The sequence below is a fragment of the Aquarana catesbeiana genome, linkage group LG10, assembly GCF_042186555.1.
Source record: "Aquarana catesbeiana isolate 2022-GZ linkage group LG10, ASM4218655v1, whole genome shotgun sequence".
Lineage (NCBI taxonomy): Eukaryota > Metazoa > Chordata > Amphibia > Anura > Ranidae > Aquarana > Aquarana catesbeiana.
Window position 1 is genome coordinate 27,758,020 of NC_133333.1, and position 144,179 is coordinate 27,902,198.

A 144,179-nucleotide genomic window follows, 5' to 3' on the forward strand; every position below is an offset into this window, starting at 1 on the left:
TATCCTCATTCTCCTTCCTTCAAACAAGGTTCTTGCTCCAATTAAAGAGACCCCATGAGGGTGATTTCATTGGTTTCTGGTGGCAGCAGTGGGATATTAGATTGTACATGTTTTGTACAGTTGTTACCTGTATCCAGATTGGAGAACTAGAGCAGGGGTCTCCAAACTTTCCAAACAAAGGGCCAGTTTACTGTTCTACATACTTTAGGGTGCCGGACTGTGGCCATTGGGAGTAGAAAAGATAGTGGCGCCAGTGGGAGTAAACAGTGCCCCATCGTTGGTGTCAGTGGGAGCAATAGTGCCCCATCATTGGTGTCATTGGGCGGAATAGTGTCCCATCATTGGTGTCAGTGGGAGCAATAGTGCCCCATCATTGGTGTCAGTGGGAGGAATAGTGTCCCATTGTCCATGTTAGTGACAAGGACTACGCCCCACTGTTGCTGACAGTGGGGGGAATAATGACACAGGGGCCAGATAAAGGCAAGCAGAGGACCACATCCGGCACCCAGGCTGCAGTTTGGAGACCACTGAACTAGAGGATCCCATGATAATTTGCCAACGTGCTGGTCAGTATCAGAGGACATGCAACAGACAACGTTATTCCGCGTATTGATCATTCCTTTACCCTTGGTACCCCTGTCTATGACAGCAACATTTTTTGTACAATTTTAAAGATTCTGATTCACCTATAGTTAATAGAATATTGCATACATTGGTTGAACTAGATGCACTTGTGCCTTTTTTCAACCTGAATAACTATGTAACTATGTAATATACAAGAGAATATATACAACCAATTTTTAGCAGCCAATAAGAATCCAAAATCAAAATGAAAAGCCTACATTTTGCTTGGAAGACCTTCCTAAAGCAGACCTGTCCTCAAATATTAGCATAAACCTATAATAAAGCGATACCAAAGTACCGTATAGACTCGAGTATAAGACAAGTTTTTCAGCACATTTTTTGTTCTAAAAATGCCCCCCTCGGCTTATACTCGAGTCTGTGTCCATCTGCAGCCTCATGCGCCTGATCTCCCGGCGCTGTGACATGCAAGTCAGTCTAGTCGGCGGCCAGTGTAACAAAGCCCCGCCTCCGCCTCCTCCAGTAGCTGCTGCATTTTTCACCCTCGGCTTATACTCGAGTCAATACGTTTTCCCAGTTTTTTGTGGTAAAAGTAGGCCCTTGCCTTATATTCGGATCGACTTATACTCGAGTATATACGGTATTTGTAAACCCAAAATCTCATATAAGCTTTAAGTTTTTATAGTAATTCAAAAAGCCCTTTTCAGTATTTTTAATTCTGCAGCTTCAAATAAATAATACCTGGTGTCTCTGTCATTATAGTCCTTCAAGTATAACTAAAGACAAAACTTTTTCTTTAGCTTTGGATAGAGTGGAGAGGGATTAGAACCCCTGACCGTTTTTTATTGCTGTCTGTGTCCCCAATAGGGAGATTCACCCTCTCTTTGTAGGCAGGATCTACAGTGTTGTACTGTATGTTTTAATTCTTGGTTTCTGTGGGGTTACTTGAGGATATCCATGTGTCAGCCTGAAGTTGAGCCACTTCCCATTGCAAGATATATAGGAGAGGAAGTTGTTCCCTGAGGTTCTTTCCATGGGAGGCGGAAGGAAGCAATACATGTTATGATGTAGTCGCTGCTGAGTGAGGTGTAATCACCCGAACTTATGGGACCCGAGTATGAGAAAAGGAGTGACTACTATCATTCAAGTAAGAGACTACTATCATTGAGGAAGTGTCCGAGCTACAGGTATGTGCACCACTGCTACCACTGTTTTATTCATATGAGTTTGACCACTAAGAAAGATGCTTTGCTAACAGTCATTGAATATGTCTCAAATGCTGAACTGTATGGAACCTGACACCAGGGGGCATACATACAGGGGTCACAGGGGTCATCATTGCGACCCAGCCCATGAGGCCCTTGCACTCCCTGTACAACTGGATAGGAGGGCAGTGGGAGGCTGGGAGCATGTAGAGCAGGGTTTCTCAACTAGGGTTCCATGGAACCCTTGGGTTCCTCCAGAGGTTTCTAGGGGTTCCTTGAGCAATGAGCGATTTCTGACACTCAGATAAGTTCCCTTTGACACCATTGATCTTTTTAGCTATCTGTAAGGTGCTAATTCATCCCTATGTCCACAAGTGTAAGGAGCATTCTTCCGACTGACCATCACACTAGTGTATAATGAATTTTAGATATAGTATTTTTTAGCAGAGGTTCCCAAAGATCAGAAAGTTATTTCAAGGGTTCCTCTGTCTTCAAAAGGTTAAGAAAGGCAGATGTAGAGGAACCGATCCCTTCATGTAGCCGCTTAATGCCAGCTTCTTCCCCCTCCCTTCCGCAGACATTCAGAAGCCACAGAAGGGAAATGGAGGGCAATGGGCATTGGTTCCTCTACATGCAGCTCCCGCTGCCTCCTTTTCCCTATCCTGCCCCCCCTCCTCCTCGCCCCTCCGCAGCACTGCTGGGTTTCCCCCTCCCACCTCCCGGTGGATGCTGCAGGGGATCTGTCAGATTTAAGAGTGGAGAAGGGGCCGGTAAATGTGTCATAAAATAAATGTGTCAAAATAAAGTAAAATGGTAAAAAGGTGATAAAACAACAAGAAAAAGAAAAAACTACTGACACCAGTGGTGGACTTGCAACTGGTCTCTGGCGTTCTGCCACCTTGAGGGGACCCTAAGACGGCAGAAAGTTGGTCTGCTGCAGGACCATAATAAAGGGTCCCACAGTGGGGGTAAAGGGCCCTGAGATCAGTAAGAAGGGCCCTGGTCAGGGGCCGGGGGGGGGGGGCCTTTATTGATTTCTTGCACTGGGGCCCTGAAGGTTCTAGTTATGCCTCTGCCTGACTCCTACATGTCAATAACTAATTTCAGTAAACAAGTTCCAGTCTGGTCACTATATGGAGGAATCAGATGTGTGCTTTACAGTGAATGCTAATGGGGAATGGAGTGTAAAGCCGCGGTGAAAATGAAGTAAGCAAAAGAGAGTAACATCAAAATAGCAGCCAATTTGGTAGAGGGAGCGATGGTGGTCAGTGACAGAAGCTCTTGTTGAAGGAGTGGATTAATGACTGTTTGATCTGCCCTTCCTAACAGTTGGGACCCTATCTTAGGACTCTCTGTAGAACGGAGCTTTCCATAGATTGGGCCTGGACCACAAATGTGCTAGGTCTTGCATATTGTATTGGGGCTTCCCTCCATGCCCTTGAGGGCAGCCCCCGTTATACTTACCTAAACCCAATCTCGATCCAGCGCTGAGCACAGGAGCAGCCGCTCTCTCCCTCTTCACTGGCCATGGAGGCAGCAGTGGGAGCCATTGGATCCCGCTGCTGTCAATCACAGTACAGGGGGCAGGGCTGAGCCATGATCTGTGTGTCTCTGCTATGGGGACACTCAGCAGGGGGAAGGAGCTAGAAGCCCTGGCAGGGAACATGAGAAGAGGAGGATCAAGGCCATTGCACAGAGCAGGTAAGTATGACATATTTGTTATTCCCTTTACAATCACTTTCAGTAAGCAAACATAACAGGTTTGCTGGATTGCATGCAATTCCCCCATGCCGCCAACATATTTGTCCTGTTGATCATTATCACTAAAAGTGAAAAAAAATCCCACATTTTTGGTTGTCCTCAGAACAGTAACAGAGGGGAAATCATTCAGTGGGGGCAATACATTCACACTCTTTATTTTTCCTGTTTACCGTTATCATCGAACGTGAAAGTAAAAGAAAATCCTGAATTTTGGGTTGACATCAGAACAGTAATAGAAGGAAAATCATCCAGTAGGGACACTAGTTCTGGTGACAACCAGGGATTCCCTCACTTTGTAGAGGCTTCCTCTCACTTCCTATGGAACAGGAAGTGAAGGAAAAGCTCCCAAATTGGACACAGATGACAAAAACAAGCCAGACATGGGTTATAACCCTCCTTTACCCTATCCAAATGTTTTTTTTTTTTTTGCCTTTACTTTTACTTTCAGGCATTCCTGTTATGGGGTGACACCTGTCTACCAATGGTGCCTCCTTGTTGTCACCCTGACACATGACCTTTCTATGGAGGTGGCTATTTTAACTCACATTGCACAGGCATGATCAATACAGCCATCATGTAATTCATTTAGGGTTTACATCTACTTTAAAAGTTTTGCTGATTGAATAAATGGATGTGAATAAATAATTGGAGCTAATGCTGCTCCAGTGTCTGTCCAGTACTAATCACATAACCAAAAGACCATTGGCCAGGCCAATAGACCTTTTTCTCCAGGGAAGGAACATGCTACAAATCTTTTATTTCCTTTATTTATCTAAAAAAAAGATTGTTAACCCCTGCCTGTCAAACCCAGGAGACCCTTTAACAAGGTCTTTACACCCAGGGGAGGGGAAGAACTGGACAGTCACTATACCACTGTGATTGGCTGCCACAGAGGTCACATGAACGGAAGCTGGTCCCACCAGCTCCCAATTGTTATTAGAGACTGAGAGCTGTCTTTGACACCTCGGTGAGCGCGCTCTCAGCACAGAAAGCTCCACCGCCTATTGACGCATATGGCGTGTTGGCTTTAACGCTCACACTCTTTGCCAACGCACATATGTGTTATGTGAACGTCAAGAGGTTTTCATAGCTTTATGGTAACATTTGAGTATTGGTCCACTTCAACAACGTAACGTCAAGATTTAGAAGTCCAACTTTTCCACTTCCGGTTCCTCTTTCTACATCCAGTGGAGTCCATGATTGGCGAGCCATAACCTCAATCTTTGTGCGTTCACATTAATCCTACAGATGAAATCTCTTCCATCAACGCGGCTTAATAATGGCATACTCCGTCTCAGGCTCCGTCACCTCCATACTGGGCTTAGTTTTCATCGCTGCAAAATTGATGCTGGCATACTGCACCTCCTCGCAGTTCATGTATACTGTCCTATCATCTTGTGTCGAGTTTTTATTTGGGATCTCCTGAGATATTTCACCATTCTGTTTCAGAAGCAAAAAAAAGTTGATAAGCTTTTTATTTGGTTATTCTACTAAAGGAAGCAAATAGCGAGGTTCCAATAGCGAGGTTCAAGGAGGAAGGTAAGTCTTTGGGATGGGTTGCACCTAGGGAGTGTATGGTGGGAAGTGACTAAAGATAATTTTTTCAAAAGTACAGTTGTCCTTCATCACCTACCCGTCACTAATATATAAATATGTGTTCATGGAATTATATAGACATAGACATGCTGTAAGGGACTATTGTGGGATTTTTTATTAATATATATATATATATATATATATATATATATATATATATATATATATATATACACATACACTCACCAGCCACTTTATTAGGTACACCTGTTCAATTGCTTGGTACAGCAAATTGCTAATTAGCCAATCACATGGCAGCAACTCCATGCATTTAGGCATCTAGACATCTAGACATAGTGAAGACGACTTGCTGAAGTTCAAACTGAGCATCAGAATGGGGAAGAAAGGGGATTTAAGTGACTTTGAATGTGGCATGGTTGTTGGTGCCAGACGGGCTGGTCTGAATATTTCAAAAACTGCTGATAGATAAATTCTCCCACCTGAGCTGTGGATCTCTGCAGCTCCTCCAGAGTTACCATGGACCTCTTGGCTGCTTCTCTGATGAATGCTCTCCTTGCCCGGCCTGTCAGTTTAGGTAGACGGCCATGTTTCCATTTTCAGATGATGGATTGAACAGTGCTCCGTGAGATGTTCAAAGCTTGGGATATTTTTTTATATCCTAACCCTGCTTTAAACGTCTCCACAACTTTACCCCTGACCTGTCTGGTGTGTTCCTTGGCCTTCATGATGCTGTTTGTTCACTAAGGTTCTCTAAGAAATCTCTAAGGGCTTCACAAAACAGCTGTATTTATACTGAGATTAAATTACACACAGGTGGACTCTATCTATTTGACAATTAACTGGTAAGTATGGGGTTGCACTTTGGCCCCTTCTACAATTGCCTTGACATTCACCACTGTGATACATATTTATCTATTTTTTTTTTTTGTCTATTTTAGATCCATACTATCCGCATCGACCCCTGAAGAGCGTGCAATTGGTCTTGCGAAACGCGTCGGATCCCTTTGATGCTTGTATATGCATATATACTACACTGTATGACATATGTGCCATTGTATCATGTACAATTTATTGGCTGAGTTAACACTCTTATGATCCATGTATGTAAATTAATTCGTTTTTTTATAAAATATTTTTACTGTATCTACTTTTGTTACTCAGTGGCTAACTGTGCTCACTTCCTATAAAGTCCCAGGGCGATTCTTTTTGTATATCTATTTACTATTTAGGTGACTTCTGAAGGCAATTGGTTCCACTAGATTTTAGTTAGGGGTATCAGAGTAAAGGGGGCTGGATACAAATGCACGTCACACTTTTCACATATTTATTTGTAAAAAAAAAATTGAAAACTATTTATCATTTTCCTTCCACTTCACAATTATGTGCCACTTTGTGTTGGTCTGTCACATAAAATCCCAATAAAATATATTTACTTTTATGGTTGTACCATGACAAAATGTGGAAAATGTCAAGGCACTGTACAATGATAGGTCACGTACTATCGACTCTACTTACATTACAGAATACACTGGCGTTGCTGTATATGGCGTCCTGGCTGTTAGAAGTCAGCTCCTTCTCGTCTTTACCTTCTTGTTTTAACTTCCTCCTACGAACACAAAGACGCTGATCTTATTACTTTCCAGGAACTGAAATGTTACTACGGCGGTTTATAATAACCACGTGTTTGTTATATATGAATAGTGCTAATTGAAGGATACGGTGACAGTCCACTTACCTCCTGAAGTACTGTAATATGATAAACGCAATTCCCAACATCACTGAAACAGCGAGAACAACAGACACGGCCGCTATCATCCCCAATGAGGACTTTTCTGGCAAAGCTAAAAAAAAAAAAAAAATATATGTTTATTGCTTAAGACTTTTTCTGAAGATTTTTTTTCTACTGCCCCAACCCCCATTCAGAATTCTCAGGGCTCATTCACACCAGATGCATTGGATTCTGCTTGAGATGGTATAGGGGCAGGGATCCCAGCTGGAGGATTTTCCCTCACTTCTTGCTCTAATGGCATTTAAAAAAAAACTTTAGATTTTCCATCATTTTCTGTTTCATTGGCAATGGTCACCAGGACAAATAGAGGGGTGGACCTCCCTATTGGAGATACAGACAGCAATAAAAACTTACTTGACAGGGTGTCAAACCCTTCACCAATTCACACAAAACAAATCAAAAGAGCCTTTACATACACTTAAACTGCAGTAGGAAAAAATTCAGATCTCTTGCCCTGCCACACAAGGTTGTACTGTGGCAGAGCTGTGTAAATTCAAGGACTGGATGGAAAAAAATACAAAAGCTCACACACACACACATATATATATAAATATATATATGCTGTATGTGTGTATTCAGCCTTAAAGAGACCCTGTCACCAGGCCATTCATTTCATTAGAAGTCTTCCTATAAGCTTATATGTGAATATATTCAATGCATATTATTTACCATCCCTTCTGTAGATATTCAAAACTATTCCTCCCACTGACACCAATGATGGGGCACTATTTCTTCCAGTGACACCAATGATTGAGCACTATTCCCCAGTGATGGGGCACTATTCTTCCCAAAGACACCAATGATGGGGCACTATTCCTCCCACTGACACCAACAAGTGACACTGTGGCAAACTGCCCAGGGGCCAGATGTGGCCCTTTGCTTGCCTTTATACGGCCTTTGGCGTACTATTACTCCCCCTGACACAAATGAAGGGGCACTGCTCCTTCCACTTGCACCAATGATGGGGCTCCATTCTTCCCAATGATGCCAATAATGAGGCACTATTCCTCCCACTGACACCAACCATGGGGCACTATTCCTTCCAGTGACACCAATGATTGAGCACTATTCCTTAGTGATGGGGCACTATTCTTCCCAAAGACACCAACAATATGACACTATTCCTCCCACTAACACCAATCATGGGGTGCCATTCCTCCCCCTGACATCAACAATAGGGCACCATTCCTCCTAATGACACCAATGATGGGGCATTATTCCACAGTGATGAGGCACTTATCTTCCCAAATACACCAATGATGGGACAATATTCCTCCCACTGACACCAACAATAGGACACTATTCCTCCCACTGACACCAACAATAGGACACTATTCCTCCCACTGACACCAACAATAGGACACTATTCCTCCCACTGACACCAACAATAGGACACTATTTAACTTTTATTAAAAAGAATCAAGCAACCAATTTTATACAAAAGTAAAAACAAAACCATAGTACAAAACTTCAACAGAAATCCAAGGAATACACATCCATGTTCAGAATATATACAATATATACATAATCCACTACCAAAATTATTTACATAAAGCAGCAGAGAGGGCCTAAGAGGCACAACCCATCACCTATGTACGCAGCCATTTATCAAAAATTAATCCCAAAAAAAAATAATAATCTAGGGTGATAAGAGACAGACAGCCACACCCGGGAAAGAGACTCCTGGCAGTCAGGGAGGCTTGAAACCCCTCCACGCCTTCAACCAAGCCCCCTGACTCCGCTTGTCTCTCTCAAGTACCCGAATCTTCTCCACCTCATGCAGAATGTCATACACCACCACCTGAACAGGAAGGATTTTATGCCGAATGCTGACCTGACACCGTGCGTTCCAAGTGAAATAACGGACTACTAGGCTAACTAGAAAAAGTGTATCTAAACAAAAACCACCACCAGTATTGAATGCTCCGTACACCCACTCAGCATAACCCAGCCTGGAGAGGAAAGGGACACCGAGGGCCCGCCCCACCTGTTTGTACACCTCTATGTTAAAGGGGCAATAAAGCAGAAAATGGTCCATAGTCTCCTCCTCACCTGCACACTCCTCCCGAGGACAGCTACGATCCACCCCACTGCGGAATTTCAAATTGCCCCTAACATAGAGCCTCCCATGGAAGCACAACCAGGCCAGATCCCTGAATTTAGGGGGTACTCTGTCCAAATTAATAAGTCTTAACCCTGCCCTCAAAACTGGGCCTGGGCAATCCCTTAAGGCCAATGGGTCATGAAAGACTTGGCTCAAGACTTGGCTCATAAGGACTTTCCTCGGAACCGATCTAAGATCTTCAGCCGACAATCGCCACTGCCGTAGTAACTTCAGGCACGGAGCGACATAAGCTGGTAGCTGACCACGATGACCCCTGAGATTCTTCACTTGGCCACCTTCTTCCCAAAGTCGTAGAAAAGGCCTAAACCAAGATCTAAATATGCCTGCCCATCCAGGAGGTTCCACTGCAAGCATATTACCAATATTAAACTTGAGAAAAAGCAGTGAAAAGAAAAGAACTGGGTTGACCATACCTAAGCCACCCTCCCTCCTGGATAGATAGGTGACATTCCTCTTGATGGGGTTCAGTCTGTTCCCCCACAACATCTGGAAGAACACACTACTGACCCTAGCATAGAGAGACACTGGCAAGATGCAGACAAAGCTGACATACAAGAAGATCGGAATCAGGTAAGTCTTAATCAGATCAACCCTTTCCCTCATAGATAACTTCCATCTCTTCCAGCTGACCACCTTAGTATTGGCAATTTCCAGTCTGCCTTCCCAGTTTTTGAGGCCATAATCGCCAGGTCCAAATTCAATGCCTAGAATCTTAATTCTTTCCTGGGGCACTGGAAAGGTGTCCGGGAGATCAAAACCCTCACCTTCCTTTCCCATCCAGAAAACTTCAGTCTTTTCCTGATTGATCTTGGAGCCTGATGCTTCAGAATACCGTGATGTCAGAGAGACCACCTCCTCTGCTTCATCCGCCCCAGTGACAATCACGGACACATCGTCCGCATAGGCAACAACCCTCAAAGGCAGCTCACCTGGGAGCCCCACTGGCACCCCACACAACATGCCGCTCTCTAGCCTCCTGATGAAGGGGTCGATTGCAAACACATAGAGCAGGGGACTCAGGGGACAACCCTGGCGCACCCCGGAGCCAACCTCAAAGGACCGCCCAACCCAACCATTAACAAGAGGAAAGCTTTCTGCCCCCTTATACAAGACTTTTAACCAATTGACAAAACCACCCGGCAGACCGTACTTACTAAGGAGCAACCACAGGTACTCATGGTTAACACGATCAAAAGCTTTTGCCTGATCCAATGTCAGCAAATACTTTCCCCAGCCTGCAGCCCTGCATCGCTCCAAGGCCTCCCGGACAGCTAAAACTGCTGTGAAGGTGCACCTACCCTGGACCGAACAGTGCTGATGGCGAGAAAGCAAAGACTCTGCTACTGACGATAGGCGCCAGAAAATGATCTTTGCCAGTATCTTTCTATCGACATTAAGAAGGCTGATGGGGCGCCAATTCTCAATCATCGAAGGATCTTTACCCTTTGAAAGAAGAATCACAGCTGAGTGCCTCATGGAAGGGGGAAGTACCCCCTCTGCAAGGCAACTGTTAAAAACCTCTACCAAATGTGGGGCCAGAATAGGCTTAAAAGCTTTGTAAAACTCAGCCGTCAAGCCATCCGGTCCAGGTGACTTTTTGATGGCAAGCTGTTCAATTGCCCTCATCACCTCTTCAACTGTGATCTCCTCTGTCAAATTCATCAATGGGACATCTTCATCATTTAGACCTGGAGTAGAGTCCAAAAAGCTTTCCATCTTGTCACGGTCAAGCTCTTTCCTCCCAAGAAGGTCAGCATAAAAGGACCTCACGACCTCCAGAATCCCTGACCTGGACTTTGTCAAGGAACCTGTACTGTCCTTAAGGCCAACGACCGTTTTAACAGCTACACCTTGTTTGCAGTTCTGGTAAGGGTCAGGCGAGTGGTACTTCCCATAGTCCCTCTCCAGAACCAAAGAGGCATGCCGATCATATTGACACTTCCTGAGAAGGAGTTTCACTTCAGAGATTGCCCCAGGATCTCCTCCTCTCGAGACAAGAATATCCAGCTTCCTCCGTAAACGTTGGTAGGTCATGTATTTATTAAACTGCTTTCTATTGGCTAGGCCCCTGAAGAATCCAGCAATCCTCTTTTTGGTCAGCTCCCACCACTCAGCCTTGCTGCTACAAAAGTCCAGGATGGTCACCTGTGCCTGAAAGAATTCCTCAAAGGATTGTCTAACATGTTCTTCCTTGAGTAGAGTCGAATTCAATCTCCAGATGCCCTTACCCCTCTGAGGGGCGTCTGAAGCATTCAGGACCACAGATAGCATACAGTGATCAGAGAACTCTACTGCCTGCACCACTGGGGGTGAGAAAGCAGAGTTCTCCTTCAAAAAAAACCTATCTATTCTACTCTGACTATTACCTCGATGAAAGGTGAACCCAGTGTCATCCGGGAGGTGCTTAATGTGCACATCCACAAGACCAGCATCCCTAACCATACTATTTAAAAAAAATGCTATCATATCCCAGCCTGTCCTTGAAGTCCTTCCTGTCCTTGGGCCTAGTTACTGTATTAAAGTCACCTCCAAAGACCACTTGCCGGGATGTAAAAAGAAATGGCTTGATCCTTGTAAAAAGGCATTTCCTGTCCCACTTTGTGTGCGGCCCATAAACATTAATTAGGCGCAGGTCCTGCCCTCCCACAAGGACGTCTAAGACCATACATCTCCCAATCTCCACCTCAATAACCCGCCGGACAGTTACCATGCCGGTTTTAAACAACACCGCCACACCGCTGTAAGGCTCGGCCGCAAGAGACCAGTAAGATGGACCATACCTCCACTCTCTCTTGGCCATATGAATATCTGCCAAGGAGGTGAGCCTAGTCTCTTGCAAAAATAAAATTTCAGCATCTAATTGGCTGAACAAAAAGAAGGCCATAGAACGAGCTCTTACTGACTTAATGCTGGCGACATTTATTGTCACCACTTTTAACGGAGGGGGAACCGCCATTTGGGTTATTGGGTGGATTGCTTCTTAGCTCCCCTCTGCTGCTCATCACCAGATGCCTCTCTCTTTCTTGAGGCCGCCTCAAACTCCATTTCGGAATCAGAACTTCGCTCCGAAGAAGCTCCAGATGAAGAGATATCCCAATTAGAGGACCTATAACGGTTGGAGACAGGCACTGGAGCCTGTTCCACCACCTGCTTCTTCCGCTTCCCAACCTTCCTTCTCTCCTCCAGGTACTGCAGGTCAGCTTCAGAGATGCCCTCATCTGTTACTTTTTTCTGTGAAGTCTTTCCACAAGACTTCTTTACAGAGGAAGAAGCAACCTTTTTAGTACATGTTACCACTCCTGGTGGGGGGGGGTGCTCCCTTTGAGTCAGACTTAGGAGGGGTAGACTCCTGGGGGGGAACTGACTCGGGGGGCACAGACTTGGAAGGTTCTGACACATGAGGAGAGGGTACAGTAGGCTGGGGGGAGACAGATACAGATACAGAAGGAATACTTACAGATACAGGAGGGGTGGCCACAGGAACTGGAGAGGGATCCTGAGCAGGACCAGGGGAGTCAGTCACCGCAGAGGAGGATGGTACACCAGGGGCCTCACCCTCCATCCTGTCCAGCCTTGACATGTCATCAATTACCTCCTTCTCCATATTGTGCCAGGCTTCAGGACATCTGCTGTAGGGGTGGCCAAGGCGCAGGCACAGGTTGCACCTGATCATCTCGGTGCAGTCCTTGGCCATATGACCCTGACCCCGACACACTGAACATATCAAGGCTGAACAGGAGGAACTCAAATGCCCCTTTTCTCCACAGCGGTGACACAGCTTCGGCTGACCAGGGTAGAAAATAGTCATCTATCCCTCCCTATAAAAGCTGAGGAGGGCAGGTGACGGACAACATTCCCATCCCTGGCCAACCTGACTGTAACCGACCAACCCCCAGTCCAGATGTTACGCTCATCAAGGATTTTGCTGGGCTTAGTCAATACCTCACCATAATTCTTTAACCAGACCTCTAAATCTCGAGCAGGAACACTCTCATTAGTGAGAATAATTGTGATTTTTTTCACTGTAGACCTTTGTGAAACCGCCACTGGGGCCAGACCTTCCCATTCGGGTCTTGACCTGCACCGAGCCTCATATCTCTCCCAGAACAGGTCAAGACCCTCTGGCCTGGTGAAACTAATAGTATATTCCCGGCTCCCAGCAACATGTATTAGGGCATACAGATCGTTTGCCCCAAAACCCATCTCCAAAATCATGTCCACCACCACACGCCATGCTGGAGGGATTGCACCACCTTCCCATTTAAGAATCACTACATTTCGTCTCGGACCCCCAGCAGAAACCAGAGACCCAAGACCAGATCCTGGGGTGCTCAAGGTGGTAGGTCGCAGGGGGAAAACCCTCTTGGGGGCGGAGCTACCAGGAGCAGAGCGTACCACCTGGGCAAATGTAGGCTTATCAGGGCCAAGGCCCCACACTGATGTAACATTAGTCTGTACATTACAATTATTATTATTATTATCTGCTGGAATGGAGTTGGTAGGACTGTCCATCATACTTGTGCTGGGAAAATTCTTATCAGTCACACAAACATTCACATTCCCATCAGGAATAGTCACAGTTTCTGATGTAATACCAGCTGTCTCCTGAAGCTGTGCTGTAGAGTCCTCAGCAGCTGTGGGGCAAACAACTTTAGACTCAGCTAAAGGGGGGTTAATTGGCTCTGCTGAATCTTGTAGTTCCTCTGCAGGAATGTCATTTTTTAAATGCATTTTTTGCTGCACTGCAGCATCAACAGGCACAGCATTGCCACACATAGGACTATCAGCCTGATTGTCACTGGGCACATTGTCAGTATCAGTCACAGTGTTCACAAAAACAGTTTTATGCACCACATGAGGCTTGACAGGCTTTACCTTGTCAGGCACATTATCTGTAATGTCCTCCTCATGAAATACCAACTGATCACCCCGCATAGGAGACTCCATTGCTTGGATTACCCTGAGCATGCCTCCTGAGTCCTGGGAAGGCATGGGGCTGCTTACCTCTCCCTGAGGGGGCAGGGGGTCTGAACTGGGGGTCTCCTCCTCCACCTCCATTTTTGTCATCCTGGCAAACCTTCGGTCATTGCAGAATTTTTCCTTAAAGGGCCCATCTCTGCCTTCCATCATGGCCACAATGGTCTCCTGGTGTTCAACCCGGACCTTGGCCAGTTGGATCTCCGGATCCATGGACCCACGTCTCTGGCTATGCAAGCCCTCACGCTGTCTTCTCAAGCGCTTCACCTCCGCTCTCAGTTTATAGAGCTTGTCTCTCTCCCTATTCAGGACCTTAATCCCGGCCACCACTCGCTCCTGAATTGCCTCTGAGCCTTCATGCTCACCAGGGGCAGAGAGATCACAAGCCATGGTTTGCACAGGGGCAGGCATGTCACCTGATGGCCCAGGAGATGGCTGGGAGCCTCCAGCAGGAGAGGCCCTGCTGGCCTCCATGGCTTCCCCAGAAAGGAGCCAGGAGAGCTGGGAGAGATTTCCTCACCACTCCCCTCTCACACGGATCACCTGCAGCAGCTCCAGACAGCTTCCTCCTGACATACCTGTGCTCCAATGATGGGTGGGGCACTATTCCTCCCACTAACACCAATGATGGAGCACTATTCCTCAGTGATGGGGCACTATTCTTCCCACTGACACCAATGATGGGGTGCCATTCCTCCCCCTGACATCAACAATAGGGCACCATTCCTCCTAATGACACCAATGATGGGGCACTATTCCTCCCACTGACACAAACAATAGGGCATTATTCTTCCCAATGACATCAATGATGGGATACCATTCCTCCCCCTGACATCAACAATAGGGCACCATTCCTCCTAATGACACCAATGATGGGGCACTATTCCTCACTGACACAAACAATAGGGCATTATTCTTCCCAATGACACCAATGATGGAGCACTATTTCTCCCACTGACATCAATAATGGAACACTATTCCTCTCACAGACAACAATGATGGGGCATTGTTTACTCCACTGATGCCGGGATTATTTCTACTCCAACTAGCCACAGTCTGACCCACATAAAGCCTTAAGGACAGCAAACTGTCCCTTTGTTTAAAAAGTCTGGAGACCCTGTTCTATTGTATTCTGCTTTGCTCCTCCGCCATGGTTATATAGGGATGTGAGGGTGGAGGAGCTGGGCCAGCACAGAGAGTAATTAGACTCTCCCAGAAGAGGAGGGGGCTATCACCTGCAAGGAGGGAATGGGCTGTGCTAGGGACTCAATACTTCCTGGAGTTGTCACATTTCCTAGCAAGTTCAAAAGAAACATTGCCAGTAAATATATTTTAAAAATTATAGAAATGGAAAACAATGCAATTAGGCATTCAGAATACTTAATTTTCTATGCTTTTAACTGCAATTTTATATGTTACTGAAAGAGTCTATTTAAAGCTCATCTCCAGGCAAAACCTAATAGAGTATAGACGGGGGAGGGAGTTGGGCGGTCTGGAGAGCTGCTTTAGGAAGAAGTCACCATGATAAGAGATAAAAACAAATCAAACTGAACACAAGGACCCTACAAATGATGCCCAAAGAAAAAAAAAAGAAAATCAAGAATAAAAAAAAGTCTGAATTATGCTAGTTTCATCATATATTAATTTATACATCTATGAAGTTCCTCATTTGTCCAGGCCATGGTTAGGGATGAGTTTAGATCCACCTGAGCAAGTCCACCAAGAATTTGTCACCTGCACTGCGCCAATAATCTGCAGCCAGGGCATTCTCCATCCTGCAGTCACACCTATTATATTCAGCTACAGGTCGGGGAATGCCCTGGCTGCAGATGACTAGACTAGGAGAGATGATGGCTTCCTGGTATGATGGCTGAGGTAGGTTCAGACTAGGATTCCAACATGCCTGAACTCATCAGTAGTAATGGTATAGCTCCCTGGTGTCAAACCTGTGGCTCTTTGGCACTTTTTGTGCAGCCCCCTGAGCCCCTACAAGCATTAATCTGTGTTTCCCTATTGCCCTGTTATGGTAGCGATTTCTAGCAGACTCATGCCTCCAGTCTATGACTGTCTCTGGAAACATGTCTCCAACAACTCCTATAGCATGTTCACAGTCTCTGACCATCTCTTGTATTATGTCCACAATCTCTAACCATCTCATGTATCATGTCCACAGTCTTTGACCATCTTTTTTATCATGTCTATAGTCCAGTGGCAGCTGGTGCTGTATAATTTGGGGGGACGGCAAACAAGAATATTAATTTGTTATTGTCACACAACTGGGTGGGCTCAGGGCACAGTACTCCGCGCCCAAAGCCCACCCTTTAAGCCAATTAGAGCCTCAGGCTCTAATCATGTGCTTAAAAAAAAAAACATTGGAATCCATGTGTCCGATGCCCTGCATGTAGATTAGGGGCCGGACACATGGATTAGGGGAGGCCGCCCTTGCGTCCCTAATGGAGGAGCCGCCACTGCTACAGTCTCTGACCATCTCCTGTCTACAGTTTCTGACCATCTCCTGTATTACGTCCACAATCTCTGACCATCACCTGTATCATGTCCACAATCTGACCATCTACTGTCTGCAGTCTCATACCATCTCTAGTATCATGTCCACAGTCTCTGACCATCTCTTGTATCATGTTCACAAGCTCTGACCATCTCCTGTATCATGTCCACAATCTCTGACCATCTACTGTCTATAGTCTCTGACCATCTTCTGTATCGTGTCCGCAACCTCTGACCATCTCCTGTATCATGTCCGTGACCTCTGACCATCTCCTGTATCATGTCCACAATCTCTGACCATCTACTGTCTATAGTCTCTGACCATCTTCTGTATCGTGTCCGCAACCTCTGACCATCTCCTGTATCATGTCCGTGACCTCTGACCATCTCCTGTATCATGTCCACAATCTCTGGCCATCTCCTGTATCATGTCCACAATCTTTGCCCATCTACTGTCTACAGTATCTCACCATCTCTAATATCATGTCCACAATCTCTGACCATCTACTGTCTACAGTCTCTGACTATCTCCTGCATCGTCTCCGCAACCTCTGACCATCTCCTGTATTATGTCCACAATCTCTGACCATCTGCTGTCTACAGTCTCCCACCATATCTAGTATCATGTCCACAATCTCTGACCATCTCCTGTATTATTTCCACAATCTCTGACCATCTACTGTCTACAGTCTCTGACTATCTCCTGCATCGTCTCCGCAACCTCTGACCAATTCCTGTATCATGTTCGCAACCTCTGACCATTTCCTCTATCATGTTCGCAACCTCTGACCATCTCCTGTATCATGTCCGCAACCTCTGACCATCTCCTGTATCATGTCCGCAACCTCTGACCATCTCCTGTATCATGTCCACAACCTCTGACCATCTCCCGTATCATGTCCACAGTCTCTAGTTATCTTTTGGATGATATCCACAATCTCTGACCATCTCCTGTATCATGTCCATAGTCTCTTACCATCCCCTGTTGTGTGTCTGCTGTGACCGTTGGCCCCCATATCAAGAAAGTTGACCACTACTGGAATAGCTAGTAGTAGTCACACTTTTAATGAACTTGTTCCTTAATATTTAAGAGATTATGATGAGCTTTTCCAAACTGCTTCCCATCCATCAGAGTCGTTTTATTTGTGATTTCACTTTTGTTTAAATGTTTTTTCCAAATGGCCTCACCTTCATTAGGTTGATCTGCCCATACATTTTTCAACATTATCCAAATAAAGTTTAAAAGAAAAAGAATGGAGGCGTGTACTTACACTTCTTACTTAGCAAAGGTAGCACAAATTTTTCATACTGATTGGAACTTATACATTCTATAGACGGGACATCCTTTTGGTTAAAAGGAAGGCTCAGCGTGCTATTGGTCTCTGCTTTTATTCTACAAGTGGTGATTTGGATGTCTTTATCAGAGGTGTTGTAGGATTTCTCATCAATCTTCCACTGGATGTTGGCCACTGGAAATGATTCAATGATACAAGAACATTCTATATGATGTTCTGCTTCCTTGCAAGTGGAATTTTTTCCAGAAACAGACCTGGGTCCAACTGGCCAAACAAAAACGTGGGAAAAAAGATTATGAGTAAAAAAGTTGAAAATTTATTTTAGAAGATTATGATTTTAGGCCAAAATATACAGTATATGTATGATTATAGAGTGGTATAGTTTCCCTTAAATCAGTAGGATAAATGACAGTAACAACATATAATAACAATATCTTTTTTTTTCTTACGTACAGGTCACCTTGATGGTAACAGAGGCAGATGAATTCCCACGTTCGTTTTTGGCCTGGCAAGTATATGACCCATCATCACTGAGCAGTATTTTGGAAAAGCTGATTTCCCCATTTTGGTTTGTGTTGAAATTTTGTTGATTTTTGTTAGTTGTTGACCAGTTCAATGCCGCTGGTGGGAAACTTTCTGCAGCACATCGTAGAGAGAGAGAAGATTCTTCTTTGATATAAATTGTTTTATTCCCATCAATGGGGCAGTCTGGATGGTGAAAGAAATAAGAAATTATATTTTTTAGACTTAGCAACTGTTGAGTTAATTTCATTAAACAGTCAGGGATAGTCATTATCCACATTATCAGTTACATCCTTCTGGAAGAACATGTGGCCAGTGGCAATGCTCAGATGGGCCAAATGTATTTGTCTGCTCTGATACAAGTCAATGTGAATATAAAAAAACCTCAAACAACTCCTTAATCAATGCAAAGGCAAACGGTAAATCATGCTGAAGATGATCCACTTCCCGGTCTAATGTCCATATACATCAGGGGCGGACTGGGCCAGAGGGCAGTTGCCCCCCCCCCCCCCCGGGCCCCACTGATGCCCCATAACCACTTGACCTCCGGAAGATTTTCCCCGCTTCCTGACCTAACCAGGCCATTTTTTGCAATACGGCACTGCGTTAATTTAACTGACAATTGCGCGGTTGTGCGACGCTGTACCCAAATAAAATCGATGTCCTTTTTTTCCCACAAATAGAGCTTTCTTTTGGTGGTATTTGAACACCTCTGCTGTTTTTATTTTTTTGCGCTATAAACAAAAAAAAAAATCGTTAATTTTGAAAAAAAAAAACTATATTTTTCTACTTTCTGCTATAAAACAAATCCAATGAAAAAATGAAAAAAAAAAAAAATTTCTTCATCAATTTAGGCCAATATGTATTCTGCTACATATTTTTGGTAAAAATAAAAATTCCAATAAGCATTTATTGATTGGTTTTTGCAAAAGTTATAGCGTCTACAAACTATGGGATAGATGTATTTATTTTACTAGTAATAGTGGTGATCAGTGACAGGACTGCAATATTGTAGCGGACAAATTGGACACTAACTGACGCTTTTTACCCTTTTTGGGGACCAGTGACACTAAAGCCCTGTACACATGGGCAGAATGTCAAGTACATTATGTCGGCTGATATTTGGCCCATGTGTATGTTGGACTGTCTGGCTGTTCAGCCGGCTTCTGTTGGACGCGCATGCTGGAAAACTAGCAGCCGAACTACCCCCGATCAGCGCTCTTAGACAACGGCAGAGAGGGCTGATCGGAGTGTTCTGGTGGGGGGGGGGGGCTGTCAGCTCCCCCCCCCACCAGAGACAAGATTTGGAGTGAACAGCACAGGGGTGCTAAAGAGGCCCATCATTTTTACCCCGCCTCCTTGTCTTCTAGGCAGGGGCGGACTGACAACTCATGGGGCTCCCGGGCAATAGGAGATTATGGGGCCCCCCAGGCAATCAGAGATTATGGGGCCACACAGTATACACACACACAGTATACAATCACACAGTATACACAGACATGTTTCTATTGGCTGAGAAGGTACTGGAGAGGTGGGGCAGCTATAATCTCGGGATTTCTAGACCAAAAGGATGTCGGTAAGGGACATTTCAGAGACAGATGTAAAAAAAACACATTTTTTTACATACTGTCCCTGGTTTTACTGAGGCTGGCAACCCTGATGGGGCCCCCTAGTGGCCCAGGGCCCTCGAGCAGTGCCTGAGTGGCTCAATGGTCAGTCCACCCCTGCTTCTAGCCAATCCCTGCTGTGTCTGCGCCAGAAGCCCCACCAATACTCCACCCCTGATGTGGACAAAGGCGACAAATTGGTGGACACACACACACCAGATCCTGCAAAACACCCCCCCCCCAACCTTGATTATGTCCTTCCCTTCCCTCTGCTGCTCTGAGTCTCTGATTGCAAAAGACTGCCATTCCCGTGAAAAGCAATCCCCACATAGATTTCTTTTCAGAGGCATTTTACAGGTGGTGACTCTGACCACCTGTTTTAACCCCTTAAATGCGGCATCACCCCCACCACAATCATGGGCATTATAATAAATAAATATTAGTACCTGTTGGTGTGGAACAATGGATCTGAGGATTCCGAGGTGCATCTAAAATGAAACAGAACACAGTTGTAAAATCTGCTTTTCAAAATATCTTGTGATTTACACACCACTGTCAGGCACTATAGCCAGGAAGGTGACACCTCAAGTCATCATTGCAGCTTTTTAAGGTCCTGTGTCACTTACATGCTCAATGGACTATGGAGGAGAATCGTGACATTGTCCCTCGTGCTCGTGTAATCCTGTTAGCTCCCTATGCAGCTCTCAGTGTATGAGAACATGTTCTGGGTAATTTAATGTAGGCTTACTTGGCCTCACAGTGCTTTCCCTTCCTCTATCAGTCACATCTGCTGTATGTAGTAATAGTACAAAGCTGGAATTCATCATTTTCTGTTGCAATATTTAATATATACAGTGCCTTGAAAAAGTATTCATACCCCTTGAAATTTTCCACATTTTGTCACGTTACAATCTAAGGACTGGCAAACTTCAATATGTGACATTTTTGTTCTTGTATTTAGGTTGCGTTCTACCCTATTTTGCAACCACAGTCGCATTTGTTGCTGATCCCTGCGCCATTATTTTTGGATATTGTAATTTTTTTTTCTTACTTTAGTTTTAGTATCTTTAGATGTAAGAAATCACTGTACTTCCATTCCACCTTGCGATGGCGAGTTACTTCATTTCCTTTCTCCCATTGGCTCCTTGAAAACCACAGGGTTCCTTCCGGGTTGCATAATTGATTGACAGGTTGCCATAACAATTGGGTGGGAAATTTCTCCTGCGCCGCCATTGCTATGGCAACCTGCAATACACATAGTGCACATGCGCGAGATCGGGAGGTGCATGCTGGGTAGCCAGCTGCACCTAATCCCAGAAGAACCTCCTAGCGGGCTTCAGATGCCCACACTACGAATGGCCGCTTACATGATCCATTGGGTGCTGTAAGTAAATGCTGGATTTCATAAAAATTAAAAAATTTACAAATATACAGTATGCCGATTTAGAGTGTAGTTGCAGTGACAATCGCGGGGGGTGATTTTAAAAAAAAAATTTACAAGACGACTGGAGCTCCACTTTAAAGCAGTATTAAACCCAAAACCAAAAATGTAATATACTGCAGCTTACCAATCATCATTAGATGTGGTGGCTGCATTTGTTTTCTTTTTTTTTTTTTTTTGTTTTATCATTAAATAATTTTTATTGAAATTTCCATACAAATAACAGAAAAATTAAAGGCAGCTGGTTTTGGTATATAACAATCAGGTATAGCAGTGAAACATTTACATACTAATCTCATTGTTTTCTTTTTTTAGTCTTTTGCCCTCTGTTTTCACCTGATAATCTGGCCAGTAACACACCTTCTGTATGAGAGCGCCCCCCCCCACTCTGGATGATGGAGCACAGGGGGCACCAGGGGGCACAGCAGCATTGTCAGTCTGGGGGGGGGGGTATAAGGTGTACTCAGAGATTTAGATGCACTAACAAATTGAAGCTGCAGTTACACAAGCAGATTTCTTTTTCCTTTTTAGGATAAAGATTTTACACGAATAAGTAAAAGCCGATCATTGTAAGCACCCCTGTCAGTGTTAAACGGTTTGTCTCATCCCTGCGACTGATACATTTGCAAGAGAGCTTGTTCTTTCAAAAAAAACAACATGCTTACTGGCTGGATCACCAGATAAAACTAGAAGAAAGAAAGACTAAAACCGAAAACAAATGCAGCCATCACATCTAAGAATTGGTAAGCTGCAATATAAAAATTGTTTGCTTTTGGGTTTAAAGGCCAGTTCACACCATGCCGCATGATTCGCAGTCACACATGCGTCACACATGCAGTTGTGAATTCAGCCCATTTATTGTGAATGGGCTAAAATCGCACCGCACGGCACCAAAACTACTTTTTAAAATGCACTGTAACTGGATTGCATGGTACCCGCGTGGGCAGGTGCACTGCGTTTGCGACCTGCGTTTGTGGTGTCGTTAACTTTCTATTGACACCCGCTTCAGAGCGCAAATGGAGTGCGTTTTGCATGCGGTCTGAATCGCGTGTTCTTGATTTAAATATGCAAGCTTAAAACAATTGTTGAAAAAAAGAAGTGCATTCTGTTTGACATAAGAATTGTGATATACTTACAATGTACAGTGATGTTAATACTCCTGGTAATGGATGAATGTCTGTTATTTGCTGAACATCGATATATCCCGGTGTCATTCGGATTAGCATTCTTCACACTGTAAATCAATGTCTGCCCAATCAATGTTCCAGATAATATAATGTCTTCTTTAGTCCAGATAATAGTAGAATTGGGGTTACTGTCCACTGTACACTTAATAGTCTCCGAATCCCCTTCATTCACAATAATGGGTGTGTTCTCATTCTGGATGTTGTCTACCAAAACATGACAAGTTATGGGCTTATTAATCATTTGAAGGTTGTGTGCTCACAATCTAACATATTTTATAGCATGGTAAACCTATACAAGGCAGAGCCCAGTACACCCATTTTATTTTTTTCATTTAGTTTCACCACTTGCCAACCGGGCACTTTCACCCACTTCCTGCCCAGACCAATTGTGCGGTCATGCAGCACTGTACCCATATGAAATTTTTATCATTTTTTTTTCACACAAATGGAGCTTTCTTTAGGTGGTATTTCATCACCACTGGATTTTTAATTTTTTGCTAAACAAACGAAAGAAGACCAAAAATTTGGGGGAAAAAAGAAAAACATATTTCATAGTTGGTTATAAAATTTTGCAGGTCATTTTTCTCCTTTGCTGAAGAGCACTGATAAGGCGGGACTGATGGGCACTGATAGGTGGCACTGATGGGCACCATTGATGGGCACTGATAGGCGGCACTGATGGGCACTGTAAGGTGGCACTGATGGGCGGCACTGATGGGCACTGATAGGCGGCACTGATGGGCACTGATAGGTGACACTGATGGGCACCATTGATGGACACTGATAGGCAGCACTGATGGGCACTGATAGGTGGCACTGATGGGCGACACTGATGGGCACTGATAGGCAGTACTGAGAGGTGACACTAATGAGGAGGCACCAATGAACACTGATAGGCAGCACTGGTGGGCACCAAAAGGCAGCACTGGTGGGCACTGATAGGCAGCACTGGTGGGCACTGATAGGTGGCACTGATAGGCTGCACTGATGAGCACTGATAAGCAGCACTGAGAGATGACCCTAATGAGGAGGCACTGATGGGCACTGATTGGCAGCACTGATGGGCACTGATAGGATGCACTGGTGGGCACTGATAAGAAGCACTGGTGGGCACTTTTGGAACTGCATTGATAATCAGGACACTGATAATCAGTGCCCTGATTATCAGTGTAGATGTCCCTTTAACAAAGCCGGTTATCAGCTCTCCTTTGCTCACGCTGAAAGCGCAAGGAAAGGAATGCTAATAACCATCTTCTATTTACATCATGATCAGCAGTCATTGGGTTTCAGCTGAATTGACATTGTCTGTAAAGAGATCAGGGTGCGGCCTGGCCATCTCATGCCCAAGTGCGATGAGGCCCAAGGAGTAGTTTCCCTATGCTTTCCATGGCTGTTTAACAGTCTTGGGTGCAAGTTCAATCCATCAGTGTTTTTTACCTACCAGACTACCCACAGGTATACATTTGTACTCTTACGTCTAGGTCTCTCACCTTCCGGACCCCAGCATACACATAGGTGCTGCACTTGGGTCCAGGGTGCGACATTTTTCAATGCTATTTGGGTCATCTTCTCCCTGGCATATCTTCTATATAGCCTAGGGCAGTGATGGCGAACTTTGGCACCCCAGACGTTTTGGAACTACATTTCCCATGGTGCTCAACTACACTGCAGAGTGCATGAGCATTATGGGAAATGTAGTTCCAAAACATCTGGGGTGCCAAGGGTCGCCATCACTGGCCTAGGGGGTTCTCATTAGGTCCCTGAGTGGATGCTTGTGGGAAGCCAGTCGTGAAGCTGTTTTTAACCATATGGATACTTACATATTGTCAATGCATTATAAATGTAATTTTCTCTGTATGAACCCTGATGAAGGAAAGAATTTTTGAAAGGCGTCGGTTCAGTGAGATCTACTTACCTTCATTGACGGTCTTTTTATTGTATCCATATTTATGTTTAACTTGCTATATGGTATTGTTGTCTTTTGATTTGTTATAATATTTTTGTAATAAAATATATATTTTTTTCATATTGTATTATCTTGTGTTAGTGCCTTCAAAATCCCACCTTAGGAGAACTCCTTTTTTCTTTTCAGGAACCTTTCCCTTACCGCTAGTACTGTTCCTAACAGGCGGGGTACCTGTTCGAACTCTATCAACTCGCAAATGTACGCTTAACCTGTTAGCCATGGCCTGAAAGCGGAGTTCCACCCAAAAGAAGAAGTTCTGCTTGTTTTCACCCTCCCCCACTCCTTTGCCACATTTGGCACTTTTTGGGGGGGAGGCGGGAGCAGGCAGGGCCGGCCCTACCATGGGTTCCAGTGGGTCCATTGGACCCAGGCAGCACTTTGAGAGGGGCAGAAAATTGAACCACTTCCGCCTCTCTTTCTCTTCTATTTACCCAGCAAATTGATGACCAAGATTTTTTTACAACAGTTTTATGTGAGTGAGAGAGAGAGCTGTGCATGATGTCATAAGCCTGGGCTTTTTTTCCCAGACAAGAAACAGGAAGTGGGCTGTATAAGGGATTTACTGGCAGAAAAAAATGTTTTACTATCCAAAGTTAAAACAACAACAAGGGCAGAAGATTTAATAGATGGATATTTTTAAAAATAACTCAAGTTCCACTTTAAAGTGGAACAACAAAAATGAAAACTAATGAATAATGAAAAAAAAACAAACGAAAAAAATAGTGCCTGTGGGTCCCCTTAGTCTGCCTGTAAAGTAGCACATCTGTACCATGTCAAGGAACCTGCTGCAGCAAAACGGACATTTCTAAAGCAAAAAAAATGACATTTAAATTGCCAACAAAAAAAAGGCATTGGGCCCCCTCAAAATCCATACCAAACACTTATCTAAACATGCAGCTTGGCAGCCCCCAGATCCTGGTCCCCTCCTATGTGAATGAGTACGGGGTACATTGTACCCATACCCATTTACCAAAAAAAAAGTGTCAAAAATGAATAAAGACAAGAGGCAGTTTTTGACAATTCCTTAACCGGTTCCCGACCGGCTCCTGTAGATATACGTCGGCAGAATGGCAAGGCTGCGCAAAGTAACGTACCCGTACGTTACTTTGAATTTGCCACCGTGTGCGCACGCGCCTGCCGCGATCTCCATGAGTCGGGTCACGGGTCCCACGGACTAGATCGCCGCGGGGATCTCTGCTCCCTGTCATCGGATCTCTGCTCCCTGTCATCGGAGCAGAGATCAGTGACGTCACACACCAGCCCATCCCCCCTACAGTTAGAATCACTCCCCTAGGACATACTTAACCCCGCCCCCTAGTGGTTAACCTCTTCACTGCCAGTGTCATTTATACAGGAATCCGTGCATTTTTATAGCACTGATTGCTGTATAAATGACAATAATCCCAAAATGTGTCAAAAATGTCCAATGTGTCCGCCGTAATGTCGCAGTCACTAGTAAGAAAAAAATTATTAATAAAAATGCCATAAAACTATCCCCTATTTTGTAAACGCTATAACTTTTGCGCAAACCAATCAATAAATGCTTATTGCGATTTTTTTTTTACCAAAAATATGTAGAAGAATACATATCAGCCTAAACTGAGGGAAAAAAATGTTTTTTAATATATTTTTTGGGGATATTTATTATAGCAAAAAGTACAAAATAATGCGTTTTTTTTCAAAAGCCAGAGCCACGTTGCACGACTGCGCAATTGTCAGTTAAAGCGATGCAGTGCTGAATCGCAAAAAGTGCTCTGGTCAGGAAGGGGGTAAATCCTTCCGGGGCTGAAGTGGTTAATAAAAAATAAATAAATAAAAAAAACAATCTTGTCTGATAAAGATCCATCGTCAATAAAGATGCCCGCCACACCTCCAGACCTGGAAAAAAAGAAAACACTCTGCCCACGATGAAGGCTAACCGCCGAATGCCTGCTCCGCCATTTGACGGTTCCTAAACAGGTAAGGCTTCTCTTTAACAACCAGCTATTCACTGTGCCCTGATTGGGCAAAGTTTTGTCCTATCAGGGCTTAGAATGCACTGTGCAGTGGGGTGCTTGGCGGGTGAGCATCCCACGAAGCACCCCGCAAATTCAGGTGTTCGTCAAATGGGCGAACATGCATTTTTCGGGCCAAACATTTGCTCGGCTCGAACTGTTTTTAAGGTTTGAATGCTATTCCATCTAAAACCAAAATAAAAATTAGCCAAAAAATAGTAGACAAGACAATAGTAGAAAACAAGAGAGAAAAATAGCTATAGAGAAGCAAAAAGATATAACATAAGAAGAGGATGAAAGAAGTAGAGATAGAGAATGAGGGAGATAAAAAAATAAGATATACAGGAAGATATAAAGCAGAGTAAGCTGGCCATAGATGGTTCGGCCCATGTATGGGCAGGCTGAATGTAGACAAGTTGATCGATCGATCAACGTGTGTACAACCAGCCTGTTGGATGTTGTATTTGATTATTGCTAGCGGCTCCACCGAATGGAATCCCCCATCAACAGTGAATGTGTTGATGGGGGAAATCAAGCAATTTTCTTTTCCTGCAACCAAGAAAATCTCTCTGTCTATGGCCGGCCTTAGAAATAGAGAAAAAAGAATAAAAAGATTGAGGAAGAGAACAGAGGGGCAGAGAAAGGGAGAGAGAAATGCAAAGTCCTTGATAGAGGAGCATAAGATATAAAAAATGTAAATCAAAAAAGATGAGAGATCTAATGGAAGAGGAAGTGGAAATAGAAAAGAGGAAGTGAAAACAAACGACCACATATCACGAAAGAGGAAGAGAACATTGATACAGAGAAAGAGAGAGATAAGAAAGGAAGAAATAAGGAAAAATAAGATAAGAGACACTAGTGTTATAGAGAAAGACAGAAAGAAGCAGAGAGATAGAGAAATAAGTTTTGAAAGATATATCTATTTATAAATAGTGTGCAATCTAAGTGTCACATGATCTGTCATTACATATACACACCTTTTTGAAAGGCCCCAGAGGCTGCAACACCTAAGCAAGAGGCACCACTAACCAAACACTGCCATGAAGACCAAGGAACTCTCCAAACAAGTAAGGGACAATGTTGTTGAGAAGTACAAGTCAGGGTTAGATTATAAAAAAATATCCAAATCTTTGATGACCCCTAGGAGCACCATCAAATCTATCATAACCAAATGGAAAGAACATGGCACAACAGCAAACCTGCCAAGAGACGGCCGCACACCAGAACTCACGGACCGGGCAAGGAGGGTATTAATCAGAGAGGCACCACAGAGACCTAAGGTAACCCTGGAGGAGCTGCAGAGTTCCACAGCAGAGACTGGAGTATCTGTACATAGGATGACAATAAGCCTTACGCTCCATAGAGTTGGGCTTTATGGCAGAGTGGCCAGAAGAAAGCCATTACTTTCAGCAAAAAACAAAATGGCACGTTTTCATTTTGAGTTTGCGAAAAGGCATGTGGGAGTCTCCCAAAATGTATGGAGGAAGGTGCTCTTGTCTGATGAGACTAAAATTTTACTTTTTGGCCATCAAAGAAAACGCTATGTCTGGCGCAAACCCAACACATCACATCACCCAAAGAACACCATCCCCACTGTGAAACATGGTGGTGGCAGCATCATGCTGTGGGGATGTTTTTCAGCAGTCGGGACAGTCAGAGTTGAGGGAAAGATGGATGGTGCTAAATACAGGGATATTCTTGAGCAAAACCTGTACCACTCTGTGTGTGATTTGATGCTAGGACGGAGGTTCACCTTCCAGCAGGACAATGACCCCAAACACACTGCTAAAGCAACTTTTGAGTGGTTTAAGGGGAAACCTGTAAATGTGTTGGCATGGCCTAGTCAAAGCCCAGACCTCAATCCAATAGAAAATCTGTGGTCAGACTAATGCCACGCACACACGGACTTTTCGACCTGACTGGTCTGACGGACGCCGACGGACCAAATCCGGCTGACAATCTGATCGTGTGTGGGCTTCACCGGACCTTCAGCTGACTTTTCCAGTCGCAAATCTGACGGACTTTAGAATTGGAACATGCTTCAAATCTTTACGTCGTAACTCCGCCGGACCCAGAAATCTGCTCGTCTGTATGCTAGACTGATGGACAAAAACCCATGCTAGGTCGGCTATTGGCTACTGGCTATCAACTTCCTTATTTTAGTCCGGTCGTACGTCATCACATACCAATCAGTCTGACTTTGGTGTGATCGTATGTAGGCAAGTCCGTTCGTTAGAAAGTCCGCCACAAGTCTGCCAAAAGTCCGTCGAAAGTCTGTCGGAGTTTTGTAGCCGAAAAGTCCGACCGTGTGTAATAAGAATTAAAAAAAATATTTTAAAAAATGAAAAAAAAAAAATTTTTTTTTGTTTGTTTGTTTTTAAAAAATGAAAAAAAAAAAATTTTTTTTTGTTTGTTTGTTTTTTTTTTTTTTTTCATACTATTACCAGTCAATGTTCCCGGTTCACCGCCACACCAGTTATACGATGACATTGTGCTGCACTGGTGACAGTATGTAAAAATATTTTTTTAAAAATTAAAAAACTTGGATTACTACTATCTACCTACTTTCCAAAAGGGGTCATTTGGGGGGTATTTTTACTGTCCTGGCATTTTCGGGCCTCAAGAAATGAGATCAGCCGTCAGTACATTAGGATTTCAATTTCAGAAATATAACAGAATACATTTTGGCCTACATTTATGAAGAAAAATTATTTATTTGCAACATGTTATAACAGTTTTTTCTTTACTTAGCAAAACAATAAAAAAAGCCCAGTGATGATTAAATACCACCTAAAAAAAGCTCTATTTGTGCTAAAAAATTATAAAAATGGGCACTTATAGCACTGGCGACACTGGGCACTGATAAGCTGCACTGATGGGCACTGATAGGTGGCACTGATGGGCACTAATAGGCTGCACTGATGGGCACCGATAGGTGGCACTGATGGTCACTAATAGGTGGCACTGATGGGCACAGGTAAGATGCACTAATGGACATTGACAGGCGACATTGATGGGCTCTGATAGGTGGCACTGATGGGCACTGATAGGTGGCACTGATGGGCACAGATAAGCTGCACAGATGGGCACTGATAGTTGACACTGATGAGCACTGATAGGTGGTACTAATGGCCACTGATAGGCTGCACTGCTGGGCACAGATAAGATGCACTGATGAACACTGATAGGCGGCACTGATGAGCACTGATAGGCAACACTGATGGGCACTGATAGGCGACACTGATGGGCACTAATAGGCTGCACTGGTGAGCACTGATAGGTGGCACTGATGGGCATGGATAAGCTGCACTGATTGGCGCTGATAGGTAACACTGAGGGGCACTGATGGGCATGGATAAGCTACACTTATGGGCACTGATAAGCTGCACTGATGGGCACTGATAGGCAGCACTAATGGGCACTGATAGGTGGTGCTGATGGGCATGGATAAGCTGCACTTATTGGCACTGATAAGCAGCACTGAGGGCCACTGATAGGTGGCACTGATGGGCATGGATAAGCTGCACTGATTGGCACTGATAGGCAGCACTGAGGGGCAATGATAGGTGGCACTGATGGGCACTAATTGGCACAGATAAGCTGCACTGATGGGCACTGATAAGCTGCACTGATGGGCACTGATAGGCGGCACTGGTGGACACTGATAGGTGGCAATGATGGGCACTGAAAATCTGCACTGATGGGCACAGATAAGCTGCACTTATGGGCACTGATGGGGCTGCACTGATAATCAGTGCCCTGATTATTAGTCTATACTGTGTGCTGACAGCTTTCCCGATTAACGGCTCTCCTTTCCTCACACAGCACATGAGGAAGTGACTGCCTATAATCGGAAAGTCTGTTTATATGTGACCAATCAAACACAGCTGATCACATGGTAAAGGGCTGCTTTGATTGGCCCTTTAACGCAATCTGTGTTCAGCTGTGTCCAAAGGGCACAGCAGTCACAGAGAGCCCTGAATGTACGGCCCAGAGGGGGTGTGCGGGGGGAAGAACGTCCATGGATGTCCTCCCAGAACTGGAAACTTTAGCTGTCTTTTGGCTATAGTGTGAGCAGGGGTGCTGGTCCGGTCTTGTGCTGGAAGGATCTGAGGAGTTCGGAAAGTAAATCTCCTTTCTCCTCTCCCCTAAACAAAAACGAGCAGCTGACCCGTGCAGGGCGGGCACATTCCATGGGAAAATGTTTTCTTGCCCGGAGATGGGCTTCCCAGTAGATCCACCGGTGCCAATTTTCACTTCTATCACTCCAGCTCAAGTATAAAGCGTCAGAGTAACAGAGAGGAAAAGAAGAGAATGTTGTAGAGAAAAAAAATCAACAAAGTAACAAAGAAAAAAAGACGTAGAGAAAAAGGAAAATACTGAGATATTAAAAAAAAAAAAAAAGATGCAGAGAGAAGAAAAGAGGTAAACAGAAAAAAAAGGGACATGGCAGAAACCGACTGCGGATTGTACTTGGTATCCTACATAACTTACCTTTAACTATGATGCTCACAATTGGAGGATCTGAAAAAGATAAAAATAGGTTATGCATAAAATTTCAATAGAGAAACTAGGATAGGAGAATGTGGTATATAATAGTGTACCCATAACAATTGTGAATAATAGTCAACAGCCTTTAACCACTTTAGGACCAGGCGTTTTTCTAACACTTGGTGTTTACAAAGTAAAAATCTGTATTTTTTGCTAGAAAATAACTTAGAACCCCCAAACATTAGATCTATATATATTTTAGAGACCCTAGAGAATAAAATGGCAGTTGCTGCAACTTTTTATTTCACACGGTTTGTGCGCAGCAGTTTTTCAAACGCAATTTTTTGGGAAAAAATAAACTTTAATGAATAGAAAAACATAATATATAACCCAATTTTTTTTGTATGATATGAAAGACTATGTTACTCTGAGTAAATAACATGTTACGCTTCAAAATTGCACGCACTCACAGAATGGCGCAAAACTATGGTGCTTAAAAATCTCCATAGACAACACACAAAAAATCTACGGGTCTAGTGCTGGAATTATTGCTCTCGCTCAGACATTTGCGGCGTTACCTCACATGTGTGGTGCAAACATCGTTTAAATATGTGGGTGTGACCTACGTATGAATTCACTACTGACGGGGGTGCTTTTATTTTTTATTTTTTTAATTATTATTTATTTCATTCAATTTTTTTACATTTTTACACTGTCCCTGTCCCAGGCAGCAGGGGGAATCTGTGCCACATTGTGTGTTTAGGGTGTGCCCAGGCACCTCCGGCACGCCCTGTTTACGCCTACGAATAAGACGTCTGACCAGGGGCGGACTGACCATTCGGGCTCTCGGGTACTGCCCGAGGGCCCCAAGCCCTAAGGGGCCCCATCAGGGTTGCCAGCCTCAAAAAATCCCAAGATTATAGCTGCCCCGCCTCTCCAGTACCTTTTCAGTGTGTGTGTGTGTGTGTATTCTGTGTGTGTATACTGTATGTGTATATTGTGTGTCTGTGTGTATACTCTATGTGTGTGTGTATACTGTGTGTCCCCAAAATCTATTGCCTGGGGGCCCCATAATCTCCTATTGCCCGGGGGCCCCATGAGTTGTCAGTCCGCCCCTGCGTCTGACTTTCCTGATCTGCAGTGCTGATGCCAGAGATGACCAAAACTGCCAGTTAGGACTTTCAGTTTCCGCAATGGCAGTTCACCTTAGGCTAGCACACATAGAGCCTTACAGCTCATGCGCAGGGCTGTATCTGGCTGTATAGTGTAATGTTCTTCACCAGGGACCCCACAGGTACAGCATACAGCTGCCTATAGGAGTCATTGGCTGTATGCTGTATGCACTGATGGGCACTGATAGGAGGCATTGATGGACACTGATAAGGGGCATTGATGGGCACTGATAGGAGGCACTAATGGGCACAGATAGGCCGCACTGATGACCACTGATAGGCAGCACTGATAGGAGGCTGCACTGATAGGTGGGATTGATGGGCACTGATAGGTGGCACTGATGGGCACTAAGGAACACTGATAGGCAGAAATCAGGCAGTATTGATGGGCACTGATGGGCAGCATTGAAGAGTACTGATAAGTGACACTGATGGACGCTGTTAGGCGGCATTAATGAGCATTGATGGGGGTGCTGATAGGCAGAATTGATGGGCACCAGTAGGCGGCGTTAATGAGCACCGATAGGTAACACTTGTAGGCAGAATTGATGGGCACTGGTAGACAGAATTTATGGGCACTGATAGGCAGCATTGATGGGCACTAATAGGTGGCATTGATGGGCACTGATAATTGGCACTGATGATTGGGGCACTGATTATCATTGTAAACAATTTACTTACAATCTTGACAGTTAACGGCAGTCCTTTCCTAACACAGACACAGCGTGGGAGGAAAGGGCTGCAGATAACCGGCAAGTCTGTTTACATGTGATTAGCTGATCACATGGTAAAGGGCCGCTGTGATTGCACTGGATGCACGTCCCAGGGGGCATGCGGGAAGCACTGTTTTGGGAGGATGTCCATGGACACCCTCCCAAAATTGGAAGCCCGGGGCTCGGATGGAAGGGGGGCAGGGGGCCCATCATGGTTTCTTGCACCGGGGCCCTGAAGGTTCTAGTTACGCCTCTGGTTGGCAACATTGTTCCGGAGAGAGGAGGGACTCCTATATGTGGAGTGCATCGAACTGTGCTAAATTTAAAATAGGGACTTAGCCTGTAAAGGGCTATTGCTACTAAATTCTACAGCATTCTGTGCTAAATTCCCAAGAAGGATCTGCTGAGTAGTGGATCTAGGACCAGATCATACTACTTTCCAAAAGGGTCTTTAGTCTGTAATGGACTCTTGCTATTTAATCTACCCAGGACTGTGAGTTTGTACAGAAGGAAGCAGTTCAGGAAGGCTGTCCACAAGTTTTGCTGTTTTCATCTTCTGTTGGGCATCCCATAAATCATTTCACCTTATCCAAGTTGTTATCCTATAATAAAAATACCAAAAACAAGTTACGGGACAGAATTCTTGTGTCTGGCTGCAAGTGGAAAAAATGCACGTTGCCTGGCTGTGCAGGGCTAGGAGAGTCGATTACCAGCGGCCCCTACAGTGCTACACTAGAAATCTCCATCTCCTCCTTTTTTATTGCTGTCTGTGTCCCTGTTAGGGAGATTCATCCTCTCTATTTGTCCTGTTTATAATTTGTCCATGTTTATGAATGAGAGTAAAAAAATCCCAAATGTTGGGTCGTCACTAGAACAGAAATGGAGACAAAATCTTCCAATCGGGATACTAGTTCTGGTGACAACCAGGGATTCCTCACTTTGGAGGGATTTCCTCCCACTTCCTGTTTTGGCTATGAGACAGGAAGTGAAGGGAAATGTCCCCAATGGGGCACAGATGTCAGAAACAAAACTGACATTACGCTATCTGAAATGAAAAAAATAAAATAAAATCGTTTTGCATTTAGTTCTACTTTAAGAAATGTGATTAGGCAGTCCATTGCCCTCTGCTAGAACACTAAAGGCTAAGGGATAGATTTACTAAAGACTGTGCACTTTGCAATGTAGTTGCTCCAGAGATTAGTAAATGAAGTAAAAGCTTTACTTTCCAAAGAATATCCAATCACATGCAATACAAATAAAATGTAAAAAACATAATTTTTGCTTGCTCCGGATTGAATGATGAAGTCCAACAGAGCTCCCCCTTATGGAGGAACTTGCAAAGTGCACAGTCTATTTATCTTTAGTAAATCAATCCCTATATTCACTAAGAGGCTCCGCTCTCCATTATGATCCAATGGGCTATGCACATCGCAGCCCAACTCATTCATAAAATTGGGCTGCAGCGTATAGCTGGCAGTGGGGTTGATTTACTATAACTGGAGAGTGCAAAATCTGGTGCAGCTGTGCATGGAAGCCAATCAGCTTCTAACTTCAGCTTGTTCAATTTAGCTTTGACAATAAAACCTGAAAGCTGATTGGTTCCTATGCACAGCTGCACCAGACGTCGCTCTCTTCAGTTTCAGTAAATCAACCCCAGTGTCCCTGACCAGCGGGTTCCTGTCCCTGACCGAGCCACTTTGCAAATGTGCGCCAATGGACGGGAGACAGTGCTAGTTATTAGCAATGCCCACACTAAACTTGGCAACTGAGGTCATCCAGGGCAGCAGTGTCCAATCAAACAGCTGCTCTCCTGATGACACCTTGAGTTCCCCCCAGAGCTGCACCAGATTTTGTACCCTCCAGTTGTAGAAAAATCAACCCCAAAGTCCCATGGAGTTCTCACAACGGGGCAGTGCAGCCATACTATTGCTTTTTAAAGTAGTACAGTGGAACCTTGGATTAGGAGGATAATCCGTTCCAGGAGAATGCTTGTAATCCAAAACACTCGCATATCAAAGCCAGTTTCCCCACAGAAGTTAATGGAAACAAAGATAATTTGTTCCGCATTGACTTCTATTGCATGCAATACTGCATGTGGCCAGAGCTGGGGGGAGGGCGCCGGAGAGCCTCGGAAATAATCGGGGACAGCTCGGCTGAACTCGGAAAGGCTCGGAAACATTTGGGAACTAAGTATTTCCGAGTGTTTCTGAGTATTTCAGAGTGGTTCCGCGTATTTCTGAACGGTTTCCGAGTGTCCCCGGCGCCCCCGCACCTCTGGCCAAATGTGGTACTGCACACCACATTAGCTTGAAATCTGCTTGTTTTGCGAAACAACACTCGCAAACCGAGTCAGAATTTTTTTTTCGTCTTTCAAAACACTCGTTAACCGCGTTACTCGTAAACCAAGGTTCCACTGTACTTGTATTTTAAAGCAAAGGTAGGTATCCTTATTTTAGCCATGTGATTATCATTTTTCATTTTAACCGAACACAGCTGTAAAATAAAAAAAAATAAAAAACGGAATTTTTTGAAAATGACCTTCATGGATTGAGCCTGATCATGTATTAGATGTAAAGACTTACATGTACATTGGACTTACATTCAACATTTAAAATGATCTGGTTTTGGGTTGATGCAGAACTTGCTCGGATGCTCACATTACAAGTTAAGGATGACAGGTGGTCTTGCTTGGATGGAGTGAATGTGATATTGGAGTAGTATGTCTTGTTGCCATCTGGATGGATGGTGGTATGGGTGACACCTGTCCTCTGTACTCCTCGTCTATTCCAGGTTATCAGAGGAGCAGAGCCATTACATCTTCCAGGACTTTCACAGGTCAATGTCACCTCCTTATCAGCCAATAACGGCGTCACCGGGGTGATAATCACTGGTTTATCCATCAGTTCTATAAAAAGAGGAAGTGATTGGTTAAAAAGAAAGCTTATCCAAATTCCCATAATCAATATCTTATAGACTTAATTTTTTTTTTTAGGTTTCTCTCATTTGGAAATAATCTTGTCTATGTGTACACGTGATGCAGCCTTACACCTTCAGGTTTTCTACAGTGGGCTTCACTAGATTCCCGGCACATGGGACGCATTCCTTAGGTCTCATAGATGGAGCTCAATACCTGAGAAGACCGCTGATGAAGCAAGAATTTCTGGTTGTCAGAGTGGTTTGTCCTTTTGTAGGCCAACAGAACTGGGTGAAGTGATCTTCCTCCCGGTGCTGCCTGCGTAGTGCCAACATGATTATCACTCAGCGCCAGCGGTGAGGGACCTAGACAGCTTCTCTCAAAGCTTTTATTGACCACTCTTATGCCCCGTACACACAGTCGGACATTGATCGGACATTCCAACAACAAAATCCTAGGATTTTTTCCGATGGATGTTGGCTCAAACTTGTCTTGCATACACATGGTCACACAAAGTTATCAGAAAATCCAATCGTTCTGAACGCGGTGACGTAAAACAAGACGTCGGGACTATAAACGGGGCAGTGGCCAATAGCTTTCGTCTCTTAATTTATTCTGAGCATGCGTGGCACTTTGTGCGTCGGATTTGTTTACACACGATCGGAATTTCCGACAACGGATTTTGTTGTCAGAAAATTTTATAGCCTGCTCTCAAACTGTGTGTCGGAAATTCCGATGGAAAACATACGGTCAGAATTTCCGTCAACAAGGTCCTATCACACATTTTCCGTCTGAAAATCTGACCGTGTGTACGGGGCATTACATGGGAGACAATAGCAAATGAACATCAATTTATGGGGTGCATGCACCAACTAAAGAATATGTTACCCCAACATTTCATTATCCTGATATGTACCTGCTGTACCACGTAATTCAAAACAGGGGTTTGGTCGGCTGATTATCTGCAGATTGTGCCACATCCTAGATTTAAGAATTTAAACAGAGATAATTCCCCTAGTGGACTTTAAAGGCACATATAAAAGAATATGTAGGAGAGTATATTATGTAAACAACAATTTATTAATTACAAAAAATTCTCATAAAGACATCAAACAAATGACATAGATAAAACAGAAAACAGAATACAGAAATTTCTGTTTAAAGCTTACAACCACCCCTGAAGAAGGAGGCCAAAATAACTCCGAAACGCGTTGGGTGCAAGCGTATTGGTATTAATAGCTATAAAAATATGTGTAACCGCATTCCTTTTTTATCTATGTCATTTGTTTGATGTCTTTATGAGAATTTTTTGTAATTAATAAATTGTTGTTTACATAATATACTCTCCTACATATTCTTTTATATGTGCCTTTAAAGTCCACTAGGGGAATTATCTCTGTTTAAATACCACGTAATTCAATGAAGTTTCCTGTTCTCCTTGTATTGCTTCCTTTGTGTGAAATCCCTGGTGATCCTGCCAGTTCTACTCTCCTATTAAAAACTGACCACACTAAGCAGGAGAGCACAGCATGGTCAGTTCCCTAGGAAATCAGGGGGAGATTTATTAAAACTGGAGCACTCAGAATCTGGTGCAGCTGTGCATGGTAGCCAATCAGCTTCTAACTTCAGCTTGTTTAATTAAGCTTTGGCAATAAAACCTGTAGGCTGATTGGTTCCTATGCAGAGTTGCACCAGATTTTGCACACTTCAGCTTTAGTAAATAAACCCCTGTGATCAGACTTGTCCTGGCACCCCCCCCCTTGCACATCCATTCACTGGAAATATCAGTGTGCTGCTGTTTCTCCTTCCCTAGCTCTTACACAGCAGAGAACGGAGGGAATGTGATCACTTATAAGAAAAAGGGAAACAAAGGAGCTTCTAGTCCTCTGCTGCTGGTCACATGTTCAAAATAAATGAACAGCCTTTGGAATACAGTGTAAAAATAAATCATTAACATCAACTGTTTTAAATTATCATACAAATTTATATTTGAAATCAAATCTTTATTATTTTCTGGCAGTAACATTGTGTGGGTGGATTTTTGCCAGTCACAGGCTGTGTCACGCCCCTCCAGCCTGTGTCTTAAATTAAGAGGGAGGTGAAACCTCCATCAATCAAGATGCAATATCCCATCCCCCATTGTGTTTAGCTGGTTAGTGGGCATGGAGGAGGAGGGAGGGAGTGGACTGTCATTTACTACTGTGTATACGCCCACATGTGTGACTCTATGGTCACATGGGCTGCTCAGATGTGATAGGGCGGACATGCTCAGCATAGAAACTCACTGAAAACTGACCATGTGCAGAGTTGCAAACACTGCTCTGCAAAATCCCTAGCTGAGTTGGGGACATGGACAGGAGGGGGAGACAGAGAGCAGCAGGATCAACCAGGTTTTTTGTAGAATACAGAAAATGAATCTCAGTGACTGAGTGGGTATGAACAGCATGCAATACACCATTTATTGATAGTTTTTTATGATGTGGGTTTAGTGACACCTTAACCACTTCAGCCCTGGAAGGATTTGCCCCGTAATGACCAGGCCATTTATTGCGATACCGCACTGCGACGCTTTAACTGACAATTGCGCGATCGTGCGACTCTCTACCCAAACAAAATTGACGTCCTTTTTTACCCAAAAATAGAGCTTTCTTTTTGTGATATTTGATCACCTTTGCGGTTTTTATTATTTGCGCTATAAACAAAAAAAGGCCGACAATTTTGAAAAAAAAAAATTTTTTTTTTTACTTTCTGCTATAATACATAAGCAAAAAAATATTTAAAAAAAATAATTTATTCATCAGTTTAGGCCGATATATATTCTTCTACATATTTTTGGTTAAAAAAAAATCGCAATAGGCGTCTATTGATTGGTTTGTGCAAAAATTATCTACAATTTTCTACAAACTTCGGGATAGATTCAGGGACTTTTGTTTATTTTTTTATTGTTTTTACTAGTAATGGCGGCGATCTGGCATTTTTCGCAGGACTGCGACATTGCGGCGGATCCCAATTGACACTTTTTGGGGACCAGTGACATTATTACATTGATCAGCGCTATAAAAATGCCCTGCTCAATGTAAAAATGTCACTGGCATGGAAGGGGTTAACACTAGGGGGCAATCAAGGGGTCACCTGTGTTCCCTCAGCGTGTTCTAAGTGTAGGGGGGATTTTCTTACTGGGACATGACAGAGATCGCTGTTCCCGATCACTGGGAGCAGTAGATCCCTGTCATGTCATTAGGCAGAACGGGCAGAGGTGGCTCTCTAATTAGACGAAATAGGCGGTGGCCTCAGGCCTCCCAGTCATAGGGGCCTCGCACAGCTGGCTAGTTTACCTAATTAGAGAGCCGCCCCTTCCAGCAGCAGAGATCTCCTCCATCACACAGTCCTGTATCCCCTCACTTTGCTACAGAGAGAGATACGGGCTGCGAGTGAGACGTGTGATCGGAGCTCCGGATCACAGACAGGGAGAGCCGCTCAGTGTAGAGCTCTGACAGATCTCCCCCCTCCCCCTTCTGCCCGCACAGCCAAACAGAAGAGGAGAGAGAGCTTCTGCTCCTCCTCCTCCCGCCCTCTCCTCCTGTGTCTGCCCCGCCCACTCTCCTCGGCAGTGTTCTCTGCTCTGCCTCACAGAAGGGGATGTGTGGGCGGGAAGATTCAAGCTGAAGACCAGCAAAGAGAAAAGGACAAGGGGAGTCTGATCCATCAATCCATCCATCCCTCCTGCCTCCCAGTGAGTACACTGATGTAGGGGATGCTCTTCCTTCCCTTCCGTCTCCACCCCCTTCTCTTTCTTTCTTTCTTTCCTTCTATCTTTCCTTCTTTCTATCTATCTATCTTTCTATCTATCTATCTATCTATCTATCTATCTATCTATCTATCTATCTATCTATCTATCTATCTATCTATCTATCTTTCTATCTATCTATCTTTCTATCTATCTATCTATCTATCTATCTATCTATCTATCTATCTATCTATCTATCTATCTATCTATCTATCCTTCCATCTTTCTTTCTTTCTTTCTTTCTTTCTTTCGTTCCTTCCATTTTTTTTTCTCTTTCTCTTTCTTTCTCTTTTTTTTCTCCTTCCTTCCTTCCTTCCTTCCTTCCTTCCTTCCTTCCTTCCTTCCTTCCTTCCTTCCTTCCTTCCTTCCTTCCTTCCTTCCTTCCTTCCTTCCTTCCTTCCTTCCTTCCTTCCTTCCTTCCTTCTTTCCATCCTTCCTTCCCCACCCATCCCCCTTTTATTTCTCTCTTTGTGACAGCCTACCAGAATAGGTAGGATCTGTGAGAGCAGCTTCCCTGTGCAGCTCTGCTTGAGGAAAATATATCTTTATTATGCCCACTTACCTACCCCCTGTACTGTCCACTCCCCTATACTGTACACTCCTAATACAGTTCATTTTCATCCCTTGAATTTTTTTTTCCCATTATGGGAGTGAGTGGGGCCTCATGTCTAAGTTTTGCCTAAGGCCTCACAAAGTCTAGAGCCGCCTCTGAGAACGGGGAATGGCCTTGTTTACACTGGCAGTTCCTCGTCTGTACGCAGCGATCACAGTAGGTCCGCGGAGTGATTCTAACTGTAGGGGGAGGGGACTCACAAAGGGAGGAGACCGATCGGTGTTCCTCTGTACTGTGAAGACACAATTGGTCTCCTCTCACCTGACAGGACTTGAATCAGTGTGTTTACACACACAGATCCACGGTTCTGCTCTGTTAACGGGCAATCGCGGGTGCCCGGCGGACATCACGGCCGCCGGGCACGAGCATCGGCTCCCGAGTGACGCGGCGGGGGCGTGCGCGTGCCCCCCCCAGACGGCCGGGAAGCCCAGGACGTCATATGACGCCCACCCAGGATGGTAGATCCCTCCTGCGGACCAGTGTTAATTTTAGTCTTAGGACCAGTGTTGCCAACCGCCCGTTAATTTACAGGCAGCCCGTAAAAAGCACCCCATTTTCGGGGCGCCCGTGAATGCCCGTTACGGGCAGCCGGTGCCCGTAAAAAATATGGCTGCGGGCCGGCCATGCAACTGCGCATGCGCCGTTCCGAAGCCTGCAGGACTCGGGAGAGATCGTACGAGCTCGGCAGGCCGGCGCATGCGCAGTAATGTAATGACGCCGCCTGGCGCCATTTTTAAACAGAAGCTGCCGGCCGCCGCTCGTTCTTCAGTTCTCGGCGGTTCAGCGGGGGGAGCAGGAGGAGCCATGTCACCGGGTCCGGCCACGGCAGGACGTCAGTGAGGGACAGAAGTGACAGCCTCTGACCATCTCCTGTGCCCGCAGCCTCTGCTCTGACCATCTCCTGTGCCCACAGCACAGCCTCTGCTCTGACCATCTCCTGTGCCCACAGCACAGCCTCTGCTCTGACCATCTCCTGTGCCCCACACAGCCTCTGCTCTGACCATCTCCTGTGCCCACACAGCCTCTGCTCTGACCATCTCCTGTGCCCACACAGCCTCTGCTCTGACCATCTCCTGTGCCCACACAGCCTCTGCTCTGACCATCTCCTGTGCCCACAGCACAGCCTCTGCTCTGACCATCTCCTGTGCCCCACACAGCCTCTGCTCTGACCATCTCCCGTGCCCACACAGCCTCTGCTCTGACCATCTCCTGTGCCCACACAGCCTCTGCTCTGACCATCTCCTGTGCCCACACAGCCTCTGACCATCTCCTGTGCCCACACAGCCTCTGACCATCTCCTGTGCCCACACAGCCTCTGACCATCTCCTGTGCCCACAGCCTCTGACCATCTCCTGTGCCCGCAGCCTCTGACCATCTCCTGCCCAGTGCCCGCAGCCTCTGACCATCCCCTGCCCGCAGCCTCTGACCATCCCCTGCCCGCAGCCTCTGACCATCTCCTGCCCAGTGCCCACAGCCTCTGACCATCTCCTGCCCGCAGCCTCTGACCATCTCCTGCCCGCAGCCTCTGACCATCTCCTGCCCGCAGCCTCTGACCATCTCCTGCCCGCAGCCTCTGACCATCTCCTGCCCGCAGCCTCTGACCATCTCCTGCCCGCAGCCTCTGACCTATTCCTACATCATGTCTGCAGTCTCTGAGGGGGAGTCGGGAAAGGAGTCAAGAGTGGGAGCGCCGCCGGGATCATGGGGTCACGGGAGAAGTCAGTTGGAGAGGAGACCATAGGAAAACCAGAACCACCAAGCTGGAGCCATCTGACTGAGCCCTGCACGATGCACCTGAGAGGTCAGTGACAGCACCGACAAGTCAGTCTAGGGGGGTTGCTGATATAAGGGGGAGTGAATACAATAATGTAAGGGGCACTGATAAAAAGGTTTCCCCCTAAATTAGTAACTCCCCTTACCTTAGTGTATTCACTCTGCGGAAGGTGGCCTCTGGTCACCAGAGTGCCCACCACATCAGAGTTCCTGGCATTCCCCTTTAAATCAAAGTCTGCAGGATTGCCCCTTACAGTGCAAAGGGGAACTCAATCTGCGGACCCTGATGTAATTGGGAACTCTGATGTAAAGGGAACACAGTGGACTCTGATATAAGGTGGTCTTTGGTCACCAGAGCCTCCCCTTACATCAGAGTTCCCCCTTAGACCATGATCTGCAGCGTTCCCCTTTACATAAGAGTTCCCCTTCACTGTAAGGGGGATCCCTGCAGACTCTGATGTAAGGAGGGAACCTAGTGCTAGCTGGGTTATAGTAACCTAACCTTCATGTCAATGGAGAAATATGTTTTTTAACTTTTGTTTAGCTTAAACACATTGCTAATAGCACTAGCTATATGTTTATAGTTCAAATATGTATCCTTGCACTGTTTAGCACTGAAAATAGTAACTTTAGGTACTTTTTTGCAGCGCCAGTAAAAAATGTGGATCTGTCAGTAATTTTCATGATTTTTGCCAGTAAAAAAAGTGGTGCCGTTTGTAAATTTTGTCATCCTGCCAGTAAATTTCACTTCAGTGGGTTGGCAACACTGCTTAGGACTAAAATGGCATTTTAGTTTTAGTCCCATTTTAGTCTTCTGCAATTGTTTTAGTTTTAGTCGTATTTAGTCAACTAAATCTCCAGTACATTTTAGTAATTGCAATTAAGTTTTAGTCATAGTCTTTTGACTAAAATGGCATTTTAGTTTTAGTCTCATTTTAATCTTAGGAATAAAATGGCTTTTAGTTTTAGTCGTATTTTAGTCATCTCATTTGTTTTTGTTTTAGTCGTATTTTAGTCGACTAAAATGTTTTAGTCATTTTAGACAACTAAATTAACACTGCTGTGGACGTCATATGATAATGGGCGGGATGGGAAGCGGTTAAAGCGGTATTAAAACCCAAAACCAAAAATTTTATATATTGCAGCATAATAATCACTAGATGTGGTGGCTGCATTAGTTTTCTTTATTTTAGGCTTTTTTTCCCCCTCTGTTTTCAGCTGGTGATCTGGCCAGTAACACACCTCCTGTATTAGAGTGCCTCCATTCTGGAGGAATGAGTACAGGGGGCACAGCACCATTGTCAGCCTGCGGGTGAGAGGAGTGTAATGGGCCGTACACACGACGATCGTGTGTATGTTCCATCGAACATTTGTTGTCGGACAATTACGTTCGTAAATGTTGGCCAACATTTGTTTGGCCGTGTGTATGCAAGACAAGTTGGAGCCAAGTCCTTAGGACAAAATTCCACAGTTTTGTTGTCGGAAAGTCCGATCGTGTGTACGGGCATTAGACGTACTAGCAGATTTAGATATACTAACAAACTGAATCCAAACTCCAGCTCACACTTTATAATTAAATTAAAATACAACATAGAATAAAAAAACACAGATTAAAAGACTGCCCATACAAGAGCTTTGTCATTGACTAAAGTAATAACCCCTGTCAGGTTTTTTTTTTTTTTCTTTTGCTATTTGTGTCCCAGTGGGGAGATTCCCCTTCAGTTCCTGTCCCATGGACAAAACAGGAAGTTGGAGGAAATCCCTCCAAAGTGAGGTTGTCAGCAGAAGATTTCCCCTTTATTCCTGTCGTGGTGACAACATAAAATTTGGGATTTTATTTCACTTTCAATAAACACCTCCCAACATTTTGAGATGGGAATGAGGGACACCTACTAACAAATGTATGTAGGCATAGGACACGCCCCCTGCCACACCCCTTAAAGGAGAATCAACCACAAAAAAAAGGTTAATTAAATCCACAAGGACTTTTTTTTACCACTACAGTTCCTTTATATTGGCTTTTAAAATGTACAAATGCAGCAATTTAGAAATGGGATGAAAGGTTTAGCGCTGGGAAACACTTTTTGAAAGATAAAAGGTGCATTTTATATACAACTATATAGATCAGAGCAAAATGAGGGACAAATGAGGAGGAATGAGGGACAGAGGGACATTGCTCCAAATCAGGGACAGTCCCCCGAAATCAGGGACAGTTGGAATCTATAACAATGGTTTATTTATTTATTTCAGGTACTTATACAGCGTTGTCAATTTACGCAGCGCTTTACATATACATTGTCCATTCACATCAGTCCCTGCCCTCCCCACTCTATCCAAAACAAAAAAAAAAGCTTTGCCTTTAGTTATACTTTAAGGCACGGATCAGGCAAATCTAAATGGAAAATCAAAAATATGGGAACGTGGGTTTATTGTCCTAATGGGTGAAATAATAGAACTCACCGGTAACAGTTAATTGGATCATGTGATTTACATAGTTGTACTTTTCTCCTCCATCATCTTGAAGTCTAAATAAATAAGGTTTATCACCATCACTAAACTGAACATCATTTATAGACATAGAGCAGTCCAACTTTGTCGCGTCTCCTGTAAAGAAGATCCGTCCCGGATTTTGTGGAGGATTCTTAGAAGGGTTTTGAGAAGAGACAACTTCTCCTTTTGAATCGCCCTTGTACCAGATTCCATAGGCCTGCGCTGATGTAGATCCAGACTCCAGAGTAAATCTGCATGGAATGTACACACATAGTCCTCTCTGCACACTGATATCACGTTGTACAATTACTGTGTATTTGGAATGATCAGCTCCAAAGGTAGTATCTGAAGAAAGAAAAATATATATGTTATTCCTTTATGGATAAACTGTAATGTTATGGAGTCAGTTTAAATTGTTTTAGATCTTTTTCCTTTACTCTGGACTCCCTCAAATCGGCTGCACCCTCCCCCACCACAAAGATGTCGGACCCTCCAGCAAGCCAACTGCAATGCAAGTCAGCTTCACTTAAAGTGATACTAAACTCACATCAGTAAAATCAGTCTGTACATGCAGCATGCTTGTTATACTCACTATGGAACTGAAGGGGTTAATCCTCTGCATTGTGTAACAAGGCTGGTGATCCTGTCTTCTGTGATCCTCCCCTTCTTCCACAGTCCCCAATCCATCTCCTGATAGAACAGAGCCGTAGGGACACTCTGCACATGCTCAGTTTGGTGTGTATTGCTAAAGAGGTTTTTTTTTTTGGGGGGGGGGGGGAGGGTGCATGTGATCAGCACAGGGCCAATCAGCGCTGTCCAGACAGAGGGCCAGGGCCCTGCAGCCTCATAGGACAGTCAGAGGAGAATGAAAACTTCCCTTACAAGCTTTAACCAGACACTGATAGAAGTCACAAGACTGCTATATACTGCTGATGAGAAAAGGTATTTAGCAGTTTATATTTACTAAAAGAATTGCATTTCCATGTTCTGTGTACTGTGGGAGCCCAGATATAATAAATATGCATAAAAGGTGAGTGCAGCACTAAACAAACAACAAGAAAAAATATTTTCAAAATTTGCAAGTGAAAAAAATGTAAAAGGGAAAACTAAGGCAGAGTCCCAGTGCAAAAAAATATTTTTCAAATTTGCAAGTAAAAAATAAAAACGAAAGCAAAGTCCCAGTGCAAAAATCAATCCATATATAAGAAAAACAGACATCCATCCATGTGAAATGTCGGTGGCAAATTGTAAAAAATCATGAAGAATCTTCAAATAAATGTGCATCCAGCTCCACACCCAAGTGAATAAGTACCCTGCTTACCAGCTATCTGTGACTGCTGAAAAAATAGATATAATAAATGCAGACTCCTGGGTTTAGTAACACTTTAAAATGGTTGTAAAACCTTACATATACCCAGTGAAGTGACTGGCCTCAAGTGTAAGTTGTACCTGTTTGTTTGCAGTCTTCTCTTCTCTATATCTGTTCAAAGTAAAGAATTTATAAAGCATGTTTGAGCTTTCATAAAACAGGGGGCAGAGATCTGAAGTCCCACTCTGCAGAGCTCAGTGAGGAGAGCTCTGAGAGCTGATTGGAGGGAAGGGACACACCCCCCTTCACACAGGAACAGAGCTGAGACTGTCAATCAGTTGGAGGTCCCTCCCCTGTCACCATTTTTCTCTTGGTGTCAGGAAAACTTGTCAGAAGTGATTCATGCTGATAGCAGAGGAAGGAAGCAGCAGACAGAAATGACACGTAGTGCTCTGGATTGAGACAAGTACACACTATAGAGGGATTTTGAACACAGGAGATCGGCTGTTAGACACAGGCAACGTATAGAGATCACTTTGCCTTTTCTCAGTGAATGCAAAACACCTCACTACCTCATCCAATCTGCTTCACAGAAAACGTAAAGTGATCTCTGAATGGTGCCCATATCTAGTAGCCAATCTTCTGTGTTCACAATACAGCAGGGCAGTTGTTTGGCCCAGGACCTGGAAGCTGGTGGAGATCACTACAACAGTGCCTAATACAGTGATATCCAGCTTCTAGATCAGTGATGGAGTACCTTGGCACCCCAGATGTTTTGGAACTACATTTCCCATGATGCTCTTGCACTCTGCAGTGTAGTTGAGCATCATGGGAAATGTAGTTCCAAAACATCTGGGGTACCAAGGTTCTCCATCACTGGTCTAGAGGGATCTCACAGGTAAGATATATGCAGAGTTATATTGGTCCAAGTTGGACAAGTGAAACTACATAAAATGTAGGTGTTGTTGGACCAACTAAAACTATGCAATAATATCCATTCCTGGATTTTTTCTTTAATGTGAATGTACAATATATGTGTAAAGCACTGCATAAATTGATAGCGCTATATAAGAACCTGAAAAAATAAATAATAAATACGAAGTGCAATATTTTCCAAACACACCGTTGACTCTCTTTGGCAAATCCATAGAATGAAACTATCAACTGAAGTTTTTTGCCATTTCATAATTGTAAAATGACATTAGTGTCAAATAAATGGACACATTGGAGCTTTTACAGATACAATTGCTAATGGTAATATAATATAAATATAATAAAATATATTAACCACTTGCCCACCAGGCCATAGCCAAGGAATAGCCGGGAATCTCCTTGACCATCGGGTCTCTCAGTCCAGGTGTGTCACAGATCGGGGTAAAGGGCCAATGGCAGCGGCCCTTTACAATGATGGCGTGATCACTTGTAAACAAATCAGAGCTTGTTCGGCTCCTCCCCTCTCCTTACGCCGATCGGTATAGTGTGTGAAGAGAGGGGGAGAGGCGGGTGCAGCAGCACTGTGGGCTGGATCTGAAGTTCCCGCAGCGCTGATCTGTGCTCAGCCATGTCTCATTCATCCATGGCTCATCCATCCATGACTCATCCATCCATCCATGCTCCATCCATGGCTCATCCATCCATGACTCATCCATCCATCCATGCTCCATCCATGGCTCCATCCATGCTCTATCCATGGCTCATTCATCCATCCATGGCTCATCCATCCATCCATGCTTCATCCATGTCTCATCCATCCATCCATGCTCCATCCATGGCTCATCCATCCATGACTCATCCACTCATCCATGCTTCATGCGTGCTCCATCCATGCTCTATCCATGGCTCATTCATCCATCCATGGCTCATCCATCCATCCATGCTCTATCCATGGCTCATCCATCCATGCTCCACCCACGGCTCATCCATCCATCCATGCTCCATCCATGGCTCTTCCATCCATCCCTGCTCCATTCATGTTCTATCCGTGCTCTATTCTTGGCTCATCCATCCATCCATGCTCCATCCGTGCTCCATCCATGCTCCATGCGTGCTAAATCCATGGCTCATCATCCATCTGTGCTCCATCCATGCTCCATCCATGGCTCATCTGTGCTCCATCCATCCCCATTCATGGCTCATCCATGGCTCATTCATGCTCATCCGTGCCACATCCATGTCTCATCAGTGATCATCCATGTCACATCAGTGATCATCCGTGCCATATCAGTGCTCATCCGTGCCACATCCATGACACATCAGTACTCATCTGTGCCACATCAGTTCTCATCCATGCCAAATCCATGCCACTTCAGTGCTCATCCATGCCACATCCATGCCACATCAGTGCTCATCCGTGACACATCAGTTCTCATCCGTGCCACATCAGTTCTCATCCGTGCCAAATCCATGCCACTTCAGTGCTCATCCATGCCAGATCAGTTCTCATCCGTGCCACATCCATGCCACATCAGTGCTCATCCGTGCCACATCCATGCCACATCAGTACTCATCCGTGCCAAATCCATGCCACTTCAGTGCTCATCCATGCCAGATCAGTGCTCATCCGTGCCACATCCATGCCACTACAGTGTCCATCAGTGCCTCACAAAAGTGTAATAGGTAATCAAATTAGATTTGACGGTGCTCCCGGCATGTTGGGCCTCTGTATGTGGCCAGGCTGTGGAAAAGTCTCACACATGTGGTATTGCCATACTCAGGAGGAGAAGCAGAATATATTTTGGGGTATCATTTTTGCTATGTGCATGCTATGTGTTAGAAATATCTTATAAATGGCCAACTATGTGTAAAAAAAAGCCTTTTCATTTTCTTTCCACATTTTCAAAAACTTGTGGAAAAAAGGACACGTTCAAAAGATTCATAATGCCTCATAGATTATACGTTGGGGTGTTAGCTTTCCAAAATGGGGTACATTTTTGGGCGTTTCCATTGTCCTGGTGCTCCAGGGCCTTCAAAAGTGTAAGAGGTAGTCTAGAAATTAGATGTTTAATTTATGCTCCTAGAATGCCTGAAGGTGCTCCCTGCATGTTGGGCCTCTCTATGTGGCCAGGCTGTGTAAAAGTCTCACACATGTGGTATCTTCATACTCAGGAGGAATAGCAGAATGTGTTTTGGGGTGTAATTTGTGGTATACATATGCTGTGTGTAAAAAATAACCCGTTAATATGACAATTTTGTGGGGAAAGAAAAGAAAACAAAAATATTCATTTTGCAAAGAATTGTGGGAAAATTACAACGTCAAAAAACTTGCCATGCCTCTTAATAAATACCTTGGATTGTCTACTTTCTAAAAATGGGTCATTTTGGGTCATGGGTACTGTCCTGGCTTGGTGGGGTCTCAAGAAATGAGATAGGCCGCCAGTACATCAGGTGTGATCAATTTTCAATGATTTGCACGATAGCTTGTACACTCTATAACTTTCACACAGACCAAATAATAATATACGCTGATTTGGGGTATTTTTTTTACCAAAGATATGTAGCAGTATAAATTTTGGCCAAAATTTATGAAGAAAAATTACGAATTTGCTACATTTTAAAACAGAAATTAAGAAAACTGCATGTTTTTACAAAATTTCCGGTCTTTTTTCATTGATAGCGCAAAAAATAAAAACCCAGAGGTGATCAAATACCACCAAAAGAAAGCTCTGTTTGTGTGAAAAAAAGGACAAAAATGTCATATGGGTACAGAGTAATTGTCATTCCAAATGTGAGAGTACTGAAAGCTGAAAATTGGTCTGGTTAAGAAGGAGGTTTAAGTGCCCAGTGGGTAAGTGGTAAAAAAATATAATGAAATGCTAAATATACGTACTCAGCAGAGAGGACATGATGAAGAGCAGCAACAAGAAGTGGTCTAGATCTGTAAATCCCATCTCGATGTGTATACGTATATTCCTGTAATACAAATCTGGGAGTGAGTACAGCTTGGGTAGAAGCCTTGTGTACAGTTCATTTTGCACTAATTTGCTCTAGTGACAATGTGAAATATGAAACAGCATCACCACTCTCCAAAACAGCTCAGAGGCCTACTTGGTGGTAAAACCAGGATTAAAAAGATGGAACTCTAACAACAAACCAACAGTTGCGACTCCCAAATATCTATCCTTGTAGATTTACCTTAAACTGTTGGTCGCATAGGGGTTGATTTACTAAAGGCAGACTGTGCACTTTGCAAAGTGCAGTTGCTCCAGCGCTTAATAAATAAGGTAAAGCTTCACTTTGCAAAGAATACCCAATAACAGGCAAGGAAAAAAAACCAGCATTTTTGCTTGCACATGATTGGATGATGGAAGTCAGCAGAGCACAGTGGTGCAGTGGGTAGCACTCTCGCCTCGCAGTAAGAAGGGTTGCTGGTTCGAATCCCGACCACGACACTACCTGCCTGGAGTTTGCATGTTCTCCCTGTGTCTGCGTGGGTTTCCTCCGGGTACTCCGGTTTCCTCCCACACTCCAAAGACATGCTGGTAGGTTAATTGGATCCTGTCTAAATTGGCCCTAGTATAGGTATGAATGTGAGTTAGGGACCTTAGATTGTAAGCTCCTTGAGGGTATAGGGACTGATGTGAATGTATAACATATATATGTAAAGCGCTGCGTAAATTGACGGCGCTATATAAGTACCTGAAATAAATAAATAAAATAAATTTGCTAAGCTCCGAAGCTAATACTCTTGCAAAGTACACAGTCTATTTGCCTTTAGTAAATCAATCCCCCAGTGACTTTACTGGTACCCCCTCTGGATTATTCTGGCATTAACTACAGCGTATGTGTTTTTTTTTTTTTCAAATGAAAAGGCTAAATACTTTCACCGCTGCTGTGCGGTCACATGATCACTCCCCGCTCTTCTTCCCTGATCTATAGAGAGGGGCGGGACGAGCCGAGTTTCCACTGTGACATAAGCTGGCCAGCCAAGGGAAGTCACCAGCTGGTGATATATTTTTTTTGGGGGGGGGGCAGCAAACAATCCAAACGCCACCCCCGCCCCCCGGTCGGGTCATAGGCACCCCCCTGGTCGGTCGGTCACTAGCCCCGAACTTACCCCATCTAGGTCGCCGGCAGCGCTTCCTCCGGGTGGCAGCTTCACCCTGCGTCTCCTCCTAGGCTTCGGCGGCTTCCCCTGCATTTCCTGCATTTCCTCCCTCGTCCTCCTTCGTGGCCAATAGGATCGTTTCTCCTCTCAGCCAATTGGGTGATAGGGACCCACTTCTTGACTTCTTATTAATTCACAACTGGGTGGGCTCGGGGGGCACGGTGCTCTGGGCCCCGAACCCACCCTTTTTTTAAGCCAATTATAGCCTTATGCACTAATCACGTGCTTCTAAAAAAAAGAACAAAAAAACCCATTGGAATCGATAGGTCCGGCACCCTCCATGACAATTAGGGGCCAGGCACATGGTATAGGACGTATGAACGGGTCGCCACTGGCATAGCTCCCAACTGTCCCTGATTTCGAGGGACTGTCCCCCTCATTTGTCCCTCATTTTGGTCTGATCTATATAGTTGTATATAAAATGCACTTTTTATGTTTCAAAAAGTGTTTCCCACCACTAAACCTTTCATCCAAGTTCTAAATTGCTGCATTTGTAAGTTTTTTAAAAGCCAATATAAAGGAATAGTAGTGGTAAAAAAAAAAGCCCTTGTGGATTTAATTAACCACTTGACGACCGCCTCACGCCGATTTACGTTGGCAAGGTGGCACAGACAGGCAAAATCACGTACATATACGTGATTTGCCTTCCGCGGGTGGGGGGTCCGATCGGACCCGAGGCGGTCGTCTTTTGTCCAGCGGCGATCAGAGGTGAGGGGGAGGCCATCCGTTCGTGGCCCCCCCCTCGCGATCGCCGCCGGCCAATCAGATCACTTCCTTTGCTGCTGTATGCTAAACAGCAGCAAAGGAAATGATGTCATCTCTCCTCGGCTCGGTATTCCGTTGCAGCGCCGAGGAGAGAAGACTTCACTGTGAGTGCACCAACACTACACAACACAGTAGAACATGCCAGGCACACAAAACACCCCGATCCCCCCCCCCCCCCCCACCTCCCTGTCACAAACTGACACCAGCAGTTTTTTTTTTTTCTGATTACTGCATTGGTGTCAGTTTGTGACAGTTACAGTGTTGGGACAGTGAATATTAGCCCCCTGTAGGTCTAGGATACCCCCCTAACCCCCCCTAATAAAGTTTTAACCCCTTGATCACCCCCCGTCACCAGTGTCGCTAAGCGATCATTTTTCTGATCGCTGTATTAGTGTCGCTGGTGACGCTAGTTAGGGACCTAAATATTTAGGTTCGCCGTCAGCGTTTTATAGCGACAGGGACCCCCATATACTATCTAATAAATGTTTTAACCCCTTGATGGCCCCCTAGTTAACCCTTTCACCACTGATCACCGTATAAGTGTTACGGGTGACGCTGGTTAGTTAGTTTATTTTTTTATAGTGTCAGGGCACCCGCCGTTTATTACCGAATAAAGGTTTAGCCCCCTGATCGCCCGGCGGTGATATGCGTCGCCCCAGGCAGCGTCAGATTAGCGCCAGTACCGCTAACACCCACGCACGCAGCATACGCCTCCCTTAGTGGTATAGTATCTGTACAGATCAATATCTGATCCGATCAGATCTATACTAGCGTCCCCAGCAGTTTAGGGTTCCCAAAAACACAGTGTTAGCGGGATCAGCCCAGATACCTGCTAGCACCTGCGTTTTGCCCCTCCGCCCGGCCCACCCAAGTGCAGTACCGATCGATCACTGTCACTTACAAAACACTAAACGCATAACTGCAGCGTTCGCAGAGTCAGGCCTGATCCCTGCGATCGCTAACAGTTTTTTTGGTAGCATTTTGGTGAACTGGCAAGCACCATCCCCAGGCAGCGTCAGGTTAGCCCCAGTAGCGCTAACACCCACGCACGCACCATACACCTCCCTTAGTGGTATAGTATCTGATCGGTTCAATATCTGATCCGATCAGATCTATACTAGCGTCCCCAGCAGTTTAGGGTTCCCAAAAACACAGTGTTAGCGGGATCAGCCCAGATACCTGCTAGCACCTGCATTTTGCCCCTCCGCCCGGCCCAGCCCACCCAAGTGCAGTATCGATCGATCACTGTCACTTACAAAACACTAAACGCATAACTGCAGCGTTCGCAGAGTCAGGCCTGATCCCTGCGATCGCTAATAGTTTTTTTGGTAGCTTTTTATTGAACTGGCAAGCGCCAGCGGCCTAGTACACCCCGGTCGTAGTCAAACCAGCACTGCAGTAACACTTGGTGACGTGGCGAGTCCCATAAGTGCAGTCAAGCTGGTGAGGTGACAAGCACAAGTAGTGTCCCGCTGCCACCAAAAAGACAAACACAGGCCCGTCGTGCCCATAGTGCCCTTCCTGCTGCATTCGCCAATCCTAATTGGGGACCCACCACTTCTGCAGTGCCCGTACTTCCCCCATTCACATCCCCAACCAAATGCAGTCGGCTGCATGAGAGGCATTTTCTTTATGTCCTCCCGAGTACCCCTACCCAACGAACCCCCCCAAAAAAGATGTCGTGTCTGCAGGAAGCGCGGATATAGGCGTGACACCCACTATTATTGTCCCTCCTGTCCTGACAATCCTGGTCTTTGCATTGGTGAATGTTTTGAACGCTACCATGCACTAGTTGAGTATTAGCGTAGGGTACAGCATTCCACAGACTAGGCACACTTTCACAGGGTCTCCCAAGATGCCATCGCATTTTGAGAGACCCGAACCTGGAACCGGTTACAGTTATAAAAGTTAGTTACAAAAAAAGTGTAAAAAAAAAAATATATATATATATAATAAAAAAAAATAGTTGTCGTTTTATTGTTCTCTCTCTCTCTCTCATTCTCTCTCTCTTGTTCTGCTCTTTTTTACTGTATTCTATTCTGCAATGTTTTATTGTTATTATGTTTTATCATGTTTGCTTTTCAGGTATGCAATTTTTTATACTTTACCGTTTACTGTGCTTTATTGTTAACCATTTTTTTGTCTTCAGGTACGCCTTTCTTGACTTTGAATGGTTATACCAGAATGATGCCTGCAGGTTTAGGTATCATCTTGGTATCATTCTTTTCAGCCAGCGGTCGGCTTTCATGTAAAAGCAATCCTAGCGGCTAATTAGCCTCTAGACTGCTTTTACAAGCCATGGGAGGGAATGCCCCCCCCCCCACCGTCTTCCGTGTTTTTCTCTGGCTCTCCTGTCTCAACAGGGAACCTGAGAATGCAGCCGGTGATTCAGCCAGCTGACCATAGAGCTGATCAGAGACCAGAGTGGCTCCAAACATCTCTATGGCCTAAGAAACCAGAAGCCACGAGCATTTTATGACTTAGATTTCGCCAGATGTAAATAGCGCCATTGGGAAATTGGGGAAGCATTTTATCACACCGATCTTGGTGTCATCAGATGCTTTGAGGGCAGAGGAGAGATCTAGGGTCTAATAGACCCCAATTTTTTCAAAAAAGAGTACCTGTCACTACCTATTGCTATCATAGGGGATATTTACATTCCCCGAGATAACAATAAAAATGATTAAAAAAAAAAAAAAATGAAAGGAACAGTTTAAAAATAAGATAAAAAAGCAAAAAAATAATAAAGAAAAAAAAAAAAAGCACCCCTGTCGCCCCCTGCTCTCGCGCTAAGGCGAACGCAAGCGGCGGTCTGTCGTCAAACGTAATCAGCAATTGCACCATGCATGTGAGGTATCGCCGCGAAGGTCAGATCGAGGGTAGTAATTTTTGCAGTAGACCTCCTCTGTAAATCTAAAGTGGTAATGAGTAAAGGCTTTTAAAGGCTTTTAAAAATGTATTTATTTTGTTGCCACTGCACGTTTGTGCGCAATTTTAAAGCATGTCATGTTTGGTATCCATGTACTCGGCCTAAGATCATCTTTTTTATTTCATCAAACATTTGGGCAATATAGTGTGTTTTAGTGCATTAAAATTTAAAAAAGTGTGTTTTTTCCCCAAAAAATGCGTTTGAAAAATCGCTGCGCAAATACTGTGTGAAAAAAAAAAAATGAAACACCCACCATTTTAATCTGTAGGGCATTTGCTTTAAAAAAATATATAATGTTTGGGGGTTCAAAGTAATTTTTTTGCAAAAAAAAATAACTTTTTCATGTAAACAAAAAGTGTCAGAAAGGGCTTTGTCTTCAAGTGGTTAGAAGAGTGGGTGATGTGTGACATAAGCTTCTAAATGTTGTGCATAAAATGCCAGGATAGTTCAAACCCCCCATTTTGGAAAGTTGACACCCCAAGCTATTTGCTGAGAGGCATGTCGAGTCCATGGAATATTTTATATTGCGACACAAGTTGCGGGAAAGAGACAAATTTTTTTTTTTTTGCACAAAGTTGTCACTAAATGATATATTGCTCAAACATGCCATGGGAATATGTGAAATTACACCCCAAAATACATTCTGCTGCTTCTCCTGAGTACGGGGATACCACATGTGTGAGACTTTTTGGGAGCCTAGCCGCGTATGGGACCCCGAAAACCAAGCACCGCCTTCAGGCTTTCTAAGGGCGTGAATTTTTGATTTCACTCTTCACTGCCTATCACAATTTCGGAGGCCATGGAAAGCCCAGGTGGCACAAAACCCCCCCAAATGACCCCATTTTGGAAAGTAGACACCCCAAGCTATTTGCTGAGAGGTATAGTGAGTATTTTGCAGACCTCACTTTTTGTCACAAAGTTTTGAAAATTGAAAAAAGAAAAAAAAAAAAGTTTTTTCTTGTCTTTCTTCATTTTCAAAAACAAATGAGAGCTGCAAAATACTCACCATGCCTCACAGCAAATAGCTTGGGGTGTCTACTTTCCAAAATGGGGTCATTTGGGGGGGGTTTGTGCCACCTGGGCATTCCATGACCTCCGAAACTGTGATAGGCAGTGAAGAGTGAAATCAAAAATTTTCACCCTTAGAAATCCTGAAGGCGGTGCTTGGTTTTCGGGGCCCCGTACGCGGCTAGGCTCCCAAAAAGTCCCACACATGTGGTATGCCCATACTCAGGAGAAGCAGCTAAATGTATTTTGGGGTGCAATTCCACATATGCCCATGGCCTGTGTGAGTAATATATCATTTAGTGACAACTTTGTGCAAAAAAAAAAAAAAAAAAGTGTCACTTTCCCGCAACTTGTGTCAAAATATAAAATATTCCATGGACTCAATATGCCTCTCAGCAAATAGCTTGGGGTGTCTACTTTCCAAAATGGGGTCATTTGGGGGGGTTTTGTGCCACCTGGGCATTCCATGGCCTCCGAAACTGCGATAGGCAGTGAAGAGTGAAATCAAAAATTTACACCCTTAGAAATCCTGAAGGCGGTGATTGGTTTTCGGGGCCCCGTACGCGGCTAAGCTCCCAAAAAGTCCCACACATGTGGTATCCCCATACTCAGGAACAGCAGCTGAATGTATTTTGGGGTGCAATTCCACATAGGCCCATGGCCTGTGTGAGCAATATATCATTTAGTGACAACTTTTTGTAAATATTTTTTTTTTGTCATTATTCAATCACTTGGGACAAAAAAAATAAATATTCAATGGGTTCAACATGCCTCTCAGCAATTTCCTTGGGGTGTCTACTTTCCAAAATGGGGTCATTTGGGGGGGTTTTGTACTGCCCTGCCATTTTAGCACCTCAAGAAATGACATAGGCAGTCATAAACTAAAAGCTGTGTAAATTACAGAAAATGTACCCTAGTTTGTAGACGCTATAACTTTTGCGCAAACCAATAAATATATGCTTATTGACATTTTTTTTACCAAAGACATGTGGCCGAATACATTTTGGCCTAAATGTATGACTAAAATTTAGTTTATTGGATTTTTTTTTATAACAAAAAGTAGAAAATATCATTTTTTTTCAAAATTTTCGGTCTTTTTCCGTTTATAGCGCAAAAAATAAAAACTGCAGAGGTGATCAAATACCATCAAAAGAAAGCTCTATTTGTGGGAAGAAAAGGACGCAAATTTCGTTTGGGTACAGCATTGCATGACCGCGCAATTAGCAGTTAAAGCGACGCAGTGCCAAATTGGAAAAAGACCTCTGGTCCTTAGGCAGCATAATGGTCCGGGGCTCAAGTGGTTAACCTTTTTTTGGTTAATTCTTCTTTAAGAGGGTGTGGCAGGAGGAGTGTCCTATGCCTACATACATTTGCTAGTAAGTGTCCCTCATTCCCATCTCAAAGTGTTGGGAGGTATGCACTTCCTGATTGGCCGGGAGGAGAATCAGAAAGACAATAGCGAATATTAGCGAATATTAATTCACAACTGGGTGGGCTCTGGGAGCAGTGCTCCTTTTTTGAAGCCAATTATAGCCCCAGGCTCTATTCACGTTCTAAAAAAAAAATAAATTAAAAAAAACCCCATTGCAATCTATATGTCCGGCGCCCTCCATGACAATTAGAGGCCGGGCGCATGGTTTAGGACGTATGGACGGATCGCCACTGGTGACCACACAGCAGCAGTGTGGAAAAGGGTATTTAGCTTTTTTTATAAAAAAAATAAATAAATAATAAAATACATACGCTGTAGGTAATTCCAGCATAATACAGAGGGGATACATGTATTTTTGCTGCATATTGCATCTGAATAGTGTCTGGAGGGGCAGGGATGAAAGCTGCTCTCACCCGGACAGGCAGGGAGAGAGGGGGAGAGGGGAGAGAATCTCACAGCAGAGAGCGGGATGATGGAGGAACATAAATTGATCATGGTATCATGGCTCAGCAGCCATGATTACCGTGGTCAGGGGGACACAGGAACAGGCGGGAGACAGGATGGTAAGGCAGCAATCAGAGGCCTTACCTTAGGAGGCAGATGGTGAGGATCTGGGATCAGTCGTGTCTCCAGCTTTCATATTTAGGGGGGCCACATGGGGGGACAGGGACAAAAGTAGGGGGGCAACTATAAAATGCAAATATATATATATATATATCTAGATATATATATATCTAGATATATATCTAGATATATATATATCTAGATATATATATATATATCTATATATATATCTAGATATATATATATCTAGATATATATATATATATATCTAGATATATATATATATATCCTGGGGCCCTTTACTACGATCCAACAACGGCCCTTTCACATGTTCTGCAGTGAGCTCCCTTCCTACTGTATTGGAGCCCTCCCAGGGTGGCAGAAAACAAGAGATATATGTCACCAGCATACCAAGAAAATATAAGGGTCCAAAGCAGTGGGAGAACTATCAGGGTTGCAAAAGTTGTCTTGCCACCGGGCCCTGGTGTTCTGCCACTGTGGGGTTACCCAGCCTCTTCTTGCTGTCCTGCTCCTGCTATTGACTGCTCTGGTCTGGCATCTCTTGGAATTTACAGGCTGGTTCTCCTGTCCTAAGGACGGGAGAAATCAGTCTGTTTTTTCAGTAACTGAGAGTCCTGGTGGACTTCTCCCTGCCAATGAGGATGCAGGGGAAGGAGCAGATCGGGTGGCAGTGGTTGTGTGAGCGCTCGCATTATGTAGTGTCAGCGAGCAAGGGGAGGGGGGAGGAATCACCCACAGGAGCTGACTGGGGATGCTCTCCCTCTTAGACATTGTCTTTTTGTAAAAAAAAAAAAAAAAATGTTTTTTAATGGGGGGGGGGGCACAGCATAATGTTGGGGGGGGGTCAGGGCCCCCTCTGCCCCCCCCCCCCCCCCCCAGGGACACCATTGTCTGGGATAGGGCTGCAGGGCTGCTGCTCCTCCCGGCCTAAGCCGGAGCCATTGCTTCTCCTCCTGGCCTAACAGGTAGTGGGTCCTGAGACCTGATTGGCCGGGAGGAGAATCAGGAAGACAATAGTGAATATTAATTCGCTATTGTCACACAACTGGGTGGGCTCAGCCTATCCTTTTTTGAAGCCAATTAAAGCCTCAGGCTCTAATCATGTGCTTAAAAAAAAAAACCCATTGAAATTCATGCGTCCGGCACCCTGCATGTAGATTTGGGATGAGCACATGGATTAGGGGGGCAGCCCCTGCTCCCCTTATGGATGGGCCGCCACTGCTTGGCTGTACAGGACTCTCCCTCCTGATCAGCTGAGACAGCAGTGGGGTGCCATTTGTTACCGCTGCTGTCAATCAAACTCAATGAGCCAAGGAGAAGAGAGAGAGGGTGGGGCCTAGTCACAGCTTGCTCTGGGGCAACTCAGCAGGAGGGAAGGGCCAGGAGCGCCGGTGAGGGACCTGAGAAGAGGAGAATGGGGGCTGCTCTGTGCACAACCAACTGCACAGAGCAGGTAAGTATGACATGTTTGTTATTTTTTTTTTTTTTTATGAAAAAAAATAGATTTTAATATAAATTAGCAAAAAGTACATCAAGCCTATGCGTTTCGAGGGGATAGACTCCTCCCTTCTTCAGGGCTGTTGCTGTATTTTATTTGGTGGGAACAATTCCCATGAGTGGTTATGCTGGATCAAGGCTTCTGAATGGCAGGGTGCAGGCTTTAAGTTGTATAGGCAGCCATTCATTTCAGCCTAGGCATAGTACCCGGACTGGAAATCAAGTAAGGCATTTTAATCAAATGTGGGGCTCCTCTGAAAATGTATCTTCTTGTTGTATATTTTGACAGGTCAGGAATTTGAAAAGTTACACTTTAAGTTTATTATTTTGCATGCCAGCCCAATTTGATTTACCAGCGATCACTAGTCTGCTCGAATAGGTTACTGCTACATCTGGTAACGTCCAGATCATCTTCTACTCTGAAAGATGAGCCTGGAGTTTCCCCATTGTGAAAAATTGTCAACAGCATTCAATAGAGAATAGAGAGAACACAATGCAATCCAATGCAAAGCCAAATAAAAGATATGGTTACCATAGATTGTCTACTGCAACAGAATGGATGGGAACAGTAACAGTTATCGCTATACTATCACAACTGTATCAAATGCCTTAAAATCTATGCAAAATCAAATCTTTTTTTGTACATTCCTAGTAAAGCAGTCCATACAATGATCATTTTTTGTTGTTTGAACGAAAAAAAAAAAGAAAAAATCCAGTTTCCCCCATTCACACATTAGCGGTGCTATTGTAAAGATAGAAAATAGAAATAGAAAAAGTAATGATAATTTAAAAAAAAAATGCAAGTACAAAAAAAATTACTGAGTACAAAAATCATTACTTTTTACCAATACAATTATTTTTAGACCAATAACAATCAGACATGGTTCTAATCCTTAAAATAGAAAAAGGCAACACAACATCATAGACCTCAAGAATATTTTGAGGTCAAAGAATGACATTTAAACAAAAAAAAGATGCAAAGAAAATCCTTCCTTATAATAGTAAAAAGACCTGATTATAAAAGGAAAAATATGCAAGCAAAAAAAAAAATATAGAAAAGTCATTAAGTTTTACCAATAAAATTATTTTTAAACCTATAAAAATCAGACAGGGTTCTAATCTGTGAATGAGAAAAATCCTTCCTATTAAAGTAAAAAGTTATGAAAATTAAAAAAAAAATGCAAGAAAAAAAATACTGAATATAAGTCATTACTTTTTACCAATAAAATTATTTTTAGACCAATAACAATCAGACATGGTTCTAATCCTTGAAATAGGAAATGGCAGCACTCCATCATAGACCTCTAGAATATTTTGAGGTCAAAGAATGACAAATAACAAAAAAAGATGCAAAGAAAATCCTTCCTATAATAGTAAAAAGTCCTGATTATAAAAATAAATATGCAAATAAAAAAAAAATAGAAAAGTCAATAAATTTTACCAATAAAATTATTTTTAAACCCCTAAAAAGCAGACAGAATTCTAATCTGTGAATGAGAAAAATCCTTTCTATTAAAGTAAAAAGTTATGAAAATTAAAAAAAAATGCAAGTAAAAAAAAAATACTGAATAAAAGTAATTACTTTTTACCAATAAAATGATGTTTAGACTAATAACAATCAGACATGGTTCTAATCCTTGAAATAGAAAATGGCAGCAATCCATCATAGACCTCAAGAATATTTTGAGATCAAAGAATGACATATAACAAAAAAAGATGCAAAGAAAATCCTTCCTATAATTGTAAAAAGTCCTGATTATAAAAATAAATATGCAAGTAAAAAAAAAAAATATATAGAAAAGTCATTAAATTTTACCAATAAAATTATTTTTAAACCCATAAAAATCTGACAGGGTTCTAATCTGTGAATGAGAAAAATTCAGTGATCCATCATAAATCTCAATAATGTATTGAGAACAAAGCAAGATATATAACAAAACAGATTCAAGAAGCATCCTTCCTAAAAAACGTGAGAAGTCATGATTATTATTATTAAAAATAAATATGCAAATAAAAATAATGAATAAAAAAAGTCATTATTTTTTTTCCTAATAAAATAATTGCAATTGTAATTAACAAAACAGATGCAAAAAAAAGCATCCTTACTATAAGAGCGAGAAGTCATGATAAAAAAATAAATAAATAAATAAATAAAATTTATAAAAATGTCATTATTTTTTTTATCAATAAAATAATTTTAATTATTTTCTAATTACCAAAACAGATGCAAAAAAGCACCCTTCCTATAAAAAGTAAGAAGTCATGATTATAAAAATAAATATGCAAGTAAAAAATAATGAATAAAAAAGTCAACAATAAAAAAATTTAAATTTTTTGACCAACAAAACATGGTTCTAATCCTTAAAACAGAAAAAGCCATCATAGACCTCAAGAATTTGTTGAAAGCAAGATACAAAAGGTGTAAAAAACATCCTCCACCGAAGTTTTGGGTCCCTTTGGCTTGGCTTGGTTCTAACCCTTCCACATTCTATCCAAAATAATAAAATAAAAGTTTTGGCACTTCAATCACCTTATTCCTAAAAGTATAAGAAATTCACTTTTAGCAAACCTCTCCTCCCAAATGAGGTCCTTCAAGCCCTGCACTTGCCCTTCATCAGGTCTTTTCTTACCTGTACAAATTCAGTAGTCCTTTTCATGGAATCCACATCTTGCCATATTCCTTGTCTTCAACGTTCTATCTCAGTCCACCAATCTACGACTTGTTCTTCAGAACTGAATCATTTAGCAAAGTCTTCTTCCCTTCGTGCTCTCTGACTGGTGTGGTTATTCTCTTTGCACACACGGTGTGATTACGAGATTCTCTAAGCCAAAAAGCAGAAGTAAGAGTAGGAAACAAACACACAAAGCCTGATTAGCAAGAAGTTATGTCACCCTTGGGATCAGTTAACAGCTACACATACAGTAATTACATGTTAATATGTCAATTATAATGCTGCTTTAGCTTTCAATGAAAGTTGTGACTAATTATGGAGTGTTGCTTAAGCAGGTGAAGGTATAAAACATCTTGAAGCCTCCTACCAGTTAAAGTGGTATTAAAACCACAAGCAAAAATATAACATATCCAACGTACCAATCATCAAATGCTGTAGCTGTATTGGTTTTCTTTTTTTATAGGCCTTTTTTCTCTTTATTTCTGCCTGGTGTTCCAGCCGGTAACACCAGTGCCGGGACAAGGTCATCTAGAGTCCAGGGTGACTTGCCAAATTGCACCCACCCCCTTAAAGTGTATGATTATGTGTCAGCAAAAATGTCCCCCCCCCCAAAAAAAATTGAGCACTAATCTGCATGCTTACCCCCCCCAAGCATAAATCCCCTTTCCTCCCAATACAAATCCACCCCCCTGCTGAAATCTCCCCTCCTGAAACAAATCTTTGCCCCCCAAGTTCAAATCCTCTCTCTCCCCATATGCCCCCAGCACATATCCCCCCCAACAAAAAAATTCTCCCTCCTAGCACAAATCCTCTACCCCTTATATTTTCTCCCCAAGCAAGAATCCTCCCTCCCACTCCAAATCCCCTCTCCTAGCACAAATCCCCCCCCCCCCCAAATTCATCCCTACTAGCACAAATCCCCCACCCCCCCAACAAAAAAAAATTTCTCCCTCCTAACACAAATCTTCTACCCCTTAAATTTCCCCTTCAAGCACAAATCCTCTCCATCCCACTCCAAATACCCCCCTCCTAGCACAAATACCCCCCAATCATCCCTACTAGCACAAAACCCCCTCCCCCAACAAAAAAAACAAATTTCTCCCTCCTAGCACAAATCCACTACCCCTTAAATTTCCCCTTCAAGCACAAATCCTCTCCATCCCACTCCAAATCCCCCCTCCTAGCACAAATCCCCCCAATCATCCCTTTTAGCACAACACCCCCCCCCAAAAAAAAATTGATCTTAGTGCAAATCCCCCCCCCCCCAACATATTACCCTTTCTAGCACAAATCCCTCCTCCTAGCACAAATTCTCTTCACCCATCCCCCGCCAACACAAATCCTTCCTTCCCCCCATTCACCACTAGCACACCTCCCCAAAATTCTGCTCCTAGAACAATTCTTACCCCCCTGCCACCCCCCCCCCCAAATTTCCCTTCCCAACACAAATTCTTTACCCCCCAATCTCCTCATGGTGCCCTTCCATCTCACATGATACTACAGTGCCCAGAGGAGCCACCCCTCCTGCCCACCCCTTGTCCCGGCCCTGAGTAACACACTTCCTGTCTTAGGCTGGCTTTATACACGAGTTTAAATCTCAGCCGGTTCAGCAGGAACCGGCCCAAATTCAAACCATTAATGGGCAGGCTCAATGTATCAAGTTGCTTGATCAATCAACTTGGGTCCAGCCTGCCAAATTATTTTACGAATATCGCTAGCGGCTGCTATAGCCGCTAGTGATAATCACTGTCTTCTCACGGTGGGGATCGCTGTCTCAGCCAGTCAGGAGGGAGAGTTCTGGGCAGCCGAGACTCTCCTGCAATATCCCTGGATCAAGATGGGGCTCAGGTAAGTATTAGGGGGGCTGAGGGGGCTGCACACAGAAGGTGTTTTATCTTAATGCACAGAATGCATTAAGATAAAACACATTCTGATTTTGGAACCACTTTAACTCCTTTTTCCATAATCCACTGGACTCCTGAGCATGCCCTGGGGATATACCTTTCCCTCCCTTGGCAGCTCAGAGAGACCACACCTGATGAGGCAGAGGTGGCTGGGCACATGATCTGCAGCCGGGTGTACAGTCCCCTACTGTTCACTGATCCACAGCATGCGGCAGACAGCCAGGAGCCCTATAGCACAGTTTCTCTGGAAGAACCAGCCACTGAAGAGAGTGTTGTGCTTCAAGTGGGTTGGCTCTGTGTCTCTAGCTACCTATCTAAGCTACCAGCTCTGGGACTCGTCCAGCCGCTCACCTGTGGTGCCAGCTCAGAGATCCCTCCAGATGTTTGCCTGTGTATACAGACCTACCTTGGACTTTACTATGAAAGATGCTGTCGCAAGCTAAGTAGCATATATCATAGCTCCCAACTGTCCCTGATTTCGAGGGACTGTCCCTGATTTGGAACAAAGTCCCTATGTCCCTCTTTCCTCATCATTTGTCCTTCATTTTGGTCTGATTCATAGAGTTGTATGTAAAATGCACGTTTTACCCTTCAAAAAAGTGTTCCCAAGTCCTAAAAGTTCTAAATTGCTGCATTTGTAAATTTCAAATGCCAGTATAAAGGAATAGTAGTGATAAAAAAAAGCACTTGTGGGTTTAACTAATCATTTTTTTTGTAGAATTCTCCTTTAAGGGGGCGTGGCAGGGGTTGTGTCCTATGTCTACATACTTTTGATAATAGGTGTCCCTCATTCCCATCTCAAAAAGTTGGGAGCTATGGTTGGGCCTATTATTAAGGAAGGTACATATGGGGGGCTTGTAACGTGGGGCGGTACTTAGTTGGGCCTAGTAGGTAGGAAGGTACATATGGGGGGCCTGTGATGTGGGGAGGTACTTAGTTGGGTCTAGTAGGTAGGAAGGTACATATGGGGGGCCTGTGATGTGGGAAGGTACTTAATTGGGTCTAGTAGGTAGGAAGGTACATATGGGGGGCCTGTGATGTGGGAAGGTACTTAGTTGGGCCTAGTAGGAAGGAAGTTACATATGGAGGGCCTGTGATGTGGGGAGGTATTTAGTTGGGTCCAGTAGGTAGGAAGGTACATATGGGGGGCTATAGATGTGGGGAGGTACTTAGTTGGAGGGCAGAAGGGACGTCAAAACCTCACTTCCACCCATAGCTCTTAAAGGGCCATTTTTTTTTTTTTAAATGACATATTTTTTTTTTTATTTTTTTTTTATTGCATTTTAGTGTAAATACGAGATCTGAGGTCTTTTGACCCCAGATCTCATATTTAAGAGGACCTGTCATGATTTTTTTCTATTACAAGGGATGTTTACATTTCTTGTAATAGGAATAAAAGATAAAAGTGACACATTTAAAAAAAAAAAAAAGAATAGTGTAAAAATAAAAAATAAAAGGTAAAATAAATAGGAAAAAAAAATTTAAACGCACACCATCACGCTGAGCCTGGGTGCAGAAGCGAACGCATACGTGAGTAGCGCCCGCATATGAAAACGGTGTTCAAACCACACATGTGAGGTATCGCCACAATCGTTAGAGCGAGGGCAATAATTCTAACCCTAAGGGTAAAAGCTTGTCGCCATTCCACGAGTGAGCGGAATTTTGAAGCGTGACATGTTGGGTATCAATTTACTCAGCGTAACATTATCTTTCACAATATAAAAAAAATTGGGCTAACTTTACTGTTGTCTGATTTTTTAATTCAAAAATGTATTTTTTTCAAAAAAAAGTGCGCTTGTAAGACAGTTGCGCAAATACGGTGTGACAGGAAGTATTGCAACGACCGCCATTTTATTCTCTAGGGCATTAGAAAAAAAATGTATAATGTTTGGGTGTTCTAAGTAATTTTCTAGCAAAAAAAATTGTTTTTAAAGCGGTTGTATACCCGCAAAATTTTTTTTTTTTTTTTAACCCTGTAAAGCAAAAGGCATAATGAGCTAGTATGCACCGCATACTAGCTTATTATGAAATACTTACCTTAGAACGAGGCGTCGGTATCTTACCTGGTCCACGCCGAGGGAGCTGTCATGTTGCCTCGGCGTGTCTTCCGGGTATCGCGGTTCCAGCGCTGAGTGGCTGGAGCCGCGATGTCATCACTCCCGCACATGCGCGCGGGAGATTTCCTACCCGGCAAGGTCCGGCAGTTGCCGGGCTTCAGCCGAGAATCACCTGTGCGCATGCGGTGCTGCAGTCAGTGGCTCATAGCAAGGGGAATATCTCCTAAACCGTAAAGGTTTAGGAGATATTTTTTTTACCTACAGGTAAGCCTTACTATAGGCTTACCTGTAGGTAAAAGTAATAAAAGACTATACAACCACTTTAACTTGTAAACACCAAATCTCGAAAAGAGGCTTGGTCCTTATGTTTTTTATTTTCCTTGCATGTGATTGGGTACTCATTGAAAAGTGGAGCCTTACCTCATTTACTATGATCTGAAGCAACTGCATTTGCAGAGGGCAACTGCATTTTGCAAAGTGCACAGTCTATTTGCCTTTAGTAAATCAACCCCTCTGTCTGATCATTCTGTCGATTCCTCTTTCTGTTTGAAAATTGCTTGAAAATGATTTCCAGGAATCATCCACTAGTCGGGCAGACAGAAATAACCTACCATGAACTTTTCTAAAGCCAGAAAAATCATTCACACCGAGGAATACTGATTTATCGCTCATGTGTGAGAGATAGCATCATAAACTGCAACGTGTTTTGGCTGGTACATTCTTAGTAATGTAAAACTGGCCATACATGGATCAATATGTTGCTGGTTCAGCAGCAACCGGCTGAATTGTGATCTATATGTGGCAGTTTCCATTCACAAGAAGTCAATCTATAGATTGAATTTTCATGAACAGGCTTGTTAGAAAATTTCTGCTGGATCAGCACATGCAGCCAGTGGGCCACAGCTCTGATCAGCCTATTCTGACAGCAGGGAAGTCCCACTGTTGAAATACAATGACACAGCGAGGAGCATTTCCACATCCACCTTGAAGGAAAGGACTGGAGTAAAACCCAAAGGCAGTAAACAGAGGGTCGGCATGACAGGGGTTAAAGGGGCTTGGGACAGGGAAATAAGCATCAGTGGGGCTGCTGTAGGATGGAGTTGGTAGGAGGCTGGCTGGGCATGGTCTGGGCTGGGTGGAGCATTGGGGGAGTGGTGAAGAGACAGGATGGGGAAGGTCTTCAGTCGGAGCAACAGAATAGAACAACTTCCCACCCTCCCGCCCTACATTGGGGGAGTATTGATGGTTGGGGATTTGGGTGATTGGTGGAGCCAGAAGTGGCAATTGGTATGGTGTAGGGCAGTGGCGGCTGGTGAAGTTTTAAAATGGGGGGGGGCTAGACCCCACCCACCCTTTTAACCCCTCCCACTTCTCATAAGCCCCACCCCTTATAGAATCCACCAACTCCGTCCCCTGTTTCTGGCTCTGTACATCATATACCAGGCTGTACGTTATACACAGGGATCTGTACATCATATACCAGGCTGTACATTATAAACAGGGCTCTGTACATCATATACCAGGCTCTACATTATAAACAGGGCTCTGTACATCATATACCAGGCTGTACATTATAAACAGGGATCTGTACATCATATACCAGGCTCTAAATTATAAACAGGGCTCTGTACATCATATACCAGGTTGTACATTATTCACAGGGCTCTGTACATCATATACCAGGTTGTACATTATTCACAGGGCTCTGTACATCATATACCAGGTTGTACATTATACACAGGGCTCTGTACATCATATACCAGGCTTTACATTATACACAGGATTCATAGTTGGCAACAGTCCCGAATTTCCCGGGATAATCCCAATCTTGGGACCCTCGTCCCGATCGCAGGCTGTCCCGAACTGGGATTTGCCCAGGGAAAATCGGGAATGTTTGCAATTTCCATTTTTTGGGAAGCGGGCTTCAGTAAAATGGCGGCCGGTCCCGTCTCCGCCGCTTGATCGCTCCCCCTTGTGTTCAGTAGAGAGGGGAAGATCCGTGCAGCCAATGAATCGGCTTCTCCTCTCGTAGGGATCGGCCCCTCCCCTCTCCACTGAACACATGGCGCTGGACGCTACACTGGCAGCTGCTCTATCTATGTGCTCACTGCTGGGGCCTGGGGGGCGTTATGGGAGGAGAGGGTCTGCTGAGGGCATCTTCACTGATGGAGGGGGTTCTGCTGAGGGGGTCTGCACTGATGGAGGGGGGTCTGCTCTGAGGGGGTCTGCACTGATGGAGGGGGGTCTGCTCTGAGGGGGTCTGCACTGATGGAGGGGGGTCTGCTCTGAGGGGGTTTGCACTGATGAGGGGGGTCTTCACTGATGAGGGGGGTCTGCACTGATGAGGGGGGTCTGCACTGATGGAGGGGGGTCTGCACTGAGGGGGGGTCTGCACTGAAGGGGTCTATACTGACTCTGCTGGGGGCACCTGATGCAAGGAGGGACTCTGCCAGGGGCACCTGATACGTGGACAGACTCTGCTGGGGACACCTGATGCAAGGAAGGACTCTGCTGGTGGCACCTGATGCAAGGATGGACTCTGCTGGTGGCAGGCGACGTGGCAGGTGACACGCACAGGGATCCCACTGATTCTGAATTATGGTGAGTTGAATGATTTATTTTTATATTACAATGTAATAATAGAAATAATGCACTTCAATCATCCTGACACCATAACAATCATGGTGCCGGGATGATTGAAGAGCTAACACAAGGTGTTTGGAGTATCTTTATCTGCTGATTGTTAAACTTTCTAGAATACACATATTTCTATTGTTGTGTAGGATCTGGGACTGCTGTCCCTTTATTCCTCTCTCCCCCTTTCCCTCTCCATCCCTTATTTATCTCAGACTCTAACCACACCCCCTTTGAGCCACGCCCATTTAAGCCACACCCACTATGACACGCAAACCACGCCCATTTTTGCAGTGGCGCGTTTTGCGCGCCGCAGTTTTATTTTTGATTCCTAAGCCACGCCTACAAACGCATGCCCCTCCTAATTATTATACGGCTCCACCTACAGCTAAAAAAGTGTCCCACATTTTTTTTTTGCAATGTTGGCAACTATGAGGACTCTGTACATCATATACCAGGCTGTACATTATACACAGGGCTCTGTACATCATATACCAGGCTGTACATTATACACAGGACTCTAATGACACATCAATCTGTCTCACAGCCCAGCCACACTCCTTGTTGACCAGAGAAAAAAAAACAGGAAACACAAAAAAGGTGCTCAGGAAACAGCAATAGGCAGAGGTCACCGCAGATAATGAAGTACAAGAAAGCCTAAAAAAAAAACTAATACAGCCATCACATTTAGGAACTGGAATAATGCAATATCTTACATGTTTGCCTTCGGGTTCAATATCATTTGAATCCATAACTCAGAGCAGATCTACACAAGGTATTATCACTTAAAGTGCATGTTCACAAATAACTAACCTATGGTGTTCTGATCCTATGGTGTTCTGATCTCTGTGGAACTGCAAGACTCAGGATGTCCTGTCCAGAGGCGTAACTACAACCTTCAGGGCCCCGGTGCAAGAAACCATGAAGGGCCCCCCTGACCCCATCCCGGGGCCGTTTCTCATGTTCTGCAGGGGGCCACCTCCTGCCATCTTGAGGCCCCCGCATGGTGGTGGAATGCCAGAGCCAGTCGCAAGTGCAACCTTTGAGACCCTGGTAGTTCTGCCACTGACTTTACTTTTACTAGGGGGCATTTTGGAGGATGTAAGGGAGCACTCTGGAAGAAATGGGGTGGCCCTCTGGAGGTACTTAAACAGTACCTCCAGAGTGCCCCTTTAATGCAGTAGAGGCAGTAGCAGTAGTGGTGGTGGGGGGAAGGGATCAGTGGCGGTGGTGGGATCAGCGGCAGTGGTGGGGGGATGGGATCAGTGGCAGTGGTGGGATCAGTGGGGGGATGGAATCAGGGTCAGAGGGAAGGTGGTGGGGGTGAGTGGGATCAGGGACAGAGGGATGGTGGGGATCAAGGACAGAGGAATGGTGGGTGGATGGAATTAGGGACAGAGGGATGGTGGGTGGGATGGGATCAGGGACAGAGGGATGGTGGTGGAGTGGGATAGGATCAGGGACAGAGGGATGGTGGTGAGGTGGGATGGGATCAGGGACAGAGGAATGGTGGTGGGGTGGGATGGGATCAGGGACAGAGGGATGGTGGTGGGGTGGGATGGGATCAGGGACAGAGGGATGGTGGGTGGGATGGGATCAGGGACAGAGGGATGCTGGTGGGGTGGGATCAGGGACAGAGGGATGCTGGTGGGGTGGGATGGGATCAGGGACAGAGGGATGGTGGGTGGGATGGTATCAGGGACAGAGGCATAGTGGGTGGGATGGGATCAGGGACAGAGGTATGGTGGTGGGGTGGGATGAGATCAGGGACAGAGGGATGGTGGGTGGGATGGGATAAGGGACAGAGGGATGGGATCAGGCGACAGAGGGATGGTGGGTGGTTGGGTTTCGATCAGGGACCGAGGGATGGGATCAGGGAATCAGGGACAGAGGGATGGAATCAGGGACAGAGGGATGGTGGGTGGGATGGGATCAGGGACAGAGGCATGGTGGGTGGGGTGGGATTAGGGACAGAGGGATGGTGGTGGGGTGGGATGAGATCAGGAACAGAGGGATGGTGGGTGGAATGGGATCAGGAACAGAGGGATGGTGGGAGGGATGGGATCAGGGACAGGGGGATGGTGAGTGGGATGGGATCAGGGATAGAGGGTTAGTGGGTGGGATGGGATTAGGGACAGAGGGTTGGTGGGTGGGATGGGATCAGGGACAGAGGGATGGTGGGTGGGATGGGATCAGGGACAGAGGGATGGTGGATGGGATGGGATCAGGGACAGAGGGATGGTGGTGGGGTGGGGTGGTATCAGGGACAGAGGGATGGTGGGGGGGAGGGGTTTAGGGACAGAGGGATGGTGGATGGGATGAGATCAGGGACAGAGGGATGGTGGTGGGGTGGGATGGGATCAGGGACAGAGGGATGGTGGGTGGGATGGGATCAGGGACAGAGGGATGGTGGGTGGGATGGGATCAGGGACAGAGGGATGGTGGTGGGGTGGGATGGGATCAGGGACAGAGGGATGGTGGGTGGGATGGGATCAGGGATAGGGGCAGCTAGCACAGTGAAGCTGATGGCAGAGTAGCCTAGTGTCAGGTTTCCTGGAGAAATTCGTTGTGTCAGCTGCATGTTGGGTTCTGTGACTGAATGGCTGTAACAGGGCTGTGCTCAGTAGTATGATGCTGATGCTGACAAGTATGCACAGATCTCCTGTTCACTGCAGAGTAGACTTTAGTGAACTGAATATCAGGGCTGCCTGGCGCGCTCTCTCTTACCTTTCTTTCAGCTCCGCTTCATGCAAAGAACGGAGCTGCAGACGTCACTTCCAGTTTTCGTCTATTTCATGAAACCCGGAAGTAACCTCTAAATTTAAATAACAATGCTCCCGCCTGTAGTGATTCTACGGGCGGAAGCTAATCGGTGCTTTGGATTGCGCCGCAGGGCAGGTTAAAAGCCCGCAAATGAAGTGCCACGTCTGCAATCTCGTGATTGCATTGACGTGGCGCTTACCATAGTGCATAGTGTCGGGCGCCCAGACACAGTGCACTTAGTTAAAGGACATTTTATTGGAATTTTTTTTTTCTTAAAGGGGACGTTTAAAAAAAAAAAATTGTATTTTTTAAAATTTTTTGGTGAATACAGGAGGAAGGGCGGTGCCCAGGCGCCCCCTATGAACAGGCCGCCACTGGTGTAGGGACCCATCTGAGGTACGGCACCCAGTTGGTGGATGTGTACCTGCGAGTTGTCTCCGAGTCAGTGGTTTTTGCGGCTGGAGGCCTGTGAAGTGACAAGCAGGTACTGTCCTGGTTTATGCCTATTAGGACCTTGTGGCTCCTTTCTTTAATAAAATGTCTGGTTTGGTTTTTATGTTATTGATCTGTTAATTATTGGTTATTTATAGTTTGATTAATAAAAAGGCTGCTATGGACAACGTAACTCCAATTTTGTGTGGTGTGGTTACTATTGGAAGGGTGGGGTTTTTGGCATAGCAGTTAGCAAGACATATTTAATACCATAGTCATGTGTGATTAGGAAATTGGGTTAATTTTTTTTTTCGTTCAGCCAGTTGGCCGAGCCATGTATGGCCAGCTTACGCACTAGAGAAACTGCTTCATTGTCTCCAGTCACCCATATCCCCACTATTCCAATGTGACCTGGGAAAAGTGTGTGTGCCCCTCAGGCTCGATAAGGAGGGGGTATGTAGACAGAGTGTCTGCAGCTGCTGCTAGAGTGCTGACAGGGGATGGAGCCTGTCCTGGCTCCTGCAAGAGTTCAAGGAACGAAGAGTGACCCCTGGAAGTCGCACATCTATGCTGTCCTACTGCGATGAATGGAGTGCCAACCACAGCCTGGACTCTGCATGGCCTGCAGTGGTGTCAGGAGCGGGGGGGCTGGAGCCCTGAATGGGTCCCCAAAAAACTCCGGGTCTCAGGTGTGCCGAATTTTATTGTTAACCCCGAGCACCGCCGAGCGGAGACCGATCTGATCCTGAGCGTCGCCGAGCGGCCAAGTCACATAGCAGGTCCCGCCTTCTGGAGCCTGCAGCGCCTATGATGAATGTCCCACTGGTCCAATGGCAGAACCGCGGGACATCCATCAAAGGCGCTACAGGCTCCAGAAGGTGGGAATTACAATGCGACGGCCGTGCCACATCGATCCCCGCTCTGTGCTCGGGCGGGCGGCTCTCCTCCTCTCCTCTGGCTGCCTCGCACACCAGCACTACGCCTGAGCTTCTGCTGCAGGACTTGGACACATGAAGTCTGTCTCCTGGTCAGGTAGGTCAGTGTGTGTATGTCAGGTAGGTAGGAGGTCAGTGTGTGTCAGGTAGGTCAGTGTGTGTCAGGTAGGTCAGTGTATGTCATGTCAGTGTGTGTCAGGTAGGTCAGTGCGTGTCAGGTAGGTCAGTGTGGGTCTGGTAGGTCAGTGCGTGTCAGGTAGGTCAGTGTGTGTCAGGTAGGTTAGTTCATGTCAGGTAGGTCAGTGCGTGTCAGGTAGGTCAATGCGTGTCAGGTAGGTCAATGCGTGTCAGGTAGGTCAGTGTGTGTCAGGTAGGTCAGTGTATGTCAAGTAGGTCAGTGTGTGTCAGGTAGGTCAGTGTGTGCCAGGTAGGTCAGTGGCAGGTAGGTCAGTGTGTGTCAGGTAGGTCAGTGCGTGTCAGTGCATGTCAGGTAGGTCAGTGCATGTCAGGTAGGTCAGTGTATGTCAGTGTGTGTCAGGTAGGTCAGTGCATGTCAGGTAGGTCAGTGCATGTCAGGTAGGTCAGTGTATGTCAGGTAGTTTAGTGGTCAGCATTGATGGGCACTGGTAAGCCAGGCAGCAACCAACAAGTGAGCTTACCCCCCGCCACACAACCACACTACCCCACCGCCCATCCAAAAAACCCAGCGCCATTATTTTTTCAGTATGGGGAATCAGTCATTTATTATCATGCACATGTAGGCTAAATGAGGAAGAAAGTATTTTTATTCCCCTCCAGTTGCACCCACCCACTCTCCTCAACACTAGTTTTTGATTTTATTTTAAACTTACCATTTCCACATCTCTTTAGACTGCTTATGTAATGTTGAGATTTTCTCTAGACGTGGGCAGTCTTCAATGACGCTGAAAGCAGCAATAATGTGATGATGTCAGCTCTGCTTTCTGTATCATTACACTTTAAGGGCAGGGTGCTGTGGTGACACCCCCCCCCCCCGAAGGGGGCAAGTCTGTGACACTCTCAGACATCTCAAGTCTCCCGAAAGGTGCAGGAGACTCCCGCATTTCTGCGGTGGCTCCCGCACACCCACAAGCGCCTCCCGATCTCCCGGGAATGATCGGTGCGGCGGCTGTTTGCGGGCGCGAAGCGCCACCTCCCTGATATGAGTTTGCCACCTCCCTGAAATTAGTTTTTGCATGTTGGGATGTCTGCACTCTGCACTGACAGGATGTCCTCAATCTTCTGGGTTAAATGACGCTGGAAGTAAGACTGAGAACATTTAATGTCGGAAAACAGTTACTGTGAGTGGAAGCGGTGGAGAGGAGGTAAGTCATGGAGCCAGAATTGCTTTTATACTTTAAATCCCTGCTAGGGGACTATTAAAAAATTGGGTTTCGATTTCATAATTCCATGAGTTGGGTTTTCATCTCACAATCCCATTAAAACTGACTCACTGAGTTGAACATTAGGGCAGAATATCAGTCCGCGTCCCAGGTGGCTCTACCCTCCCCTTGGGTGCCACCATTATGGTGCAGGCACCCATGGGCTTTGCCTGGTCTTCAGGCTTGGCAGAGCCCAAGAGCACATCTGTGCATCCATGCACTCGTAAAGACAAGGAAGGTTTTGGGCTTCCCTGCTAGCAGTCTTTGGCACGTGCGTGGGAATCCTTGTGCATGTGCAGATGGCCTGGGATGAGCTCTCTCGAGACCTGAGTCCTGTAGTACATCTGCACGTGCACAGGAGAAGGTAAGAACTTCTCACCTAGGCAAGAAATGTGAAAGTGTTGCTTTGCAGTACAAATAAATTACTTTGCCAAAAAAAAAAAAGAGCGGGAGAAGGGTGGAGATAAGGTGACACAACATCTACTTTACGCTACCATTAATCATTTTTTCCTGTGAATTTCATTATTAAAATTGACATCATAATAACCTTTTGAACTGTTTAAAAAATGATAGTCCTCTGCCTATTACAAATTCTCCATTTATAGACATAAACCAAAGAGTCTGTGATTCTCTAGACTGGGTTTACAAAACTTTGCAACAACAAGAGGATATAGTGGATTTGTTGCTGCACCAGAGGAACTAAGATTAGGACAGTATGTATTGAGTCAGTATGTGTTGGTTAACTTGAAAATAATTTATCCGATGGTGTCAACAGGAAAACATTTTTTAGTAATGTGTTATAAAAGACAGCCGTGTCACAGCATGACAATATTGTGTAGTGGGGGAGCATGTGCAATATTTAGGCAATTCCTGTCTCGACCCAGGGGTGGTGACCATGTCTTAACAGTGGAAGATTTTGAGTTTCTGGCCGTTCAGGAATGGGAGTTGGAGATCGCCTACAAACAGCTGCTGGACTCTGCTCAGCAGCAGGGTGGTGCTCCCTTTGCCTGGGACTATCATGAAATGCCAGTTGACAACTCTGAAATCCTGGCTGACGAGTTGACAATGTGGCAGAGTAATGGTGTACTTTGCCAACCTGCCCCCGCAGCTATGGAGGCGGACGTCTTATGGCGGATGCAGCAAGTGCTGACTGACCTTGATGAACCTGTTTCTGCATTGGATGATCTTGGATGGAGGAATGTGCCTGTCCAGCAGAATGCCAGAGAATCGGCAGTGGAAAATCTGAAGATTGCTGTCCCCAAACCTGAAGTGCTGACAACAGGGCAGAGCTCTGCTAACCTCTGCCCAGCACTGATAGTATCTTCTGGGTTCCACGGAGAGGAGATGGTGAACCTTTATCCCCAGACACCAGTTGCAGAGACAGGAGATTTGATAGACTTTTCTGCTGAGGAAGAACAACCTGGTGAGCCTCCAGCAGAAGAAGAGCTGTTATTAGGGCCAAACTTCACTGTGCTCTGCCCAGCACTGATAGCATCTTTTGGGTTCCAGGGACAGGAGATGGTGAACCTTTATCCCCAGACACCAGTTATAGAGATAGGGGATTTGATAGACTTTTCTGCTGAGGAAGAACAACCTGGTGAGCCTCCAGCAGAAGAAGAGCTGTTATTAGGGCCAAACTTCACTATGCTCTGCCCAGCACCAACAGAAGTATCTGTGAAGTTACAAGGAACTTCCCCAGCTGAAGCGCTGGCAACCGGACAGAGGGTCCAAGATCTCTGCCCTACACCTGCAGCGGTTCCGGATGCTCAGGGTGAGAAGGAGGTGGTCACTTCCCAGCAGCAGATCAAGATACAGGGGGAGAAGGGAGAGGAGGTGTTCGTCGTCCCTCCCCAACAGTTAGCCAGAGCAGATGGTGTGGGGTTTCCAGCAGAAGGGCTGGCAACAGGGCCGAGTACTGCTGGACTCTGCCCTCAACTAACAGAGCATGGATGTCCTGTGAAGGTGGATGGGACTTCAGTCTCCACCTGTATACCCCAGGGATGCTGGGCAGTCGGCCCAGATCCCCAACAGCATGGCGGAGTGAGCCCAGACACCCTGTCTTCTCTCCAGCGGCAAAAAGGACTCCAGGGAGAAGGGCCAGTCCAGGCCTCTCCCCAGCGGCAGATATGTTCTCTGAGAGAGGCAGAGGTTGGCTGGGTGAGTAATGCTTTGTTTGGAACAAATTGTTTGGGGTACTGTGTGGGTACAGGCATTAGAGGACTGGAACTACTGACTAACTTCGGAGTCAACCCGTCTGGGGTCTCCTCCTGTGTTAGTCTCCTGCCGAAAGGGGAGAAATGTGACAGACCTAGCCGGGAGAGAGACTTTTGGAGGGGACTGTATGCTAGCCTCTTGCCGATCGATCGGGGGCCCTTGCATTTGGGGGAACGGTGCTCTTTATGAGCTGTATGCCTGGGGACCCTGGATTTGCCATATTGGAATAGTGGCTGATTCATAATGCTGGGACAGATACTGTTAGTAGATACTGATGTAAATTCCAACACCTGTCTATCTATTGTTTGCTGAAAATGTGTATTGTAAATAAATCTACTATGGGATCTAAGAGTCATTAGATCCCCATTGTTATTTGTGTTAATTAACTCTGCTATTGTGTGAAGAAGAGTCTATGTTGATTGTGCTAATGTTGATTGGATTTTCTGAACTACAAGACGGCCAGTCTGGCCTAACGGTCATGTCTGAGTCATCTAGTCTGTCTAAAGGGATTAGTTAATTAGCTCATGTTAATTAGGTTAATTAGGTTACAGCTGTATTGTTAGAGTAATATGAGCAGGAGGTCTGCACCTACACTTTGAGTGTATAAAAGCCTGTATTTTGTCAATAAAGATAGATTCCTGTTTGAACTTACATACAGCCTGCCTGGTGTTTGTTCTGAGCTATCACAACTGGACTAGAACGGCACAGAGCTGTGGTTCTAGTCCGGACCATTGGATGACCGAACCATCAGACGTTGCAATCTGATTCAATAGCTGCAGAGGAGTGTCGGGAGAGTGGAACCGAGCGAGCAAGGGGCTCATTACAGGCAGAATTACCAGGGTCGCAACAGTCGCAGTTGCGACAGGGCCCGGCATTCTGCCACTGTGGGTTGGGCCCAGCGGGGTTGCTCTTCACACACAGCTCTGAGCGGAGATCGTGTGTCATAGAGCAATAGCACAGAGCAGAGGCGTAACTAGAACCTTCAGGGCCCCGGTGCAAGAAACCATGATGGGCCCCCCTTCCATCCGAGCCCCGGGCTTCCAATTTTGGGAGGGTGTCCATGGACATCCTCCCAAAACCGTGCTTCCCGCATGACTCCTGGGACGTGCATCCAGCGCAATCACATCGGCCCTTTACCATGTGATCAGCTGATCACATGTAAACAGACTTGTCGGTTATCCATAGCCCTTTCCTCACACGCTGTGTCTGTGTTAGGAAAGGACTGCCGTTAACTGTCAAGAATGTCAGTAAATTGTTTACACTGATAATTAGTGCCCCAATCATCAGTGCCATCTATCAGTGCCCATCAGTGCTGCCTATCAGTGCTCATCAATGCCGCCTATCAGTGCCCATCACTTGCACCTACAAGTGTTACCTATCAGTGCTCATTAATGCCGCCTATTAGTGCCCATCAATTCTGCCTATCAGCACCACCTATCAGTGCTCCTTAATGCCGCCTAACAGCGTCCATCAGTGCCACCTATCAGTGCTCTTCAATTCTGCCCATCAAAGTCCATCAATACTGCCTGAGTTCTGCCTATCAGTGTTCCTCAGTGCCCATCAGTACCACCTATCAGTGCCCATCAATGCCACCTATCAGTGCAGCCTATCAGTGCACATTAGTGCCTCCTATCAGTGCTGCCTATCAGTGCTCATCAATGTGGCCTATCAGTGCTCATCAGTGCCTCCTATCAGTACTCATCAGTGCCTCCTATCAGCGCCCATGAGTGCCTCCTATCAGTGCCCATAAATGCCTCCTATCAGTGCCCATCAGTCCCTTTTATCAGTGTCCATCAGTGCCTTCTATCAGTGCCCATCAGTGCCTTCTATCAGTGCCATCTATCAGTGCTCATCAGAGCCTTCTATCAGTGCTCATCAGTGCCCATCAGTGCCTTCTATCAGTGCTCATCAGTGCCTTCTATCAGTGCTCATCATTGCCCATCAGTGCCTTCTATCAGTGCTCATCAGTGCCCATCAGTGCCTTCTATCAGTGCCATCTATCAGTGCTCATCAGAGCCTTCTATCAGTGCTCATCAGTGCCCATCAGTGCCTTCTATCAGTGCTCATCAGTGCCTTCTATCAGTGCTCATCAGTGCCCATCAGTGCCTTCTATCAGTGCTCATCAGTGCTCATCAGTGCCTCCTATCAGTGCTCATCAGTGCCTTCTATCAGTGCTCATCAGTGCCTTCTATCAGTGCCGTCTATCAGTGCTCATCAGTGCCATCTATCAGTGCTCATCAGTGCCGTCTATCAGTGCTCATCAGTGCCCATCAGTGCCTTCTATCAGTGCTCATCAGTGCCTTCTATCAGTGCTCATCAGTGCCTTCTATCAGTGCTCATCAGTGCCCATCAGTGCCTTCTATCAGTGCTCATCAGTGCCCATCAGTGCCTTCTATTAGTGCTCATCAGTGCCTTCTATCAGTGCTCATCAGTGCCTTCTATCAGTGCTCATCATTGCCCATCAGTGCCTTCTATCAGTGCTCATCAGTGCCCATCAGTGCCTTCTATCAGTGCTCATCAGTGCCTGCTATTAGTGCCTGCATTAATTTCCATCAGTGCTGTCTTCCTCCTCAGGACAGCACGGCTCTGAGCGGAGATCGTGTGTCATAGAGCAATAGCGCAGAGACACCGGCGGCATTAACGTTCTATTTGCCCGTCCGTCCTCTCTGGCAGGGGATGGGAGAGGGCACACAGCTGATCTCACGGCTCCCCCTTCCCCCCCCTCCTGTGTGCTCCGCGGGCAGCCAAGTGTGAAGCTAAGGAGTTCACATTTCCCACAGAGCACACAGGAGAGAGGAGGGGGGAGAAGGGGGAGCCGTGAGATCAGCTGTGTGTCCTCTCTCATCCCCTGCCAGAGAGGACGGACGGGCAAATAGAACGTTAATGCCGCCGGTGTCTCTGTGCTATTGCTCTATGACAAACTATCTCCGCTCAGAGCCGTGCTGTCTTGAGGAGGAAGACGGCACTGATGGAAATTAATACAGGCACTGATGAACACTAATAGCAGGCACTGATGAGCACTGATAGAAGGCACTGATGAGCACTGATGAGCACTAATAGAAGACACTGATGAGCACTGATAGAAGGCACTGATGAGCACTGATAGAGGGCACTGATGGGCACTGATGAGCACTGATAGAAGGCACTGATGGACACTGATGAGCACTGATAGAAGGCACTGATGAACACTGATAGAAGGCACTGATGAGCACTAATAGAAGGCACTGATGAGCACTGATACAAGGCACTGATGGGCACTGATGAGCACTGATACAAGGCACTGATGAGCACTAATAGAAGGCACTGATGAGCACTGATGGGCACTGATGAGCACTGATAGAAGGCACTGATGAGCACTAATAGAAGGCACTGATGAGCACTGATAGAAGGCACTGATGAGCACTAATAGAAGGCACTGATGAGCACTGATACAAGGCACTGATGGGCACTGATGAGCACTGATACAAGGCACTGATGAGCACTAATAGAAGGCACTGATGAGCACTGATGGGCACTGATGAGCACTGATAGAAGGCACTGATGAGCACTAATAGAAGGCACTGATGAGCATTGATAGAAGGTACTGATGAGCACTGATAGAAGGCACTGATGAGCACTAATAGAAGGCACTGATGAGCACTGATAGAAGGCACTGATGAACACTGATAGAAGGCACTGATGAGCACTGATAGAAGGCACTGATGAGCACTGATAGACGGCACTGATGAGCACTGATAGACGGCACTAATAGAAGGCACTGATGAGCACTGATAGAAGGCACTGATGAGCACTGATAGAAGGCACTGATAGACTGCACGGATAGAAGGCACTGATGGACACTGATAAAAGGCACTGATGGGCACTGATAGGAGGAATTTATGGGCACTGATAGGAGGCACTGATGAGCACTAATAGGAGGCACTGATGAGCACTGATAGGCCACATTGATAAGCACTGATAGGCAGCACTGATAGGAGGTACTAATGTGCACTGATAGGCTGCACTGATAGGTGGCATTGATGGGCACTGATAGGTGGTACTGATGGACACTGAGGAACACTGATAGGCAGAACTCAGGCAGTATTGATGGACTTTGATGGGCAGAATTGAAGAGTACTGATAGGTGGCACTGATGGATGCTGTTAGGCGGCATTAATGAGCACTGATAGGTGGTGCTGATAGACAGAATTGATGGGCACTAATAGGCGGCATTAATGAGCACTGATAGGTAACACTCGTCGGTGGAAGTGATGGGCACTGATAGACGGCATTGATGAGCACTGATAGGCAGCACTGATGGGCACTGATAGATGGCACTGATGATTGGGGCACTGATTATCGGTGTAAACAATTTACTGACATTCTTGACAGTTAACGGCAGTCCTTTCCTAACACAGACACAGCGTGTGAGGAAAGGGCTATGGATAACCGGCAAGTCTGTTTACATGTGATCAGCTGATCACATGGTAAAGGGCCGATGTGATTGCGCTGGATGCACGTCCCAGGGGTCATGCAGGAAACACGGTTTTGGGAGGATGTCCATGGACACCCTCCCAAAATTGGAAGCCCGGGGCTCAGATGGAAGGGGGGCCCATCATGGTTTCTTGCAATGGGGGGCCCTGAAGGTTCTAGTTACGCCTCTGATATGGAGACACTTATCGGATGACCTATGTTGGCTTAACCGGTAGCTGTTGTTAAGGTATCAGTTAAGTCATCCTGGCTGAACCAGAACCTGTTCCTCAACCCACCTACTTCAAGCTATACAACAATGAACCACTGTGGGCACAAATCTGGTTTCTAGGAAATTGCCCCATACAAACACAAGAGGAAGACAGGGTCTAAACCAAGAAAGCATTTTTAATGATTTACTAAATACGAGGGATGGGAGAACGGTTTGGCCCAAGCATAAGTGCGGTGTTCGGGGGAAAATTCGAAAGCCGCTGAAACACTGTTAAAGTCTATGGGACACTAACATGAAAAATCAAAAGTGCTAATTTTAAAGGCTTATATGCAAGTTATTGTCATAAAAAGTGTTTGGGGACCTGGGTCCTGCCCCAGGGGACATGGGCACATGGCCTGGTACGGTTCAGGAGGCGGGGGGCGCGCTCTCGTCCCCCCTTTTTTCCTGCGGCCTGCCAGGTTGTGTGCTCAAATAAGGGTCTGGTATGGATTTTTGGGGGGACCCCTACGCCGTTTTTTTTTTATTTTGGCACAGGGTTCCCCTTAAAATCAATACCAGACCTGAAGGTTTTTATAAAAAAATTTAGCGCAGGGTTCCCCTTAATTTCAATACCAGACCCAAAGGGGCCTGGTAATGGACTGGGGGGGGGGGGTCCAATGCTCTTCTTTTCAATGAGTTTTATCTATATTGCCGAGACCCGACAATTCATTACAGCCGCGATCAGTTTTTAGTGACAATTTTTCATTTAGAAATGTAATTTTTCTGTGGTACTGTTCTAAACACGAGAAAACTGTGCCACTTTACAGGCAAACTATAGACACCCCCCAGGCACAATATTTAAAGGAATATTTCATTTTTATTGTTTCACTTTAAGCATTAAAAAAAACACTGCGTTTTTTAAAACGTCCGTTTGAAAAAAAAAAAATTGCATTGATACATGTCCCCTGGGACAGGACCCATATAAGCATATAAGCCTTTAAAATGAGCACTTTTGATTAGTCATGTTCGTGTCCCATAGACTTTAACAGTGTTCGTGTGTTCTGTCAAATTTTTTGCCTGTTTGGTATGTTCTGCTGTGAACCGAACATCAGGGTGTTTGGCTCATCCCTACTAAATACATGGAAGCAAAAATATTTACACACTTTAATCATTCCTTAAAGGTGGTGGCACTTGGCTTTAAGTTGCAAATATTTCAGCATTATTCAGAGAGATGTGGCATGAGAAGAAATACAAGAGACCCATTATCTATAATAAGGGTGCCCCAGAGTCCAGCATCTCAAAGCAGGAGATACAGTCCTTCCACTGCTACAGGGGTGTAGGTGGGGTAAAGCATGGTGTGGCACCAATAACCCACAATGCAGTCCAGTTGCAATGTAAAGAACTTGTATTGAAGTAATGCAAAGGCTGTTCACAATAAACCCGGGGGAGAAGACAGCCCCAACCGGGAACATTTATGAGTCCCAACAGCATGTAGAGAGCAGGTTTTAGCCAAACTGAGAGTGCCTGTTAGGAGGGGCAGAATGAGGCCTGGCCATCTCCTACCCAAGCGTGAAGATGTCCAGAGAAGTTGCGAACCCTACACTTTCCCACTTCGTCTGGAACCTTTCCTTGCTGCTAGTTCTGTCTCCAACAGATGGGAAACCTGTCCCTACACTACACACTCGCAAATACACACCAAGTCTGGGAACCAGGGCCTTAAATAGGATCTGCCTGACCCAATATGGCTGCTAGAGTCACAGGGGTTGGCAGCATCCAATCGGATAGTAACCCAGGAAACCATAGAGGAACCTGTTGACTTCCTCTTCGACTGCAATGCCACTGCGGATGAGAGCCACCTGCAGTGGAGACAGTGGACTGCACCTGTCTATAGGCTTCCCCCCTAAGGGGAAGCTAAATAAGCAATGCCAAACAGCTTATAAAAAGAACTAATCTGGTCTACCCACAGAGACACATAGTAATTACCAGGGGCGGACTGACCATTCGGTCACTCGGTTGCCGACCGAGGGCCCGACGTCAGGAAGGGCCCCATGAGCGGCTCAGTCAGAGGAAAAGGAGAGGAAAAAAGCCGCCCGCCGCACCGCATGAAAACCCGTCCTCCTGGATTTTTACAGCTCCCAGCACCGCGGCCAGCCCGCTGCCCGAGCAGACCTCGGCTTGGGCTGAGAGAGGCTCTGTCAGCAGGGAGGGGCGGGGCAGGGAGCTCCACTGACGCTCTGACCCTGCCCTGCCCCGCCCCTCCTCATGTAGTCTGAGTCTGAGCGTCTCTCCTGCACTTCTGAGAGCTCCGCTCTGGACCACAGAAATCCCCGCCCCTACCGACGAAAGCCCCGCCCCTACCGATGAAAGCTCCGCCCCCTGCCGATGAAAGCTCCGCCCCCGGACCTCTGAGAGCGGGAGGTGAGCCCGAATGGTCAGGTAGGTCCTTCTACATTATATAAACGGCCTGGAGACCCCTTTTTTTTTTTGCTAAACCATCCCTGGAAATGTTGTTTACCCCCCTGTATAGCTGTGCATTGCTGAAAGTTTACATTTTAAAACTGGCTACCTGGTCATCTCCTTTAGTCGCATTCGCAGTCTGGTTATTTCCTGTAGTCGCATTCGCAGTCTGGTTATTTCCTGTAGTCGCATTCCCAGTCTCTGGTTATCTCCTGTAGTCGCATTCGCAGTCTGGTTATTTCCTGTAGTCGCATTCGCAGTCTGGTTATCTCCTGTAGTCGCATTCGCAGTCTGGTTATTTCCTGTAGTCGCATTCGCAGTCTCTGGTTATCTCCTGTAGTAGCATTCGCAGTCTGGTTATCTCCTGTAGTCGCATTCGCAGTCTGATTATTTCCTGTAGTCGCATTCGCAGTCTGGTTATTTTCTGTAGTCACATTCGCAGTCTCTGGTTATTTCCTGTAGTCGCATTCGCAGTCTCTGGTTATCTCCTGTAGTCGCATTCGCAGTCTGGTTATTTCCTGTAGTCGCATTCGCAGTCTGGTTATTTCCTGTAGTCGCATTCGCAGTCTCTGGTTATTTCCTGTAGTCGCATTCGCAGTCTCTGGTTATCTCCTGTAGTCGCATTCGCAGTCTGGTTATTTCCTGTAGTTGCATTCGCAGTCTGGTTATTTCCTGTAGTCGCATTCGCAGTCTGGTTATTTCCTGTAGTCGCATTCGCAGTCTGGTTATTTCCTGTAGTTGCATTCGCAGTCTCTGGTTATTTCCTGTAGTCGCATTCGCAGTCTCTGGTTATCTCCTGTAGTCGCATTCGCAGTCTGGTTATTTCCTGTAGACGCATTCGCAGTCTGGTTATCTCCTGTAGTAGCATTCGCAGTCTGGTTATCTCCTGTAGTCGCATTCGCAGTCTGATTATTTCCTGTAGTCGCATTCGCAGTCTGGTTATTTTCTGTAGTCACATTCGCAGTCTCTGGTTATTTCCTGTAGTCGCATTCGCAGTCTCTGGTTATCTCCTGTAGTCGCATTCGCAGTCTGGTTATTTCCTGTAGTCGCATTCGCAGTCTGGTTATTTCCTGTAGTCGCATTCGCAGTCTCTGGTTATTTCCTGTAGTCGCATTCGCAGTCTCTGGTTATCTCCTGTAGTCGCATTCGCAGTCTGGTTATTTCCTGTAGTTGCATTCGCAGTCTGGTTATTTCCTGTAGTCGCATTTGCAGTCTGGTTATTTCCTGTAGTCGCATTCGCAGTCTCTGGTTATTTCCTGTAGTCGCATTCGCAGTCTGGTTATCTCCTGTAGTCGCATTTGCAGTCTGGTTATTTCCTGTAGTCGCATTCGCAGTCTGGTTATTTCCTGTAGTCGCATTCGCAGTCTGGTTATCTCCTGTAGTCGCATTCGCAGTCTCTGGTTACTTCCTGTAGTCGCATTCACAGTCTCTGGTTATCTCCTGTAGTCGCATTCACAGTCTCTGGTTATTTCCTGTAGTCGCATTCGCAGTCTGGTTATCTCCTGTGGTCTCATTCGCAGTCTCTGGTTACTTCCTGTAGTTGCATTAGCAGTTTCTGGTTATTTCCTGTAGTCGCATTCGCAGTCTCTGGTTACTTCCTGTAGTTGCATTCGCGGTCTCTGGTTATCTCCTGTAGTCGCATTCGCAGTCTTTTTATTTCCTGTAGTCTCATTTGCAGTCTGGTTATCTCCTGTAGTCGCATCCCCAGTCTCTGGTTATCTCCTGTAGTCGCATCCCCAGTCTCTGGTTATCTCCTGTAGTCGCATCCCCAGTCTCTGGTTATCTCCTGTAGTCGCATCCCCAGTCTCTGGTTATCTCCTGTAGTCGCATCCCCAGTCTCTGGTTATCTTCTTTAGTCGCATCCCCAGTCTCTGGTTATTTCCTGTAGTCGCATTCATAGTCTGGTTATTTCCTGTAGTCGCATTCGCAGTCTGGTTATCTCCTGTAGTCGCATCCCCAGTCTCTGGTTATCTCCTGTAGTCGCAATCCCAGTCTCTGGTTATCTCCTGTAGTTGCATTCGCAGTCTCTGGTTATCTCCTGTAGTTGCATCCCCAGTCTCTGGTTATTTCCTGTAGTCGCATTCGCAGCCTCTGGTTATCTCCTGTAGTCGCATTCGCAGTCTGGTTATTTCCTGTAGTCGCATCCCCAGTCTGGTTATCTCCTGTAGTCGCATCCCCAGTCTGGTTATCTCCTGTAGTCGCATCCCCAGTCTCTGGTTATTTCCTGTAGTCGCATCCCCAGTCTCTGGTTATTTCCTGTAGTCGCATCCCCAGTCTCTGGTTATTTCCTGTAGTCGCATCCCCAGTCTCTGGTTATTTCCTGTAGTCGCATCCCCAGTCTCTGGTTATTTCCTGTAGTCGCATTCGCAGCCTCTGGTTATTTCCTGTAGTCGCATTCGCAGCCTCTGGTTATTTCCTGTAGTCGCATTCGCAGTCTGGTTATTTCCGGTAGTCGCATTTGCAGCCTCTGGTTATCTCCTGTAGTCGCATCCCCAGTCTGGTCATCTCCTGTAGTCGCATTTGCAGTCTGGTTATCTCCTGTAGTCGCATCCCCAGTCTCTGGTTATCTCCTGTAGTCATTTATGATATCTATGGCTATGCATATTTATTGAATCCATATTGAGCACTATATTTGATTGGCTGTTTGCTTCTGCTTAGGCCTGGCAAAACATGCACAATCGCACATGATGATGACTTCATCATCATGTGCGTGATTGTGATTGTGCGTGTGTGCCAAGCAGAAGCAGCCAATCAAATATAGTGCTCAATATGGATTAAATAAATAGTGGGAAGAATGTTCCTTACATTGGTGATCAGTGAGAAGAATGCTCCTTACATTGGTGATCAGTGAGAAGAATGCTCCTTACATTGGTGGTCAGTGAGAAGAATGTTCCTTACATTGGTGATCAGTGAGAAGAATGCTCCTTACATTGGTGATCAGTGAGAAGAATGCTCCTTACATTGGTGATCAGTGAGAAGAATGCTCCTTACATCGGTGATCAGTGAAAATTATATAAAGTTAATAAAAATAATAAAAAAAAAAATGTAAAGCACCCCCATGATCCCAGCACATGCTCTATATGAAAAGCTTTATGTAGGGTGAGCACATGTATGTAAACATGTGTCTATAGACGCAAATGCTGGACTCGGGAGCCCACCTGCAAGGTAACCCCTCCCCCCGGGAGAGCGCTTCTCCTAGGGAGTTATCTGATGTGGGGAGGAGCCGCGAGAGCCACCCCCAGATGTCGAGGTTCGGGGCCACTCTGTGCAAAACGAGCTGCACAGTGAAGGTAAGTATGATATGTTTGTTATTTAAAAAAAAAAAGAGCCTTTACAATCACTTTAATTTTGGAAAGGTACCTGTTGTTGCACTTTCTTTAATGTAATTCTGTGACGAACGCATGTAGTGTGGGCAGTGCAAAATGTAGGAGGGGATTTGTGTGGGTGTGGCTTGAGTGTGGGTGGGAACACATGAGCGGGGACAGGGGGCCCCAGGATCTCCTATTGCCCGGGGGCCCCACGAGTTGTCAGTCCGCCCCTGGTAATTACTCTCCTCTTGGTCACTAGTTCAAGAAAGCTCTCTGCCTTCCTAACATGCTTTTACCCAGGGTGCCCCTCTTCTAGCAGAGACAGGGCTGCAACTTAACACAGGCTGCTCCAAAGCTGAATCTCACGCTTAACAATTTGGTGGCCACCTACAAAACCTCCCTTTGTAATGTTTTTAAAGAGTACCAGTTTAATATCATCTATCGCTGGTACCATACTCTGCCTTTTTACACGCTCTCAATGCCAACATTTCACACCAATGCTGAAGGGGCTTTAACCACTTTGGGACAAAGCTTGCCACCTCAACCTCGGCAACATCTCTGAGATACGCTCCTTCCTACCAATGAAACCACAAAGCTTCTAATTCTCTCCCTGGTCATCTCCCGCCTCGACTACTGCAACTCCCTCCTCATTGGCTTACCTTTACATACACTATCCCCCCTTCAGTCTGTCATGAATGCTGCTGCCAGACTCATCCATCTCACAAACCGTTCAGTGTCTGCTACTCCTCTCTGCCAATCCCTCCACTGGCTTCTGCTCACCAACACATTAAACCTAAGATACTAAAAATAACTTACAAAGCCTTCCACAACTTCAACACTAACCTAGTCTCAAAATACCAACCAAATCGTTCTTTTCTTTCTTCACAAGACCTCCTGTTCTTTAGCTCCCTTGTCACCTCATCCCACGCTTGCCTCCAGGACTTCTTCCGAGCCTCTCCCATCCTCTGGAACTCTCTACCCCAATCTGTCTTCCTATCTCCTGCTCTGTTCACTTTCAGACAGTCCCTGAAATCTCATCTCTTCAGAGAAGCCTGTCTGGCCCCCACCTAACAACTGTACATTTATTTTCCTAATCAGCCCATCTTCAACAGTTGCTACATCTTGTATCTCTTGACCTCCCTTTTAGATCTTAAACTCCAACGAACAGAGCTCTCTGATTCCTACTGTACTAAATTGTATTGTAATTGCACTGCCTACCCTCATGTTTCAAAGCGCTGCATAAATTGTTGGAGATATTTAGATCATGTAAATAATATACAAATAATAATATTAGTAATATTTTGGACTTGCCCCAAGATACAGCCATTTTGGCAGATACTGTAGTTGAATCCCTCATTTTCATCCTTTTGCAAATTAAACTCCCTCTTGAACTGTTCATATAAAGTATCTCACATTTTTGTAAATATTTTATTCTATCTTTTCATGTGACAACACTGAAGAAATGACACTTTGCTACAATGTGCCATGTTGAACTTCCAGTGACCAGTATGAGAGAGTGAGAGCGATAACACCAAATTTAACACACCTGCTCCCCATTCACACCTGAGACCTTGTAACACTAACGAGTCACATGACACCGGGGAGGGAAAATGGCTAATTGGATCCAATTTGGACATTTTCACTTAGGGGTGGTGATTGGAAGAGGACTCCAGTGGCAACCTGTGAAGCTCTGGTGAACTCCATGCCCAAGAGGGTTAAGGCAGTGCTGGGAAATAATGGTGGCCAAACAAAATATTGACACTTTGGGCCCAATTTGGACATTTTCACTTAGGGGTGTACTCACTTTTGTTGCCAGCAGTTTAGAAATGAATGGCTGTGTGTTGAGTTATTTTGAGGGGACAGCAAATTTACAATGTTATACAAGCTGTACACTCACTACTTTACATTGTAGCAAAGTGTCATTTCTTCAGTGTTGTCAAAAATATTTACAAAAATGTGAGGGTGTACTCACTTTTGTGAGATACTGTATCTACTGGGTCTTCCTACATCTGTCATCTCTAAAGGTGCTGGAAACCAGTGGATAATAGGACAGCGCAACAGAGACACCCGAAGGTAATCCCCCCCCACGGCAGACACGGGAGACACTAATGGACGTTGGGTTCTACAATTTCAAAATTTATAAATAATAAAATAAATCATCTAAAACCAAAAGGTAGTAACAAAAAAAAGAAAACGGTCAAGAAGGAAAGGAAAGAGGAGAAGGGGGGGGGGGGGAGGAAGGAGAAGGGGGGGGGGGTAAAAGGGGGATGGGGGAAGGAGAGGGGGGGAGGTAAAAGGGGGGGAAGAGGAATGCAGATGTAAATGAGTCCTTAGTGTACACATTGTCAGCTCCTATACCGTCATTATTTTATTACCAATGAGTCATGCACCCCCAGCAAACTATTAATAATTACTTCATTATTGATTGTTATGTCGACTTAAACAACCACATTTACATATATATGTATTTTAGTCACCCACCCGGAGAATTAAGTAGAATTTCTACAGAATTTCTCTATATAATGTTTTTTTTTTATTTACTAGTAATTTGCTAACTCACTAAAATATACTGCATACCATATGGTCTAGCTTCAGGTTCCTCTTTTCAAAACCTACATACGTGATGCTTGAACGCACCTCAAATTTATACAAAACACAAGAAAGTACCCTGCAATTTCAATTTCGTAGGAATCATTATCTCTCATGTCTATTCACAAGAGTTTATTTTAAGCCGAAAGCTTAGGAAAGTCTTACTTCCTAATACAGAAAATAGTGTTACTATAATGTAATGTAATGCTGACATTAGAGGGTGAAATTCATGTCTATTGCAACAAATAGATATGAAGCAATAATATGGTTATAGGATCTTTAGGGGAAATTTGTAATTTTTCCCATTAAGGGCTACTCCAAGTGACTGTTATGGGGTTTTTTTTTTTTGTTTTTTTTTAGTTGGCTCTTCCCCTAGGGGGAGACTTGATAGTTCCCAAGTTCCTGGTCCTATTTTCTAAAGAAATATTCTCTGTATACTTGTATATTGAAAAAAAATGAGAAATTGGTACACAATTTTAATATATGAATATGCTTTAATGTAGAGTTATGCTTCTTTTTTTTATTGATATCGTTCCATAGAACCTGAAGAAGTGGGGTTTCTGAACCCACAAAATACATTGTGTACCCCCATTGGTGGTATCATCATGTGGAAAAGTGCCCCATCGTTGGTATTACTGTGAGGAAAAGTGCCCCATTATTGGTGTCCCCTCAACTCTAGCAACATTTGGGAATTGCTTCTTGTATAAGAAACAAACATAGACAGTGGGGACGGAAAGTATTCAGACCCCCTTAAATTTTTCACTCTTTGTTATATTGCAGCCATTTGCTAAAATCATTTAAGTTCATTTTTTTCTTCATTAATGTACACACAGCACCCCATATTGACAGAAAAACACAGAATTGTTGACATTTTTGCAGATTTATTAAAAAAGAAAAACTGAAATATCACATGGTCCTAAGTATTCAGACCCTTTGCCGTGACACTCATATATTTAACTCAGGTGCTGTCCATTTCTTCTGATCATCCTTGAGATGGTACTAGACCTTCATTTGAGTCCAGCTGTGTTTGATTATACTGATTGGACTTGATTAGGAAAGCCACACACCTGTCTATATAAGACCTTACAGCTCACAGTGCATGTCAGAGCAAATGAGAATTATCAGGTCAAAGGAACTGCCTGAAGAGCTCAGAGACAGAATTGTGGCAAGGCACAGATCTGGCCAAGGTTACAAAAAATTTCTGCTGCACTTAAGGTTCCTAAGAGCACAGTGGCCTCCATAATCCTTAAATGGAAGACGTTTGGGATGACCAGAACCCTTCCTAGAGCTGGCCGTCCGGCCAAACTGAGCTATCTCGGGAGAAGAGCCTTGGTGAGAGAGGTAAAGAAGAACCCAAAGATCACTGTGGCTGAGCTCCAGAGATGCAGTCAAGAGATGGGAGAAAGTTGTAGAAAGTCAACCATCACTGCAGCCCTCCACCAGTCAGGGCTTTATGGCAGAGTGGCCTGACGAAAGCCTCTCCTCAGTGCAAGACACATGAAAGCCGCTTGGAGTTTTCTAAAATATACCCGAAGGACTCCAAGATGGTGAGAAATAAGATTCTCTGGTCTGATGAGACCAAGATAGAACTTTTTGGCCTTAATTCTAAGCGGTATGTGTGGAGAAAACCAGACACTGCTCATCACCTGTCCAATACCGTCCCAACAGTGAAGTATGGTGGTGGCAGCATCATGCTGTGGGGGTGTTTTTCAGCTGCAGGAACAGGACGACTGGTTGCAATCGAGGGAAAGATGAATGCGTCCAAGTACAGGGATATCCTGGACGAAAACCTTCTCCAGAGTGCTCAGGACCTCAGACTGGGCCGAAGGTTTACCTTCCAACAAGACAATGACTCTAAGCACACAGCTAAAATAACGAAGGAGTGGCTTCACAACAACTCCGTGACTGTTCTTGAATGGCCCAGCCAGAGCCCTGACTCAAACCCAATTGAGCATCTCTGGAGAGACCTAAAAATGGCTGTCCACCAACGTTTACCATCCAACCTGACAGAACTGGAGAGGATCTGCAAGGAGGAATGGCAGAGGATCCCCAAATCCAGGTGTGAAAAACTTGTTGCATCTTTCCCAAAAAGACTCATGGCTGTATTAGATCAAAAGGGGGCTTCTACTAAATACTGAGCAAAGGGTCTGAATACTTAGGACCATGTGATATTTCAGTTTTTCTTTTTTTTATAAATCTGCAAAAATGTCAACAATTCTGTGTTTTTCTGTCAATATGGGGTGCTGTGTGTACATTAATGAGGAAAAAAAATGAACCTAAATGATTTTAGCAAATGACTGCAATATAACAAAGAGTGAAAAATTTAAGGGGGTCTGAATACTTTCCGTCCCCACTGTAATCAATGTGCTAAAGCAGGGGTCTCCAAACTTTCTAAACAAAGGGCTAGTTTATTGTCCTTAAGACTATAGGGGGGCTGGACTGTGGCCAGCTGAAGTGGAAATTTTCCTGGCATCAGTGGGAGTAAACATCACATTTAGTATTAGTTGGAGGAACAGTGCCCCATCATTGGTATAATTGGGAGGAATAGCGCCCCATTGTTGGTGTCATTGGGAGGAATAGCGCCCCATTGTTGGTGTCAATGGGAGAAATGGTACCCCATTGTTGATGTCAGTTGGCTCTGTAGTGTCTCGTATCAGTGGGAGGAATAGTGCCCCAAGGGTCGGATAAAGGCAAGCAAAGGGCCGTCATTTGGAGACCACTGTGCTAAAGCATTGGGATGAGGACTGCAAGCCATGAAATGAAATTTTTTTAAATTTTTGTTGTTAAGTTTACTTTTATGCACTGATATATGGGCCATTGATGGATAGAAAGTCTTATGCCCCGTACACATGATCTGACTTTCCTACAACAAAACCGTGGATTTTTGTTTGAAGGACCTTGGCTCCAACTTGTCTTGCATACACACGATCACAAATGTTGGCCAACAATTATGAATGTAGTGAAGTACAAGACATACGTGGTATCTCCATTACGAACGCTAGTTATATCTCCGGCTCGTACTTGATTCCGAGCATGCGTGGACTTTTGTCCAATGGATTTGTGTACACACGATCGGAAAGTCCAACAACAAACGTTTATTGGCGGAAAATTTGAGAACCTGCTAGCCAACATTTGTTGGCGGAAAGTCCGACAACAAATGTTCAATGGAGCATACATACGGTCGGAATTTCAAGGTCACATCCAACATTTGTTGTCAGAAAATCCGTTCGTGTGTACGGGGCATTACATTTTAAGGATTTAATGATTAACTTTTAGATGAACAAGAATAAAAATTTATGAAATTTTAACAATATTGTATGTTTTTTACAGGTCAGAGCACCTAAAAGTCCTATTAGTTTTGGTTCTCTATTTTCTCTGATGGGAACAAGTCCAATCCTGTTGATGCTCTGTTGTAAAGAGCCACTATTTGCAGCTATGACTGATCATGTGATCTCCATCCAGAATGCAGTGCTACAGCCTAAGCCACCAATAGCAAGACCCATGAAAAATAAGGCGTTAAAGCGAAAGGGGTTAAGCACTCTTCTCTGCTGTCTGATGCTCCTGAGATATGTGTAGGCCCCCAGAGTACTAACCTACAATGAAGGGCGCTGGTTGTGCATTGTACTTGATGACCATGGAGATCTAGGAATGGTTGTGCAATAAAGTGGTTTTGGGGGACTGGCCATGCAGCAAAGAGGAAGCCTGAAGGGGCAAGGAATAAGGTAAGCATTTCACCCAAGTACAATCTCCCTAGACAAAGCAGGCAGGGAAATCTTGCAGTACGGAGGGGCACGGTTAACCTTTTCTCCAGCCCAGACTTTAGATATAACCTCCTGTAAACTTCAACACAATCCAAAACAGAGCTTAAACATGGTTTGGACTCCTGTCTCCAACAGAGAAAAGTAGTGGAGGGGTTGTTTTGAAATAATGAAATGTACTGCTTTGCAATTAGCTATCTGCAAAAGCCAGTATAGTGGGTCTCAGACTGAGATTGGGAGGTGCAATCAAGGATTTATGGCTGAGCAGGGTTCTAACAATCTAATGCCTCGTACAAACGATCGGCCTTTCCGCCAACAAAACTGTGGAATTTTGTTCAAAGGGTGTTGGCTCAAACTTGTCTTGCATACACACGGTCACACAAATGTTGGCCAACAATTACGAACGTAGTGACGTACTACGTGGTTTTTCAGCTCTTTAGCGCCACCCTTTGGGTTCCTTCTGCTAATTTCATGTTAGTAGAAGTTTGGTGAGTGTTGATTCGCGCTTTTCTTTTCGTGTTTTTCATTTATCACTTTTCATTTCGTGCTTTTCAGTTCGTTTCTGAACAGCCATTCGTCAACCAGACATGTTGCGGAATCGGAGGAGATAACGTGTTATTTATTATTGGCCTTGGAGTTATTGCTTTGACATTATTTTTTTGGTTGAGTAATGATTTGATTTGGTAAATTTTCTATATTTTTGGATGCATAGAATGCACTTTTTGGTTAAGTTCTATTGGCAGATAGCATGTCTAAAAAAAATTTTTTTTTTCTTAATGCACAATAAAAAAATTGTGTAGAATAATATTTGGCTATGTGTTTTACTTCAAATGACAGTTTGGGAGTAGGCATTTACATTTTTAAAAAGTACAATGTAATAATAACAAGGGACACCAACATAGTTGTATCTTTGATCCTAAACACTACGGGATAATGGTGTTGTGGTAACTTGCCCACAAAAAAAAAAGCATAATAATATGTAGCAATAACTCTCGGTGGAGCTGCTGGTTTAAAGCGGGCTGTTACCATCACCTTCGTTACCTCAATTTCACCAGAACCGGGTCTAGGGTCCCGTTGAGTTTAATACCACACAATGTAGGCACCGGACACTTGAGTATCTTTTCCAATGCTTTAATAAACGTAACTGAATGAAGTAGCAGGAAAGAGGTAGAAGAAGAGTTGCAGGGAAGTTCAAATACCTTTTCTTAGTGTAGTATTAGAAATTGGAATCTCGTAGATGAAGGTACTCTCCCTTTAGAGTTGAATCTTTGCCCACCTGGATAGGTTTCTCTCACTAACCTAGCAGCCAGTACGTAGCACAAACAAAAGTCTCTGCCACAGACTTGAATGGAATAGAAACCCGTACAATCCTCTGCCACAGGACGTAATGGTTTACGATGGATAGCAAACACAGCACTAGAACCTTTAAGCCGACCCGGCGGTACTATGTGGTAGGTTAACTTTAGGATACGTCCTCCAACTGAGTCACCAGGCCCTTCTCCAGACCAGCACTCTGCATGATCCTTCCATGACGGGTCCTCCCCTGGGATCTTCTCAGTTGTCCAGTTTCTTCTTCCGTAGGACAGACAGCCCAGGACCATTCCTCTGCCGCTGTGGTGGGCCCCAGACAGGCTTCTGGGCCCACCCACACGCTGCAGCAGCGTGGGCCTCCCGGTCGGAGGACCACGCGGTAGTACTCCTAACACATACCTGTTGGCCAGGAGGGCCAGCAGGTGGAATGAAATGAACCCTAAAACATGGCGTCTGTCCCATAAATACCCTCTCCCAGAATGCAACTCGGAGGACCACCTCCACCGAGTTATCTCCGGGACAGAGGAGCACTCATACACTTCAGTGCGTTGCCTTTCCAACACCGACCCATTGTGACAACGACACCCACAGGCACAGTGTGAAACTACATGCAACTCAGCCAAGCTGGAACAGAGGCAAATCTGACTATGTATGAACAGATAACCCACTAAATTTACCTATAAGCGGTAGATTGAAAATCTACCAGTGCTACAAATATATAATAAAAAACCTTTGAAAATTTGTTTCAAAAAACTCCATCAGTATCACCAGCAAAGTAGCTTCATTATTATCCCATTAAAGAAGAAGAGAATTTTGGAGATTTCATAATTTGCCACGTCACAAATGTTAATTCTCCATTACGAATGCTAGTTTACAAGACCGACCGCTTCCGGCTCATCCTTGCTTCTGAGCATGTGTGTTTGTACTTTGGACTTTTGTCTGACAGACAACAGACATTTGTTGATGGAAAATTTGAGAACATGCTAGCCAACATTGGTTGGCAGAAAGTCCGACAACAAATGTCCGATGGAGCGTACACACGGTCGGACTTACCGCCAACAGCCTGTCATCACACAATTCCCGTTGGAAAATCTGATCGTGTGTACAAGGCATAAGACTCTGAGTGTGATTACATCAGGGCAGAGTGCAGGGATGGCCTTATCAGTATATTGCTTCTCCTTCATTGACCAATCACATCCTGGGGTGGGTCCCAGACCAGTTAAAATAGCGTAAATATAGTGTACCCTGTAGGGAAGTCACAGTCTTGGGTGCGCTGTCTAGTAAGGCCACCTGGTTCACAAGAGAGTGGGAACAGAATTCCAAATCACACCAGTTCATGTATATCTGTATATTTCTCCTGTTTTTTATTTTTTTATTTTTATTTTTTTCATTATGGCTGTCCTTAGAAGAACGGTGCATACCCTGAAAGCTTGTCCTGAAAATGTAACTGTTAATGCCAATAAAAAAATAAATAAAATGGATAGTACTCAGCTGTTTTCTTAGAATTTGACTTTGGCGTTGAAAATAGAAAAATATTAAAAGACTTTAATCTGGGCTTATTAAAAAAAAAGGCAATGTTAAAAAAAAGCAGCTCAGTATGCAATGCTCACCTTCAATCCCGAGCTGCCCCCAGCGATATCTCTTGTGCATCACAAGATTTTCTCAGTTTTTTTGGCTTGCTTTAAACCCAGCAAAACTCAGAAGACTGAGAACATACTATACCAGGGCCGGGAATGGACGCCCTTCATTCATAGTGTAATGCATCAAGGAACATGCTCAACTCTGATAAAAGAACAAGGAGAAAGGCTGTCCTAAGTCCGGAAGGTAAGTATTAAAATATGTCTGGCCTGAATCTGGAAAAGGTCATTATAAAAAATAAAAAGCAAAAAAAAAACCCCAGGAGGGGGTGATCTATTTGGGGGGGGGGGGGGGGGGGGTTATGGAGCCCACAGTTGAGCTTTAAGATGCAAATTCAGACATTTCAGAGTCAGTGCAGAAAGCAGAAGTCCAGGAAGCAGGTTGAGGCAGATGCTGTACTACAAATAGATAAATAAAATCAGATAAAGCGCACAAGTTCCTTTTTTTTGTTATCCGAAATGTGCTTTTGTTAATAACACAGTTCTGAGAACAAGTCTGAAAGGCTTCCATCATAAAAAGCTCCCAAATCATTCTCCGACTGCCATCTAGGTCATACCAATAAAGCCAGATTTATGTAATTACTAACTGTCTACAATCTGTAGAGCAACAGTCTCCAACACAGATCTACACTCACCGGCCACTTTATTAGGTACACCTTGCTAGTACCGAGTTGGGCCCCCTTTTGCCTTCAGAACTGCCTTAATCCTTGGTGGTATAGATTCAACAAGGTGTTGGAAACATTCCTCAGAGATTTTGGTCCATAGTGACATGATAGCATCACACAGTTGCTGTAGATTTGTCGGCTGCACATCCATGATGCGAATCTCCCATTCCACCACAACCCAAAGGTGCTCTATTGGATGAGATCTGGTGCCTGTGGAGACCATTGGAGTACAGGGACCTCATTGTCCAGTGGTGAGATGATTTGATCTTTGTGACATGGTGCATTATCCTGCTGGAAGGAGCCATCAGAAGATGGGGACACTGTAGTCATAAAGGGATGGACATGGTCAGAATCAATACTCAGGTAGGCCATGGCATTTAAACGATGCTCAATTGGTACCAATCAGCCCAAAGTGTGCCAAGAAAATATCCCCCACACCATTACACCACCACCAGCCTGAACCGTTGATATAAGGCAGGATAGATCCATGATTTCATGTTGTTTACACCAAATTCTGACCCTACCATCTGAATGTCGCAGATGAAATGGAGACTCATCAGACCAGGCAACATTTTTCCAATCTTCTATTGTCCAATTTTGGTGAGCCTGTGCAATTGTAGCCTCAGTTTCCTGTTCTTAGCTGACAGGACTGGCACCCGGTGTGGTCTTCTGCTTCTGTAGCCCATCTGCTTCAAGGTTCGATGTGCTGTGTGTTCAGAGATGGTATTCTGCATACCTTGGGTGTAACGAGTGGTTATTTGAGTTACTGTTGTCTTTCTATCATCTTGAATCAGTCTGCCTCTTCTCCTCTGACCTCTGACATCAACAAGGCATTTTCCTCCACACAACTGCCGCTCACTGGATATTTTCTCTTTTTCTGACCATTCTCTGTAAACCCTACAGATGGTTGTGCGTGAAAATCCCAGTAGATCAGCAGTTTTTGAAATACTCAGACCAGCTCAAATGAATGACAGTAGTTCTGCGCTCTCCTCTATGTTGGGATTTGCCTAAAGATATTCCAAATGTTGCCTAACACACAGAAGGACTTGCTGTGAAAAACCATGAAACTTGCATACAAAAGGGATCCTTTTAGTATGTTTCCCCTTTCATTCTCCGCAAGACACCAGCTCTGAAAGGCAAGGATTAGGTACCCTTAAAGGGACGGATGCAACGCAAGACGTTAAAGGAGAGGGACTCAGAGACTGACATTTAAAGGGATCAAGGACCACCATTTACTGTCCACATGACACATCGAAGGATAAGAACTATCTGACTTCTTTGTAGAGGTTGACAGCATCTGGTTAGACCGTCATTCTGCCTCTCCTCGGAACGATCGGCAGGTCCCGGTGTCCAATCACGTACACAGTGTTTTCTTTCTCCACTTCATATGGATGCCTTTTATTGGGGACTACATTACGTCAGAGCAGGATAAAACACCCCTGGACGGAGGATCACTTCCCGGTTCCGATATCGCAGGATTGTCTGAATATGCCCTTTACCCCTGCAGGGGTTAGGGAGTCCGGTGAGTGCAAACACAAGTGGGGGTGCAGGGAAGGACGGGATATTAACAGTTGAATGCTGTGACCACGCTTTTCTTCACCAGAAGGACATTTTTTAGGACTTTTTTGCGGACATTTACCTTTCATAAATTTTGTTTTTTACATACCAACATTTTATTTTTTTGTTTGGATTTTTATGCACATATGCTGGGAATTTATATTTTATATATATATATTTTTTTCACATCTTCTCTCCAATTAATTGTTTGCTTTGATTGCCATAATTGTATTTTTCATGCACACATGCTGGGGTCTTTTTATATTTTTTATTTTTTTCACTTTTTATTCTCCACATAATTGTTCGCTTTGAATATCATTATTGTGTTCATATATTGGATCTTGTTTCTTCTGCCATTTTATAAGATATAGGTACCTTTTCTATACATATATAACCATTGAATATAAGATTTTTTGCACGCACTTTAGGAGCACGTTGCACTTTACCGTATTGTACTGTATAGGTGGATTATGTACACTTGATACACTTCAGTCTTTGTAAACACTTTGTTATATGCACAATAATATTTAATATTTTTTGACAGGAATATTTGGGATATATATGTTGAGCAAACATTTTTTTCATTTATAATTATCATCACAGTTGGACAGCGCCAATCCCCTACTTATAATAACTTTTCACTCAGACCAGCTCGTCTGGCTCCAACAACCATGCCACGTTCAAAGTCACTTAAATCCCCTTTCTTCCCCATTCTGATGCGTGGTTTGAACTTCAGCAAGTCGTCTTCACCACGTCTAGATGCCTAAATGCATTGAGTGGCTGCCATGTGATTGGCTGATTAGCAACTTGTGTTACCAAGCAATTGAAGAGGTGGCCGGTGAGTGTATATGCCGTCTGTTCTGCAGCCTGGAGAGGGCCCACCTGAAATTCAATATGTTATGTGATTTTTCTTTTTTTTTAGGGCCCATTGACATCAGCCTGGTCTACTGTCCGCTGCATTGTATAATGCCCTAGCATAGGTTGCATTAAGGCATCCCATTCATTTGAATATCTGACCAGAGCACCACAATAGACAGAAATTCATGCATGCAGAATTGTTGGCAGTGCACCATATGATAGTAGGTATGTAGGCAGCTGCAGTCTACTTTCTCCACTGTAGGTGGCACTCTTCCGCATTTGCATTGCAGTTGAAGAGGAAGTCAAGAGAAAGAGGGTACCTCTATGAACTCCTGGGTCACTAGGAAGCTATCCGATTGGATGTTGCCGCCCTGGCTCCCAGGCTTGGCACGCATTTGTGAGTGGGTAGAATAGGGATAGGTACCTCATCTGTTAGGGACAGAACTAGCGGCAGGAAAAGACTCCAGATGAGGAGGGAAAGCGCAGGGTTCGAAACTTCTCGGAACATTTTCCCACTTAGGCACAAGATGAGCAGGCCTCGTTCTGCCCTTTCTAACAGGTGCTGTCGGTATGACTGGGACCTGATCTCTACATGCTGTTGGGACCCGTGAGTGTTCCCAGTTGGGCTGTCTTCCCCCCGGGTTTATTGTGAACTGTCTTTGCATTACATCAATACAAGTTCTTTATATTGCACTTGGATTGGACTGTGTGTTATTGCCACCCCACCACACTGCACCCTACCTACATGTAGGCAGGTGCAGGTTTCCCCTCCATCCAGTAGGTGGCACTAGGGGACATTATTACAGATGGAGAGGACTCTTTTAGGGGAATTGTTCCCCTAGGGACTGAGTCAGCATCTCAGAAGAACCAGTTGTCTGGTGGAATGCTGCAACCTCTCGAGATCTCTAGCGGCTATCTTAGTGTAGGACCCTAAATATTATGGTAACTATGTTATTTGGGCATGTTTGGAGTGACTGGTAGGTCAGAAACAGAGACCCCCGTTTGTTAGGGAGAGTGTATAGTGCACGGAGATGTTCCTGGTGAGTAGGGATGAGCTTCGTGTTCGAGTCGAACCCATGTTCGACTCGAACATCGGCTGTTCGATCGTTCGCCGAATTGCGAACGTTATGGGCCGTTCGCGCTAAATTCGTGTGGCGCGTCACGGCCCATAATTCACTGCGGCATCGCAGTGCATTGCTGGCTGATGATTGGCCAAGCATGCACTATGACCCGCATGCTTGGCCAATCACAGCGCCGTCAGTAGAGAGAGCTGTAATTGGCCAAAGCCAGGGTGGCTTTGGCCAATTATGGCTCAGGGGATTTAGTACACACCCCACACTATATAAGGCCGCCTGCACGGCGGCCCTGTGTAGTGTGTGTTCCGGTGTGCTGAGAGATAGAGAGAGAGAGAGACAGTGTCATTTGATTTGAGTTAGATAGATTAGGCAGAACAGTCAGTCAGTTAGCTGCACTTACAGTGTATTGTGTATATATATGCATCCCAGGTGTTGCATATATATATATACACTGTATTCAGTTTAGCTAGATCCGTTCCTGTTATCTTCTATCTAGACTATTTACATTTAATGCAGTGCGTCCTGCTCACAGTGTTCAGCTAGATCCGTTCCTGCTATTTACATTTAGTGCAGTGCGTCCTGCTCACAGTGTTCAGCTAGATCCGTTCCTGTTATCTTCTAGACTATTTACATTTAGTGCAGTGCGTCCTGCTCACAGTGTTCAGCTAGATCCGTTCCTGCAATTTACATTTAGTGCAGTGCGTCCTGCTCACAGTGTTCAGCTAGATCCGTTCCTGCTATTTACATTTAGTGCAGTGCGTCCTGCTCACAGTGTTCAGCTAGATCCGTTCCTGCTATTTACATTTAGTGCAGTGCGTCCTGCTCACAGTGTTCAGCTAGATCCGTTCCTGCTATTTACATTTAGTGCAGTGCGTCCTGCTCACAGTGTTCAGCTAGATCCGTTCCTGTTATCTTCTAGACTATTTACATTTAGTGCAGTGCGTCCTGCTCACAGTGTTCAGCTAGATCCGTTCCTGCAATTTACATTTAGTGCAGTGCGTCCTGCTCACAGTGTTCAGCTAGATCCGTTCCTGCTATTTACATTTAGTGCAGTGCGTCCTGCTCACAGTGTTCAGCTAGATCCGTTCCTGCTATTTACATTTAGTGCAGTGCGTCCTGCTCACAGTGTTCAGCTAGATCCGTTCCTGCTATTTACATTTAGTGCAGTGCGTCCTGCTCACAGTGTTCAGCTAGATCCGTTCCTGTTAAATTCCTACTGACCGGCAGGCTTGTCTGGTTACAGTATATAAAGCTACCTGAAGAAAATTACAGGTGTTCTATTTGATCCTATTAGTACCACGGTCAGGCAGCTAGACTATTTACATTTAGTACAGTGCGTCCTGCTCACAGTGTTCAGCTAGATCCGTTCCTGTTATCTTCCTACTGACAGGCAGGCTTGTCTGGTTACAGTATATAAAGCTACCTGAAGAAAATTACAGGTGTTCTATTTGATCCTATTAGTACCACGGTCAGGCAGCTAGACTATTTACATTTAGTACAGTGCGTCCTGCTCACAGTGTACAGCTAGATCCGTTCCTGTTATCTTCCTACTGACAGGCAGGCTTGTCTGGTTACAGTATATAAAGCTACCTGAAGAAAATTACAGGTGTTCTATTTGATCCTATTAGTACCACGGTCAGGCAGCTAGACTATTTACATTTAGTACAGTGCGTCCTGCTCACAGTGTTCAGCTAGATCCGTTCCTGTTATCTTCCTACTGACAGGCAGGCTTGTCTGGTTACAGTATATAAAGCTACTTGAAGAAAATTACAGGTGTTCTATCCCAGCTTAGTGCAGCTACAGGCCATTAGTATGTCTGGAAGGCCAAGAAGGAGAGGCAGACAGTCACAAGCCAATAAGAGAGGGCAAGCAGGCTCTGTGTCTAGTGCTGGTCGTGGAGACGGTGCATCCTCATCAGCACGTGGCCATGGGACACGCTTGGCCTTTTTTTCGGCAGCTGGCCATGTTGAGCCGCAACATGCGGAAGACTTGGTCGAGTGGATGACCAAGCCGTCCTCATCCTCCTCATCCTCTCTCACCCATGCCCAGGGTGCTTTGTCTGGCAAAGCAGCGGCCTCTTCCCTCAGCTCAATGTCATCAGTGACTCCTTCCCTAGCTCCACCATGTCCTCATGAGGATTCCCTCGAACTGTTTGACCACAGTGTTGGGTACATGCTCCAGGAGGATGCCCAGCGTTTGGAAGGCTCTGATGACGATACTGAGCTCGATGAAGGCAGTAACATGAGCGCGGACAGAGGGGGTGCCCAAGAAGGACAGCAATCTGGCAGTCATGCTCCCCCTGCTGCAGCATACTGCCAGGTTTGCTCCAGTGATGAGGAGGGAGGGGATGATGAGGTCACTGACTCAACGTGGGTGCCTGATAGGAGAGAGGAGGAGGAGGAGGAGGAGGAGGAGGAGGAGGAGGCGGCAGCACATCACCAACGAGGCAGGATGCCCTCCAGGGGCCAGCCTAAGGGCAGCACATTGACTGCATCACACCCCAAAGCTCCACATGTGCAGGGCGCTGCAGTCTCTGCGCGTTATTCAAAAAGTTCTTTGGTGTGGGCCTTTTTTGAGACGAGTGCATCAGATCGCACCGCTGCTATTTGCAACATATGTCTCAAGCGTATCTCGCGTGGCCAAAATATCTCCCGCTTGGGTACCACATGCTTGACCAGACATATGTTGACCTGCCATGCAGTTCGTTGGCAAGCGTATCTAAAAGACCCACACCAAAGAACAAAGAGGATCTCTCCTTGCTCCTCATCAGCTGAGATTTCCAACCCCACTAGACCTTCAGTCCTCTCTGAGACCTGCAGTGAGAGGAATGAAGGTGTAGAATTAGGTGTGTCACAGCCAAGTACTTGTGGGCAATCTGCTTTTGGTACACCGACGTCAGATTGTACCAGGCAGATTTCCCTGCCCCAGCTGCTGCACCGCCGAAAGAAGTTTGCTCCCAGCCATCCACATGCCCAGCGGTTGAATGCTAGCTTGGCAAAATTGCTAGCACTTCAACTGCTGCCTTTTCAGTTGGTAGACTCTGCCCCCTTCCGTGAGTTTGTGGAATGTGCGGTTCCTCAGTGGCAGGTACCCAAACGCCACTTTTTCTCACGGAAGGCGATTCCGGCTCTCTACCGGCATGTGGAAGGCAATGTCCATGCCTCGCTGGACAGGGCGGTCAGCGGTAAGGTGCATATTACCGCTGACTCATGGTCCAGCAGGCATGGACAGGGACGTTACCTAAGTTTCACGGCGCATTGGGTGACTCTGCTGGCAGCTGGGAAGGATGCAGGACAAGGTGCAGTAGTGTTGGAGGTTGTTCCGCCACCACGCCTCCAAAATGCTGATTGTGACACACCTCTCTCCTCCACCCCCTCCTCTTCTTCTTCCTCCATGGCCTCTTCCTCGGAACCAGCGGTGCTCCGTAGGCGTTCAAGGGGCTACGCAAGTACGCAGGCCAAAAGATGCCATGCGGTGCTTGAGCTGGTGTGCTTGGGGGACAGGAGCCACACTGGGGCAGAGGTTCTGTCAGCTCTGCAGGGGCAGGTTCAGAGGTGGTTGACGCCATGCCAACTTAAGGCAGGAATGGTGGTTTGCGACAATGGCACCAACCTCCTCTCTGCCCTCCGACAGGGACAAATGACCCATGTGCCCTGTTTGGCTCACGTCCTTAACTTGGTGGTGCAGCGGTTCTTGGGCAGGTACCCGGGCTTACAGGATGTCCTGAGGCAGGCCAGGAAAGTCTGTGTGCATTTCCGCCGGTCATATAATGCCAGTGCTCGGCTGACGGACCTCCAAAAGGAGTTTAACCTGCCCAAGAACCGCCTAATCTGTGACATGCCCACCAGGTGGAACTCAACGTTGGCCATGCTGCAGCGGCTGCACACGCAGCAGAGGGCCATCAATGAGTACCTGTGCGACTATGGCACCAGGACAGGGTCAGGGGAGCTTGGTTTTTTTTCCCCACGCCAGTGGGCCATGATCAGGGATGCATGCACTGTCCTGTCACCATTCGAGGAGGCCACGAGGATGGTGAGCAGTGACAGTGCATGCATCAGTGACACTGTCCCCCTTGTCCACCTGTTGGAGCACACGCTGCGTGGAATAATGGACAGGGCACTTGAGGCAGAACAGAGGCAGGAAGAGGAGGACTTCCTTAGCTCTCAAGGCCCCCTTTATCCAGACAGTGTTCCTGCGTGCCCGCCGATCACACAGGAAGAGGACGAGGAGGAAGAGGAGGAGGAGGAAGATTGTGTCAGTATGGAGGTGGAGCCTGGCACTCAGCATCAGCAGCAGTCTTTAAGGGATCAGTCCCAAGAAACACATGGACTTGTACGTGGCTGGGAGGAGGTGGCTGCGGACCATGTCGTTCTTAGTGACCCAGAGGACTCCGGACCGAATGCCTCAGCAAACCTACGCTGCATGGCCTCCCTGATCCTGCAAAGCCTGCGTAAGGATCCTCGTATTCGTGGTATCAAGGAGAAGGACCAATACTGGCTGGCAACCCTCCTTGATCCACGTTACAAGGGTAAGGTTGCGGACCTTATCTTGCCATCGCAGAGGGAGCAGAGGATGAAACATCTTCGGGAGGCCTTGCAGAAAGGTCTGTGCAACGCGTTCCCAGAGACTGGGAGGTTACAAACTCCTGTTTCTGGACAACGTGTTGCTGAGGCTTCGGTCAGTCAAAGAAGGAGCGGTGGAGAAGGTGGCCGTCTGACCGATGCGTTCAGACAATTTTTTGGTCCGCAGCCCCAAGGTATGATCGGTTCCAGCAACCATCGCCAGCGTCTGTTTTACATGGTGCAGGAATACCTAGGGGCAAGATCAGACTTGGACACCTTTCCCACCGAAAATCCTCTGGGTTACTGGGTCTTGAGGATGGATCACTGGCCAGAGCTTGCACAGTATGCAATTGAGCTACTGGCCTGTCCTGCATCCAGCGTTCTTTCGGAACGCACATTCAGTGCTGCTGGAGGCGTGGTAACCGATCACAGGGTGCGTCTGTCCACCGACTCGGTCGATCGGCTGACCTTCATAAAAATGAATGAGTCTTGGATCACCACCAGCTACCAAGCACCTGATGCTGATGTAACCGAATAATTTTTTTTGAAATCTCAGATCCCTTCAAAGACTGCCTATGCTGATGCTGAGTGACTATCCCTGAGTAATTATCCTCTTCCTCCTCAATCATCACGCTGATAGCTTGTAAGAACATTTTTGGTTCTGGGCGCCACCACCAGTGCCTAAGGCACAATTTTTCAGCCCCTGTTTAACAGGGGCGTGTAATTACAATTTTTGATGTAATACTTTGCAGCAGGGCTCGTTCCTGCATTCCAACTAGAGTGTCTGTGAGGGGTTGCAGTGTTGTGGCACCAGCACCAGTGCCTAGGGCCCAATTTTTCTGCCCCTGTCTAACAGGGGCGTGTAATTACAATTTTTGATGCAATACTTTGCAGCAGGGCTCGTTCCTGCGTTCCAACTAGAGTGTCTGTGAGGGGTTGCAGTGTTGTGGCACCAGCACCAGTGCCTAAGGCCCAATTTTTCTGCCCCTGTCTAACAGGGGCGTGTAATTACAATTTTTGAAGCAATAATTTGCAGCAGGGCTCGTTCCTGCGTTCCAACTAGAGTGTCTGTGAGGGGTTGCAGTGTTGTGGCACCAGCACCAGTGCCTAAGGCCTAATTTTTCAGCTCCTGTTCAACAGGGGCATGTAATTACAATTCTTGATCTAATATTTCACAGCAGGGCCCTGTGAGGGCTTACAGTGTTGTGGCCACAGCAACACCTAAGGCCCAAATTTCTGCTGAGTATATAGGGCAGGACCCTACTTTCAAACATCTAACTTACAAACGACTCCTACTTGCAAACGGAAGGAGACAACAGGAAGTGAGATGAAATCTACCCCTAGGAAGGGAAATTCTCTCCTGTAAGAGTTAATATGGGAAAACAATTTCTCCTTTCCACTGATGCTTTCCAATCCTTGTTCCACAAAAAAACCCAAATTTTCAAAAAACATTTTTCATTGGGACAAAAAAGTGAGGTGAAATCTTCTGAAGAGGAGGAAAGACAGCAAAACAAATGTCACAGGGGTGATAACCCTTCCCTATGTTTTCCAAAAAGCTTAGAAAAGATTTTTTGGCTGGAGCTAAACACGTTAAAAATGTTCAAAATTACAAACAGATTCTACTTAACAACAAACCTACAGTCCCTGTCTTGTTTGCACCGCCTGTATACTGCTGTTCAGAGTATATAGGGCCTGGTGGCCCCACACCTTTCCTTATTTTAATTTGGGTGCGGGGTTCCCCTTAATATCCATACAAGACCCAAAGGGCCTGGTAATGGACTGGGGGGTACCCATGCCGTTTGTCTCACTGATTTTCATCCATATTGCCATGACCCGACATGACATTAAACCCGCAAGCAGTTTTAAATGAGATTTTTTCCTTTAAAAATGACATTTGGTGCAGGGACTGTTCTAAACATGGGAAACACGCGTCACTTTACAGGCATACTATAGACACCCCCCAGGTACGATATTTAAAGGAATATTTCACTTTTTTTTTTTTTACTTTAAGCATCATTAAAATCACTGCTCCCGAAAAAACGGCCGTTTTTAAAAGTTTTTTTTGCATTGATACATGTCCCCTGGGGTAGGACCCGGGTCCCCAAACCCTTTTTAGGACAATACCATGCAAATTAGCCTTTAAAATGAGCACTTTTGATTTCGAACGTTCGAGTCCCATAGACGTCAATGGGGTTCTAACGTTCGTGCGAACTTTCGGTCCGTTCGCGGGTTCTGGTGCGAACCGAACCGGGGGGTGTTCGGCTCATCCCTACTGGTGAGTAGGGTCAGCAAGGGATAACGCCTGTCTTGAGGAAACATCCAAGTATCTGGACCAGTAACGTGTTGGCAGGTGATTGCTGCACACGTGGCCACAGAGAGCAGCTGAAACATCCATAACATAGACTAACCTTCCAGGCACACCATACCTTGCCCTGTAGTACTCACTCTCTCTCGGTGTGTGGGTAGTGGCCGGAGACCGGACCCCCTTTCCACCCTCCTATTTGAGTGACCTTACCCTCTCACTCCCAGGGGTATCCAGACACTGGCCCCCATCCTTCCAGGCCTCGACAACCAAATGACATCACTGCTAACTCACGTCCTCTCACCACTACTGTGATAGCCAAAGAACTGCACACTGAGGCCACAAGTAGATGAACTCCATTAATGAAGTATCTGGAATGGTGATACAGCTATTTCAAGTCTCAAACCCTCAACACAGTCAAACATAGATTTTTTTTTTTTTATCCTGAGACATGTCATAAGTCTCTATGACACAGCGGCGGGTACCAGGGACTCAATATCCTCCGGCACCCGCCGATTACACAGTACACTGGCAGAACGGCAATCTGCCTATGTAAACAATGCAGATTGCCGTTCTGTCAGAAGGGAAGGTATTGATCCTTGCCTTCCCCTAGTCAAAATCACCTCCCCCACAGTGAGTGAGCACTGGCTAGGCACACAGTTAACCCTTTGATCACCCCTGCTGTTAATCCCTTCCCAGCCAGTGTTATTAGTACAGTGACAGTGCATATTTTTTTTAGCACTGATCCTGTATTAGTGTCACTGTTCCCTAATAAGGAGCGCCGTTTGTCTTCAGCGGGGGGGGGGGCGTGTTTATGGGTGATCGCCGCCATTCGTCTCTCCTTGGGGAGGGGGGGTGTGATGTTAGTTTGTTCTCCCCCCCGAAATTTTTAGCACCAGCTGGCACTGGTCAAATGTGTCAATTGGGTGTCTGATTTGTCCGCCACAATATCGCAGTCCCGCTATAAATCGATGATCACTGATGCTAGTAAAAAAATATCCACAAATATTGCGTAAATAAAATCAAAATACACCTATTGGGATTTATTTTACTAAAAATATGTACCATATTGGCCTAAATTGATGAAGAAATTTGATTTTTTTCGTTTTTTTTTTTTTTTTTTTTATGAAAATGTTTTAAAGCAGAAAGTAATTTTTTTAATTTTTTTATTTGTCGATCGCCCCTGCCAGTGTCATTAGTACAATAACAGTGCATATTTTTAGCACTGATCACTGTAATAATGTCACTGGTTCCCAAAAAAGTGTCAAAAGTGTCAGTTAGGTGTCCGATCTGTCCGCCGCAATGTGGCAGTCCCGCTAAAAATCGCTGATCGCCGCCATTACTTGTAAAAAAATAAAATAAGTATAAATGCCAAAAAATATCCATAAAAATATCACATAGTTTGTAGACGCAATAACTTTTGGGCAAACCAATCAAAATAGGCTTATTGGGATTTTTTCCCTAAAATATGTAGCAGAATACATACTGGTCATTTTTTTTTATTGGATATGTTTTATAGCAGAAAGTAAAAAAATATAGTTTTTTTTTTTTTCAAAATTGTCACTCTATAAAAACCTCAAAGGTGATCAAATTCCACCAAAGGCTCTATTTGTGGGAAAAAGGGTATCAGTTTTATTTGGGTACAGCGTCGCACGACCGCGCAAATGTCAGTTAAAGTTACGCAATGCCGTATTGCAAAAAATGAGCCATTAAGACGCTGATACCAAGTTAAATTCTGATACCTACACTGCTTGCATTAACAAAAAAAGGCACTTGTGTTTTGTTTTTTTGTACTAATTAATATAAAGTTGCATTAAGCTATGCTTGTTATATCTTCCTAGAGTTAAGAAACAAATGCTCATAGGGAAAGCACACAGTCTTTTTTTCTATGCAGGGACTCCTTTCAGATGAACAGACAACCAAACAACAGGAAAAAATAGACAGTTTAATGTTTTTGTGAACTGGAAAGAGTTTATTGACTCATCTCAACATCACCTGCTCTCCTTCCCCATACAGTTATCTTGCTGAACTGAACCACAAATGTCAAGAGGTGGGGAGAAGAAGAAACCAAAAGTTCTCATAATCTGAAATTGCTGAGGTTTGGTGCTTCCCCTCTAAGCGGGGTGTTCCAGGTATAACCTCACAATTGATATTATTATAGATACAACCTTAAAAAACATAAGAACTTGGTTCTCAGGTGCTCAACCTGCAGCTCGGGGGCCACATGCAGTCCTTTGGCACATTTTGTGTGGCCCTTGCTATCTTCCCCCTGAACACTGGATGACCTTGTCCCGGCACCGATCCCTTGTATCATGTCTGCAGTCTCTGACCATCTCTTGTATCATGTCTGCAGTCTCTGACCATCTCTTGTATCACGTCCGCAGTCTCTGACCATCTCTTGTATCACATCCGCAGTCTCTGACCATCTCTTGTATCACGTCCGCAGTCTCTGACCATCTCTTGTATCAAGTCTGCAGTCTTTGACCATCTCTGGTATCAAGTCTGCAGTCTCTGACCATCTGTGGTATCATGTCTGCAGTCTCTGACCATCTCTTGTATCATGTCTGCAGTCTCTGACCATCTCTTGTATCACGTCCGCAGTCTCTGACCATCTCTTGTATCAAGTCTGCAGTCTCTGACCATCTCTTGTATCAAGTCTGCAGTCTCTGACCATCTCTTGTATCACATCCACAGTCTCTGACCATCTCTTGTATCAAGTCTGCAGTCTCTGACCATCTCTTGTATCATGTCCACAATCTCCGACCATCTCTTGTATCAAGTCTGCAGTCTCTGACCATCTCGTGTATCATGTGTACAGTCTCTGACCATCTCTTGTATCAAGTCTGCAGTCTCTGACCATCTCTTGTATCATGTCTACAGTCTCTGACCATCTCTTGTATCATGTTTGCAGTTTCTGATCATCACTTGTATCATGTCCACAATCTCCGACCATCTCTTGTATCATGTCCACAATCTCCGACCATCTCTTATGTCATGTCTTCAGTTTCTGATCATCTCTTGTATCATGTCCACAATCTCTGACCATCTCTTGTATCATGTCCACAATCTGTGACCATCTCTTGTATCATGTCCACAATCTCCGACCATCTATTGTATCATGTCCATAGTCTTTGAAAATTACCTGTTTCGAGAATTCTCACTTAAAGGGGTAATAAACCCAAAATCAAAAATATATTATATTGCAGTTTACCAGTCCCTAGATGTGGTGGCTGCATTCATTTTCTGTTTTAGGCTTTTTCTCCCTCTTTTTTCACCTGGTGTTCTGGCCAGTAACACACCTCCTGTATTGGAGTGCCTACACTCTGGATGAAGGAACACAGGGGGCACAGCAGACAGCGGCATTGTCAGTCTGGGGGGAGGGGAGTGTTGGATGTTCTAGCAGATTTAGATACACTAACAAATTAAAGCCAAACTCCAGCTCACATTTTTAAAGCAACGGTTACAGCAACGGTTTTGTTCATTTTACATTAAAGGTTTTACATAATTGAATAAAAGCTCACCATTGTAAGCACCACTGTCAGTGGTAAATGGTTTGTCTCATCCAACTAACTGTTATATCTGCAGGAGAGCTGAAAAACAAAAGACTCACTGGCTGGATCACCAGGTGAAAATAAAGGAAAGAAAGCCTAAAAATAAAACAAATGCAGTCATCACATCTAAGACTTGGTAAGCTGCAATATAATAAATGTTTGCTTTTGGGTTTAATGCGACTTTAAACCAACTGAGGCTCATCTGACTGCATTTTAACATTAGCTTTTAACCAACCAGTGCAGTCATCTAAAGAACCGTTAAGTTGTTAAGTGCAATATAAACAAATCTGGCAGTTAAAAAGTACCTTTCTTTATACACCAGAGCAAAAAGAGGAACCTTTGCAGAGACATGAAGGTCAGATGGATTTGGTTCCATAAGCAGGACATTCCCTCCAAATGAGGAACTGTTGGGAGGTATACTATGTCATCCATTCCAAGACAAATTCTCAAAATAATGAATGTTTTGTTCCTAATTTTAAAGTGGATCTTCACTGTATCTGAGCAACACAAACCAAAAACACAATTTAATTCATTTTTATTGTTCAAAGCAAACTCCCCCATTCATCCATGTCTCCATGCTTTACACTCACCCCACTTTATTAGGTACACCTGTTCAATTGCTTGGTAACACCAATTACTAATCAGTCAATTAAATGACAGCAACTTAATGCATTTAGGCATCTAGATGTGGTGAAGACGACTTGCTGAATCTCAAACCGAGCATCAAAATGGAGAAGAAAGGGAATTTAAGTGACTTTGAACGTGGCATGGTTGTTGGTGCCAGACGGGCTGGTCTGAATATTTCAAAAACTGCTGATCTACTGGGATTTTCACACACAACTGATAGGGAAATCCCAGAACTTAGAGGCTTCCAATAACATTTTGACTGCTGAACCACATTCAAAAAGATGTATTTAATATTCAAGCCTATAGTTTGAGCCATAGGCAGGGAGAACAATACAGTAAGTACATGGTGACATTCAATATGATTGTTCTGACTGAAGCTGGGGGCCTAACTAGATTTCATACCCTATACAAAGGTGGGGGCTACCTTGTAAGTCTCTTTGAAGTCCTGATTAAAGAGGGAGTCCACCTAAAAAAAAAATATTAAAAGCCAGCAGCTACAAATACTGCAGCTGCTGACTTTTAATAAATGGCCACTTACCTGTCCCAGGGTCCAGCGATGTCGGCTGCCGACGCCGATCACTCGCTTGACTCCCGGCAGCTGCCGCCGCCCTCCTAGGTGAGGGGATCAGGAAGTGAAGCGTTGCGGCTTCACTTCCCGGTTCCCTACTGCGCATGCGCGAGTCGCGCTGCGCATCGTAACTGGTCCCCGCTATCTCCTGGGACCTGTGTGTTTCCCAGGAGACAGCGTGGAGGGACAGGAAGAGGCGTAGACTCCCGTGGGTCTGCACCCCCCTCCCCCCTGAAAGGTGCCAAGTGTGACACCGGAGGGGGGGAGGGTTCCGAAAAGCGGAAGTTCCATTTTTGCGTGGAACTTCGCTTTAACTTGTTGGTCATTTACATTGCTAAACAGATGGTCAATTAAGATATACAAGTCACTTCCCAAGTTCTGTAGGAAAGTCAGAGATAAACCCTTTTCACAGCTGAAGGTGTGAATGGCATTTGACCACAACCAAAAACAGCTGTTAACTCATATGACTTCTAACATATTTGTATCCAATATATCTGGTTAATCAGAATACATGTTTTGATAATCATAACTAAATGTTTGATAAATAAATAGCTATTCCATTTACCCTATCACAACCATCTCTCAGGATTACAGAGAATAGTTCGAAAAAGAGAAAATATCCAGTGAGTGGCAGTTGTGTGGAGGAAAATGCCTTGTTGATGTCAGAGGTCAGAGGAGAATGGGCAGACTGGTTTGAGATGATAGAAAGGCGACAGTAACTCAAATAACCACTCGTTACATCCAAGGTATGCAGAATACCATCTCTGAACACACAACACATCGAACCTTGAAGCAGATGGGCTACGGCAGCAGAAGACCACACCGGGTGCCACTCCTGTCAGCTAAGAACAGGAAACTGAGGCTACAATTCACACAGGCTCACCAAAACTGGACAATAGAAGATTGGAAAAACTTTGCCTGGTCTGATGAGTTTCAATTTCAGCTGCGACATTCAGATAGTAGGGTCAGAATTTGGTGTAAACAACATGAAAGCATGGATCCATCCTGCCTTGTATCACCGGTTCAGGCTAGTGGTGTAATGTGGGGGATATATTTTCTTGGCACACTTTGGGCCCCTTAGTACCAATTGAGCATCGTTTAAACGCAGTGGCCTACCGGAGTATTGTTGCTGACCATGTCCATCCCTTTATGACTACAGTGTACCCATCTTCTGATGGCTCCTTCCAGCAGGATAATGTACCATGTCACAAAGCTCCAATCATCTCACCACTGGACAATGAGGTCACTGTACTCCAATGGCCTCCACACTCACCAGATCTCACCACACTCACCAGATCTCATCCAATAGAGCACCTTTGGGATGTGGTGGATTGGCATCATGGATGTGCAGCCAACAAATCTGCAGCAACTGCGTGATCCTATCAAGTCATTATGGACCAAACTCTCTTAGGAATGATTCCAACACCTTGTTGAAGAATGAAGAATGAAGGCAGATCTGAAGGCAAAAGGGGTTCCAACCTGGTACTAGCAAGGTGGACCTAATAAAGTGGCCGATCAGTGTATTTAGTTGAGAAATCCCTTTGAAAAACATCCATTTAGCATTTCTGGCCGTGGTCACATTGAAAAAGGGTGAATGATTAATGTGGCATTTACTCCATGGAATCCATCTGCACTTAGCTTAAGCATGCAGGCAGGAGAGAGTGTGCTTAGCTGAAAAATCCTCCTCCCCTCCTGAAGACTTCTGGGATGTCTGCCTAGGCACGAAACCAGGAGGTAACTGAAGAAATGTAAAAAAAAAAAAGTTTAAAACAAATAGGTATAATATACTTTCCTTTCTATGCACTAATGCTAGCAACATAAGGATTAAAAATAATCAATGTTGATTGGGAGAGTGAAGTTCCACTTTAAGGTGGTAGCCAGGGCCATGCTAATCACTCCTTTACCCCCTGAGGACAATCGTGCCAACTTCAGTTACAGAGCCGTTCTGTGTGGTAAATATTTTACTATTATGTTATTTAGTATAGCATTTCCTGGCCCCTTTGTTTCTTATTGTGCTATAAGTTCATGGCAAAATGAAACGTGAACAAGTCCAAACTTGTCCCTTTCATCTAATTAAGACGATTGAGTTTCCTGATAATAATATGGAACTAAATCTGAATCAACAGCTAGTGCAAGTATCCGTGACTCAGATGATTCTGATACATAAAATGCACTCAAACTTGAACTCGAACACACACAAAAAAATATTTTACATTATACCGTCATGAACTGTGAATTAAAAGAAATTTAACCACTTCAATACTGGGCAGTGGACACTTTTACCCCCTTCCTGCCCAGGCCAATTTTCAGCTTTCAGCACTGTCGCACTTTCAATGACAATTGTGTGACCATGCAACACTGTACCCAGGCAAATTTATAATTTTTTGAGACAGATAGAGCTTTCTTTTGGTGTTATTTAATCACCACTGGGGTTTTTTTAGTTTTTGCAAACAAACCAAAAAAAGGCCAAAAATGTAAAAAAAATGTAATTTAATTGAAAATAAGCAATTTTTCTCCTTCACTGAGGTGCGCTGATGAGCCTACACTGATGGGCACTCATAGGCTGCACTGATGGGCACTGATGAGGCAGCACTGATGAGGAGGTGCTAATATGCAGCACTGATGGGCACTAATGGGTGGCACTGATGGGCACTGGTAGGCAGCACTAAATGGCACTGATAGGCAACACTGATGGGCACTGATGAGGCAGCACTGATGGGCACTGATGAGGGGGTGCAAATATGCAGCACTGATAGGCACTAATAGGTGGCACTGATGGGCACTGGTAGGCAGCACTAAAGGGCACTGATAGGCAGCACTGATGGGAACTGATAGGTGGCACTGATGGGCGGCACTGATGGGCACTGACAGACATCACTGATTGACACTAAAAGGCATCACTGATTGGCATCACTGATGGGCACTGTTGGGCATCACTGGTGAGCACTGACAGACATCACTAATGGGCACTGAAAGGCATCACTGATGGGCACTGGTGGGCATCACTGGTGAGTACTGACAGGCATCACTGATTGGCATCACTGATGGGCACTGGTGGGCATCACTGGTGAGTACTGACTGGCATCACTGATGGGCATCACTGATAGCTGTGAGGAAAGCCGTTTAACGGCTCTCCTCTCCTCACACGCTGTGAGGAGAGGAGAGAGGAGAGCCGATAAAGGAGAGGAGAGGAATGCAGATAACCGGCATTTTCTATTTACACTGTGATCAGATGTGATTGGACACAGCTAATCACATGGTAAAGAACCTACTTCATAGGCTCTTTAATGTGATCGATGATGCGGTGGGCACAGCATCCCACCACGAATTACCTTGCTGCGTATCCCCGGGGGCAGCCATTCTGCAGGACGTCATATGACGTCCATGCAGAACAATGAAACCTTTTTCTGGCCTATAGCAGATTGACTGGTTAAAGAAGAAGTCTCACTTTGATATTTATTATTAAGTTATGCTCCCCAGGGGACAAAGTACATGTACCAACTTGTCCCATGTTCCTATGTGCTGTGAGGTTGGCGCTAGTAAGGAAATGGCTGCTTTGACAGACAACACTATTCTCTGTCTCCAAGCACTTGCCCAAGACAAGTGTCCCACAAGGAATGCAAGGGGAGAGGGGGCTTGATAAATAAAACGTTCCAGGAAAGTGGGAAAGTGCTTGGAGATGGAGAAAAGTGCCACCTGTCAAAGCAACCATCTCTTTGCTAGCTGTGTGGTCAGACAGCCCTGTTGGGGGGGGGGGGGGGGGTGGCATATCTATCTTCAGAGAGGTACATGTAACACCCAGAATATAAGAAAAAATGCATTATTAAGAATTATATTAATGGTGACCAGTTGGCTCTCAAGGGGTGCAGCATTAACACCTAGAGGGCTCGCTGGAAAAAACTTCCTTCCTTACCTGTTCAGATCCTGCCAGCCAAGGAACTGGCTCCAGAGTGCACCAATAAAAATTGGTCTAGGAGAAGTGTGTTTTTGAAGATTTATTGCAGTATTTAAACACAGGTGGGTAGTGGGATGAGGGTGCACGATACAACAAAAAACACAAGCAGGTACAGGAGGGCAGATTGTCAAGCAAGGTCCTTCAGTAGCAACCAGTGTTGGGACAAGGTCATCCAGTGCCCAGGGCAAAGATGCCAAACTATGCCCACACTTTCCTTAGGGTTAGCATTGATACCACTGTAACTAGTCCTGCCATGCCTGCGACTTCGCCCAGGGCAGCTGCCCTTCCTGTCCACCCCTTGTCCAGGCCCTGATAGCAACCTTATGTATTGCAGGAGGTAAAGGGGACAGAAAGCTAATTTGACACTTTACTAAAGCACACCAGGAAGTGAAAGAAAATCCCTTCAAAGTGTAGGGTAGAGCGTGGATGCAGTCTATTGTAGTTTCCTGGGTTGGGCACTAGATGCCCCCATAGCTTGAGAGTGAGATCTGGTCCAGGAGCTGCTTGGGTTAAAGTGGAACTTCACTTAAATGTGAAAGTTCAATGTATCCTCCACCCCCCAACCTCTACCAGTAGTGGAAGGTACCCAACAGGTACTGACAGGTACCCGCTTCCCACTTCCACATTTTCTCTCCTAGGCCAGAATAGTGGAAGTTCGCCTCCCCAGCCCACACCCTCCTCTTGAGATTGACACTGGGGATTGGAAGACCGGTGAAGAACCAGCCCAGGTGATGACAGAGCTGGGCTGGTAATTGTCTTTTTATTAAATCTCAGCAGCTACAGTATTAGTAGCTTCTGACCTTAATTTTTTTTTTACAATGACTGTAGTTCTCTTTGAGTGCCAACCCTGCAATAGCACAAACCTGTATGTGGACAGGGAGCCTAAATCATGTAGAAAGAATGCTTTTCATTACGGTACTACTCACATCCTCCTGTTTGTGGATTCTGGTCCCTGGCACACTTCTCCTGTGGGTAATGGGCCTCTTGTCTCTCCTGTCATGGCACATCTCTCCAAAATATACAGACTATATATATATATATATATATATATATATATATATATATACTATATTGCCAAAAGTATTAGGATGCCGGATGCCTGCCTTTACATGCACATGAACTTCAATGGCATCCCAGTCTTAGTCCGTAGGGTTCAATATTGAGTTGGCCCACCCTTTGCATCTATAACATCTTCAGCTCTTCTGGGAAAGCTAATTCAACCCGAAGGGGTTCTTTGGGATGAATTAGCTTGGGATCGGATTAAGGTCAGGACTCTGTGCAGGCCAGTCAAGTTCCTCCACCCCAAACTCGCTCATCCATGTCTTTTTTTTTTTTTTTTTTAAATATGTTTATTAGATTTTTTTTGAAAATTTTTACAACACATATAATTTGTGTCTTTATGAACCTTGCTTTGTGCACTGGTGCGCGGTATTGTTGGAACAGGAAGGGGCCATCCCCAAACTGTTCCCACAAAGTTGGGAGCATGAAATTGTCCAAAAGGTCTTGGTATGCTGATGCCTTCGGAGTTCCCTTCATTGGAACTAAAAGTCCAACCCCTAAAAAGCAACCGCACATCATAATCCCCCCCACCAAATGATTAGGACCAGTGCACAAAGCTTCCTTAAAATAAATATTTAATGTCTATTTAAGAATTGCAATATATTGGCCTTGAATGTTCAGCTGTTTAGATTAGGATTTATATTGTGATTTTGCGTCAACTTCAGCTTCAGCTTCCTTGCTTTGTGCACTGGTCCAAATCATTTGGTGGAGGGGGGATTATAGGGTGGGGTTGCTTTTCAGGGTTTGGTCTTGGCCACTTAGTTCCAGTAAAGGGAACTCTTAAGGCGTCAGCATACCAAGACATTTTGGACAATTTCATGCTTCCCAGAGGAGTTGAAGCTGTTATAGCTGCAAAGGACGGGAAACTCAAAATTGAACCCTACGGACTAAGACTGGGATGCCATTAAAGTTTGTGTGTGTGTGTAAAGGCAGGCGTCCCAATACTTTTGAGAATATAGTGTATTTTAAAGTGGTTGTAAACCCTTACATACACCCAGTGAAATGACTGGCCTCAGGTGATATTCAGAGATGAAGCAAATCCTCCTACATAAGTTGTACCTGTTTATTAGCCGCCATCTGTCCTGTACACCCTTGTAAAACTCAGTTATGAAAAGGATCAGGAACAGAGCTGAGGCTGTGTGCTGGAGCTTCCTCCCCTGCCACCCACTCACACCTCATCTCAGCAGTCAGCAGCAGAGAGGACAGAACTCCTCCTCCAGATCCTGCACTTCTTTGTGCGCAGTCATCTCCATCTTCCCAGCCTTGGTATTCAGTAGTCTTCAGAAGCTGACTCCAGCCCACCTCTGGTCCTCCTCCAGACCCAGCACTTTCTGCTTCCCAGCACTCCTCCTGGCAGCACAACGTAAGGGGGTGGCACTGTGATATAAGAGGGGGGGGGGGGTGGAGGACTCTTGACTTCTAAAGGTCCCTGAATGGCAGTTTGGAAATGTGATCACCCTAACTTTAAGCCTTCTGATAAAATCAACTAACTATCCTTTCTTGGGACTGACCATTGTAACTGAGCCTACAATTAAAGAGTTACCATTAACCACCTGCCGCCCGCCATATAGTAAAATGACGGCGGCAAAGTGGTTTCAATATCCTGACCGGATGTCATATGACTTATGACGTCCAGCAGGATGTCAAGCTGCTGCGCGTATCGCGGTGATCGGTGGTGCAGTGTTTCAGTCTGACACCCTACAACACTGATCTAGGTAAAGAGTCTCTTACGGAGACTCTTTACCACATGATCAGCCACATCCAATCACGGCTGATCACAGTGTAAACAGGAAGAGAGGGTGACCGGCTTTTCCTCACCCGCGTCTGTCACATGCGAGTAGAGGAGAGCCGATCGGCTGCTCCTCTGACAGGGGGGGTCTGTGCTGATTGATTATCAGCGCAGCCCCCCCGAGGATGCCCACACTGGACCACCAGGGATGCCACCACTAGTCACCACCAGGTATGCCACCCTAGACCACCACAATCAGTGCCCACAATGGATGCCAATCAGTGTCCACAATGGTTGCCAATCAGTGCCCACAATGGGCATCACTGATTGGCAGGCATTATTGTTTGGCACTGATTGGCATCCATCAGTACCATTTATTAGTGTACAGTGCCACCTATCAGTGCCCATCCATGCCCATCCGTGCCACCTATCAGTGCCAATCTGTGCCGCCTATCAATGCCCATCCATGCCGCCTTTCAGTGCCCATCCGTGCTGCATGTCAGTGCCACCTATCAGTGCCCCATCAGTGCTGCATATTAGTGCCCATCAGTGCCACCTCATCGGTGCCCATCAGTGCCGTCTTATCCGTGCCCGTTCGTGCAGCCACATCAGTGAAGGAGAGAACTTACTTATTTACAAAGTTCTGTAACAGAAACAGGGGCGTAACTACCACCATAGCGACCCATGCGGGCGCTATGGGGCCCGCAGCTGAGTGGGGCCAGGGGCGGATCCAGGGGGGGGCAACAGGGCAATTGCCCCCCCCGAAATAATAGCACACTCTGAATGTTATTGTATCCTGGCTGCCGCTCCGCTGCCGGCCCGAGTCTCTCTCTCACATGTGCCGATCAGCGGCGCCGAGAGAGAGACTCGCGTGTGGTACGGGCAGCGGCGGTCACTGTCTGACACTGAAGGAAAGAGGTGGGTGGAGCCTCTTCCCTGCACTCGTTGCTAGATGCCAGGCGGCCCTGGCGTTAGCAACGAGTGACGTCAGTCACACTGCAGTGTGTGAGTGAGTCACGGCGTCACGTCGGAGGTCGGACTCGAGTCTCTCAGAGCCGACCTACCCGGTCCCGACGTGACGCCGGTGACAGCGTGACACAGCCTGAAGTGGCGCCTCCTTACAATAATATAGCAGACAGCAGTAACTTACTAACTAACAAGTATGAGTGCACTGCACAGCACAGCACACGTCCATGTATATGTGGGTTGACATGTGCAGGGGGGATTCTATATTAATGGGGGTTCTACACTGAGGGGGGATTCTATATTAATGGGGGTTCTGCACTGACGGGGGATTCTATATTAATGGGGGTTCTGCACTGAGGGGGGGTTCTATACTAATGGGGGCTCTGCACTGAGGGGGGATTCTATACTAATGGGGGGCTCTGCACTGAGGGGGATTCTATACTAATGGGGGGCTCTGTACTGAGGGGGGATTCTATACTAATGGGGGGCTCAGTACTGAGGGGGGATTCTATACTAATGGGGGCTCTGCACTGAGGGGGGATTCTATACTAATGGGGGCTCTGCACTGAGGGGGGATTCTATACTAATGGGGGCTCTGCACTGAGGGGGGATTCTATACTAATGGGGGCTCTGCACTGAGGGGGGATTCTATACTAATGGGGGCTCTGTACTGAGGGGGGATTCTATACTAATGGGGATTACAACATCTCTCTGCTGCCTGTCTCTGGGACACAAGAGACCACCTTAGCAAGTGGCAAGTGACAATCTTCATCTGGTGACAGGCGATGTGGCAAGAGACAATCCGCAACATGTGGCATGCGACGTGGCAAGTGACAATCTGCATCTGGTGACAGGGGACGTGGCAAGTGACACACTCGGGGCTTCCACTGATTCTGCATTATGGTGAGTTAAACTATTTAATTTTTTACAACAATGTAATAATAGTAATAATGCGCTTCAATCATCCTGACACCATAACAACCATGGTGCCGTGATGATTGAAGTGCCAACACCAGCCTTTTCCCCGATAGATGTACCCCAAAAAAATATATTTTCTGGCAGTGCCCCTCCCGAGACTAGACTCTGGATCCGCCCCTGAGTGGGGCCCAGTGAGGATAAGAGCACCGCCGGCACAATCTCCCAGCCAGGGGAAGAGAGAGGAAAGGAAGAGGCGAGCTGTCCGTATCAGCAGAGAGCTGAATTGCCCGATGTAAGAGCTTTCATTAGAACTTCCAGTGTTCCCGGGGCTCACGTCACATAGCTCCACCTTTTGGCCCGGTGCCTTTGATAGACAGAACGCCGATCCAATGTGGGACATGTGACGTCATCAAAGGCGTCGGGCCAAGAGGTGGGGCTATGTGATGAGCCCCGGGAAGACAGGAAATTCAAATGAAAGCTATTACAGCGGGCAATCCCGCTCTCTGCTGATCCGGGTGGCTTGCCTCTTCCTCTGCATAGGTGGGGCTGTATGGGGCACAGGCAGACCAGGCTGTATTGGGCACAGGTCACGCTGTATGGGGCACAGGTCACGCTGTATTGGGCACAGGTCACGCTGTATTGGGCACAGGTCACGCTGCATTGGGCACAGGTCACGCTGCATTGACACTAGGGCAGCTGTGGGGGGGGGGGGCTATTTGCAGGGGGGCCCCATACAACATTTTGCTATGGGGCCCTGCTATTTCTAGTTACGCCCCTGAACAGAAAATAAAAATTTAGCAAAAGATAAAAATCCCAGGGGTGATTAAATACCACCAAAAGAAAGCTCTATTTGTGGGAACAAAATGATAAAAATTTAGTTTGAGTACAGTGTTGTATGACCGCGCAATTGTCATTCAAAGTGCGACAGCGCTGAATGGTGAAGATTGGTCTGGGCAAGAAGGTGTATAAGTGTCCAGTATTGAAGTGGTTAAGAAGTGGCAAACTTGCAGATGTAATAAAACAAAGAGAAAATATATATAATTAGAGCTTAAAACATTTAAAGAGGAAGTTGTGGTTTTATATTGGTTTCATACAATGTACATGTTTTCACCAACGATGTTGGTTTTTATCAACTGTTTTCTAAAAGCAAACGTCATCAACAATTTTTACAACCAGCAATTCATTTTAGCAGATACTGTAGATTGTTTATATAGGACTGAATGCATTACAAAAAAAAATATAAAAATTACACTAAACTCTGGTTTAATCACTTTAAGGCCTTTTTCTGACATTTGTTGTTTACAAGAAAATTACTGTCACACGGTATTTGCGCAGCGATCTTTCAAACACATTTTTTTTTGGAAAAAATACACTTTAACCACTTCAATACCGGGCACTTATACACCTTCCTGCCCAGACCAATTTTCAGCTTTCAGCGCTGTCGCACTTTGAATGACAATTGCCCAGTCATGCTACACTGTACCCAAACTAAATTTTTATCATTTTGTTCCCACAAATAGTTTTCTTTTGGTGGTATTTGATCACCTCTGGGATTTTTATTTTTTGCTAAACAAAAAAATAAGACCGAAAAATTGGAAAAAAAAACTTTTTTTGTTTCTATTACAAAACTTTGTAAATAAGTAAGTTTTCTCCTTCACTGATGGGCACTGATGGGGATGCACTGACGGGCACTGATAGGCACCAATGAGGTGGCACTGATGATGGGCACTAATATGCAGCACTGATAGGTGGCACTAATATGCAGCACTGATGGGTACACATAGGCAGCACTGTTGGGCACTGAAAGGTGGCACTGTTGGGCACTGATAGGTGGCACGGATGTGCACTGATAGGCGGCACGGATGGGCACTGGTAGGTGGCACGGATGGGCATGGATGGGCACTGATAGGTGGCACTGATGTACACTAATAGATGGTACTGATGGGCATCACTGATTGGCAGGCATCCATTGTGGGCACTGATTGGCATCCATTGTACACATTGATTGACATCCACTGTGGGCACTGATTGTTATCCCTGGTGGCCATGGGTGGCATACCTGGTGGTGACTAGTGGTGGGCATCCCTGGTGGTTCTGGTGGCATCCCTGGTGGTCCAGTGTGGGCACCCTCGGGGGGCTGCGCTGATAATCAATCGGCACAGACCCCCCCTGTCAGAGGAGCAGCCGATCGGCTCTCCTCTACTCACATCTGACAGAAGCAAATGAGGAAAAGCCGATCAACGGCTCTTCCTGTTTACACTGTAATCAGCCGTGATTGAACACGGCTGATCACGTGGTAAAGAGTTTCTGTCAGAGACTCTTTACCTAGATTGGTGTTGCGGTGTGTCAGACTGACACACCGCAATGCGCGCCGCCGCAGCTTGATATCCTGGCGATGTCATATGACGTCTGGTCAGGATATCACAATCACTTTGCCGCCGTCATTTTGCTATATGACAGGCAGCAAGTGGTTAATGAATTAAAAAAAAAATATATATATATATAGTAAAGTTAGCCCAATGTTTTTTTCTATAATGTGAAAGATGATGTTACGCCGAGTCAATAGATACCTAACATGTCATGCTTTAAGATTGTGCACACTCGTGGAATTGTCACAAGCTACAGGTTACCTGTTTAGCGTTACAGAGGAGGTCTTGCACTAGAATTATTGCTCTCACAGTGTATATGTATCACACAGAAAAGGACTTCAGATTAGATGTCCTGCTGATAGATTTCCAAAGCAGACTTGATTGTTCTCCATCTTACTTTAGTGCAGAAAAAGGAGCCTGGGGTCACCTCAGAAGTGCCCCTGGCAAGGAGGAGAAAAGTTTGGACTATTTTGGTACCTCAAGGACAAAAACAATAGTATAGATTTGTTTAAAAATAAGATTTAATAATATATAAAGAATAAAAACATTGTGGAAAGAAAGACATTGACAATAATTGTTAAATACAGTCAATAGTTACAGCCATGTGTACTGCTTAAACATTGTAGAAGAGATGGAGATGACCCCCAGTATTGAAATGGGGTATCAGATATGATGCATCTTGGCGATTGTCCTTTACTTGCTTCGCAGCGATTGCTGCTTCTTCAGAAGGAACCAGTCATAAGCATCTATTGAAATAGTCAGTCTGAAGAAACATTTCACATTCACATTGCATTTGTGGTATTTCTAAACATTCTGGTATTTTGGGCAGCTTTGTATGGCTTAAACTCAAAATGAAAGTAAATGGGTACCAGGTGTGTGCCTTTTTTTAACTCTCTAGCCTGTGTGAACAGATCTAGCAAGTACTCAAATTACTCCTTATGCCTGTTAGCATGTGTGATTTGTACAGGCGATTTTCTTCTATAGCCTTGACTGCTAAGAACAAGAAAAGGCATAACAATAGTTTACTCAACTTTTGAAATTAGCTGTACTTTCTTGCAATGGCTGGCATATATCCACATCACTTTACAGCTGTAGTAGTTGTCAGGAACCCTTGGTAGGGTCCTTCAAACTTTGGTCCCAAAGATACTTTCACATGTTCTTTTACTAGGACCCAATAACCTGGCTGTAAATTAGACATGTGCAATTCGTTTAGTTCCAAATTCGTTTTTAACTAATTTTGACAAATTCGTTAATTCCCAAATTTCCAAATTTCCGAATTTTTCAATTTCCGAAATTTCTGAATTCCCGAAATTCCGAATTTCGAATTTCCGAATTTTCAAATTTCCGAAATTACGCATTTCCAAATTACGAATTTCCGAATTACAAATTTCCGGATTTCGAATTTTCTAATTTCCAAAAATTCAAAATTTCCGAATTTCCGAAAATTCGGAATTTCAGAAATTCAAAATTGAAATTCGGAATTTCAGAAATTCAAAATTGAAATTCGGAATTTCAGAAATTCGAAATTGAAATTCGGAAATTCTAATATTCGAAATTTCATAAATTTAAAAATTCTAAAATTTGGACATTTGAAAATCCAAGAATAAGAATGAAAATCTGAAAATTCAAAAGAATGAAAATCTGAAAATTCAAAAGAATGAAAATCTGAAAATTCAAAAGAATGAAAATCTGAAAATTCAAAAATCTGAAATAATAACTAACTAATGATAAATATTAAATTATAGGTATTGGAATGTCCTTTCAAATTTGGCTGTTAGTGAATGTAACGAGTACGAATTTATCCGAAGTTACGAATTATCTGAAATAACGAATGCCGAACAGCCAACATTGAAAGGAAATTCCAATACCTATAATTTAATAGTTAGTTATTATTTCGAATTGTACTGATTTTCTTTATTTTTTTCAGGTTTTTGAAATTTTTAATTTCAGAAAACCCGAAAATTCAAAATTCGGAAATTCGGAAATCTGAAAATTCAAAATTCGGAAATTCAGAATTTCCAAAATCTGAAAATTCGAAATTCGGAAATTCGGAAATTCGAGAATTCAGAAATTCAGAAATTCAGAAATTCAGAAATTCGGAAATTCGAAAATTCGAAATGCGAAATTTGAAATTTGGAAATTCGGAAATCTGAAAATTCGAAATTTGGAAATCTGAAAACTTGAAATTCGGAAATTCGAAAATTCAGAAATGTGAAAATCCGAATGTTCGTTTTTCCGAATTCCGAATATTCGAACTTCCAAATTTCCGAATTTTTGAATTTCCAAATTTCAGAAAAAAGCAAAAAAATCGAATGAAATGAAAAACGAACACATTTTTTGTCAGTGCACATGTCTACTGTAAATCATGTGTTCCAGTTACTTGACCTGGATCTGGAATTAAATCAAAAACAAACTTGTGCATCGCAGTTAGTTGCTTGTATTAGACAATTACATAACAAAACATAATCATTATACATTACAACAGTCTGATGTGGAAAATACAACCCTGTCTTAGGTGGGCCCCCAAACAAAATCTCATAAGGGCCCCCCCAGTTGCAGAATTCCGTCCGCTCGCATACAGGAAGCAGCCGCTTTATGGGGGCGCTAGACTAATTTGCCTCTCAGCCCAGTTCGCCCCATAAGACTGGCGCTACACTAATGCCCCGTACACACGGTCGGATTTTCCGATGGAAAATGTTCGATGGGAGCTTGTTGTCGGAAATTCCGACCGTGTGTAGGCTCCATCGGACATTTTCTATCGGAATTTCCGTCACACAAAATTTGAGATCCGGATCTCAAATTTTCCGACAACAAAATCCGTTGTCGTAAATTCCGATCATGTGTACACAATTCTGATGCACAAAGTGCCACGCATGCTCGGAATCAAGCAGAAGAGCCGCACTGGCTATTGAACTTCATTTTTCTTGGCTCATCGTATGTGTTGTACGTCACCGCATTCTTGATGTTTGGAATTTCCGCCAAGATTTGTGTGACCGTGTGTATGCAGGACAAGTTTGAGCCAACATCCGTCAGAAAAAAATCCATGGATTTTGTTGTCGGAATGTCCGATCGTGTGTACGGGGCATAACAGTGTAGCGCAAGCCGACGGGGACACTTTCCGTGCTGCCCCCTGCAAAGTGCTGCCCTAGGCCTGGGCCTTGTAGGCCTAGGCCAGGATACAGCGTTGGTTCGTAGGCTAAAGCCTCTGGCATTGGTCGCTACAAGGCTGGATTCATGAGCCAGCTCTCAACCCTCCTCCTTTCTCAGCACGGACTTAACACAGGCCACAGTGGCATTAACAAAAACATCATATGCTGAAAATCATTCCTTCTCCATCTTTGCCGTCTTTCTCCATGCCTCTTCATCTCTCTCTCTCTCTCTCTCTCTCTCTCTCTCTCTCTCTCTCTCTCTCTCTCTCTCCTTGTCTGTTATTTTGCATTTCTACTCTCTCTCTATCTCATTCTCTATCTCTTGGCTTCTCCATTTTCCCACTCCATCCATCTCTTTCTCCATTTCTTGATTCTCTCTCTTTCCCCATTCTCCCATCAGACGGGACCAAAAAATTTCAGCTCAAAGCATGTGAGATTAGTTGCTTCTTTTAAGCCCAAGCGTGGACCAATAGTTTGCAGCTTAAAGCTTCTGACTAGGCATGAGCTTTATGTTCGGGTGGAACATGAGTTCGACTCGAACATTAGCTGTTCGCCCGTTCGCCGAATAGCGAACAATTTGGGGTGTTCGCGGCAAATTCGAAAGCCGCGGAACACCCTTTAAAAGTCTATGGGAGAAATAAAAAGTGCTAATTTTAAAGGCTTATATGCAAGTTATTGTCATAAAAAGTGTTTGGGGACCCGGGTCCTGCCCCAGGGGACATGTATTAATGCAAAAAAAAAAAGTTTTAAAAACGGCCGTTTTTTCGGGATCAGTGATTTTAATAATGCTTAAAGTGAAACAATAAAAGTGAAATATTCCTTTAAATTTCATACCTGGGGGGTGTCTATAGTATGCCTGTAAAGTAGCGCATGTTTCCCGTGTTTAGAACAGTCCCTGCACAAAATGACATTTCTAAAGGAAAAAAAGTAATTTAAAACTACTCGCGGCTATAATGAATTGTCGAGTCTTGGCAATACAGATAAAAGTCATTGAAAAAAACTGCATGGGATTCCTCCACAGTCCCTTACCAGGCCCTTTGGGTCTGGTATGAATATTAAGGGGAACCCCGAACCAAAATTTTTTAAAAATTGCGTGGGAGTCCCCCCAAATTCTATACCAGGCCCTTCAGGTCTGGTATGGATATTAAGGGGAACTCCGCACCAAAATGTAAAAAAAAATTACATGGGGGTCCCCCTCAAAATCCATACCAGACCTGTTTTAAGGGGAACCCCGTGCCAAAATTAAAAAAAAATCCATACCAGACCCTTATCTAAGGACGCAACCTGGCAGGCTGCAGGAAAAGAAGGGAGGATGAGAGAGCGCCCCACCTCCTGAACCGTACCAGGCCACATGCCCTCAACATGGAGAGGGTGCTTTGGGGTGGCCCCCCAAAGCACCTTGTCCCCATGGGGACAAGGGCCTCATCCCCACAACCCTTGCCCAGTGGTTTTGGGGGTCTGCAGGCGGGGCCACCTGTTGACGTAACCAGCTGACCCCGCCCCCTCTGACGCTACGGGGAAGCCATAGGGATGTCCCCGTGCGTCAGAGGGGGCGGGGTCACCCAGGGACGTCACCGCGTGGCACCGTTCTTATAAAAGAACTGTCACCTGCGAGGATGCATCATACGGCGGGTGCCTCCCATGGAGGCGGGTCGGTGCGGCTTTTTTTTTTTCATTCCATCGGCGGAGCAAGAGAAGAAGAAGACTTCATGGGACATTTTTGTTTTTTTATTTTTTAATAAAGGTCCCAAGCCGTGTTTTGTCATTTTTACCTTTTTGACATTTTTTTGAGAAATGGTAGGGGTACATTTGTACCCCATTACCATTTCACACGGGGGGGCGGGATCTGGGGGTCCCCTTGTTAAAGGGGACTTCCAGATTCTGATAAGCCCCCCGCCCGCAGACCCCCACAACCACCGGGCAAGGGTTGTGGGGATGAGGCCCTTGTCACCATCAACATGGGGACAAGGTGCTTTGGGGGGCTACCCCAAAGCACCCTCCCCATGTTGAGGGTATGTGGCTTGGTACGGTTCAGGAGGGGGGCCACTCTCCTGTCCCCCCCTCTTTTCCTGCGGCCTGCTAGGTTGCGTGCTCGGATAAGGGTCTGGTATGGAATTTGGGGGACCCCCACGCAATTTTTTTTTTCAATTTTGGTTCGAGGTTCCCCTTAATATTCATACCAGACCCAAAGGGACTGGTAATGGACTGTGGGGGAACCTCATGCCTTTTTTTCAATTACTTTTATGTGTATTGCCGGGACCGACAATTCATTATAGCCGCGAATACTTTTAAATTACTTTTTTTCCTTTAGAAATGTCATTTTGTGCAGGGACTGTTCTAAACACGGGAAACATGTGCCACTTTACAGGCATACTATAGATACCCCCCAGGTACGAAATTTAAAGGAATATTTCACTTTTATTGTTTCACTTTAAGCATTTTTTAAATCACTGCTCCCAAAAAACGGACGTTTTTAAAACTTTTTTTCACATTGATACACGTCCCCTGGGGCAGGACCCAGGTCCCCAAACCCTTTTTATGATAATAACTTGCATATAAGAATTTAAAATGAGCACTTTTGATTATTCATGTTCGTGTCCTTTAACGGTGTTCGCATGTTCGTACAAATTTTTTGCCTGTTTGCATGTTCTGCTGCAAAGCGAACCAGGGGGTGTTCAGCTCATCCCTACTTCTGACATTGGTCACTCAGCCAACATGTTCAGCTGGCTGATGCTGTGCACAATTATAATGATGCGCTGCTATCTATCCTCCACAGAATGGGGGTGTGCAGCACTTTACTTTACAGAGCATGATCACAGGGATAGCCGAGGTCAGAAGCAGGCGGGCAGGGGGGGCAGAATGGAGCCGGGGTCAGGAACTGGCGACAAGGCAGAAGCAGGATCCAATTTCAGGTCAGACACAAGTCAGCAACAAGGGGACAAACAGAGTAATATCAGGACGCAGGGGATAGCTGAAAGACCAGTCAGCACTAAAGCCTAAACAGGAGCACCCTTAAATAGCCTGTCTGGCGCCAACATGCATTGAGTGCATGCCCGTGCATGCGTGCGCCTGGTTACTATTCTGCTGAGAATGCCGCACGCATGTGCATTTCTGGTAGACAAAAGTCAGGCATTCCCTGACAGGTATGGACTCATGCTTGGACTTAAGGACTCGAAAGGACTTTTCTCACCGACTAAGGTCTGACTACCTCAAGGGGCAGCGGCACCAAGTGAACTTAAAAGATTGTGTTCAGGAATGTGTATTGAAGTAATGATTTTGTCCACCTTTAATAACCTGTGAAAATCCGTCTCCAGTGCTCCGCCACCACTACTGGTAAACTCGAATAAGCAAATACAAGAGTGTATTGATTCTTGTGTGTATTGTTCCTTGTGTATTTCTTCCAGATCTGTTCTATGAAACTTTTCCTGTAATAAAGACCAATCACTCTACTCGCTCTCTCTCCTTGTGCAGGGTGACCGGTCTTGTCTCTGCCCCCTCCTGTAGTATTCTGTAGGCAGCCTATAGTTGGTGGAGCCTGCTGGTTCCTTCCCACAGCTCTGAACTTGTGCACTGCTATGTGAATAGACTAATTAATGTAAATATTTATTTAGCAAAATTTAGCTAGCTTTACTCATAAAAAATTATATAAACCAAATAATGGTGTGCTTATTCAATCATCAACCTTCAAATTGATAAAAATTTAATATAAAAATACTAAATATTCCACATGTGTATTCATAAAGGTGTATTAAAGCGGCGTTTTGGCCAAAATATGACTTTTAAGATAAATATACCCCTAAAATACTCATGCCTTGCAATGTAACAAATGTATGCTGTAAACTTTGCCAGTTTTGTAACTGTGCAGCATTCTTTTCTTACTTTGTGAAGTTTCTGCACAGTGTGGCCATCTCCAGTGTGGGCATCTGAAGCCACAGTGTCCTTCTTCCTGGATTCCATGCATGCTGGCTACCCAGCATGCACCTGCCGATCTCACGCATGTACAGTGCGATGCAATTTTGGTCAGCTTGGCATGGCACAGCCATGCCAAGCTGACCAAGATTTTCCATAGATGCCAATGTTAAATGTTACTGGAGCTGTGCCATGCCAAGCTGGCCAAGAATTTCCATAGACGCCATGCCAAGCTGACCAAGATCTCCCAGGAGCCAATGCAAAACTGGAAATGACGTCTGCGGCCGCAGCCTTCTAGAGGAGGAAGTGAAATTAGATATAGGCATAAATCAGGTAAGTGAACAGAAAAAATAATAATAAATTGCCAATTCATTTTAAGGATACACATTAGTACTGCATGGTGAGGAGTGAAAAATGTGGGTGGTGGGTGGAACTCCGCTTTAAATAAGTCCATATAAGTGCATTCATAAGTCCATGGATATAAATTCAGAAAAAATCAACAAGAAAAAAATATCTATAGAGATGAAGTGAAAACCACAAATTATAAATCCAAAAAAAGTGAGCAGGAAAAAACCCCTCTCACTGAAAATAGGAATCCAATATTTGCTCAAATACAAATTGTAGTCACCACCACCACCTTTAAGTGAATTGGCCGCTCACCTCAGGGAAAGACTCACCTGGGTCTAATCAAGCCTTGTTTTAAACATAAGAAGATCCTCTGTAACCAGTAATGCCAGCTCCAATATCACATACGCTCTCTTTAGATTGAGCAATTTCTCCAATAGGAACAATCAATGCGCAATATCGTTTTAAAATTGATTGTATAAAATATATGGATAAAACACTCACACTTTTCACATCTTGTAAAATGGCAATAAATTAGATAATCCAAATTGCGAGCTCCACACCGCGAACCCGATGCAAGGGACACCGGGAATGGTGTCACCAGCTCTACCTGACGCATTGCATCACTTTTCACATGACTTCTTCAAAGGGATTGGAAATTGTCTGCTGCAATATCTCAGTCCTGCTATAAGTCACTGATCACCACTATTATTTTATCTTTTGCATGAAGCTGTGTACAGAGAAGAGTCCTCCGATGATCACATCTCCAGGCCGGTAATACTCGTATTCAAACAAAGACTTCTAATAGCATTAATGCTTTCCAGTCCCTCCTGGACTCCTGCTCCAGATTTGCAGAGATTTTGCCCACGATTTGAAAGCGCTAATGTGGAAATGACAGATCGCGAGACTCGCATTTGAGATGGCATTCATTTGAATGATCATTTGCATCATTTGAATCGTGGTGTGGTTCTGCCGCGATTGTCGGATGATAAATCGCGCTGCAATCATGGCAACCCGCATATCGTGGGAAGTATGTCACCCAAAAAAAGTTCAGGAGCTCCTTTTAGGTGACATGCTTCCCGCGATCCAGGTTGCCGTGATTGCAGCACGATTTATTGTGTGACAATCACAGCAGACCCACACCGCAATTTTAGGTGTGATTCAAATGAATGGCATCTCAAATGCGAGTCCCGTGATTTGTTATTCACACATTGGTGCTTTCAAATCGCGAGCAGAATTGCGGCAAATCTTTCCACAGATCAAAATGCTGAAATGTGAATGCAACCGTAAGAAACTGGAGGCCGCCGCATCATTAACAACCAGTGAGTCATCAGCTGTCAGCTAAATGTAAACAAAAGAATTGCCAGCAATGGAAAATGAAAGAAAAAAAAACTGGAAAAAGGGGGGGTGAGCGAACGCCCCCCCCCTGAACCATATCAGGCCACATGCCCTCATGTTGATGAGGACAAGGGCCTGTTCCGCACAGCCCTGGCCGGTGGTTGTGGGGATCTATGGGCAGGGGGCTTATCGAAATCTGGAAGCCACCTTTAACAAGGGGGCCCCAGATCCCAGCCCCTTCTATATGTGAATGAGTAGGAGTACATAGTACCCCTACTCATTCACCAAAAAAGTGCTCAAAATATGAATAAAAACGGATACATCGTTTTTAACAACTTCTTTATTTAAGGAAAAAATGTCCCTTGGTATAGATCCACCGTTAATCACAGTGACCACTGCCAATACCGACCCCAAAAAAAAGAAGCGGTCTGCACCCGCCGCTGGCTCCCACCGTCAGACAGCTACACCACCTCCCACCGATAAATACACTGAGGGGCGGGGCCATCCAGTGCCATCACCGGCTGACCCTGCGCCCTTGTTACCTCCATTGACTGGGGCATGCTGGGTTGATGACGTCACAAGAGGGCAGGATCACCCGGTGACGCCACCAGATGGCCTGTCCCTCAACTTATTTAGTGGCGGGAGACGACGGAGCTGTCAGGTGATGGGAGCCAGCGGTAGTGCAAGCCTTTTTTATTTTTGGGTTGCAGTGGCGACAGATCTACATCAGGGGACTTTTTTTTTTTTTTAAATAAAGGACATGTCAAAAACTGAGTTTTATTTACTTTCTGAGCACTTTTTTTGGTGAATGAGTATGGGTTACTGTGTGCCCCATACTCATTCACATAGGGGGCCGATATCTGAGGGCCCCCTTCTTAAAGGGTGCTTCCATATTCCGATAAGCCCCACACCCGCAGAACCCAACAACCACCATCCAGGGTTGTGGGGAGGAGGCCTTTGTCCTCCTCGACATGGGCACAAGGTGCTTTAGGGAGGAGGCCTCCTGTCCCAAAACAACCCCTCGTGTTAAGGGCATGTCGCCTAGTATGGTTTAGGAGGAGGGGCGCTCGCTCATCCCCCTTTTCCTGACCTGCCACGATGCATTGGATTTTTTGGGGACCTCACTTTTTTTAGTTATGGCATAGGGTTCCCCTTAAAATCCATACCAGACCTGAAGGGCCTAGTATGGATTGGGGGGACCCCCACACTGCTTTTTTTCTTCATCTTTCATTGCCCACAATTCTTTTGTTTAAATTCAGCTGTCAGCGGGGAATCTTACTGACATCTGATAACTCATTGGCTGTTAAGGACGTGGTGGCCGCCTGCTCCTTAACAACCAGCTATTTGAGTTAAGGATGCCGGCTGCCACCAGCGTTAAATTATCGCAAGCTTTCAATACTAAAAATACCACATCACTTCATAAAATTGCGCATGCATTATTTCAGTAGCATTTTTGTTGTGAATGCCAAAAATGCTGAGCGGTATTTTACCGCATTTCTTAAAGTGGCAGATACCACTTTGTTAATGGAGCCCTCTGTGAGCTCTCAAACCTCTCCTTTTTCATCCACTTCTGTTTAGAATGAGCAGTGCACATTAGATAGGGGCATGAACACTGCTGTATGTACACTACACATCCCATAGCCAATAGTCCATCTCAGAACTGAGCAAAAGATGGTGGCTACATTCCTGCATATAGTGGGACCATGGAGAATGATCGTAGCCACCCTCCGACCAGAAATCAGTAAAAAAAGAAGAATTTGGAGATTTGGAGGAGGCTGAGAGCAACAGATGGGACTTTTTTTTCGACAGAAAACGTCTGTGTTTACAAGTGGCAGCTTTGTTCTCACTGGCTCCTGGATGGGGCACGGCAGGGACAGATCTCTAGAATATGAGAGAGAGAACAAACTCCACGCAGGGCGAGGAGACAAGGCACCCCTAGACCCTGCACTCTGTACACAGAGCACCCCTAAACCCTGCACTCTGTACACAGAGCACCCTTGAACTCTGCACTCTGCACATAGCACACCCCTAAACTCTGTACTCTGTACATAGCACATCCCAAAACTGCACATAACACACCTCTGAACTCTGCACTCTGTAGGCAACGCACTCCTGAACGCTGCACTCTATGTAGCGTAGTTCTGAACTCTGCACTCTGTACGTAGAGCACCCCAGATACAACCAGCCCATTGAGGGAAACCATACTGCTGATGTGGCCCACAATTAATATTGAGTTTGACACCCCTGGTATAGTTCATGGTTTGTTCTTCCCTTATGAATCCTCTGTCCAGGGTTTTTGTCTTGATTAGCGGTTAGGTAGGAGATGAGTATTCTATATATAAGCTTTTATTGTGAACATATTGATAAATAATTAATAAACATTGAATCAAAAAAATAATAATAATTAGTACATCAATGGCATTAGATTGGTTTAGTTATGTATATTCAACTACGATGTATTGAGTTATCTTTTGTTATGTTTTGTCCAACTTGCTAATCAATCATGTCTCAGACACTTTCTCTTGGAGTTACTGGACTGTGATCGGAAGGCCTTTCTAAAAATGTAATTGGCATAGAAGTTCCATTCACAGCTGCAGTGGAACCATCCATGCATACATAATCTGTCTCAACTTCTTCCACAGAAGCTCTGGGTTTCAGCTGTGGAAAAATAACCGTAGCATAACGTTCATCTTCCTCATCAGCCGGAGCCCGGTCTTTTTCTGGCATCCCCTCTGGCTTGTATCCTTCCTTTAAAAAAAACACAGGTCATGTATAGAGATGTTTCCACATTTCTTATTTAATATGAATTAAATTCAGGATCTTTTCTCCATAAGGGCAAATTTTCTATGAATGGCATTTTCTTTTACTTAAATGTTGCTAAAAGTACACTTAAAATTTTTGCACAGAATTTACTTCACTCCTGCCAGGCTTGCAGTTGTTTACCCGTCGGTCTCCTCGGAGTACTGGAGATGCTATTTCTCATCGGCTGATGCTAAACACATCTTCTGGGACTGCCCTCAGATCAAGACCTTCTGGGAAGGGGTGGCCACCTGCATAGAAGACATACTGAAGGTGCCTATCCCAATATCAATTAGGGTATATCTATTGGGCCTGGTGGAGGAGGTGGTTCCCTCCCGAGCTCTTAGAACTTTACTGAACATTCTATTCTTCTATGGGAGGAAGGCTATATTGCTTAAAATGTAGGTCGTTCACACCTCCCAATGTACCCTTTTGGAAGGGTATTGTGAATTCCATGATGCCCTACTATAAGGCAAATTGTCCTACAAATCATCCCCTTCGCTCCTCCCAGGACCTCCTGCTCTCTAGCTCCCTTGTTACCACCTCCCATGCTCGCCTTCAGGACTTCTCCAGAGCCTCTCCCATCCTCTGGAACTCCCTGCCCCAGTATGTCCGATCAGCCCCTACCCTGTCCACCTTTAGGAGATCCCTGAAAACTCATTTATTCAGGGAAGCCTATTCCACACCCACCTAACAACTGTCCCCGAGCCACCCCCATCAAATCATTCTCTGCAGCTATTACCTTTTTGTACCATCACCCCCTCCCTTAGAATGTAAGCTCTACGAGCAGGGCCCTCCTGTACCTTTTGTATTGAACTGTACTGTAATTGTGTTATCCCCCCTACACATTGTAAAGCGCTGCATAAACTGTTGGTGCTATATAAATCGTGAATAATAATAATAATAATAAGGCAATGTATCTCTCCAGGGGGTGCGGGAAAAAGTTTGACAAAGTATGGCAAGCATGGTTTAACTCAGATAACACTGTTGGATAGGTCGACCTGCTGTTGTGACTGCTGAAATAATGGACCCAGGAGCTAGGGCTAAAAAAGACCTGTAATATTTCCCTATTATGCTGAAGGTGGGGCTTAAATAATTGTAGGTGTGTCCTCTGGGTATTGAATTAGACTGCTGTTGGTAGATGTGCATTGCCTTGTCATTACATTGGCCACATCTGTATGTCCGTGGTCTGTATCCCAGTGTATCCCCTTAGTATTTATGGTGAATCTGCCATCCGAGGACTGTGGTGAACTGAGTTATGGGCTGTTGGGGGGTGGGGGGGGGGTGGGGGAAGGTTTTTCATTGTGTACACACAGTCAGTTACCTGTGTTAGGTAGATTGAACATGTGTCATAGTTGACCATGTTGGTCATGGAGGGGCCTGGTGTCGTGTCAGGGTCACTCCTTTTTCAATGTTTGTATGTTTGTTTTAAAAAAATACTTTAATAAAAAGAATTTTACAAAAAAAAATGTTGCTTAAAAATGTTTATACCTCAATGAAAGAAATAGATATTCAGCCAGAAAGAAATTGTAGTTACAAATGCCATTTTCATAATCTTGCCAATACTTTCCTTTTGCAACAATGTGTGTCTTAACATGACTGGGCAATCCAATGGGCACGAAAACGCAAGGACAGTATTGAACTTCCCTATTGGGCAGTGATGTCACATTAGGGACATCGTACTTTTGATTTTAATAAAAAGAAACTGTATGTGACAAGGGTAAAAGAAAATATTCAAAACGTTCATCTAAAATAAATTAATGGATGGAAATTCAACGCATCGGTGGCTAGCATTGCCTACACATTTTTTTGTAAAATAAATATTTGGCAGATGCCTAAGGAAGAGATTTTTTTATATTCACTTACATTGAAAAAGACTTTGCAGTCTGTGCAGTAGTTTTCTTTGCAGTCTGTGCTGCATTTCGTCTTGTTTTCAGATACTTCCTTAAATTTCCTCCTGCACAAAAATCAACCCAATCAGATTAATACTGGTTGAGAGATCTGGCTCTTTCCTACATATTAAAATATAGACATGTATTGCGTCATTTTTTGCTCCTTATTTCCACATTGAGCAGTTTGTTTCTCTTTATTTCTGAAGATCTGCAAAAAAACAAAGACTTAAAGAGGCACACCAAGGCTGGAGAGACTATATGGGCACTCAATAATATTAGATCTTCTGGCGACTGAAAAGAGTTTGATTTTTGTTTGAAGTGAATTGGATCATTTAAAAGGCAAATTATAGCACTACCCCCGTAGGAGAGGCACATGTCAGGGTTCCCCACTGCTGCACAGCCAGGAACACAGCATCTTCAACTTGCATTCAGACACAGAAAACAGTCCTTGAACTTTTTGTTTAGTGGTTTTATTGAGGGGATAATATCTTGGATGGGGATAGGAATTATGGGATGCCCAAACTTGACAGTAATAAAACCAGGAACAACTTCCTCCCTATATAAAGCTTTACTTGATTTACTCCCTTTAGAAACTAACAGCCTCTGTGGGATTAGCAACAGCCCCTTACAGGCTAGGAACTCTCAGTCACTTAGAAAAATAGCACATGTGTTGTGGTTGTGCCTTCAACTCCCTGTAGACACTGGTCCCAGCTCTACATATGCAAGAAATGCTAGCACACCTGACTTCCTCTTCACCAGTCCACCTGGCTGCTTCATCACCAGTCTACTAGACTGAATCACTAGAGATCTCCCAAGGCAAAGTTTGATGAAGACTTAAGCCCACCGCTGTCTTCAAGAGAGACCTGTTACATGTGGTAGTCTCTCCTCTGGTCAGTCCCTGCACCGTGCTGTACTCACACTGTCCTCCTTGTTCCCGCTGCCTCTCAGAAAAGCCTCCTTCCAACTTATCCTGTAATAGGATCCTTCCAGCCAGGCCACCTGAGCCCTGGCCCGAGGCAGAGCACCCACCCCTCCACCTACACTAGGGGGTTCGTCTTAAGGACCACTGACAGTCTCCCTCAGTACTGCATCTCCATCTTCCACCGGACTTCCCCGCTGGTATGACTCATCCCATACTTAAGGGCTGGCTTGGCCCCAGGCCCACTGCCCGGGGATTGTCCAGACTCCCCTAAGTATGCAGAACAGTCCTCCTGGCCTCTGCCCACTAACCTCTAGAAGTTTCTCCAAACTTTTAGACCCAGGGGAGGCACCAGAGACCTGCCTGCATAAGTCATCCGGCCCTGAACTCTAATAACCCTGACCTAATTACAGACTCACAGGATTAATAATGAGTCAGGATAAAGTTTGCCTACTCTAACACTAGTAACACACACTAGAGGGTGCTACATATGTTTCTTATCCACTGGTGCTCTTGCTTTCTCTTTTTGTTCATATACAGTACATAGTAGATGACATTCAACTGGACTTGTTTTGTAATATTGGAGACATTTTATAGCATACCAAGCCACTTCTTTACTTCTAGCAAAAGGAAGATAGCGACATTTAGATTCACACCTTGAGACACCTTAATCCAAACATCATGGAATGTGAAGATGTTGCTTGTCCAAGAACAGAATGTGAAAGTTGTAGAACCATCCTGTTCTAGTTACACAATCACATTGTTGTTGAAAGGAAGCCCGCATAAGTGTTAGTGCTTTGATGTACATGGCTAAAGATAAAATGGAACAACCATCCTTGGACAGGAGTGGGGGCCTTCAACACCATCTTCCCATATAATGCCATTTTAACATCTACACCCCGGTGATTTGACAGTTCATACCGCGTAAATTGTGGCACTAACACCTATGCTACCTTTATGACATCAACAATGGGATTATGTAACTAGAATATGGTGGTTCTACAAGTTTTACAAGTCCCATCATGTTCTTGGACAAATATCTACATATTTCATGGTGATTTGAGTAGGTATCTTAAGGTGTGGATATAAATGTTGGGTATCTTCCTGACAATCATTGGAACTGAAGAAGTGGCTTGGCAAGCTACACAATGTTTTCAACATTAAAGAACAAGTCCAGTTGAATGTGGTGAACTAATACTAGCTATACCATGACCTGGATAAATTAGGACCTTCACAGACATATACCCCCATATGTTGCTGGGGGTCTATTGTTGCAGGGGTGGATCTATTGTTGCTGGGGTGGTATTTTGTAAGTGGTAGTCTATTGTTGCGGGGGTATCTATTACTGCTGTGGGGGGTCTATTGTTGCTGGCTGCAGAGTATTTATTTTACTACTTTTCTTGTTATCATAACACATTCCATACAAATTACTTAGCACCACAAAATGATACTTAGCTCTGTACTCTCTAAAAGGGCCAGTACTGGGAGGCGGGTAGGAGGTGGAGCTAATGGATGGTGCTCAGAGGTGGTTAGGTAGCGGACACAAGGAGTGATTCAGAAGGGGATAGTTCCTGCACCTATTCTCTGAGAAAAAAAGCCCTGTTTAATACTATTTTATTTGTATTCCTTTATTAAACAGTTCGCATTTAGATGGGTGGGCCCCCTCTGTCTCTTTATATCTCCCAGTTTGGCCTATCTATATTAGGCTGATTCATATTCCAAAGTCTTGCCCAATCTTTATGTATGGCCCATCCATTGGTCTAAACAGGAGCACGTGTGAACCAAGCATCCGTGTTTATGGTTCAAATATTTTTATTTTCAATATAGACAGTTAGAAGGAAAAGGTGGTATTGAGTTGTGCATACAAAATCCAAACTATATACCATAGGATACAAAATCCAAACCATATACCATAGGATACAAAATCCAAACCATATACCATAGTTGATGAAACTCCGAGGTTTAGATGAGGAACTGACCCAAAAGAAACCATGACACAGTTTGTGCAGATGTCCATAAGACTTAGGGGCAGCTCAAAATGACCCTGTCACTATACCAACGTTTGCAAGGAAAGGCATAGCTGTAAAAGAAGAGTGTACATGCTTACCTTTCCTTTGGCCCACCCTGCTGAACGCCTCTCCAATCATAAGAAATGAAACCACCAAGCTCCTCATTCACTCCCTTGTTATCTCTCGCCTTGACTATTGCAACTCCCTTCTCATTGGCCTGCCTCTCCATAGGCTATCCCCTCTTCAGTCTATCATGAATGCTGCTGCCAAACTTATCCACCTTACCAACAGCTCAGTGTCTGCCAACCCTCTCCTCCAATCCCTCACCCAGCGAACTAAATTCAAAATACTAACCACAACATACAAAGCCATTCACAACTCTGCCCCGAGCTACATCACCAACCTTGTCTCCAAATATCACCCAAATCGCCCTCTCCGCTCTCCTCAAGACCTCCTACTCTCAAGCTCTCTCATCTCCTCCTCCGATGCTCGCCTCCAGGATTTCTCCAGAGCCTCTCCAATCCTCTGGAACTTGCTATCTCCACCGGTCCAGCTATCCCCTGCTCTTGCTACCTTCAGACGATCCCTGAAAACTCATCTCTTCTGGAAAGCCTATCACGTCTCCAACTAATCTTCTACCACTTCCATCAGCTCATTCCCCACAGTTACAACCTTTTGTACCACCTGCCCCACCCTATTAGATTGTAAGCTCTTCTGAGCAGGGCCCTCTTAGTCCTCTTGTATTTTATTGTATCATGACTGTATTGTCTCCTTTTTATATTGTAAAGCGCTGCATAAACAGTTGGCGCTATATAAATCCTGTATACTAATAATAATAAGAAGAAAGGGTCCCCCAAAGTCTATTGGAAAGCTGACCCTTCCTGGAGTGTTGGTCTACTATGTTCCTCATGGCTCACACTACTGAATTCTCCTGCTAATGCCTTATCAGTAATGTATGCTGCAGTGATGTGGAGGTCTGCAGAAGGAACCAGTGACAACTGGGGGGGTGGCCCACACTTCAGAGGTTTCTCAGGATCGGACCCTTTATTCAGCAGCCTGGAAGGTAGGAAAGGTAAGTACTCTGTTCCTTCTTTACAGGTATGTGCTTTGCTCAAAAGAGTCTCTACAATTACGGTACATCTTTGCTCCTATTAAGAGCAAGTTGTGAGCTCTGAATCTGCTACATACAATTATATAAGAATGGCCACAACCAAACAATTCAGCATTGTTACGTTATCTCCCTGACAACCTAAACAGAAAAATGACTTGACTTAACGGCTGAAGTGCTGCACGTTATTGGTGACAAGAACCATACACTCATTCCAGAAAATGTCATGTGAAAATATGTTTCATACTTACTTCTTGTAGTATTGTATTAATAAAAGGCCTTTTGCCGGCAGCACAGCGATGATTAGTATAGCAAACACTATAGCAAGTATAATGGTGGTGTAAGAGTTATGGAGAGTTCTTCCTGCAGAAGATGAAAAAAATCAATACATACATAACAAAGCATATTGTGTTTCAAGATAAACCAAACTTTTCATATGTCATATTTAGAAATGATTAAAGCTAAACCCTGGAATTAGCAAATATTGTCTAAATATAAGAGGCATGTGTTTTCTTACTTGAATCTTGGCATGCGATGCTTGGCTTCCAATACTGAGACTGCTACACAAAGAAGGTAGTTGAATACTACATTGCAAAACTCTATAGAAATAATAATACTGTGCGCTATCCCAACCAATGTGTATTAAGATAATAGAAAATCCCCTATAGTTATAAACACAAAATCAGGCATACATAAAAACTTACTTAAAAACTACATAAAAACTTAAATAATCAATAGTGTAAAAATGAATACGATAAGTATAAGTGAATACGATGAATACGAAAGTGCAGAAAAATTCCACAAAGTGAATTTTTCCTATAAAGTGCAATTAGCAAAAACATATATGACTTGAAAAGAAATAGCATATGCAAACAAAAATTACTTAATTAAATAGTGACCATATACACTATATTACCAAAAGTATTGGGACACCTGCCTTTACACGCACATAAACTTTAATGGCATCCCAGTCTTAGTCTGTAGGGTTCAATATTGAGATGGTCCACCCTTTGCAGCTTCAACTCTTCTGGGAAGGCCATCCACAAGGTTTAGCAGTGTGTCTATGGGAATGTTTGACCATTCTTCCAGAAGTGCGTTTGTGAGGTCAGGCGCTGATGTTGGACGAGAAGGCCTCGCTCACAGTCTCCACTCTCATTCATCCCAAAGGTGTTCTATCCGGTTGAGGTCAGGACTCTGTGCAGGCCAATTAAGTTCCTCCACCCCAAACTCTCTCATCCATGTCTTTATGGGCCTTGCTTTGTGCACTGGCCCAAATCATTTACTTACTGTATATATAACAGTGCAGTCTAATCCCTGCGCCCCTAATCTACATGCAGGACACCGGACGAGTGGATTCCAATGGGGTTTTTTTTAAGTACATGACTAGAGCCGGAGGCTGTAATTGGCTTAAAAAAAGGGTGGGCTCGGGGCACAGAGCACTGCGCCCTGAGCCCACCCAGTTATGTGACATTAGCAGATTAATATTTGCTAATGTCTTCCTGTTTTTCCTCCTGGCCAATCCTGGCCAATCAGCGGGTCCTGAGACCCATATGGCCGGGAGTCCTAAGACTTCATCGGCCGGATTCCAGGACTCCTGAATAGCCGGGAGGAGACGCAGGGATAATGGTACGTGCAGGGCTGGCGGGCGACGGGCGAGCAAGCGAAGCAGCAATAGATGGGGGATGGGTAGCTGCGATCGATTGAGTGATGGTGGGTGGGAGGGGGGTTTGGTGGTGGTCGGATGGATGGCTGGCTGGGCGGGGTCGGCTAGCTGGGTGGGGGCCACTGGATATAATAATATCTGAGTTTGACTTTTTTTATTTCTTTATAATTTTCATAAACAGACAGGAATGCTGGCAAGGCAATACAACAGTCCAGACATTGGATAAATGATAGAATAAACCATTATAGAAGTCGGTATTCCATTACAGAATTATAGAGCATTACAGTAAACAGAGACATGCTAGCCAGCCTACTTCCCGTCTGAAACATTTTTTTAACATTTACAGGAAGGGAAACTCATGGCTTTCCCCAAACAGGGGCCATTGTAGGAGGGGAATCAGGAGAGAGAAAAACAGAAAGAGCAAAAAAAAAAAAAAAGAGGGGGGGGGGGACAGAAATGGAATCTCACTCCATGCCATATTCATATGTATAGATGTGAAGAGCATCCAGTGGAACTACTTTCCTCTAAATTTTTCCTCCTTACCATGTAAGGGTGTGGATAGGTTTTCCGTTGGAATGAGTTTAGTCTATTCTAGAAAACCATTGCAAAAGTGTGGGGGAGACTCCTGCTTTCAGAGCGCCAGGATACAGGCCCTAGCTGCATTCATCGGATGGACCAACATAGAGTATTTGTACCTACTGTATGCCTCCAGAGATCAGAATGTAGAAGCAGGTACTTGACTGGCCATGATTGTGGACCCTCTATGCTTTCTGTGTGTTAGGTGAGGGTTTGTGCCTTAAGAAAAGTATAGTCGCAGAGCCTAAGGAGTCAACTGATATTCACTAGCATACACCACAAGGAGCGATGGACCTTGCTGCTGAACTGCTCCCAAGTTTTGGCCTTCAGACCCACTGGTGCAGATGGCAGCTGACCAAGGAAAGAACACGAGGATAGTTCAAAATCAATAGACAAACTCTGAAACAAGATCAGACCAGGCAGCAAACAAGCAAAGTCAGATACAAAGCTGAGATTGATATCTAGAGAGACATGAGCCTCCGGACAAGAGAACACAGGAACACTGGAACGTGGAGATACTAGAGATACGGGGAGACAAGTAGCACAGAGTGCAGGGGTCACTGGAGAGAATGGGATGACGAGAGAGTGGGGTCACAGAAGAGAGTGGACTGACAAAGTCTCTGGGGGGAGGGGGGGCACAGTAGAGAAGTGTACAGTAGAGGCACGGGAACTCAGGAACACTGCAACTCAGGAACTCATAAATACTGGAACATGGGAACACAGGACCAACATAGTAACCAACATAGAGGGGGTGAGGAACAGATCCTCATGCTTAAGCCAAGAGTGTTCGTATAAGCACAGCTTAAATAAAAGGTAGATTTCCGGGTTGGGTGGGAACGGGCCGTGTAACTAGCAATAACAGCCAATAAATTCTGGCAAGTGAGATAAATCTGTGGTAATATTTAGAAATTTGAACAGGCTTCCAATGGAGACTACAAGTGGCCATTTCAACACACATTGCAAGTTGGTCCACTGTTGTCACCATCAGGAAATCCATCCTGAGAAATGCCATGCAGTCATTGCTGAAGACACAGGAAATGGCTGTAACAAAAACAGCAAGAGATCATCAGCAGTTCAGCACTGATGCAACAAAGGATAAAAAAAAAAATAAAACAATATTTTATAATATAACAGATTAGCTGCAGAGTTGATCTGTTTCTGAACTGCTGGCTCTCAATCCCGACTGTCATTGACTGATGATCAAGACAAATCTGCTAAAACAAAGCAACCACATGCAGGCTGGAGGCTTCTTAAAAAAAAAATAGCCTGCAGCTGAACACTGCCACCCTCAGACTGCAGGTGCATCCGCAGTCCAATCTTTTTTTTTTTTCCAAATATTTTTATTAATTATACAGAAACATACATTTAACATCTTAAGGCAGCAGCCATGTTTAGGCATACACAAAAAGAATATAAAGAACATATCATGTTCACAGTTGGATTTTTCCAGTTTGCCCTGAGATTTACAAATGACATTCTATAACATTATTTATGTAAAACTAGAACTGAATAAAACGATAGAGCAAACTTATACTGTAAACATATTAAAAGAAAAGAAATGAGAAAGACATGTACGCAGCTGGAAAGAAATGTAAGCGCAGGACATACATGATGGGGTGGAGGTAACTACCAGACTGGAATAGGTGCTGGTCAGATAAAAAGAACTTGCTCCTACCGGATTGGAGGAGTCACGGGGAGACAGAGGGGAGCTGTGTGATAATAGGGTGGGGGTGGAGCAGAGGCACATCAGTCAGAGGCAGAAATCGTGGTGGAACGTCCCTCCCTCCCACCCTAGTGGAACTGGTTTGGCGGTGGTGAAGAAGACAGAGTCTACGATTGGGTCCTTGACAATGGGTATACACCATGAGGTATTTGAGAAAACGG

At 44.8% G+C, this 144,179-nt stretch overlaps 1 protein-coding gene and 1 long non-coding RNA gene across 3 annotated transcripts in view; both read right to left on the reverse strand.

The window, feature by feature from the left end:
- Positions 1-4,301: 4,301 nt before the first annotated feature.
- LOC141110500 (sialic acid-binding Ig-like lectin 14) lies at positions 4,302-61,960 on the reverse strand. Of its 2 annotated transcripts, XM_073601878.1 has the most exons (12): positions 61,726-61,960; positions 49,602-49,684; positions 44,437-44,811; positions 35,489-35,794; positions 31,008-31,037; positions 22,503-22,757; positions 20,372-20,413; positions 18,250-18,504; positions 17,773-18,060; positions 6,841-6,946; positions 6,621-6,711; positions 4,302-4,988 (listed from the first exon to the last, which is right to left on the reverse strand). In XM_073601878.1, the coding sequence occupies exons 2-12, from the start codon at positions 49,660-49,662 to the stop codon at positions 4,812-4,814; spliced, it is 1,986 nt and encodes a 661-aa protein (XP_073457979.1). In that variant the 5' UTR covers positions 49,663-49,684; positions 61,726-61,960; the 3' UTR covers positions 4,302-4,811. The 2 variants fall into 2 exon arrangements, with proteins under 2 accessions (XP_073457979.1, XP_073457980.1); XM_073601879.1 differs by lacking the exon at positions 17,773-18,060.
- A 74,033-nt stretch (positions 61,961-135,993) lies between these two features.
- The window catches only part of LOC141109957 (uncharacterized), a 10,757-nt gene continuing 2,571 nt past the window's right edge, over positions 135,994-144,179 (reverse strand). The window contains exons 2-3 of the long non-coding RNA XR_012236205.1: positions 140,308-140,419; positions 135,994-136,085 (exon numbers count right to left, since the gene is read on the reverse strand). This is a non-coding gene — a long non-coding RNA (uncharacterized lncRNA). The remainder of the gene's footprint in view (positions 136,086-140,307; positions 140,420-144,179) is intronic.

Excerpts from the sequence above, each read along its gene's own strand:
- LOC141110500 (XM_073601878.1), bottom strand. The coding sequence starts at position 49,662 with ATGGGATTTACAGATCTAGACCACTTCTTGTTGCTGCTCTTCATCATG. Across the intron at positions 44,812-49,601 it reads CATCATGTCCTCTCTGCTGA|ATACTACCTTTGGAGCTGAT; the intron begins GTACGTATATTT and ends TTCTTTCTTCAG. Across the intron at positions 18,505-20,371 it reads CCATTGTTCCACACCAACAG|ACTGCCCCATTGATGGGAAT; the intron begins GTACTAATATTT and ends TTCACCATCCAG.